Source organism: Elgaria multicarinata, chromosome 8 (assembly GCF_023053635.1).
Source record: "Elgaria multicarinata webbii isolate HBS135686 ecotype San Diego chromosome 8, rElgMul1.1.pri, whole genome shotgun sequence".
NCBI lineage: Eukaryota > Metazoa > Chordata > Lepidosauria > Squamata > Anguidae > Elgaria > Elgaria multicarinata.
Genome location: NC_086178.1, coordinates 84769649 through 84913827, shown reverse-complemented (window position 1 = coordinate 84913827; position 144179 = coordinate 84769649). Strand labels below are relative to the sequence as shown.

The following is a 144179-nucleotide window of genomic DNA, read 5'->3' as shown; positions in this document are numbered from 1 at the left end:
AGGATATGATGATATTAATAATAATGTTATGTTCTTTGTCCTCTGTGTCACACATCAGACCCCCACCACTTACCCTGTCCTTTCCTCTGTGCTAGCACTATTTTGTGGGAAATGGCAGCTAAGCTTTTTACATAAATCGCCATTTTGCACAAATAGGGCCATTTATACAAAATTGTGGATGGCAGTTTTACAGCTGCCATTTGCGTAAAATTGGGATTTGCATAAAAAGCTCACCCATGGTTTTCCGCAAATTGGTGGATCATGGGTAAGTGGGGATCCCCACACTTGCCTGATTCGGAGCATGCCAAGTTGGGCAAATTTGGGGGTCCAAGGACCAGCATCTGGGGGCAGAGGATACCCAACTGGATATCCTCCAAAATCCCCATTGCCATCCCCATGCTCGGACCTAAAGCCCTTCCCCCTTGGAGTCACCTAGAACTCAGGCTGAGATGTGAATTGGTGAGCAGGCAGGCTGGCCAATGAGGGGATCTACCCCCATACCACATCAAACTCTATGCTGTAACTAATAAAGTTGTGGGCAATTTATAACCAACCACTGTCTCCATGTGGATATTGATTCTCCTTCTCAGGCAAGAACCCACTAAGTGCTCCAGGCTCAATTACATGGATGTTCCCCAGCTTAACTCTGTGCAGATTGACTCACAAATCATTCCTGTTGGGTTTAATCAAACTTACTTTCTCAAAAGTGTGTTTAGGGCTTCAGCCTTGAGTCTCCATGGATGTACGTAGATGCAGCTGTTTCAGCATGTGATACAATGTTGGAGGGCAGACAGAAGCACAATGCGAGGGAGTTCAGAAGGGGAGTTAGAAGTTGTAGGAGACACTGGTCAAAGTTTTTGGCAGACAAAATGTGGAAGGCTAATACATTCACATTGGACAGCAATGGGCATTTTTAGAAGTCCTGATTCAAGAACTAGCCGCTCCCTATTAAAGGCAATGATTTTTCAGTGAAAAAATATTGGGGTGGACCAGGAATATCTGTTTAGCAGAGAGTGTGGCCCTCAGTCCTGCTCTGACGCTTAAAACAGATAACACTAGAATCTCAGAGAACGTGACCAAAAGAAAAAATGTTGGGAAAGTCCTACCGGCAAACTCAGCTAATGAACAAAGAGCACCAGGAAATTTGCAAGACAGTTCCTCGGAGTGGACTAAAAACAGCCTGATCAGGAAGATCAAATGAAGATCAAAGAAAGAAACTGTCTGAAAAACAAAACAAAAAACAGCCCCTTGATTTATTAGAGAGGTTCCTGCTCTTAAAGGGCACAAAGAGAGTAGATTCTTGCAGTCATTAATGAAACCCCAATGGCAACTGGTACCATCAACATGTCATCTCTCTGCATACAATAACTTTGCACATACATGGGAATAAGGCCAGATGAAACCCAAGGAGACATCAAGCAATTGTATAGAAAAGAGACTTCAGATAATTCACCTACTTTGCATATATTTCCTCACATTTTAGCAACATACGGTACCACATCCCTAAGAGGTCCAGACACAGTGCTTCAAAGTTTCACTTCCATTGAAGGCGGGGAAGAGTACTAATGACTTCTAGCATTTTGTAATATATGCCAAGGGAATGTGTCAAATGTATTTGCAGCATTGAGCATAGAGGAGTAGGCACACATTCAGAAAGACCCTTTCATCCTGGAAAGAGGATTCTCACCCTGATAAGTGGTGGCCATGACCTTCTGTTCAATTTAAGTCTAATGTAGTGAAGTGCACATGAGCTTACTGTGCATTTTGATGTGTTTATATCTCTCTGTGCTGGAAATGGGGAATCTTTTTTCAACCTTTTTAGTGCAATGAATCTGCTCTGGGTTTCAGTCAGAACCAGTCAGAACTCTAAAGGCACTATCCAAGGTGTGAAGCTCCAGAGTGGATTCAGCACCCCACTGACATAGGAGCTACTAGCCTCCACTGGCATGGCCAAAGGCAAAGTGGCCTAGGATGAAAATGTGATTATTACTGATTTTAAGTAGACTGTAGTTTGGCCAACCACATGTCCAGTTTGGCCTGGACAAGTCCGGAAAAGGTGGGCCAAACCAGGTCTGGGGAAAAATTCCAATATGTATAATTATGTCCAGAAAAAATGTGCCCTCCAAGCCTCTCCCGCATGGCCATTTGGGCCTTTTCTTGGCTGCCACCTTAGTGACAGCTATGAAGAAGCCCGGATAGAAGTGTGGGAGGGGCTTGCAGGGCATGTTTTCACATTTCTGGAAACACACTTTCTAAGCCCCTCCCAGCCCCCAACTAGGCCTCTTCTTGGTGAACACTTTGATGTCGACCAAGAAGACACCTGGACGGGGGCTGGGAGGGGCTTTGAAGGCACATTTCTGCATTTCCGGAAACGCACCTTCTAAGCCTCTCTATTGTTGAAGGTAATTTTTTCTTCCATCCTCATACCCTCCTCTTCCTCATTGTAATTGTTAGTGCTTTTCTGCCAGTTTAGCTGAGTTCTAAACCATGTCTTGGCAGTGGAGCATTGGTGCTGTGAGCCTTCAAACCCTCATGTTTATGCTCCTTCGCATTGTCCCCATGTGAAGAAGAGAATGCGGGTTATGTCAGGCTTTGCTGGCTGACCAATGCTGACTTAGAGGAATGGCCACAAATCTCCTGCAGATAACCCGCAATAAAACCATCAAGGCCAAGGAAGAAGGGAGGGTGAGATGAGACAAAGCAGTGCTTGGAAGAGTCCTTTTCCAGCCCAGGATCCAAAATCCAGGGAAGTCCAGGTGGGTCTTGGAACAGGCAGAGGAGAGCCGGCGTGTTAATCTGGAGTTGCACTTCAGTGCCGACCTGTGGAATTCCAGCAGCTTTACCTCCAGCGTCCTGGAGCAGCTGCTGGTAATTAGTCCCCAGTCTCCTGGCAGGATTTTTTCCTTAAACGGGCCATCACTCATCTCCGTTGCTCTCCTACATTAAGCCTCCTTCACTCTGCAGGAGCCAATGGAACTTGGTCCTTTGAATCAGACAGAGGGGCTGTGGCAGGGCATTGGCCATTATCTGGCAGTGAGGGCTCTGGGGCTATTTCTGTGCTAGGACCCTCACCCAGATCTGCAACCTGACCTTCCTCTTCACTGGAAGAATCTGAGGGAGGCATGACAGGTTATGACAGGACAGGAGGGAGGAGCCACTCTGCCGTGTCACTGGGAGGGTGCTGCTGCGGCTTGGCACATCCCTCCCCGGTCCCCCACCCCTTTACCTTGCTCTCCCGGGAAGACAGGGCTGATCTTGGCTCTCCCCCAAGGAGGTGAGGAGACAGCCTGGCAGCCAAAGGAGAGAGCAAGGGGATTGTGACAGGAGGGGAGGGAGGAGCTGCCTCCCCCTGTCCCAGTGACCCAGTGCCCCATCCGTTGTTTTTTGTTGTGGTTGATTTTTTAATGTTTTTGTTCAGGGATGAAAAACCTGCAGAAGGATACCAGTAACTCTGGAGTCCACTTTTGGTGGTCTGAGAGTGCACCCATTGAGTTCACCATAGTGCCTTGGGGCCTTGAAGCTACAATTGTGTTTACCAGTCCACATAATTGGCAGGGACTGCTTGGAGAAGCTCACAGCCTTTGCCACCTGTAATTATGGGCTGGACATGGGAAGGTTGCCAGCTGCCTGGTGATCAAGAGAGTTTAATGTGAAATTTGTGGGGGGTGAGGGCTCAATCTCCTTAGTCCCTTTTTCATTGTTACTTTGCATCATAAATTGATGCAGTGCATTTACTAAGGCTACAGGTGTTTTAAAAAAAAGAATAAAGTCTCCACGGACATGAATGGAGGTCTTTTAAAAAGAAATTAATCTCCTCTGGAGTGGGATTTCAGGGCAGGGGGGAAAGTAAGGAGGAAATGAATGGATTTAAAGCCAGCAAGGTGTGCAGGGTGAGTGACACAATGCTGGAGGAAATCATTCTGCCTCTCTAGAATGGTCTTCCCCAAACTCATGCCCATGGCCTGCTGTCTGGGGATGATGGGAGTTGCAGTCCAACACCTCCAGATTGAATCCGGCTTGGGGAAGACTGCTCTAGAGATGACATTTCCTAAGCAGAGTTCCTGAGGCCAGGTTATTTGCAAAGAGGCTTTCTACGTGACAAGCAGGTTGGCTTGTTATGGTGCCAGGCTGGCACTTTCAAATGAGGGTAGCCATCAGCCCGGTCTTGTTGCTCCAGAGGAAGAGGGATTCTTACCAACCTTCGGTGTTTCTTCACACCTGGTTGTGGCCCTTATATCTTATTCATTGTTGTGATGTCTATTTTGAGATATTAAAACCTCAGCAGCCAAAGTGAGCTATTTCTGGACAAACTACCTCTAATTATTTCCGACTGTAATAACCCAGCTATTGCAGCCATGCTGCAAGTTTGTGGTTTCCATGCAGAGTGGAACTTTCTAAGAGGCAAATATTCAGCTTTGCTCAAAGGACTAAAATGTTTCTGCTAGAATCTAAGGTTAGATGAGGCCACCATTTTTTTACTGCTCTAAAACAGCCTTCCTCAACCTGGGCCCCTCACAATGGGTTGGACTACAACTCCCATCACACATTCTGGCTGAGAGTGATGGGACTTGTAGTCCAGCCCATCAGGAGGGGCCCAGGTTGAGGAAGTCTGCTCTAAAGCACTCTTGCACGTGGGCACAAACACACATGCAAATAAACTGCCTTTAAAAATAAACCATGAAAACCGTTTCAGGGACTCTTTACGAAGCACTTAATCCCGCAAGCTTACACTCAAGCAAATTAATCTTGTTGCCTCCCCTGAGACTAAACTGCTTTATTGAATAGTCTAAACTATTTTATTGCCTTATGTTGTTTGTGGGATGTAGTAATAAATGAATAGTCTTTCAGTATCAAGCAGTAATGGTAGCTTTTTAGGGGGGAGTCTATATGGCCAATCTTCCCCATCGTGGCTGCGCAATGGTGCTGCATTGTTTATATGATGCAACTGCCAACTCGTAGCCACATCGGGCTTCTACCCGATGTGCTTTTTCATGGTGTTGTTTAATTGCATTTTTTTTTAGTTGCTTCGAGGTCACTCCGTTGTTTCTCCATCTGTCAGTGGTGGCCTCATTGCTGGGTGTGAATGCAAGTCCGGGGTAAGCATGGGGACACAGGGTAGGGGGTAGGTGTGTCCAGCTGAATGGCCACCAGCCCTGCAGTTTTTCTGGCCAGATATCCTGAGCTCCCTCCTGCCATCTAAATATATCGTTCCTGCCTCGCAGCAGTGATGCTGCAGAATTCTGAGGGAATCAAAATTTATGTGGCATGTAGACACCCCCTAGGTCATTTCAGTATCAAGCACTAATCCTAGCTTTTTAGATAGTTTTTTTTTATTTTATTCAGACATATGAGCCCTCATCCATAATCTGAAGTGGTACCGTCCAGACACACCAGCTGCTGTTTCGAGGGCCATTCCTAAGCTGCTCTTTGAGATTTCTGGCTAGATGATTCTTGAACCAAACTTGCAAACCCTCAGTAGTAAATCCCACCTTTCTCTAAATCCAATGAGTGGCCATCTATCCTGGCATGAACTCATAGTAACCAGATATGTCTTCAAGCAATAAGTGCCCACAAATAAACATTTCATTGTGCTTTGCGGGGAGGGCGGGGGGAGAATCTGAGGTTTTTAAAAATCTCCAAATGTGCTCAATGAACTGGATTTTAAATTGGATATCATCAGTGAACTTGGGGATTTTAAAGGTGTGTTTCATTGTTTAAGACGTCAATGTCTGTCTCCAGCTCCATTCAAGAATAACAAAAGTGGCAACCACAAGCATAAAACTGATTTCCACAAATGACATGGGTTGTATGAACAAATAGATGCTGACTGCCTATCAACGTTTTGCCTAGGCTTGGTTAAAAATGTTGATGCCGTTACTTCGTAGAAAACAAGCAAATAGGAATTACACAATTTGCTTCCAACAATGTGAGACAGACGAAAACAATGTCATGAGTGTTATAATGCACATAAGTAATTTCCTGTGGTTTTCAGCCTGGACATTTTGTTTATATGAACCTAGAGGCACGGGAATACAGCGATTCAGCCCAGAACTGAGGAATTAAACTTTCACAACATGACATCAACCATCCCACTCTGCACACTGTTGCACATGTAGAAGGGAGATCTCCAGAGGATTTAATGTAGCCTTCCCAGACTTGGCATCCTCCAACACCCATAATCCCCAGCCAGCATGGAAGGTTGGCTTAATGGAACCCTATTTTGCCTTTCTTCCTTCCCTGCCAGCCCTCAGCAAATGTACACATGTCCTAGCCCAGTGGTCTTCAGCTGGTCCAGATCTGAGAGCCACCTCAGACTCCCAACCTGCAACATGGGACCCACTTTCACAATTTTCTCCATGCCCAACATGGTGGCAACAGCTTTGCCGCCAGCCATCTGGACTGATCTCGTGACCCATTTTTGGGTCACAACCCACCAGTTGAAGACCAATAAGAGAGGCTGGAGGAGGAGGCCTTAAGCTCCAAATATGAGATGTACAAGTAGTAATGCTATTCTGAACAAGGGTAACCTAAGGAAGTGGCCAGAAGGCACATATAAGAGAAGAGGGGTGAAAGATGGCTGCTTGCCTATATAAACTAGCCTTTTAATGCCTGCTGATTGCAATAAGAGAGCCAGGCACATACTGAACTCTCTCCCAATCTATGGGAAATAAAAGTGCTTAAGTTTGGCAGGATCATTCCCCTAAGAGATGCTACCAATGACTGCATGTTACTGCATTAAAATAGATAAGTTTATAATCGTATCTTCTTCTTTTTTCCCTTTTGGTGGTTTCAAGTTAATGACTCAGCTGCATTTCTTGCCCCATCTTCCTCAAGATGAACTGAATCTAAACAACCCACTACATCCTTGATACTGGGGAATCTCCACCTAATTACTGTACTTAATAATTCTGCAACACCTTGGATGATTTGATAGAAAAGTAAATGCTTTGGGGGGGGGTGAAAAAATCAATGGCAAAGACATTTTTGGAGAAATTCTCTTGGGTTGAGTTTGGGTTTCTGGGACTTACCTTACGTATGAGGTGGCCAAGGATTGAGGCAAGGGGCCTTTTTTTTCACTGTATAATCACCTCTCGAGCAGCTTGTAGCCTGCTCAGCTTCCTACCATTCAGTTAAAGCCCAGGGGAAAGTGTCATGATGTAAGTCCTCCCATAGGGTCTTTTCAAATCAGGAAATGCAGGTAGTGTAGGAAGCTAGTAGTGATTAAGTAAGCTCAAAAATACCATATATAATTTAAAAAACAACAACCTGTGAATGAGGCAGAACAAAGGAATTATTTGTCATGGGAGAAGACAACTTTCAAGAAATTGGAGCATAGATTTGGGCGCAGCACGGATTCTACCTCTTTCCTGCAGCTAGACATATCACTCACCCCCCCCCCCCCCGCATTGTAGTGGATACAAAATGGGGGCCAGTCTGTCAACACAGTTGAGGCTGTTGCAATCCTGAAAATACCAGAAATCCCTTATGAAAAAGAAAAGAAAGAAAGTGTGCTACAAGCCCTGCTAATGAGGAACCATACCTGTGAGAAACTGTTGCAAAATTCTCCTCCCCTTGGAAAAATTCTGTGAAATTGTCTCCCAAATTTCACTGGCAGAGAATTTCAAGAGACCATTTGCACACAGTGGTAATTTATAGCGTGTTGTCTGGGAGTGTCCTAATCTGTGTTTGGACCCCTGTTCAATTCCATGACTTATGAAGGCACCATAAAATGGCCATACAGGTATGTAGTACAATGCAGTAATTATTTCTTGCATCTTCAAAAGCAGAATGTCTTAACCATTTCTTTTTTTCTTTTTTCTTTTTTTAAAGGCATCAGAAACTTACATACAGGGGAAATGGTGAAATTTGTCACAGTGCACAGATCACATTAATTTCTATTAGGTTTTGTGCAGGATAACACAGTGGATTGCAACCAAAGCAAATGACAATATAAGATGCTGTTAGATATGGTAAACACCTCCTTACCACTTGGCAGGATGCACAACTACTTTGGGTAGCTTGATTATACTGCGAAGATGACTTAACTACCCTTAGGGATGAGAGAACTCCAAGGTATGTAAATCATTTGTATGAGCTCAGTTATCCTCTATGCAAGAAAAATAAGTCATACAATTCTATCATGTAGACATGATATAGGTGTATATGGTGTGGAGAATGTGGATACGGAGACATTTTTCTCCCTCTCTCATAATACTAGAACCCGGGGTCAGCCCATGAAGCTAATTGGTGGAAAATTCAGGACAGATAAAAGGAAGTATTTCTTCACACAGTGCATAGTTAAAACATAGCAATAAAAATTTGCTACCACATGAAATCAATGGGACTTAAGTTTGCCATGGTTGATTTCAACTATCTCTACAGTCTCTCCCATGGTGATGTCATTTTCCTCTCAAGCTGCTCCTTGAGAAATCAACAGGATACAATATTTCAAAGAAAATATTAGTTTTGTCCCTGGAAGAAGAGAAGGTAAGATTGATATTGTCAACAGCTTAGGCTTCTGGTGACCAAATGAAGAGAGGACAACACTCTTGTACATTTAAAAAGTGGGACAGAAGAGACAATTTTTTCATGTGCATCTTATTCATCTATGAAGAAAGCAAAGATCAAGGTATGGACCCATCTTGTTTTCCTCCAGGGACTGCCATTTTTCTTTTCTTTTCTTCCAGTGACATACTCTGACTGTATACATCAGTTCCCTCCTGATCTTGGTTTATACATTTATTTCCTCTTCCCTCTCCCTTTTGCTAACTTTTTAACTTATCCCTCTTTTGTGGTTAATATTTCCTGCCTCCAAAGAGTATTATTTATGCTACAACTACAGAGCAGAATGATTTAAAGACGTCAAAGCAATCATTAAGTGGTTGAAAACACAAAATTAAACAGATGCATAAAAAGTTGATGGATGGCTAATGATAAGCATGAGTCATTCCAGGACCCAAATGGCCTAGTACAGTCAACCACAATGAGTTATCATAATCCTATCAAATATGATGTACATTTTAAGATGCTAGGTGGGATTGGAAGGCTTTTATCTGGCTGTTATGAACAATTCATGTGTGGGGGCGAGGCTGGAAACTTGATGAAAAGTTCCTAGGTGAGGCTGTTAGAGCTTCTTTCTTCCTCTTCCAGTATGTCAGTTGTGTGTGCAGGTGCATACCAACAAGAATCTAGAAATGGAGATGAATCATTGTCCCATTTCAGGTAAATGGAGCAGGTGGGGGAGTGATTGTTCTGATATCTTGATTGCTTTGCATACTTCCAGATTATAGCCAAATTAAAGTTCTGAATGAATAATTTCGCCTTCTGTCATCATTTCAGATGATAAATCTGTGTGTTTGATAATAACGTGTAAATTGCTTTGCTTTGCTTTTCCCCCCATCATTTCATTTGACTTTGCACATAAATCATGCTCTTGACTGATCTGGCCCTTTGCATGAGTGGGTAAACAAAACAGGCGAGGATAGCTTAGCATGATGTCCAATCCATAATTATGATTTATTTCACCCAAACAAGCCGGTATTGTAAACCAGTTTAAAACCAGAATTTGTTGTAGTTTACAAATACAGGCTTGATTGGATGTAACAAACCATAAACCCAGATTCAGACGATACACTTTTTATTTATTTATTTTATTAAAACATTTGTATCCCGCCCTATATCACAAGGATCTCAGGGTGGCATACAGATAAAATCATACAAGCAATATAAAACAATAAACATACACAGCTAAAAACAAATTAAACTCTGCCTAGTTTGGGCACCTTAGCTTAATTTTGCTAATAAACCTCTAATAAACCCCAGGCCAAAAAACAAAAACAAAACAAAAAAGCTTATATTTGGGAAGTGTTAGTGGATAAGGAGGACCTACCATTGAGATGTGGACCAGGGCCTTTTCCTGTCAAGGACCTGAGATGAATACAAGCCCCAGGATCCCCAGTGGGAAAAGACACAGTGCATTCCAGTTACTGATGGGGATGGAACCCAGATGGACCTTCTTCTGATGCAAATTGTCAGTTCCCACCAGAGATCCTGGAGCCCTGGGTAACTGGGAGGAGCAGGAGGATGTGGTAAAAGCAGTGCCAGAGGTGCCTCAAGTGTTCCTGTCCAATACTCAAAAAGTTTCTCAAGGTTCATTCAAAACTCAGGAACACACCTAAACTCCAATGCTCTTTTGGGACAAGCAGGAGGACAATCACCCATCCCAAATCAACCAACATCAGAGGATTCAGAATATGGGAGAGGGTTGAGGGTTGTGCAGGCTAGCCCTCCCTCGCCACTGCTGACTGGCCCAGAATCTCCCTCAGATGGAGAAACTGTTTTGCATGTAAGGCTCCTTCTCATGCTCACTGGACACATGGCCTGGGATGGGAAGGGGGCATGAGTAACAGGCACAGTAACAGCAGAAGCAAAAGCAGTTGCCATTACTCCACTCCCTTCTTAACAGGTGAAGCAGGTTCATTTGAACCCTTAGCTCCAACTTGTCTGGATTGAGCTTCAGTGCGGTATTCACCCTTGTCCTAACCATCACTGCACCCAGGCACCTATTTAAGTCATCCACTGTCACACTTAGCGAGGCTGAAAATGAGGAAAAATATAGAACCGAGTGTTATCTGCACACTGATGAAACACACCAGACCGGAATTTCCGGACAATGTCTCTCAGGGATTTCATATTGCACACTATTGGGCACAGTAGCCATTATGCAAAACAAGACACTAAACAGAGGTTGCATGAATTAGTTTCCTGTTTCAATTTCAAGAGAGCTCCTTGCTGCTCGGTGTTTGTGTAAAGCCCACCTGAATATCTCCTACAAGCAGTTTGAGACCTTTTACATGGATTGGCTTCCAGTGGTCAACGTTAAGCTGTCATAGGGATGGTATTTTAATATGAGGTTTTACCATTTTATTTTAACGGTCAGTGTTTGTTTGTATAGGTTTTAATGTTACCTACATCCTGAATATTGGGATGGAGTTACGATGTTTTGTGTTTGGGCTTTAGTCATCGTCAGCAGAGAAAATTAAGCAGAAGTAGGGAGGTGGGATAGCTGACACATGCCCCCCCCCTCAAAAAAAAACACGTTTTGCTGGTTAGCTGGAGACCTATGGCCAGTTGCTGAGAACATTTTCACCATAAGTTGCCTTTCCAAATTTACACTTCCCAGGAGACATCAGATGAAATCATTTGTTGTGAGTGAATTCACAACATTCCTCTTTGCCCAGCCATGAGGAAACAATTAAGCTTCGTGTTTGAGCTTGAACAGATGCACAATGATGGGCATAGCAAAGGACAGTTGCTTTCCCCAGCTTTTTCCTCCAATCAACTAAGTATCTAACTAAAGGAAATTCAGCTGTTTCTGTAACTCCGTGCCCAGCAGGGATTAGACAATTTTAGTGAACATTTTCTAATGGGGGGATGGATGGAATTGGGAGGGCCTCAGGTTGGGGAAGGCTGTTTTAGAGCAGTAATAATTACCCAAAAAATTACATAGATGGAATATCGCTCTTCCCTCACCCCTGTGAAGTGGGTAGGCAGGAGGGGCAGCTTACTGCCCACTGAAGGAAGACGCATAGCCAAAGATGTGACTTGGGTTCGATCTACACTAGAGCTTTTGATTGGTATTGAAATGCACTGATAAATGATGGGCTCATTACACATTCCACATTCTGCTTTTCTAGCACTATTTCCTGCTTTTTATTCCATATTGTCCAAAATGCTGCCAGAACTATTGTGCATGTTATGAGGTATAAAGTGCACCATGTCCTGCTTTGTTGGGTCCTGATCGACAGCTAGCTGACCACTGTGTGAACAGCGTGCTGGACTAGATGGACCCTCGGTCTGATCCTCTTCTTATGTTCTTAAGGATATAACATCACCATGGTGTGTTCATATTGGTGTAGCTGTGGCCCTGGGCAATGGGGAGGCAAGACTAGCCAGAGATAAATGAGCAGGCCTGCCTCCCTGCCTCAGGCCATGGCTAGACCAGGCCTATATCCCGGGATCATCCCTGTGCATCCAAAAGACACACAGGGGATCCCGGGAGCAGGCAAGGACGACCTCGCCATTTGCCTGGGATAACCCTTAGGTCTAGCTAAAGCCTCAGTTTAATTCAGCCTGCCACCCCACCTCCATCCCTCACTGTAGGATTAGCCAATTGTTTCAGGGCTGAACAGAACTTTTTACTTTCATCTCACATTAGCCTGGGAATTCATTCCCATCCCACCTCTACCTACTCTACTTGAATAGCTTGTTTTTTCTGAGTAGGGCAAGTGAGGTAAACAAGGAAATCCCCTGAAATGGAAGAAGTGATCTAAGAAATGCAAAGAGCTGATGAGCCCCCTGAGGCATTGGGTTGCAGGTCTCTCTCAACACGTTACAGGAAGAGAAGAGAAAAGAGCAGTTGAGGCAATTGCTCCTGCACTAGGAGCCGCAACACAGCCTGACCGGAAGTATGAGGTGACTGCAGAATTAGCCTACATAGCACTCAGCCCACTGTGGGAAATTTCAAGTTAATATGCTTATTTCACTGCAAATCCTTTAATGTAGTTCATAATGTTGTGGCCCCTGTTTAAACATGTTTAAGTGAAGTTTTTTCTTGGCTCTTGGCTCCCGAGGCTGGTGCAAGTGTATCTTGTTTGCTGGATTGTAAGTTGTTGATATCTAATTTTCAACTTCAGGGACATGTCATTCAGTCCTTAGATATGGAGGCACAGATAAAAACAATTAAAAATACTGGCTACTTTACAAAATATGTTTATATTTATTTAAAAACTGGGTGGGGGCTATGTAAATGGCAAGAAACGAATACATGACAGTCATTTATGGATTAGTCTCTGAGGGAATCCCTCACATTCCAGCTTCTTCATACTCTGTACAGCACCATGTACATTGATGGTGCTATATAAATAATAATAATAATAATAATAATAATAATAATAATAATACCCACTGCCAAAAACATAACAGAATGCACAAAATTGTCACTTACGTATCCTCTGCTTAACCTTATTGTGTTTTCTTCCAGCACTGCATATCATTTTGTTTTGTTTCCAAGAACATATACTTCATATGATTTCTTAACTGTAGAACAACTATCCACAACAGTTTCAATTTTCAAGCAAGTTACATTGGGATAATTAGAGCCAGAAAACAACAGCAACAATAAAAGCCACATATGGAAGCACCCTTAGTTATGCTTAGAGTAGATCTATTTAAATCAATGGGTCAATATAATGATGACTGACTTAAGCCCCATTTCCCCCATACTGGGACTTCTCTAACTTCTCTAAAGGCTTCTCTAAATCAGTGATTTATAACATGCTTATGACTTGCCATTCATGGAAGTTTGCAGGTCGACTACATGACATCGACATCAGCCAGGACTTCTCTTGCCCTCGCCTGCCCCCATCCCATTTTCAAAAAGATCAGAGATAAGCTGGAATAAACCCTTAATAGCATGAAATTGGCAATGTGTAAAGCTGGTGTTGTGGTATGATTGGAGAAAGAAGAGGGTAACATGCCTCCCTGCAATACAGGGAGACCAATTTGATCCCCCACCCCATCAAGTGCACCCTCTAAATTCAATGGGGCTTACTCCCGAATAAGTGTGCTGAAGGTTACAGACATATGGCATGATCTTATGTCTATTCAGAAGTAAGTCCTGGCTTTCCTGGGGACTGTGAGGAAACAGTACAACACAAATTAAGTGATGAAAACAAGACTCCCCCCCCCTCGCCTTTGCACACATGTCAGGGAGGGAGGCGCTCCCTTGATTCAAACCATGTGTCTGCTGTATAAAGGAGCCTACCCTCATACCACAAAGAACCTGGAAGCAGAAAGCCACAGTAAATATGTGGGGTGAGATGGGGTGGGTGTGTTGCTTGATGTAGAGACACACTAAGCATAACTAAGGGCGCAATCCTATTCATTTGACAGGAATAAAGACCTAAATTCCCAGCATTCTCCAGTCAGCATAGCTGGCTGAGGAATGCTGGGAGTTGTAGGACTTTCTTTTGTCTAACCCATGGGTTCTCAACAAGGGGGGAATCCCCCCCCAGGGGGAATTTTAGGGTTCCAGGGGGGGAATTGGAACCACTATTCAGCAAAGTATGATGTCCTGTAGATTATGTCTTCCTACACATGTTATTAAAAACATCCCAGAAAAGTGTCATGTCATCTGCAAAAGCCAGGCCTTTGCTCTCTTTTCCCTCTCTCCCTCGCAATCCTAGAAGTTTCAATCTTCCCATTTAAAGGGGCAACGCAAAGCATGGGAGCTGAGAATATAAAAGGGGCCATGCTTTGCATGTCCCCTTTAAATGGGACTAATATAGAAAAAAATAAAAGATTATATGCATGTTATTTGGAATGCACCTTTTGAGTTAGACTATCTTGGGAAGGGAGGAATTATATTCTGAACAATGGTGAAAGGGGGGAATGGAGCAAGAAAGGTTGAGAACCACTGATAAAACTTTTATTTGTTTTATCTATTTCATTTTAAAACAACCCAATAACCGAATTCTTTGGGCCATGTATAATTCATTAAAAATAAATTACAACAAACAATAGAACCATGAATAAAAACAGCACGTAATCAAACTAATATAAAGCCATTTTTTTTTTTTAGATCCTAGATCTTTCCAGACAATCAGTTTATTGAGCAATAAACGGAAGTTGTTACTAAGATGTGATCGTCAATGTTGTGTAGAATGAAACACAACTTACTGGATATTGCCTTTGAACGCCCTAGTGGTAATCAACACAACTGCCAATACTATTTTGTAACCCTACTTTTACAAAAAGAATAATTGTGTGCTTACTCCTCTAAAGGATGGGTAGATCTCATGTACAATAGCTCCTTTTTCAACTAATAATTTAATTGAAGAAATAGATTTAAAAACCATACCAAATAATTTTACCCAAGACATGACAAACTCTGATGGCGATTCATGAGCGTCTTTGGACGAGTGTTTTTTCATTGATCATCACGGTTTGGTCACTGGTTTTCCTGTGAGCTTTACACGATACCATCACCATGCAATTGTTGTCTAACATCCACACACCCCTTTTGCATGTTATTTTGCTATGGGAAAAATATGGTATTTTTACCAGTTATGCGATGAAAGCGCAATCATTTCCCCATGTAATCCTTCCATCATGCCATGTTCTGCTTTGTGTGGGCGGGTTTGGGTGGTTAGGCTAACCATATGGAGAGGGGGACAGGGCTCCTGTGTCTTTAACAGTTGCATAGAAAAGGGAATTTCAGCAGGGGCCATTTGTATATATGGAGAACCTGGTGAAATTCCCTCTTCATCACAACAGTTAAAGCTGCAAAAGCTATACTAGAGTGACTAGATTTAAAAGAGGGCAGGGCACCTGCAGCTTTAACTGTTGTGATGAATAGGGAATTTCACCAGGTGCTGCATGCCTACAAATGACACCTGCTGAAATTCCCTTTCTGTACAACTGTTAAAGATACAGGAGCCCTGTCCTCCTTTTCATATGGTCAGCCTAAATAATGTTTCCAATAACGTAATCTCTTCCCTTGTAGCAAGGCATAAACTGAGCAATGCAAAAGATGCAGCATCTGCGATCACTATGCAGAAGCCGGGGTGGGGGTGGGTGGGATTTAAATCAGTGTAACTTTTGTTTGACCTGGATGACAAGTTGCACCCAGCAGAATTTCCTATACTACTTAACTATTAAAGGTATTGGTTGCTCACTTAATTTTCTCCAGAGCTGAAGGCCTCCTCCTCCTCCTCCTCCTCCTCCCCCTTCTTCTTCTTCTTCTTCTTCTTCTTCTTCTTCTTCTTCTGTGTCATAAATATGAAAATTGCTCCCCTTAAGATGGGGCTATTATTCCCTACCCATTACATGGGAACAGAAAATCTCATTAATGATTTTAAATGTGCTAGTGTTAATCTAGCACTTCAACTGGGATTTTTGAATGGTCTGGTTGGCTGCCATGCCACTAGTTTGCTCCAGAGGAGGAGGAGGAGGATGGAAAACTCCAAAGGGAAGCCATGCTGCACTGGGGTGAATGTAGGGAATAGACGAATCTGTCCATTTCATTTTCTCTCACGTTCTCATTATTTCAATCTTAAATTCAGTTTCTCTAAACCTAGAATTCCCCCCCAATCTTAAATTCAGTTCATCCTAAACTCTGAGGATTTTTAAAAAGAAAATATTTGCATGAAAAATCTCTAGCCATTTTTGTGCGCATTTTTCTTAACGCATACAGTTTTGCCTGCAATTTTTCCTAATATACACATACTCGCAAGCAGTTTATCTAATATAATGCATATTAATGTTATTTTCATGAATACTGCATTTTTGTGTGCATGTTTCGATTGGAGAATGCAACTGTAAAATTTGGAAAAGTGCAAATTTTGAAGAATAACCAAGTTTTGGTTTGTGTGTTGATTTGAAAGTGCAAAATCAGGGAAGTTCACATCTCCTCCATCCCCAGCAAAATGGAGCTTGTTCTGCTTTCTTGAGCCAGCAAACCATAAGTAGCAGCAGCCTGCTGCCCATCTTGCTTGGACTTGCCATACATGCCAGACCTCTCCAACCCCAGCAGCACCAGTCACAACATCCCTCATTATTTTGTTTCTTACATTTATATCCTAGAGGGAATCTACATGGCGTACTGAAGGCGCTTGCGTGCGCCTGCAGTGCGGCCCGAAAATGATGGTGTAGATCCTGCCCAGAAGAGGTGGAGGAAGAGGCGGAGGAGGAGGAGGCTGGGGAATCCGGCCGCGTCCTTGCTGCCGCCGCTGCCCACCTGCCCGCCGGCCTCCTGCTGCTGCCGAAAGAGCCACCCGGGTCGGAGAGCTCGGCGGAAGAAGGCGGGGTGCCTTCTTCCGCCGAGCTCTCCGACTCGGGTGGCTCTTTCACCGGCAGCAGGAGGCCGGCGGTGAGGCGGGCGGCGGCAGCAAGGATGCGGCTGAATTCCCCAGCCGCCGCCTCCTCCGCCTCTTCTGGGCAGGATCTACACCATCATTTTCAGGCGCACACAAGCGCCTTCAGTACACCGTGTAGATTCCCTCCTAGTCTTCCTTCATGGCAGTAATGTATAATGGAAAGGAAGCCTTGGGATGGGGACGGGGAGGCAGTGATATAAGCTTGTCTCGATGTCTCTGTGAAATGTTGGAGGGTATGTTAATTTGAAGTTTGGCCCTAAAATGTCCACAATTAGAGCCAAACTAAACATAGTACAATTTACCTTCCAGTAAACACATGTAGCTATGATTCAGATTGGGAACATGATGCTCTAAAAGGGGGGTTAAACCTTTCCTTCCCCTCCCCATTTTTATCCCAAATCCCCCTCCCCTGGGAGGGAGGTAAAATTGGCACCAAAACAGGTGTGTAGGATGGTTTAACCTTTCCTCCCAGATCTGACTTTGCACTCTTATACAAAAGTAAATTAAACTATCACGGACAGAATGTTTCGTTTGGCCTTAGAGAGCCCGTCTGAAATGCCCCTTTGGGGCCACAGGATCTTAATTGTGTATTTATATCAACCCCTGTTAACAGTGAAAAGGGAAAACTTTGCATTGTCAGCCGAACAATGATCTTGCACGAATGATGTGACATGGCCCAAGGGTGCTAGGAATGGAAAAGAATTTTTTCCAAGGAGGATGCCAACAGCTGGCTTCCTGGCAAAGAGCATCACTTTCATATTAAACTGCATGCTGACATTGCATCCTTTCTAAAGAGGAAAAGATCTTGGAAATGACAGTAAAGTTTCCCAACTGCTGCCAACACCTACGCTGGATCATCAGAGGTCAATGGTTCTAAGGGTCCTTGTAACCCAAACAGATGCTGTTGCCAACCAGATACATCAGTACCGCATGTTCCAGCACTTCTTGTTATTATTTAGCGATATTGTGTGTGATCCTTTACAGAGCTAGATCCAGATTTATTTGCAAGATGTATGAACTGCCATAAGCTCCCAAAGCAGTGTACAAATAATGAAAATATCAAGGCCAAAACCTTTAAAAGCACAATAAAACTGGGGGGGGGGAGTCAAATAATCAAAGCAAATCATAACTAACACAACAGGATTAACAGCCTAAACCACAACATAACAGAATTGTTTTTACTGGCTCCAGAACATCATCCAAGAAGGAGATTAATGATAAAACAATGGAGCCATGGAACCAAAAAGACCCTGCTTCTTGTGGAAGCAAGTTGGAAGATGAAGCACAGCCTCATTCGCTGACCTTAATTGTCAGAGAGGTACATATGAGCAGAGCTACTCTCTGTGGTATCCTCAGCCCATGCCACTGACAATATATAGGTCAAAGCCAAAACAATGAATTCAGCTCAGGAACATGCTACTTACCAAGCAGCGCTCTGAAGGTCTTGCATATCTATGTTGAGCAGCCTCTGTTTCACAATTGATTTGGCGCTTGCTAGGTCCCTAGATAGTAACAGGGGATGAGAGCCCTGCCGAGTAGATTTTGCTTGTCACGGCCTTTGACCAGGGAGATTCAAAATGGTCTGACAAGATCTTGGATACCAGGGAATTTGTTGGAAGTGCCAATTTGCAGCGAAGCCAAAAATAGATAACATGGATGCAAGCCAGACAGTTTACAGAATTCAGTCCAGCCTCTAACTTTAGTACGGCTTTAAATTTATTTATTTATTTATTTATTTATTTATTACATTTTTATACCACCCAATAGCCGAAGCTCTCTGGGCAGTTCACAAAAATTAAACCATAATAAAACAACCAACAGGTTAAAAACACAAATACAAAATACAGTATCAAAAGCACAACCAGGATAAAACCACGCAGCAAAGTTGATATAAGATTAAAATACAGAGTTAGAACAGTAAAATTTAAATTTAAGTTAAAATTAAGAGTTAAAATACTGAGAGAATAAAAAGGTCTTCAGCTGGCGACAAAAAGAGTACAGTGTAGGCACCAGGCGGACCTCTCTGGGGAGCTCATTCCACAACCAGGGTGCCACAGCGGAGAAAGCCCTCCTCCTAGTAGCCACCTGACTCACTTCCTTTGGCAGGGGCTCACAGAGAAGGGCCCCTGTAGATGATCTTAAAGTCCGGGCAGGTACATATGGGAGAAGGCATTCCTTCAAATAACCTGGCCCCAAACTGTTTAGGGCTTTAAAAGTCAATACCAGCACTTTGAATCAGGCCCGGACCTCAACTGGCAGCCAATGAAGTTGTAAAAGGACTGGCGTAATGTGATCTCGCTGGCCAGTCTCTGTTAGTAAACGGGCTGCCCTGTTTTGTACCAGCTGAAGCTTCCGGACCATTTTCAAAGGCAGCCCCATGTATAACGCATTGCAGTAATCCAAACGAGAGGTTATCAGAGCATGGATAACTGTGTCAAAGAAACACTTGGGAATGCACACCCTAAGGAAAAATAACTGAATGCCATCAAAGGAGCATTTGGAATATGGGGACCAGATCCATGCCCTGTAGAGAATCTGCAGAATGATGCTAATTCACACCCATTATAAATCAGGCAGTAGCATTCTACACCTGTCAGTTTTTGAATCATAGAATTGTAGAATAGTAGAGTTGGAAGGGGGCCATCGAGTCCAGCCCCCCGATCAATGCATGAAGCCACCTCAAAGCATCCCTGGCAGATGATTGTCCAGCTGCCCCTTGAATGCCTCTAGTGTGGGAGAGCCCACGACCTCCCTAGGGAAGTGGTTCCATAGTCATACTGCTCTAAAAGTCAGGAAGTTTTTCCTGATGTCCAGCCAGAATCTGGCTTCCTGTAACTTGAGCCCATCATTCTGTGTCCTGCACTCTGGGATGAACTAGAAAAGATCCTGGCCCTCCTCTGTGTGACAATCTTTCAAATACTTCAAGAGTGCTCTCATGTCTCCCCTCAGTCTTCTCTTCTCCAGGCTAAACATGCCCAGTTCTTTCGGTCTTTCCTCAAAGGAATTTATTTTCAGACCCCTGATTATCCTCATTGCCCTCCTTTGAACACCCTGCAGCTTGTCTGCATCCTTCTTGAAGTGTGGGGCCAGAACTGGACACAGTAGTCAAGATTAGGCCTAACCAGTGCTGAACAGAGTCATCTTCATAGACATCTCCTTGTAGAGCCAATTAGAATTTGTGGTGTCCATTGGTGTTTTAATGAATGAAAAAATACACCTAATGGGGCCTTCAATTTTCATCCATTACAAAATGAATGTTATAAGTAACAAGTGTGCTTGCTTTCATTATCCCGTTCCTACCCATTCGCAGCTTATTCGGGTGTTGGGAGCGTACCTTTCTCTGGTGAAAGCAGCTTCTCTCAGACATCACTTCCGGAAAGCTGGTAGTGATATTAGAACTCCATGGGGTTCTAACTTGTAATATTAGAACTCCATGGGGGCTAGTGGTGGGCTTGGGACAACTGAGGAGGAGCTTCAGAGTAAAAGTGAGGATGGGAAATGGGTTCAGCAGCCACCTCCCTCCTGTCTATCCATGCTGCACTTTCAATTGCCTCCTAATCCCAATGTTTCAGATAATTAACAATCAGATTCCAACCGTCATGTCTAGTCTGCCCCTAGAAGTGGTCCCAGCTCTAGGATTTACTGTATGCAGCCAAAGTTGCACTACAAAGTACCCACTAGAGGGCACTGTCCCATTCAAGGCTATGAGCACCAAGAGGAAGGGATGTTTTCAATTATAAACCATATGGTTGTCCTCTCCGGTCGTATAATGCAGCCCTATTACGATTGTGCAAGAGAAGCAGGAAGCAAAGCCCCGGTAAAGCAATGCAATCTCCCCTTAATCTAAAGAAGCCCACTAGCTCAGAAGAAGCAGGATATGCAAACCGAGAATTCTCTCAGCAGACTTCGGCCACCTCTAGCTTCTGACAGAACAGTGGTCTGATTCAATATAAAGCAGCTCCAGCTGTTGAGCTTCAGAGATGCTCTGTGCAAAACTGAAGATCAGGGGAGCCCTTTGATAGTCCTGGAAGTGGGAAAATGCCCAGCCTTGCTGCTCCCTGAAGATGTCTCCTGCCAATGCAGAAACTAAACCACAACTTCATCAGTTTTCTCTCTTTGCAAAGCAATGCTTGGAAGTAGCAACTGAAGCTCTCTCTCCTTTCTTATTATCCCCTAGGAGAGTTTGCCACCCCAGCATGAACCTAGATTTTGCATGCTCTGCATTAAACTTAGACTAAACTGCAAAGTCTGCAGGAGGTTGCAGTTAACTTCCACCCTTCCTATGATGTTTAATCAACAACAGCTGTATGTGTTTGTTCCATGGCTTTAACTTTCTATGGTCATGATATATTTTGAGTTGTGGAAAGCAGGTTGTAAAGCTCAGAATGGAATAGAGGGCTTTTTGACCGACCTGATGACAGGTAATGAATTGCGTGTGTACTCTAGAACTACAAAACCAAATTTGATGAAGCCAGGAGAAACTACAAGCATGGTATAATAGGACTAATCAGTACATAGTGCAAGGCAGCTTATTTCCCCCCCCCCCCATTGTTACTCCATGATTCATTACATTTTGCAATATCTGGTACAAACACAAGCACTTAAAAGGATATCTGGAGAGCAGCTGAAGACTGGTAGTGTGCAAGAAGCTACCATGTCTTCTTGTGAATTAATTCTCTCTCTGTCCTAGATTCTCTGCAATATTTCTAATCTTAATCTGTAAACTTTTAAAGTGTAGCCATTCACTCATTTCCACATATCTATGTAGACTGAAACTGGGGCCTGTATGTACGCCTTCTATAATGGACAGATGAGACCTGTTGTTACAGAGGGTGACCATACGGAAAGGAGGACAGGGCTCCCGTATCTTTAACTAGATGGCTGAAATTGCCTGTCTAGGTAAAATGCAGAGAAGGGTGTGTGTGAGAGGTGCCTCCATATCTGCATAGGAGACTCCTAAGCCTCTGAGGTCAGGCTTGCACCCTTTATTAATCCATGCTGAAATGCAGACATTCCATTTTCATGAGTGTCAATAATGACCTTCTTGTGACTCCATTGAGGTTGTGACCAGGACAGTTGCTTATGTCACCCCACCCTTACTCCACTGAGCCTTTCTATTCCCAATCCATAGAAAAAGACATTTTCCCCACCCATGCAGTTGGCAAACGCCTTGGTCATCATATTTCAAAACAAATTCTTTCCCAACCTGCTTTCAGAATGAGACTATGAAGGGGGGGAAATGCTCAGAAGTGACTTGAGGGTGTATGCTCATATGAGGAAGGTAGAATATTATTTCATTATGTTTTCCCTCCCTATCCCAAAGGATCAGGGTGGGTTAGAATAAGTTACCATTGCACCATGTCCTCATGCTAACCCTTTGAGTTTCACTGAACTCATTAGGCCCTTTCTACACCTAAGGATTATCCCAGGAAAATGGAGAGATCATCCCTGCCTGCTCCCGGGATCCCCTGTGTGTCATTTTCATGCATAGGGATGATCCCAGGGAAAAAGGCAGATGTAGAAATGGCTTAAGTAAGCCCAGATCTAGATCCAACCTTCTAGACACTTCTCCAAACTGGCTCCCCAAAAAAGGAATTATGTTGTCATTTATGTCTATGTATCCAAGTTGTTTTGGTCTGATGAATGCTTTGCATCCTCTTTTACAGAGGACTGACCTCTATTTGAAGGGCAGCTCTGTCCAATTCCACTTCAAAGGTAACCATAAGACCTGTTGCTCTTCAGCAGTTAACACCTGGATTGCCCTGGCAGTCTCACAGGTCTCCTCATCACTGTCTGGACTATGGTGAGATTTGCTATATTTCTATTTGAATTACCATAATTATTTCTCAAGTTTCATCTATACATATAAATTAGGACATGCACATTTGTCTCCTCTTTTTGGGGTAATGCATTTCCTTTTTTTCAGCCATTCGTAAGTGCCCGCTCTCCTGTTTGAGCAGTCTTTTTATTCTATTATCCCCACCACTAGAAGGTTATAGACGCTAAAGCTGCAATCCTATAATTACTGAGAGGGTGTCCCAGGAACTATGGGACTTGTCAGTTCAACCCACGCCAACACCAAGGACAAAGAGAGAAGTCAGCCCTCTGAGGGGAAGATTTGGCTTCAGCAGCCAGTCCTTCCCAGCTGCCATGGAAACCTCCACATTGGAAGTCCAGCATTGGGAAGCGAGAACAGAAGGCATGATGGGAGGGGCTGTAGTTCCGCAGGTTGCCAGACACATACACCCACACCCACTGCAAAATGGCTGTTGAGCTATGCCAACCCTGGAGCTGGCACCAATAAATTCCCTCCATTGAAATTGAAATAGGAGGAAATTTGTGTGGTGTGTTGTTGTTTTTAGTGTCCCAGTCAGCGGGGGGGACGAGGAATGGAAATGCCGCTCCTCCCTCTCTTTGTCAGAGTCTCTGATGTCAGAGATTGCTCTGTAATTCTGGTTAAGGGATGTGTATACTTCATGGTGGGTATCACATAATGGTGATTCATAAGGGAAAACTCAAATGATGAGGACAGGAAATAAAAAGTTGTACCAATTTTGAGGCCGGAAACTGTGGGGTGGTACCACACACACACAAACTGCTGGAAATGATTGGTTTGATTGAGTTTAGCAATTTAGGAATGAAAAGCTTCTCTTCTTATCATTTGTGAAGAATAAAAAAAAATTAGCATAACCCTACGGCAATTATTTAAAAACTGTCATCAGCTAAAATATGTTTCTAGCTATGCTTTGCTAATGGGCTCTGCCAAGAAAATTCCTTGAGAAACAGGTTTTTGCTGGAGATTTATGGTTTACGCAATAGTTTAAGCCTAAAATATATTTATTTGTTTGTTTTATTGAGTTTTAAACTGCCTAATAACTCAAGTTCTCTGGACAGTGTACAATATATCTAAAAGGTAAAATACAAACAAGACAAGATTTAAGAGCCACACATATTAAATCAAGATCAACCCAGTAGCAAAGTGTAAAAATTCTCCAAAGTAGTACCAGCAGTAACAAAAGTGCAGTGATCCAAAAACACTAAAAACTTCCTTTAAATGAACGGGAGAATAGAAAGGGATTCACCTTGCACCAAAAAGACTGTAACATAGCAGGTGAGCCTCCCTGGAGAGAGCAGTCCACCATTGGGGTGCCACCAATGAAAAGACCTTCACTCTGGGTGACCTTCACCCACCCCCTGCCACATTTGGCAAGGACATCTAGAACAAGGCTTGGAGGATGATCTTAGGGTCTAGTTAAGTGATTATAAGCCCACATCCCAACACAGGCCAGATTTTCACCTTTTGTGAAATCAAATTACACTATGAAAGCAGTATATGAAATGTGGATTGTGCCTGAACAATTATCAGGGCACTTCAATATGGTTATAAAGCAGTAGTGTAGATCAAGCTCCAGACAGCCTGTTCAGAAGGATATTACAGTCAATGACACAGAAAGCTGCTGAGAGCCCCAAGACAACCAACAAGATCACATACCCCTGTCCCTCTCTCAGTTCAGGTCATCCCATGCAATGACCAAGGCAGCATTCCAGATATAGACCCAAAACCAATTTAAAATGGATCTAGAATATCCATTTCATCTAAGAGAGTTGAACAGCAGCTGTACCCATGAACACATTGCTCAGGAAAGCAATGTTAGAAACTGCCCTATGCTTGTTTCATCTTCAAGGTCCAGGGTAGTTTTCTGCAAGAGCAACCTGATTACGAGGGCTGTGCACGGACAGACCCCCTGATTCACTTCAGATCCCAATTCGGAAGGTCTGAATTGGGCCCAATTTGCTTTGGACCGATTCAGACCTGTTTCAATTCACTTTGGATCCAAATCGCAATTGAGATTCAGATTTCCGAATTGTTCGGAGTTCTCATTTTCCCATAGACTTGCATTGGAAAAAAGAAATGCCTATAACTTTTCCATTTTTCATGGTACAAACATGAAATTTGGAGACCTTATAGGTGATATAGAGTTGCTCATGTCTGCAAAATTTCAGACAGATTGGTATAGTGAAATTCATGCAATCAACTGGTAAAATTTGCTTTTTTCAGGGAAAATGGAGGAAGGGGAAGGAAGGGGGAAGTATTGGAATAAACACACTGCTGGGCAACATGGTGAAGATGCAATGGAGGTGGGAAAGAAATCTGTGTATGCCATGCTCACCACCACAAAATAGGCTTGATAAAGGCCTCTAAGCTCTGTTCAGTCCGATTTGGCATGAGTTTTCCTCCACCTGCATTATAGCCATCATCACATTTGCTCAGTTGCAAGGCGCTGACCAGGCCACTCTGCAAAGAAGAGGAGAACACCCAGGCAAAATCATGTCAACTGCCTGGGAAATTCCTGTATCCCATTGGTCTGCCAAGAGGCAAAGGTTCTTTCCTCCCCAAAGAATTCAAAGACTTCGTTCGAGAGAAATGCAAACTTAACAGAGAAAACAGAAGACAATCACAAGGTTTCTTCCCCTTTCAGTTGTTGGGGACTCCAGGAGCCACAATGGAGAAACTTCAGCCAACACAGCATGCAGCACCTTCTGCAATCCAGGTCTGTACCAAAGTCCACTCTGGGCAGTTTTCGGGGTGTGTGTGGGGGGGGAGGTTATATACTTGCTGGCTTCCATACCAGTGAACTTTATCTGGTGTGCTGTTCAACTCCCATGTTCTTATTTATTCCTCCAAAGTCATCAGATAAGCCTGAGCTGGTGGCCGTCAGCCAACACAAATAATAACTCTGATGGCCATCCTTCACTCCCGGCTTAGTATCAACTGGAGAAGACAACTGACCAAAAATGCAGAGAAATGATATGAAACAATTTTAAAGGACCCAGGCATAGTAGGGCAATGGCTGTACAACAATTGTACTCCTCGATATTCAAAGGTCTTCTGGTTTGATTTGCCCATGCACCCACAGAGTGACCTGAGCATCAATAGGAGCACTACTCATGCCACCAGGAAAATCTCCCAGAGCTCTCTGGAATCTATTAGCCTCGGGTGTGTGTGATCATTTTAATAGAACCCCCACCCCTGTAGAGTGGAAAGCTACTAAAATCTAAACCATATATATATATATATATATATATATATATATATATATATGACAAGGGAATAGATTAAATTATCTGACCATAACAAAGGAATAAACCAACTTCCTGCCCAGCTGAAAAAACCACATCCAGAGCCTGCCCTATGTTGGGCTGATGACATATTGGGACAGCCCCATGGTTGTCATGTCAGCCATGAAGTCCTGAGCTGCCCCAACCAAATATGCCTGTCTATCTGGGCATTCTCTTTAGTGAGTCCCTCTCATGGAAAGGGCACAGGGAGGCAGCAAAATTGAAAGCACAAAAGACCATAGGGGCTCTAATGAAGTTTTATTATAATAAAGGGGGACAGTTGATCAAACCTGCCCTAAAAATCTTTAACACCAAAGTAATAACACAGCTACTTTATGGGTCTGAAATCTGGGGGTCTGACAACACCACGACCAAAGCCTTGGAGATTGTGCAGAACAACTTCCTTCGAAAACTTTTCTCTCTTCCATCTGGTACACCTGCAGCTTTCTTGTGCACAGAAGCTGGCAGTCCTTCAGTTAGGGCAAGAATTGAGAGTGCTCAGCTAAAATATTTTAAATGAATCGCCATCTTGCAAAATGAGCGTCTTCCTACTAAGTGTTTTCTAGAAATGGATAACAATTGTCATTGGACAGCAATATTTCAAAAGCTCCTGCATAGTTATCATCTCCCTGAATTGAAGTTTGCTCTAGGCATGGAAAAGAAGCAACTAAGGGATTGGTGGTTTTGGATAGATTCCAGGAGGGACCTGCAACTTATTAAAAATTCTAAATTCTCTCGGTGGTTCTAAAAACAGAAAACTATAGAGCATATTATCTGTCCAAATTGAGGCCACTGCCCCTAAGAAATGCTTTCATTGAATTGAGGTTTCAAGTGATGCCAACTGCAGTGCTGGATGGACGCTACCACAAGGTACCATTTGAATCGAGATTATGTATCTGTAGTCAACAACAAGTGGAAGACATAGCACACTATATGTTAACTTGCCCTCTGAATAGAGACCCAAGAGAGAGACTCCTGAAACCGCTGCTGACATATGGACGCATGAATGCCCAAGCAGAAACAGTTCTCTTCCTCCTTAGCGATACCAACAGTTATGTCACTCATAAAGTGGCCCTGTTTGCACTGGCAGTGAAAAAGAATAGGAAGAGAGAACTAGATTAAATTGCTATAAACTGCCACGGAGACTCAGAGTGCTGAGCGAAATGAGAGCTTTAGTCACAGTACATTTAAGGTTGTCTGTATGGTTCTCTTGGTTATTTAACTATTGTGTACTTTTATAGTTGTATGCTTTTCTATGGATGTATTTGTCATGGCCTTCGGCTATCACAATAAACTGATGATGATGATGATTAATATGCCTGTCAGATTAAAAGTATACTGAAGAAACCACAAAATGGTGAAAACAGCTATCTGAGAATAAGGCTAGCCAAAACTGCACAAGCAACCCAAGCGGCTGATTTGGGCAGAACATTTTAGGGGTACCACCAATACACTGAGAGAAATGTCCCAGGATCTCCCAAAACATCACAGAGGATGCTGGAACACAGATCACCCAGTGCAGCAGCTGGATGTGGCAAAGTATCTTGGGCCAGCTCAGGCTGAGAAACAAACAACACGCATTTCTGCTTCTCTGGGTCCTCAATTGCAAGCAATTTTGATTTGCCATTTAACAATGTACATTATGTTTTAATTGAGTATTATGTATTTTATCATTCATTGTTGTTCCCCGCCTCGATCAAAATGGAGAGGCAGTCAAGAAATTATTATTATTATTATTATTATTATTATTATTATTATTATTATTATTCAGTTCTGCATGAGCTAGACATTGGCTGAGTTCCTTCCATGCTTCCTACTCTGCTACACATCTCTACAGCCATTTGCAAACTACTTCCCTGCGTTCTGGGAATACGAACAGTAAGAGTGGGGTAGCTTAGCTCAAATGTTCTAAGGGAACCGTTTCCTGCTGCAACTGGGGCTTTATTCTGCCAGAGGACAAGCTACTGTGTGTTCAGAAGAGCTCAGTCAGAAACCGGAGCACAGGATGGGTAACCTTGATGAAAACACCGCAAATTGAGTTATAGTGAAACGATAAACAAAATTGCCATTTAATAGTTAACTGAGAGGACTGTCCCAGAGATGGGAGAGAGAAAGGAGCAGTGGGGGATGTGAGAAATTCTGCTGCCAAGAGTCTGTGAGGTAATTGCTGCTTTTGAGGAGGGGGCGTTGGAAAGCTTGTAGGAGAGAGAGAGAGAATATTCCTTCCTTATGCTCTGTCCAAAATACAATTGGGGTTGGATGGTTGTCTAGATCCCTAGGGTCAAGAAAGAGATACTTTCCTTGGCCATGACAAGGCTGTGTCAGGCAGACGCCACTGCAAAGTGGAAGCGCAGAAATAGAGTATGCAAAGCCAAGATTCCAGACTACGGCTACATTTATCACAGCAAGGACCTTTCGTGGAATCACTTGCACTTCAGGGGCTCAGAGCAGCAAGAATGGGCACTGTGCCAAGTGCTCTGAAAACTTACTCACTTAGGTAGAATGTCTGCCAAGAAAACTAATGAAGGACACACTAGGGGGTCGGTGTGTGTGTGTTGTGGATGACTCACTCCATTCAGGTGTTCTAAAAAGCGGATCTGGAGTTGGATAACAAAAGGGTCACAGAAGACTCCGGTGGTCCTGGACTGGCCATTTCCAGATGCACAGGAGAAAGACAGTTGTCTTTTCCTGCTTAACAAAGGAGCAGGCCAAGGCTATGGTGGAGTTTAAAGTATTTCTTGTAAAGAAGGCTCAAAATCTCAGGGCTCTTCATAGCCAAGAGAAAGGTGATGCAAGCTGCAATCCTATACACCAGTATTGCCCAACCTGGTGCTCTCCAGATGTTTTGGACTACAACTCCCAGGATTCCTGACCATTGGCTATGGTGGCTGAGGCTGATGGGAGTTGAAGTCCCAAACACATGGAGGGTTCCAAGTTGGAGAAGGCTGCTTAACACACTTCTCTGGGAGTAAGTCCCATTGAACATTATAGGGCTATCTTCACTTCAGAGCAGACGTGCATAGCTTTGTACAGAATGTGTTGCTTTGATTAAATTAGGAAACAGAGGAAGGCTGGGCATAACATTATCAGAAGGCCCCATGCCAGGGTATAGAGCAGGGGTGATGAACCTCTTTCAGAGCTCCATCAGAAGAGGGTTTTATTGCATGCTCGTTGCTGGGCCCGTGCGCCTCACGCCCCTTCTGGCCTTCCTCACGCCACAAAAAAACTATCCAGAAAGTCCAATATATTTTCTCCATGTGAAATAAAAGCGCCCTTCCATCCAGTGTATTGCTGTCCTCCTGCTATGTTGCTTTTGTTGGGGGCGGTGCTGCTGATGAAAGAGGACAGCAGGGTGGTTCTTCTCCAGCTTGCTGAGTCTGTCGGTTGAACAAACAGACTTGTGCTGAGTTGGTGGAACATACTTTTGCTGTTCCAACCCCACCCTCGTTGCCTGCAGAAATGGTGCCCAGCTGATTAAATGCTGAATTGGTAAAACCCTAGACAACTAAATCAAAGTGAGGGGGGAAGGCAACCATGTCCATTACCTAACAAGAACCAATGAACTGGAAGGGGAAAGAGAAGGGGCGGGGTGGGGTGGGCACAATAGCAGGAGAGCAAACAACAGTGGCAATCATGTAAGGGACCAGCACTTGCCACACTAATGAAACGGAGGTCAAATTGCGGGTCATACCAGGAAAAAAAAGTAGTTCTGATGGAGCCCTCTGCCCAAGGGCCGAATTCAATTTCAGAGAAGCTCTCAGGGGGTGCACTCCCCTGGTGGGCAGAGATTAAGACAAAAGGGGACAACGTCAAAGGCAAAGGGGGAGGAGCCAAAATACCAAAAGTACCTACATATTTTAGTTTTAAGCTCTTATTGCCAGTAACTATGACCTAATCTACACCAAGCAGGATATTGCACTATGAAAGCATGAAAGTATGAAAACGGCATATAGTATGTATCAACGGACCCCAGCAGTTGCAAGTGCACTTCAATATTGCTATAAAACAGTAGTGTGGCTCCTGCCTTTTATATACCGCTTTCATAGTGCAATATCCTGCTTGGTGTAGAATCAGGGGGAAACGAGCAAAGGCCGGGAAGCCACCAAACAATTTGTGGGCAGGAGAGGGGGCTCGGGGGCAAGAGAAGGGGATATGGCCACCTGAGGAACCCCAGAGGATCAGATTGGGACCCCAGGTGAGCCAAATGTGGCCCATGGGCCTGAGGCTTTCGACCCCTAGTATAGAGGGTGGAGACATTCCCTTGTCCATTTCAATACAGGATTTTAGTGGGAACTCTCACATGCATTTTGTTGGATCCCTGCTAAGCAACCTTCCCAGACAAAATAGACTCCCTTGTGCCAAGGTGCTTGTGAAGGCACACAAAAAGTGGTGGTAGAGCAGTGCTGTCCCGCAACAGCTACATTGCTCCATGATTTCCCATCATGAGAACATACCGTGGTGAACCTCAGGCTCACATATGATCCCCTCTGCTTCCTTCCTCCTACGTGCATGAAAAGAGGAAGTTTAGAACATGCCAGAGTCAAAGCAATCCTGGGTTTGGTAGCTGAAACAACCACAGTTACCCATATTTGGATGCAACAAGAAACTGCAGTTTGTTTGAAGCCGCAAAAGGAAGTTTTGCACTTCCTCTTCTGAAGTGGGAGGGGTGGAGGGGAAAGGAGAGGGGAGGGACCATGTGACACAGCATGTTCTCATAATGGAAGCTGTAAAGACCTTGGAATGGAGATGGTTTGTCTGGGAAATTAAATACAAATAATTAAGGTGTTTTTTTAAAAAAAAAAACAGAAAGAAAGAAAAGTAAAGGAAGAAGCACACTGACCACAGTAAAAATGTTGCTGCAAAATTTGCAAGGGACAGAGAATAGGCTGGATACTTCTCAGTATGCAGCCTATTATGGCTCCAGTCATATGCCTGAAATTAATTTGGGCAAAACGGTAATAGGCATCATCATAGCAACAACTCATTAAAAGCTGTCCTATTGTAATCATTGTGCCTAACAGTCAGAACTTTGCAATGCTGTGGTAAGAGAGGCAGCAGCGATCATTAACCACACGGATGATAAAGGAACTCATATTTGGGTTACAGATTTATTGCTATATCTGGGTGTATGCATCTTGAGTAAAGAGGAAAGTGGTGCCTGACCATAATTGTCTTCTGTGCTTGTTTGCTTTAGCTGTAGCTAAGTGAGTTTTTAATTTTGTTTTTTTAATTACAGATTGTTTTAATTGTCCAATTTCTAGGAACACTTTGTTGTAAAATTACACGCTGCCTTTAGTCTGGTAACATTGCTTTAAGGCTGGATGATATATGCTTTTATTTTTGCATCTGTTTTTATATTCCATTAGCTGCTTTGAACGACTCCTTTCAGGAGGGGGAAAGGGGGAAGTTTTTTTGTATAAATAAGATATATATTTTAGGAACAACAGTTGCCACCCACTCTTAATTTTGCGCTATTACAGTGTGCAACGAGGCAGGTCCCATGCTTTTGGGACCAGAGATGAGGGACAACCATGGACAACTTTATAACAATGCATTCTAGCAACCAAAAGATTGCTGGAATTGTTTTTAAGGGTGTGCACTCCTATATTTAAAGAGCTTGGTAGTGCAATTTTGATGGTAGCATACTAAGAAATAATCACTGTTGATCTTCCTTTACAGTTGTAATTGAATCTAGATAGGGTATGAACTCAACTTTTTCTTCCATATGCAATTAGGTGTGGAACCCAATTTTTACAATGAATTAGATCTACAACAAACTTATCTTATAGTTGATAAAATATAGAATCTCTGAAAACACAACTTTTGAATACAGCACAGCTGCCAGGTCTACACCATTAATTATTATTATTATTATTATTATTATTATTATTATTATTATTATTATTATTTAAACTTCTTTATTATTTTCCACCTCCACCACCCTACATGCGATAGTCCAGGCTTCAGTAATTATAATAAATCAAGGCAGAAAAATACAAAGTACATTATTTACATGAAACAGAGAGACCAATATGCTACAGGCAGAGTGTTATGAAATTGAGTGTTACCAACATACATAATAAATTGATACCAATCCATAGCAAATGTATCATGTTTCCTACTTCATTTTGCCAGTTGTAACTTGTTTGTTAATTTTTCTGATAAGGTAATCTTCCAAATCCAAGTCCACCAGGCATCCAATGAAACTCCTCTTAGGTCTTTCCAAAATTGAGCAATGACTAGTCTGGCTACCACCAACAAAAATCCAGCCCATGGCTTAAAGGAGCAGTGTCTCTTGTTTCGCAGAAATAGTCCTAAAAGTGCCAACTCTGGTGTTCTCTCCCTCTGCTGTCCAAGTATCTTATCAATTTCACCAAAGACTTCAGTCCACTTTTACACAGGAACACCACTACAACATTATGGTGGTTGTAACAGTGTGCTTCATCACCAAGTTTCTTTGCTCTTTAAATGCTGTTTCCTATTCCCTTCATATGGCTGCTTATGGGTTCCATCCGCTTTCACATGTTTTAAAAGAGCACTTCCAGTGAGTTTCATGAAAGCGAAAGAAAATGCATTTTCCATTTGTGTGTTTGCATTCTTTTGCTATACCACAGTGCCACTTAGTTGTAACGTAGTGGAAAAACTGGAAAGGAAATACTCTTCATGTAGTGCTGGGACCTCAGTTGTTTGACAAAACCAAAAGAAGATAAAGCGGATTAACAGCCTTGTGTAGAAAAGCTCAGTGTGACTGAAGACTTCATTATAGCATCAAGAGGCGGAATTCCTTCCTATCACAAAATAATAGAGTCTTGAGGCACCTTAAAGACTAACAAATTTATTGCAGGATACACTAGTCTTCCTTAACTTGTTGCCCCCCAGATGTTTGAGACAACAACTCCCATCATCCTTGGCCATGCTGATTGGGGCTAATGGGAGTTGTAGTCCAAACCATCTGAATAGTTCCAGTTAGAGGAAGGCTGGCATGTGCTTTCATGGACCAGAGCCCACATCATCAGATGCATAGTATGTCATTTTGAATTTGGCATATTATACACACACACACACACACACACACACACACACAGAGAGAGAGAGAGAGAGAGAGAGAGAGAGAGAGAGAGAGAGAGAGAGCAGGGCAACTTGTGGCCCTCCAGGTGTTTTGGCTATCATCCCTTAACATTGTATGCTGGCTAAGATTGATAGGAGTTACCCACCCCCTGAGCCACCAAGCTCGGGCCGCCACCTGGGCTCCAATCAATGCAAGGAGGGGCCTGGACACATTCCTGGAAGTCCAGGAACTTGTCCTTCTAGCCCCCTCCCCCTGCGCCGATCCAGGGCCTTTGCTTGGCCGGCGCAATTGCACAGGCCAAATAGAAGGCCAGATTGGCACAGGCAGGGGGTTAGGACGTGCCGGGCACCTGTCTCCCCAGAATTTGGGGACCAAGCCCCAGAGACCCTTCATTTTACCAGTGGTCTCTGAGGTTTTCCAGGTCATCTGGTCACTTTAGCATGGATAGTATAAGACTGAACATATGAAACATGAATCAAAAGAAAGTAAAAAGCAAATCAGCTGCATCCAATCTGCCTTTTGCAGGGAACAGAATCCCCAAAGATCAGGTGGAAGGTCCATCTGAAAAAGGAAGGGTTCTGTTTGTGAAAGGTCCCTCCACCTGATTTTTGGGGATCACTTTCTCCTCGAATCACCCCATTCAGCAGGGTCTCCCGACTCTCTGTGTAGCACTTTCCAGGGGGCGAAGGAGCTGCCGTGGGAAAGAAGAGGTGGGGAAGTCACACCAATGCAGTTAATACAGCATAAATCACAAATGCTGGGGAAGGCATTGCAGTGAAAATATGATTCACATTTAAGTAGTATCATTCTCAGCCACAAATATTTGCAATTACTATTTAAGCCAGCTCTTAAGATGCCTAAGCTTTTAATCCTTTGCAAAAAGAAAAAAAAATCAAATGAATTATATGAAAAGTAAAGGCATTGCTCAAAGAAAGCAGGGCTAGCAAACTACATGGCTTGCATTTTTTTTATTCGGTTGTATTATTGTGTGGGAATTTTCTTTGTTTTATAGAGCACCCAAACACATGTGCTTAATATATTCCCTGTGTCTGGGAAACATCTCTTGGATACTGTTCCTTGGTTGGCTACGAACATAATTCTGGTCTTGGAAATGGTTTGATATTTATTCCCGTCAGCAGTGGACTGGTATTTAAGGCAGATGATCAAGAGCTTCAGGGGTTGCAGCACTAGGCACTCAGTCAAAAGCTTTCCATGGGAAGATGATGGATCATCGACTTATATTTAAAAAGCGCCCCAGTTTCTGTCTGTGGGCAGAGCATAATACAGGCCATGAGGAATACAAAGGCAGGTGGGTTTCGGCAGGGCAGAGGTGCAGCCTGGCAAAGTTTGGTGAGTCAGAGAGCCAGTAGTATAGCTAGGCCTGGACCATGGGCCTAATCATAGGAACATAGGAAGCTGCCTTATAGTGGCCCTGAGCCCACCCCCTCGTTCTACACGCAGCGCACAACATGCCTGGAGGATGGAGCACATCGCGCCCACCTTTTTGAATGGGTTTTTGACCAAATTGGAGCTCAGGAGCACTCCAGTGCAAATGTGAATACTTAAAAAAAAAAAACTCACCCTCCCCCCAGCCAAGCCACCCCCCAATGGGCAATTAAAAAAAACATCTCGCCCTCCGATGGACACGGAGCCTGCAGTATAGAGCAGCTGCTGCAATTTCGGCCACTCTATACTTCAGGATCTATGATTTCTGCCCGTTAACCACAGACACGTGTCAGACGATAATTTTAGCCATGGTTAGTGCTGCTAACCACATTGCAGAGAGTGGTTAGTGAGCCTAACCACAAAGTGGTTAATGGAAGAAACTGTTAGCGAGAATGCATGTCGGACAACACCGTAAACCATGGCTAAGGATTCCCTTAACCACTTTGTGATTAAGCAGCATGGTTTAGTGTGTCATCTGAACTGGGCCACTGAGTCAAACCTTTGGTCTATCTAGCCCAGAATTGTCAGCACTGACTGGCGGTGGTTCTTCAGGGTTTCAGGCTGGCGTTTTGAACTTGGGACCTTCTCCATAAAAAACATGAGCTCTGCCACTGTGCCACAGACCACTGGCTTGTACCACAGACTAGTGGCCCTACAGACCAGGACCTTATAGCCCAGGACAGACTCAAATGACAACCCAGAGAATGACAGGGGATGGCAAACAAACCCAACATCATTAGCTGGGCTGGCACGGGCATGTTGGGGCCCACCAGGGCTGACACGGCTCGCTGTAGCATTTATTCTTTATTCTTGATTTATAAGTTAGGGGCCAGGCATGTACATGGTTACAGATGCTCATTTTGTTATTTTTACATTAAAATAAATTATTCTTTTTGGCAACAAAATGGTGCCCATTGCCAGGCAAATGTGTTTGGCATCAGGACCGCAGACGCAAACTCCATTTCATTCTTGCAGTCATGGTGGGGCTAGGATTGAATTGAGTCTGAAATGCAAAATGGCATGAGCTCAGAGTATAACTTTTAAAGAAGAACTCAGGGTTGGCAAACAGTTTTTGTTTACGTTGTAGTTTTGTTTTGCTCTTGCTCTTGGGAACATAGAAGCACTTGCAAAGCATGGATTAGTGTGCAGGGAGGAATAGGAAAGAAATGTTAGTTGTGCACAACTAAACTAACAGACTAATAGACATGACCAAGGATGGGAGCAAGGGAGTCTATACTTACTTAGCAGCATCTCTGAACAGATCAAACCCTGTGGTGAAGCCTAATGGGTCACAAAAAAGAAAGAAAAGCCCAGTTAAAAATAAAAATACCTGGCTAGATCTACACTACTGCTTTATAGCGGTATTGAGTTGCACTGATAACTGTTGGGGCACAATCCATATTCTGTATACTGCTTTCATAGAGCATCATCAGACAGGGGGGAAATCATGTTTCCTTATCATCACTTTATCCCCGCTTCTGTCCCACAATGCTTCCTCTTTCTTCACACAGGGAAAGAAAGAGGAAGTAAACAGTGACCATGTGGCCCAGTCAGCGGCTGTCTTTATTGAGCTGCTTTTCCTGGGCTGGATCTACACTACTGCTTTAAAGTGCTTTACAGTAGGGCTGTGCACGGACTCCCCGATCTGCTCCTCCTCCAGATTTGCAACTTCCGGATCGGGTCCGCTCTGCTCCGCAGCGATCCAACAATGGTCTGCTTCACTTCGCTGCAGAGCTCCGGATCCAAATCGGAGCTCCGTTTTTCCCCCCATAGACCTGCATAGAAATCCAAATGCCTATAACTTTTTTTCTGTTAACATTAGAAACCTCAAAATTGGCACCAGAGACCTTATCCATGTATACACATGCATGCCAAGCCTCAAGCAAATCCAAGCATCCCCTGATTTTGGGGGGATTTTTGAAAATCAGACACCCCATTTTCAGAAATGGGATTTACTCTGACATTTTTACAGATACAAACTTGAAAGTGAGCACCCTCACAGATGCCATCTAGACCAACATTCATGGCAAGCTTCAAGCAAATCCCATCATCCCCTTAATTTTGGCAATTTTTTAATCTTTAAAGCATCACCCCCTAACCCCAATTCACACCCCTTTCAATATCTCTGTCACTGTAAATGTTAGAAACCTCAAAGTTGGCACTATGACAGCTTATCCATGTATCCACATGTATGCCAAGCCTCAAGCAAATCCAAGCATTTCCTCATTTTGGGGGGATTTTTGAAAATCTGACACCCCATTTTCAGAAATGGGATTTACTCTGACATTTTTACAGATACAAACTTGAAAGTGGGCACACTCACAGATGCCATCTAGATCCACATTCATGGCAAGCTTCAAGCAAATCCCATCATCCCCTGAATTTTGGTGATTTCCCCCCTCTTAACTCACCCCAATTCAAATCCCATGCTAATACTCTGTCAGTTTTCATGTTAGAAACCTCAAATTAGGCACCATGACACATATGCATGTATACACATGCATGCCAAGCCTCAAGCAAATCCAAGCATCCCCTGATTTTGGGAGGATTTTTGAAAATCCGATACCCCATTTTCAGAAATGTGATTTACTCTGACATTTTTACAGATACAAACTTGGAAGTGCACACCCTCACAGATATCTAGATCCACATTCATGGCAAGCTTCCATCATCCCCTGAATTTTGGCGATTCCCCCCCCCCTTTAACTCACCCCAATTCAAATCCCATGCTAGTACTCTGTCAGTTTTCATGTTAGAAACCTCAAATTAGGCACTATGACAGCTTATCCATGTATACACATGCATGCCAAGCCTCAAGCAAATCCAAGCATCCCCTGATTTTGGGGGATTTTTTGAAAATCTGACACCCCATTTTCAGAAATGGGATTTACTCTGACATGTTTACAGATACAAACTTGAAAGTGGGCACCCTCACAGATGCCATCTAGATCCCATTCATGGCAAGCTTCAAGCAAATCCCATCATCTCCTGATTTTTGACGATTTTTCCCCTTTTAACTCACCTCAGTTCAAATCCCATGCTAGAACTCCATCAGTTTTCATGTCAGAAATCTCAAATTAGGCACCATGACAGCTTATCCATGTATCCACCTTCATGCCCAGTTGGAAGGAAATCCGAGCCTCCACTGGTTTTATATGAATATATGAAAAATCCCCCACAAAGAACAGTATGCCCATAAGGAAATCATACCTGCCCATAGGGATCCATTGCAAAGTGCTTGCCCATAGCAATCAATAGCACAGATGATTTGGGGGAATCAAGATTTTTTTTTCTTCATCTCAGGTGAAACACTTCCAAAAATGCACACACACACACACACACACCAAGAGCGTGCAATGCAGCTGCCTTTTATCACATGGAAGGATACCCTCCCTGAGTCAAAGCAAGACACGCACAAACCATCCCTGCAAGGTGGGCACAGAGGAGGACAGGCAGCACTGGGAGCAAGCATGCCAGAAGCTTGTGGGGTTGAACCACAAAGCCCATCATGTAGTACATATCCCAGGCACCAGGCGGGCAGAGAGGCAGGTAGAGATGTACAACTATGCCATAGATCTATGGGGAAGTAAGTCCCAGCAGATACCCCACCACAACAGCACCCAGGCGGAGGCGGGAAGGCAGGCAGGCAGTAGACATTTCTGGGGGCACAAGGAAGTGAGCCAAGGATTGTTTCAAAGCCAGTAATGCAAACTGTCCCTGTGAGGCGGGAGCAACACAGAGAGATGCCTTTTCTTTTGCATTCCATAACTAGGGAACTAGGAGGATAAGAGTCAAGCTTTGTGATCCTTGCTTCAGAGTTGATTGACTGCACTGTGATCACAGCCATTAATAACGTTAATAATAGCAGTAATAATTAATACTAACATAATAATAATAATAACAACAACAACAACAACAATAAGGAGTTGAACCACAATGAAAGCCTGCCTGACTTCACTGAAGAGGGAAAGCCAGAAGAGCTTGGGCTGTATAATAAATGTAATAAATAAATAAATAAACAAACAAAGGAGGAGTGGAATTAAAAGCAGCAGTGTTGCTGAATCACAACAACAAGATGATTTTTTTTTTTAAAAAAAAAAGGCTATGTCTGTCTTTTACCAATAAGAGGAAAGTGGACGTGCCCAGGGGGAGGGGGAACTCTGCCCATTTGACTGGCCCTGTCTAGGGACCAGTCTTTAAAAAGCTAACTTGCACTTCAACTCATGACAGGCATAGCTTCTCCACTGGTTAATCTTTGGAGGGTTCTGATGACCCTCAAAGGGCAGGAGTGCACTGGGCACATCCACATGCCCTAGGGGACCTCATCCCCTTGCACCACATCTATTCAGTTGTTCACCAAGGTTAGGGTGGGTAGCAGTGCTGTGTTTCCTATCTGTTATTTATTTGCTTAGTATATGATTTCAGGTTGTGTTTGTGCGTTTGGTGGGGCTACTTTCAAAAAAACACTGGGAAAAGTCTGTTCAGAGACTAAGAAAGAAGTTTCCCAGTATCCAAAGTTACTAAGTATCCCATTTTGCTTATCACCCCCTCCAACTTTGGGATTGGAGGATGCTTCATCAGGTGATCATGACTGGGAGTTGAATCTGCCTCTCAGCACTTCAAAAAAAGGTACCCCTCCCACTTTTTTTAACCCTATTTTTTAAAAAATATATAGCAAGCAAACCGTAGCATGCGAAGTGCTGAAAATAGGCACAAAATGACCCCCACCCATGACTCTCTAAGCACAGTGAGTTTCAAGGAGGTAGCTTGAAAAACAAAAAAAGTTACCCGCTAATGTTTTCCGCAATGCAATCCTATGGGGGAAAATATCCAAAATGGCGGGCGGAGCGCTCCGCGAAAAGAGGAGCGCTCCGTTTATGGGTGCTTCTGTTCGTCATGCTCCACTAGCCCCCCAAGTCGCTTCTCCTCCACCTGTAGTGGAGGCGGATCACCCCGGTTCGCTGTTGCTTCTCTGACCCAAAGAGAAGCGGATCACAGCCCTACTTAAAAGCGCTTTATAACAGTTTTGATAACTGTATAGGGAGTGTGTCCTGGGCCCCAACAGTTGTCAAAACTGTTATAAAGCACTTTAAAGCAGTAGTGTAGATCCTGCCCTGCACACAGCAGGAAATGGCAGCACATTTTGCTTCCAAAAACCCCACACAACCAAATTTACAGGGGGGTTATTTGTTGCAGAAGGAAGACCAGAAGGAGTGGGAGATGCATGGAAGGTGGACAGCGTCGTCTAAAGGACCTGCAAAAAAACATGTGTGGGCAATATGTGTGATAAAATTCTTGTCTGATGACACTCATAGCGTTATTTCCTGCTTGTTATTCCACATTCATAATGATTTGACGCAAGGTGTAGATCGTAACTGATACTAAGGGAAGAACTAAACATGGACCAGGAAGCATGTGGGCCACCTAAGTTCCTGACAGGTATTAAAATATATAATGTAATTGTAGCAGAGGCTCGGCTCTGAATTTAATCTGACTGGAGCCAGCAGACAAGAACTTAAGCCTCTTCCAGGAAGCTGTTTTCCCTGATCAAGTTTGCTTGTCCTCTAGCTGTTTTTCTCCTCAGAGGGGAAACAGAGCCATTGGATCAGTATTTTTCCTTCCTTGGGCAGGAAAGCAACTAGGGTGCAAGCAGGGCAACTTTGATCACAACAATGGCTCACAGAGAAAGGCTTAAGCACCTCTTCCCACCACTGCTCTAATCAAATGTGAACACCACCACTCCTGGGCACTGCATGCAAATAACAGCATCAGCAATCCAGCAAGAACTATTTAGTGTTGCTGCTGCACGCATTTCACTCATCAGATCCAAGTGAAATGAGCAAGAACACTATCCAGTGAATGGCAACCTTAGCAGGTGACCATCAGCAGCTCCCAGACATCGAACCATTCTTGATGTGACACTTCCTCGGTGCTGTACTGCTAAGTAGAATTCACCACAAGAATCCTGGCCTGTACACTGTCCAACTTTGAGTCCCACCAGCAGCTGGAAATCATGTGGAGTAAAGACAGCACAATGCACTGCATGATTCATTACGTAGGCGGGATTCTTGTGGTTTATTCCACAAAATGACATGAAGAAAATCAGGGAAGCAGACGGCTGCTGATACTGGGCAAAACTGAAGAGAGATGGCCCAGTTCATAGGACTCAGTACTCACCCAGGCAGGCTGAGGAGTGTGTACTCAGCACTGTTCTGTTTAACACCAGAAAAAGCGTGACACTAGGAGTGGCAATATGCCTCCAGAGCTTTCTTGAACCTTGAAGAAAAACTGGGCACACAGAGGTCTGTGTGGACTCTTAAGCCCCCACCCCACCCCTCAGAGATTTTTACTGAGCCAGAATGTTCACAGAGCAAGGAGATTGCAAAAAAATTGGGACAGGAAAAACCTATCTCCGCATGAATTGGTTACTTCACCCTCAAATACATTATACTTTGAATGTTTTTAATTTTTGTGAACCACCCAGAGAGTTCCGGCTATTGGGCGGTATAGAAATGTAATAAATAAATAAATAAATAAATAAATAAATACATGAGCAGTGCATTGATTTCATCATTGTACAACACAAACAGTCCATTTGACAGAGAGGACTGAGGTTTGGGATTTAAGCCACAAGGATGATAAATAACAAAATCAGCTTAAGGCAAACTGCCGAAGTGCAGAAAAAGCAAACACAAGCCTCTACATTCAGTCACACTGTTCCAGATGCTATGAATGGGTGATAAATATCCATTCTTAAGAACAGAAGCAAAGAATGATGGGGAAAGAAGAAGAAGAAGAAGAAGAAGAAGAAGAAGAAGAAGAAGAAGAAGAAGAAGAAGAAGAAGAAGAAGAAGAAGTTGTTTAAGCCACATCTTGCAAGATTAGCTCACACTGAAGAACAAATCATACATATATGAATTCCCCTGCCTCTATTATTATTACTAGCTGTACCCTGCCACGCGTTGCTGTGGCTCAGTCTGGTTAAATTGAAAAGAAAGAAAAGACAAAGCGGATGTTTCTAATATGTTTAATTTCACAATGCTTGTGGATATATAATATTTTTAGTTGTTCCATTGTCTGTGTAGATATAGAGATTGTCTGGTTTGCCGACTCTAGAACACGCAACATATAATTGTCCACAGCAATCTGTGTCTAGTAGGGATGTGCATGGACCCCCCGGTCCGCTTCACTTCCAGATCCATGATTTTCGGATCAGGCCGCTTCGCCCCACCCCCGCTCCACCCATTTCCGCTCCGCTCCACTCGGAGCTCCGGATCCGGATCGGAGCTCCGTTTTTTCCCCCCATAGGGTTGCATTGAAAGCTAAAAAAGTAAACAACTTTTTTTCTGTTCAAGTTAGAAACCTCATGTTTGGCACCATGACACCTCATGGACGTATACACACGCACGCCAAGTTTCAAGGCAATCCCATCATCCCCTGATTTTTTGGGAATTTATGAAAATCAGGCACCCCATTCAGACCCCTTTCCATAGCTCCGTCAATTTGCACGTTAGAAACCTCAAACTCGCCACCATGACAGCTTATCCATGTGTCCACATGGACGCTCAGACTCAAGGCAGTCCCATCATCCCCTGATTTTTGGCGGGGCTCTAACCTCTAACGCACCACCCATAACCCTAAGTCACACCCCTTTCGATAGCTCCGTCAATTTGCACGTTAGAAACCTCAAACTCAGCACCATGATAGCTTATCCACGTGTCCACATGGATGCCAAGTTTTAAGGAAATCCCATCATCCCCTGATTTTGGGAGAAATTTTGAAAATCGGGCACCCCATTCACACCCCTTTCCATAGCTCCGTCAATTTGCACATTAGAAACCTCAAACTCGCCACCATGAAAGCTTATCCAGGGATACATACACACGCCGAGACTCAAGGCAGTCCCATCATCCCCTGATTTTTTGGGAATTTATGAAAATCCAACACCCATTCACACCCCTTTCCAATAGCTCCGTCAATTTGCACGTTAAAAAAAACCCTCAAACTCAACACCATGACAGCTTATCCAGGGATACATACACCGTACGCCAAGACTCAAGGCAGTCCCATCATCCCCTGTTTTTTGGCGGGGCTTAAACCTGCAGACATCTCAATGGGGCCATTTCAAAGGAAATCCCAACATGCCATGAATTGGGGAGTATGAATCTTCTTCCACACTTGAAAAATGGATTTGGAACTTCCAAAACTCCAAGTGAGCGCAGGAAGGACTTCTCCCCTTAGTCAAAGCCAGACACACACAACATCCCTGCAAGGCGGGCAGGGGAGGAGAGAGGGAAGGACGGCAGGCAGGCAGCAGACATTTCTGGGGGCATAAGGAAGTGAGCCAAGGATAAGCCAGTAATGCATATAAAATGGAATAAATAAATAAATAAATAAATAAACGAAGGAGGGGTGGAATTAAAAGCAGCAGTGTTGCTGAATAAACAACAAGAAGAACTTTTTTTAAAAGGCTATATCTGTCTTTTACCAGCAATAGGGGGACATGCCCAGGGGAGAGGGAAGCAGCAGCTGCCAATTTGACTGGTCAACCAGTCTTTTAAGAAGCAAGGCTGTCAGTTCAACTCATGAAAGACATTGCTCCACCACTAAGAAGTAGAACTGTCACTTCAACTCATGATAGGCATTGCTCCACCGGGTTACTCTCTTTGGAAGGCTCTGATGGCCTTCCAAGTACAGGAGAGAGTGAGGGAACGTCCACATGGGATGCCCTAGGGGAGCTCATCCCCTTGCACCACATCTTTTCAGTTGTTCCCCAAAGTTAGGGTGGGTAGCAGTGCTGTGTTTCTATCTCTTATTATTGGCTTAGTATATGATTTCACAGGTTGTGTTTGTGCATTTGGTGGGGCTACTGTTTTAAAAAACACTGGGAAAAGTCCGTTCAGACTAAGAAAGAGAAGTTCCCAGAATCCCAAGTTACCCGTTTTGCCTATCCCCTCCTCCAACTTTGGGATCATGTGATCATGACCGGGAGTTGACTCTGCCCCTCAGCAATCGAAAAGGTAATCTTTTTCCCGCCTTTACCCTACTTTTAAAAAAATTCTAGCACGCGACCCGCACCACACAGAGAGCTGAGAGTAGTCTCAAAATGACCCCCATCCACGACTCTCTGAGCACAAGAATTTTCAGAACGATAGCTTAAAAAAAACCCAGTTATCCCCGATTCTTTTCTGCAATGCAATCCTATGGGCGGAAACCGCCGTTTGACCCGCGCTGTCCCTGTTTGTAATGTTCGTTTACCCGATTTTTTAAAAAAAATAGCACGCGACCCGCACCACGCAGAGAAGTGAGAGTAGTCTCAAAATGACCCCCATCCATGACTATCTAAGCACAAGAATTTTCAGAACGATAGCTTCAAAAACAACCCAGTTATCTGTGGGCGAAATGTTTCAAGATGGCGATCGGAGCGGTCCGCCTGAAAGAGGAGCTCCGAAAAATGGGCGCTTCTCTTCGCCTTGCTTCTAGGGGTCCGCGGTCCGCTTCTACTCCACCTCTGGGCAAGGCGGAGCAGGCCAATTCGCTCCTGCTTCTGCGCTTCTAATCGGAGCGGAGCACATGCCTAGTGTCTAGATCTAAACCGCACAATACTAAAGATTGGCCCTGAGCTTTGTTGATGGTGATTGCAAACACCAATCGAATTGGGAATTGCAATCTCTTAAATTGAAACGGCATATCTGTTGGAATCATAGGAATGCGAGGAATGAGGACATCTTCACCTTTGAAAGGTCCTGTCAAGATTGTTGCTTCTATGACCTATAAGAGCAAATAGGAGAGAACATGCAAATAGGAGAGGAGGCAGTGGATTGGCCTACTGTTTGGTTTTTAAAAAAGGATGTTTTTACGGTGAGGTTAGTGGAAACTCCTGGCAGTTACCTTTCTTAAGAATGTGTAACTGTCACAGGTGTGACATCTATATTCACTCAGCCAATTGTGAGAGAACATGCAAATAGGAGAAGAGGCAGAGGCAGTGGATTGGCCTACTGGTTGGCAATGTCACAATGATCAGCAGGACTGGTTTTGAGGAGGCCTATTTCTTCGATTTTAAGACAAACTTTTGACCCCATATAGAACATAGTTACATAACAACGCTCGCGTATTCGAATGCAATGTTGTGTAAAAATTTCAAAGCAATCGGTGAAGAACTTTCGGAGATGTAACGTCTGTTTCAAATGAACATTTACATTTTTATTTATATAGATTACATTTACTTATTGTTACACTTATATCCTACCTTTTTTCTTCTTGTGAGGAACCCAGGCAGTTTAATGAGACTTCTCCTCTCTATTTTATTCTCACAACAACAACCCTGTGAGGTAGGTTAGGCTGAGAGTCAGTGACTGGCCCACAATCACCCAGTGAGCTTCATGGCAAAGTGGGAACTAGAACCCGGATCTCGCGAATCCCAGCCAAACACTCTAACCACTATTACCACACTAGCTATGAGGTAACAGCCTTTCTGCATAAGCACAAAATAATATGACTCCTGCTAAAAGCAAGACACCTCCTTCTTGAACCCTTTTCATTTTGCCTGGACTGCCTGAGACTCTGTCAACCACTTTTACCAATGATGTTTGCAATCTATCTTGCTTCATGTGCTTATAGAATTGCCCTGAGTGAACCATGTCATGCTAACCTGACTGCTCTCCTGCCCTAGTTCAGCATAGCTTCAGGAGGGCCGTGGGGCTGACTTTCCCTGTGACTCACCATCCCTTATTTGGAAGATGTAATCAATTACCTCACAGCTATTCATATTTACTAGCGTGTCCAAATGTCACAAATGGAAGCAACACCCAGCTCTGAATAATAATAGAATGTAAGCCTATGTGGCAGGGTTTTGCTATTTTACTGTTTTACTCTGTACAGCACCATGTACATTGATGGTGCTATATAAATAAATAATAATAAAATAAATAAATAAATAATAATAATAATAATAATAATAATAATAATAATAATAATAATAATAATAATAATAATTTTTACCTGCCTCTCCCTCCAGATTGAGGTGGGGAACAACATAGAAAACAAAAATATTATAAAATACATAAAACTGATTAAAACATATAAAAACCAATACATTGTTAAAATAACAGCCAGGCTTCTTAAAATTAGACAGGGTACACCTGCCTGAAGAGATCAGTCTTTATAGCTTTTTTATATTCAGAAAGACTGTTGAGTTGGTGAATCTCTCCTGGCAGGCCATTCCACAGCCTGGGAGGGCAGAAGAAGCTGTGCATCTTCAAGTTCATAAATTACAGATCTGTTGGTTCCCTTACTCAAAAGTAAATCCCATTGATTTCAACTGCTAAAGTCACATGCAGGCTTCCCTTTGAGTAAACCCCATTGAACAGAGAGAGACTTACTTCTGAGTAAACACATATAGAACTGATTTTTAATAGTGTAGTTACTCAGAAGCTTTTTTTTTGAAGTCTTAAAACAGCAAACTGGAAAGAGGTGCTCTGCAACCCCATGCTTACTTCTGAGGTCTTACTTCTGTTTACTCAGAAGTAAGTCTCTCTCTGTTCAATGGTGTTTACTCAAAGGGAAGCCTGCATCTGACTTTAGTATGTTCACACTCCAAAGCCTCCAGGCAGGTTGAGGAGAATGGGCATAGCCTAGGCAACAGGGAATAACCACGTAGGGTGGGCGAGATGTCCAACTACCACCAACCAATGAACTGTAGGGGGAGGTACAGAGGAGATCTCAGGGGATGTGCTTCTCAATGGAAGAACAGCGATAAGCTGGTCAAATGAGAGGAGAGGTGTAAAGATGAATGAAACATAAAAGCGCAAAGGTGTAAGTTGATCAGGCTTTCACACACTATGGAAACAAGGGTGGATAATTCGAAGGTAAACCACGATAAACATGTAGGTGTGATGGAGCTCTTGGACTAACATTGGATACAACTCAGAGACCACAGACTGCAATTATAAACATACTGACAAGGGAGTAAATCCTATCAAATTCAGGTGAACTTAACTTCTGAGTAAAAATGCCTACAATTGTTCTGCATAAATTGGTTTAAACAAATGATCTGGTACAGGGAAAGGAGGCAATATAAAAGCTAAGTCAGGTGCTTTATCATTTGCTCACCTTTCATGATTCCCTGGAAAGTCAACACGTTTTATCTTGTGCTGGAGAAACTCTGAAGTTTCAGGCCAGAGCAAACTTTCTCTGCTCTAATTGCACTTTTAATTTCCAGATAAGGTTAAAATATTTCCGGCAGCCCTTATATGGTATGTGGAAATGTACTTAAACACCCAGCCCAATCAAAAGTCTTTAAATTACAAAATATTTGAGCAGAGATTTCATAACTGAAGGTTTCAAAACAAACGTATTTTGCGTGGGAAGCATAAGCAACAAAGAGAGGGGGTGTTTTTGTGCTTATCTATCTAACCTTCCCATAAAGCTTTAGAGATAGCCACAACAGAGATGTGTTTAGACAGGTACATTTGGAAGCCCTGAACTAATACCCACCTGTACACTCAACGTTGCTTCTGTGATGGACCTGAGCTTACAAAACCGGCCATTTGGAGCTGGCATGCATGGGACAGATAACATTTCATCTTCTGTGTAATCCAATTTCCTCCTCCATGGTTGCCTGCACTATTCAGAGGCCAAATGTGCAGGCAGAGAAAGATAACAGCCCAAATCTCTCCCCTGCCCCCCGCCCCCAGCTGAGTCCTCTCAAGGATAATGTAATCACCACTGTGTGATATGTGGAAGTTATTGCCTGGTAGTCTAGGGGCAAGTGGCAGGCTGAGCAGGTAAGCTCACCCGTATGGTCCCTATGCCTGAGGGATACTACACACTGAGACCTGAAGGAAATGTTTTCACCCACCATCTGTGTCTTACGTCAGTACTCAATGTACCCCCCTTCTTTTCCTTTTCCTACAGGATCTGAGCTGCTTTCTCTACCAGGTGTGGCCCAGATGTAGTTGAGACAGACATCCTGCCTACACAAACATACAAAAACATACAAGCTTAGCACACACACACACACACCACCACCACCACCACCACCACCACCACAACAACAACAGAACCAGCTCCTGCATCGGTGCTTGATGTTGTGAGTTGTAGTGGTTAGAGTGTTGGGATGGGAGTCGGGAGATCTGGGTTCTAGTCCCCACTCAGCCATGGAAGCCCACTGGGTGACTTTGGGCCAGTCACAGACGCTCAGCACAACCAACCTCACAGCATTGTTATTGTGAGGATAAAATGGAGAGGAAGAGTAGGATTATGTGCTCTGACTTGGTTTCCTTGGAGGAAAAATGTCTGGATACAAATGTAATAAATAAATTAAATAAATAAATTGTAGAGGTGATGACTAGGCATAATGAAAACAGAAGAGAGAAAGGAACACTGGGGGGAAAGTGTAAGAACAGAAGTAGAGCTTGAAAAGGGTTAGAACAACTGGATTGTCCTCAAGGTTTGCCTTCTCAAAAACTATGTACAAACTGGAAGTTTGCTCTCACCTTTATTTCCATTAATGGTGGGCACTCGTCTGACAGAAGCCCTATTGAAATGAACTGAGGTCACCCAGCAGTTCTTGAAACTAGGACAAGTGGCCCTAGAGCAAATAACCGGACAAAGAGGGACTTTGACACAAACCCTCCATTTGCTGAACTTAAGAATACCTTTTTTAAAATAATTAAGATGTAGCCCATTTCATGTCTTAGATATACAATTGACTTGCATAATTTCTCCCTGTTGTATAAGATGATACAATCTAAAGGAGCACTCTGCTGTTGATGCCCTTCCTATGTATCAAGGGGATACATAGAACAACATACATTGAACAAGGGGACAGGAGCAGGCAGAAGAAACATCATGGCCTGCTCCTGTTGGAGTCTTCCCCCACCCCCACAGGGCAAACTGTCATCTTGGCCCTGTGGGGAAGAAGAAAGAACAAGGGGACAGGAGCAGGCAGAAGAAACATCATGGCCTGCTCCTGTTGGAGTCTTCCCCCACCCCCACAGGGCAAACTGTCATCTTGGCCCTGTGGGGAAGAAGAAAGAACAAGGGGACAGGAGCAGGCAGAAGAAACATCATGGCCTGCTCCTGTTGGACTCTTCCCCCACCACCACAGGGCAAACTGTCATCTTGGCCCTGTGGGGAAGAAGAAAGAACAAGGGGACAGGAGCAGGCAGAAGAAACATCATGGCCTGCTCCTGTTGGACTCTTCCCCCACCACCACAGGGCAAACTGTCATCTTGGCCCTGTGGGGAAGAAGAAAGAACAAGGGGACAGGAGCAGGCAGAAGAAACATCATGGCCTGCTCCTGTTGGACTCTCTCTCTCTCCTCCCCCCTCCCTCCCTCCTGAACTCCTGTTCCTTGTGTGTCATGTCTTTATTAGACTGTAAGCCCGAGGGCAGGGGCTGGTTTTTTTGCTAAGTGTAAGCCGCTCTGAGAGCCTTTTTTGGCTGAGGAGCGGGGTATAAATATGATAAATAAATAAATATCCCCACTATCAGAAATGAGGTGGCTGATGACTCGAGAGAGAGGCAGGACTAGCCCTACCATGAGGAAAAATGAGACATCCACCTCAGCACCAAAAGCCGAGGGGAGAGGTGGAATTGCAGGTCACTGCTGCACTTGCCTTGCGGCCCGCCCGCCCTGCACTCCCTAGCCTCGCCTCCTGCCCTCAGGTGCGGTGCAGGACATTGTCCAATCATCAGTGCCGAAGGAAGATTCAGCTGCCAGTTGAGTCAGTTTGTGTAGAGGGAATGGGGTGAGGGAGCCATTTTGTCCTTTGCCTAAGGCACCAAAATAGCTTGGGTTGGCCCCGTAAAGAGTGGGGGTGGGGATTTGGGGCTATGGTGACCCATTTGTGTACCTCCCTCTCAAAGGAGGCTCAACTCAGGGGTGTAAACTATGGGGAGGGGGCTCAGCCCCCGCCGGTATTTCCCAAAGGGGGCAATGCCCAACCAGGTAACATCACTAAGCTCACAGCCTGGATGGCAGGTTCCTCAGAGCTTCATCACACCAGCGTTATACTGGGCAATCACTGCGAGTAGACTCCGAAGTTTTCCAGCTTATCATCTGCTTTGGCTGTGAAGTACTCCCATGCATCCTGCTTTAATTGTGCTTCTTAGCAAAAAGAACCAACGTATTTTACTACTTCTTTAGGAGTGAATCTTTTGTTGTTCTCCGAGCAGCCACTGGGGGCGCAGGAGGATGATTTGATATGTTTAAAGTACAAATTAAAGAAATGCTTACATCTGTGTAAGTTTTAAAGATAAGGACATCAAAATTGGCACATTAATAGATATTAAGGAGGGCTTTCAGCATACTAAATTTGAATCAGATTGGGTCATCCGTTGATTTTTTTAATGATTTTTTACATTTCTCCCTCTTAAACCCTTTTCGGGGGAAACAGATACCTGGGATGAAGCCTTCAATCTCCAGTTGTCCGTATTGTTATGTGTTTGGGGTCAGTCTAAATTACCCTGCTTTCTCCTCAGTTGCCCAGCAGACCTCTTTGCAAGACAAAAGCCACTCTCCTTTTGTGTCAGGTTCAACCTTCCCCAGATTCATTTCCTCCTCAGGCCTTGTAGGACAAAAGGTTGCCCATTTAGGAATTACAGTGTGTAGAGGTGGGTGGGGCAGTTGACATTTAAATATGTCTGAACAAAAAATATGTATATACAATATATATAATTTATTGTTGAATAATAATAATAATAATAATAATAATAATAATAATAATAATAATAATAATAATAATATACACGTAATGGCACAATCCAGCTACTATTAAACACTTTAACTACCTAAACTTATGCATGTTTACTAAGAAGTAATTTCCACAGAGTTCACTGGGACTTACTTAATTATAAAGAATCTCCTTAAATTAATTCAGTACGTCTTGACTAAGGAGTCAAAAGCATATTACATGTAGACATTTTCAGACTAAGCACAGGAAGAGGGTCTTGAGGCTTTGTGATATTGTTTTACTGGGTCATGGGGGAGGGGGGAAGCTTAAGAACACTGATATATTGTATAGGACTATGGATGGTGGGGTAGTGTGTAAATATTATAATTGATATTCACAATAAAAAAAAATATTATAATTAAGGTGTAATGTTTTTGTTGAGTACTTGTTATTTTAATATGTGGCTTTAAACACTCTGGGATCCACTGTTGATGAAGGATGGTTTCCAGAAATAGAAATATATATATAAATGTAAACAAAAAACCCTCCCCCCCCCATTTTCCAAGTCTAGCCCCATACCTCCTCCCTGAAAAATGGAGAAGTCTATGCCCTGCTCAACTCGTTCCTTCTTAGTTATGGTTTTGGCACCAGGCTAAGACTTTTCGTTTTCCCAGCTGTTGTTTTTTAAATGATGCTTAGTTTTCATTGAGCTCCACATTTTGTTGCTTTATTGTAGTTTTTAATAAATGTTAATTCTTTAAATTGTACTTTTATGTGACTGAAACCCGCCTTGCGATCAACGGATATAGAGCGGTATATTAGTTGATGTTTTTAAATAGACACATTTGTACACAGGCATCTCGTTCACTGATACTGTTGTTTTTATACTGTTTTTTATGTTTTTGATGGTTTTAAAATTTTGTATACTTTTAATGTTTACCATTTTTAATTGTTGTAAACCGCCCAGAAAGCTTCGGCTGTGGGGCGGTATATAAATGTAATAAAATAAATAAATAAATTTTCCACATTGCTTCCACTCTAGAACTCAAGGCAACGGTAACTGGCTGTTTCCTGTCCAGGCTCTTACCAGAGCCAGACCTCCTTAGCTTCAACAAGATGGCTACGTCGTGTGTCCTAAAACTATCAGCTGATCTTATTACAATCATTTACAAGCAAATTCTTTGAATGCACACTGTACATTTTCCTGTGAATGGAACAAAACCATGACTAACATGAAGGTCACGATGGTGAATGGTGGTGGTGAACTTCTTGCATTTTTTTGTTTCAGTCATTGAATGGATAGTTGAGTAGTTATCCCATAATAGAGGCGTCCCCCAAGTTCAGTGCTCCACGCAGTCATCTGGGTCTCTGGCACCTATCTGGACAACAGCGCATTGGTGCCACGAGCCCCCCGAACCCTGTGGTTTCACTCCTGCAGGGTTGCACCACATTATCCCCATACCAAGGAGTGAGTGTGGGGTTTATATGGATCATTGGGGGAGCGGGAGCCGCCACCCCGGTCACCACTGCTGCCTGTCCCTGGCTTCCCCCCCTCCCTTATCTCATGGGGACTGAAGCCAAGGGAATGGGGAACTTTCCCCCCCAGCGCAAGGGAGTCTGTTCTCCCCATGCCAGAGGCAACATGAGGGCCTTCTGGTAGCCATTTGACTCACCAGCCCAGCCCTTCCCCCCTCCCTGGATGGATGGCAACAAATCAGGGGTCACTATCCACCACCCCTCCACCTTGCTCTGGAGCAGAGATAGACGGCGGATGCACCATCCTTGCCTTGCTCCAGAGAAAAAAGTCAGGGTTAAGTCCCTGACTTTTTTACTTCAGAACTTCGGAGCAAAGCCCTCAGATGCTCCACAGTGGCTGCTGCGTCATACTAGCAACACCGCAGAGCCACCCTGGGACTTTCCCCATGTATAGACAGCCCAGCGGTTCTAAATCCAGTGCTGCTTGAGGCCACCGGAAACCAGAAATATTCACTCAAAATATTCCGCTCGCCATTCCTTCGCAATATGCTCCAGGCTACGAAACTGTCAAACAGAAGGAAAGAGAACAAGCGTGAACAGGTTGCCTTTACAACAATACAGCAGGTATAAACTATCTAGGAGTGGCCGTATTTCCCCTAAATTTTTAATCCTGATCTGTGGGAAAGTGGGGAATCATTACAGGCAACAATGGCATTAGCTCTCAAAATTAAAACATCCGCATACCCAGATCACAGATTTTGCCCACATACTCTGGGGAAAGTGATGACAATTCATGATTGAAGAGGTAGTTTATCTAGAGAGATAATTTAAAAAAAGCTTTCTGATTTTTTGACAAATGTTTTGTTTAAGACTTTCAGTCACCCATGCACTTGTGGTTTGCCCTATTTCATCGGACATGGCAATTCATCTCCCCACCCCACCCACCTCCAAGTCTTCAGTTTCTGAAAGTATGAGAACGGGGAACCCCCAACAATTCAGATTCGTTTCCTACTTTCTCGTCTTGCTCTGTGTTGGAACAGTGGACGTCTTACCCACATGGCAGCCATTGTCCCACATTGCAGCGATATGTACATGAATCACAGATACATGATGCAATGGAACCAGATACCTAGTACACACCACATCAGTGGACCTCAGCCAACAACCTGCTTTTACATAATTTCCAGAGGGCAGCTGTGTTGGTCTATTGTAACAAAACCAACAAAGAGTCTTGTGGCACATTAAAGACTAAGAAATTTATTTTGGTATAACCTTTCATGGACTACAGCCCACTTTATCAGATGCAGGGGGTGTTACTTAGTACCAAGACGTTTGTGTTATCAGCAGCAACTATATTGAGAATAGCCACTGTTAATAATGTAATTGTCATTGTCAGTAGTTTCTGACCCCACTATTTATAATTCTTACCACCGTCACCATGTCCATAGGCATTGTAGATAAATTTGAAACTTTGTAACAATTCATGTATTTGATTAAGTAGGCTACAGAAAGTCGTATGCCAAAATAAATCAGTTAGTCTTTGAGGTACTGCAAGACTTTTGGCTTCCAGGATAGCCAGAAGGAAGTACGTCTTCACGTACAATGCATAATTAAATTTGCATAATTAAATTTTGCATAACGCATAATTAAATTTTGGAATTCGCTACCACAAGATCTGGTGACGGCCACCAATGTGGATGGTTTTAAAAGACAAATTCATGGAAGATAAGGCTATCAATGACAGCTTGCCCTGATGGTTATGTGCTACCAGTATCTGAGGCAGTAAGCCTGTGTGCACCAGTTGCTGGGGAACATGGGTGGGAGGCTGCTGTTGCACCGTGTCCTGCTTTGTTGGTTCCTGGTCAACAGCTGGTTGGCCACTGTGTGAACAGAGTGCTGGAAAAGATGGACCCTTGGTCTGATCCAGAAGGGCTCTTCTTATGTTCTTATATACACACACTATAATGCACACATACACACACAGTTCACAAATACCACACACAAACATATATGTACACTGATGACAGCACACACGTATATATGTATATGTGCACATGCATGTACATATGTGCTTGCAGATGTGCATACATATACACATATATGCACACTGACACACAATTCATTCATAGATACGTGCATATATATATATATATATACACACACACACACACACACTCACATACATATATAGTGTATATGTTTCAGTGTGTGTGTGTGTATACGTGTGCACATATATGTTTATGTATATTTTGTGTGTATACATGTAGATGCACACACATTTATATGTACACACTCACACACATATATATGTACATAGGCATGCACATATACACACACATTACAGATGCTCACACACACATATACACTCTGGACTGGTAGACAGTGTCTCCCCAGCATCTGACCATGGGTGGGGGCATCACATTCTTTCATATTCTCCCCAAAGGAGGGGATCCCCAACATGGCACCTATGAATGGGTTCCCAATGTGGTGCCATCAGGCACCCAAAATATGTTTTTATTTTTATTTTTTTAATTTTTAATTTTGACACACATCCTCTTATATTATTATAGATAAAATAACAGAAATGATCACACTATTGATTCAAATAATGACAGTGAGCACAATCAGACTTAAATTAAGCATTTCATTGTCTGACTGATTTTAACAGGAAAGAGCTCATACTAATGTGACTTTAAAATGCTTAACTTTGAGTCATGACTATGATTCATATAGTATAATATTGTTAGAGTGAACAGTTATGAGTAAATATAAAGCTGCCCATATACTGCATTTTTGCTACAGAAGTATCAATTCAATTAGTTGAAAGACCTGATCTGAATGTTTTCCATTTCCCCCTATATATATATATATATATATATATATATATTCATGAATGTGTAGGAAATGCATATAACTTCCTAGCAATTATACAACGGCTTAAACAAAAGTGGACAACATTCAAATAAGTAACTATTTGAAGGTGGCACCTATATACCACCCTTTCAAATATTGAAAGTGTTGTAAAGCACTTCAATCCATTGCATTATAGGAAGTGAGTGTTTATCCTTCCAGTGTTGTAATATAGAGAAATTCATTTACACTATTTGTTAATGTCCATGAAGCTGGAAAATAATTTAACCGGGCATGTACATCAGTGAATATTAAAGACTGTTCCAGTTCAAAAAAATACATTTAATAACCTCCCTGCAAAAGGAAACATTAGCTGTATTGCACTGTCAGCAATCCGCTGTATCAGACAATTCCTTATTAAAGAGACACTGTGGTGCCCCATAGACATGAAGCAAAAGTTTTCGTGGAATTAGATGCAGGCTAAGGTCCATAGACATGATAGGTAGATGCCAAAGTGGAGACCCACTTCTTGGGCATTTTGTGGTGGTGCCCACAGCAGTATCTCAAAATCCCAAATGTGCCTGCAGGTTGTTGGATTTAATGGCCATATTGGGATGGTGGGGGTACTTCATGTATTATTCCTTTGGTTGTGAGGCATACAACCAACATTTATCTTCGTTCCCAGCCCCCACTGCTTTACAACTGCCCCTACATTCCTGAGGGGTGTGTGTGTGTGTGTGTGTGTGTGTGTGTGTGTGTGTGTGTGTGTGAGAGAGAGAGAGAGAGAGAGAGAGAGAGAGAGAGAGAGAGAGAGGGAGAGAATGAGAATGAGAATGAGAATGAGAATGAGAATGAGAATGAGAATGACCTGGATTAAGCACAAATAATCTGTTCCAGGATTTGTACAAAACTGGCAAGGAAAAGGCCGGTCTGCCTGGGGCTGTCTGCAAGGAAGGAACACTAAAATAAACTACTCATCTCCTAAGTTTTGTGTGGAACCAGATTCTTACTTGCAAGGGTCCCAGGCCCCTAGACATGCCAACCCTGATTTTGTTATTATTTTAAAGAAATGTTCTGAGCACATGCAGTTTCGCATTTGAAGCACTTTGATCATAACACCATCAGGACAACAGGAACAAAATGAAGTTCGCTTTTGCCCTGATGCTAAATGCATTTACTTGGCAATTTTATGTAGAAAAGAATATATGTATATGTTAAGAGTCAAAATAATAAAATGAGCATCTGTAACCATGTACATGCCTGGTCGGTTACCCTGGACTGAAAAGTATTTTTTAAAAATAAGCAAATGTGTATAGGGCTGGCCACACAGAAGAATTAATTGCAGAGTTTTCAAAAATTGTGTGGAAAGTCAGCATGGAATAATAAATATTTTGTTTATTTATCCAACCCAAAACAATAGAACATAAAGAATTCAAATTTCACTGAACAAAAGTCATGTTTCTCTTACGTTTATTGCTGTCTGAACAGAAATGTTTATAGGACACTTTCTTCTTTGTTCTTTTTTCACAGTGCAAGACGATTTCCACAGGAATCATTAATAGCCATTTTTCTACTCTCGCCACCCATCCTCTCATTTCAGCAAGCAAAAACTCTCTTCCATACACCCTGACTACACACAACAGCTTTATAAAAGCTATGGTTGCTGTAAGAAAAGTGTGTTCTACTTTCCTCTCCCACAGATGGTTTGTACCATCACAGCTGTTTTAATACCAAATAAGAATAGGTAATAAATACTTAATTTAAAAAAATTCATAAATACATTCATATAAACGTGTGCATTGCATTTCTTTTCAGTCCGTTTCCACTTTTTTCAGTTTGTTTTCAGTCTCTTTTCACTCGAGAATGTCCATAGAATACCTCCAGGAGGAGAGCTAGAAGTCAGTCTCTGCTGGTCTTTGCAGGTGCGCTGTTATCCACGGCAGCGTGGCTAAGAGTCCCAAACAATCGGTCCCAGTGCGTAAAGTAAGGCGCGTAGTTGAATTTGAACTTCAAGTGGTGGAGGTCATGGTGCGGAGCTCCTCCATACAGACCCAAAGGCACCAGTCTATGGGTTGACCACGGCAGGTCATAGCCGGAATGATCCTCCACTGACAGCCAGATATTGGCGATGAAGAAAGTCATTTCAGTCAACGGATGACAATTCAGCAGCATCGGAACCATCCCGGCAAAGAAACCCAGCCAGAGCAACTCCCACATGCTTGAGTACTGGGTGGTGAGAGCGAATGTAGAGACGTGCTTGTGGTGGACCTTGTGGAAGGTCTTGTAGAGCCAAGGTACCTTGTGATGGAGCAAATGCCACAGGAAGTAGAGGAAGTCAAAGAGCAGCAGGCAAACAATGACATGCAGGAAAAGTCTTGGCAGCTCCGGGGCTGCCTGTGGCAAGCTCACGGGTCTCCAGTACCAATGAGCAACGGTCACTGGGAAGATACAGACGATGTGGTGATAGAGGCTTTGAGCCACACAAAGTGCCATCATTCCCAGAGTAGGGGAGTTCTGGGGCTGGATTTTGTATCTTCTCAAGGCTGATATTCGAGAACTGAAGAAGTCCAGAGCAATGAAAGGCAGGCAGAAAGCCGTGTATATCGTAAAGTTGAACAGCACCGGGAAGAACGGCGACCTGACCAAAGGCTCCTGGGTTTTGACAAAGTCCCACAGAGGCTGCAGCGCCAGCATACTTTGCCTGTCATTCAGCCCGTTACTGTTGAGCAGCGCACTTCTGTTCTGCAGGCTGCAATCCATGCTTGTTGCTGCTGCTGCTGCTGCCTTCGTCTGCCTCTCTGTTGCTTAGTTGAGCTCCTTTTATCACACAGCCTTCAATGACATCACAGACAAAATTTCGTAAGTACTCATCAGTGTAGTTTCCCTTCCTGTCAAAGGAGGAATTTCCCCGCTCCTTGTTCCAGCTGTTTTTCCACTATTGTACTGCCTTCAGCCACACCCCCTGCATCAGATTTCAGAGTGGGACGCGTACAACTTAAAAGCAAAGCCACCGGAAAACATAAAAAGCAGCATGTTCATAGCATCCTGCCAAATGAAAGCTTTCTGGTGCCTATTTCAGAAATTGGGGTGGGGGGACAGAAGTGGGGAACAAACTAGACCTGCGGAAAGTATGACTTTTCCTCTTAAACTCAGCAGTGCGGCTAGTTAGTGCTGGACTCTTATTCCTGAAGTCATGATGGTGCTGTGATTTAAGTTAATTTACAATGCAAATTCCACAAGCTCGGGAAACCACCCAGGGAGCTTTGGCTATTGGGCGGTATAAAAATGCAATAAATAATTTTATTTTTAACCCAGGGTTGGCAAACAGTGTTGTTTTAATTCTAACGTTTGTTCTAACATGAGGAATTTTAGCTATTAAACGTGGAATGGCAATGGAGGTGGTGAGAGAGAAATGTTAGTTGTATGTTTCACAGCTGAGGTAAACACAACTAAGAGCTCCATTACACCGGAGGAGAGGGGTTTAACATGCTCCCTACCTCACTTCTCCGCTCCTGTTTTCCTTCAAGTTATTTCCTCTTTCAAGAAGAGGAAGTACACAACGAGCATGAGGCCCATTGAGTCCGGTTCTACTGGCGCTGCTTCTCTTGCACACAGCAGGAAAGAACAGCAATTCCGAGTTTAAAAAACATTGGACTTAATGAGAGGGTTTTTTTGTCACGCAAGGAAGGCCAGAAGGGGCAAAAGGCGTGTGGGACGCAGACGGCATCATGTGAGGGATCTGAGCAAACTCCGTGAGTGCCCAGTAACGAGTGTGCAATAAAACGCACATCGGATGGAGCTTTAACATTTCTCTCACTGCCCCCAACTGTCATCTCATGCCTTACAGCTAACATTACCTAGCTGTACCACTTCTTCAGGTCACAAGATTACAAGAGGGATACCTGAAAAGGTTATCTTCTGGTTTCTGAACTTCAGGCTCTCGGCAATGCTGAAGGGCACAGAGGGGCAGACACTAAATAAAACGCTTTTGAATCTGGAAGCAGAGCAAAATTAAATCTATAGTCAGATTTTCTCCTAACCATGATGTCAGTTTAGTGGATACACAGCTGGATACCAGGTGCAAGTTGCAGTTTTCATTTTTTAATGAAACACTTCAGATGTTCTGAAAGTCTGATACAGGAAATATCAGGTAGAAGTTTCTAGAAGTTGGAGGCAGGACACAATTTTCCTGATTCTAACCTCGATTTTTCCATTTTGTTAAAACAAGTGAGAGCACTCCAGCTAGGAGCTCTAGTAAGGTGTTGTAGGATGTCGTTTTGACCTTGTGGTTCAGGTATGTGTTGGATCAGCATTTTTGTACAGAAACATAAGAGTCATTCTGGATCAGACCAAGGGCCCATCTAGTCCAGCATTCTGCTCATGCAATGGCCAACCAGCTGCCCATGGTAAATCACAAGCAGGACATGAGTGCAACAGCACCCTCCCACCCATGTTCCCCAGCAACTGGTGTTCATAGCCATACTGCCTGTGATACTGGAGGTAGCATATAGCCATCAGGACTAGTAGCCAGGAATTTGCCTAACTCCCTTTTTAAATTGGTGGCTAAATAAATTCCATAGTTTAACTGTGCTTTTTAAAGAAAAAGGGAATTTCACCAGGTGCTGCCTCCATACAAGGTTGTCACACAGAGGAGGGCCAGGATCTCTTCTTGATCTTCCCAGAGTGCAGGACACGGAATAATGGGCTCAAGCTAAAGGAAGCCAGATTTCAGCTGGACATCAGGAAAAACTTCCTGACTGTTAGAGCAGTACGACAATGGAATCAGTTGCCTGGTGAGGTTGTGGGCTCTCCCACACTAGAGGCCTTCAAGAGACAGCTGGACAACCATCTGTCAGGGATGCTTTAGGGTAGATTCCTGCATTGAGCAGGGGGTTGGACTCGATGGCCTTGTAGGCCCCTTCCAACTCTGCTATTCTATGATTCTATGACAGCAGCTGAAATTCCCTTTTCTATAAAACTGTTAAAGATACAGGAGCCCTCTCCTCCTTTCCATATGGCCACCCTAATTTAGCAATTTCCCCACCCCATTGACAAGATGAATCATGCCTGTCTGCAGTTTGGTTTGTGTGGATGTTCTGGGATGCCTTGGGTCCCATTATTAACCATGTTCATTATCCACTTGGAAAACTGCAATCCGCACCCCACCTCACAGGCTCTCGTGCAAATATAGTTGCGAACTGGCCTCTGCTTCTCTGTTTTCCATGGAGATTTGGCCTGCAAAAATGAGAGGATGAAGCTTTCCGTGGCATGGAACATTATTACCATGGGATTGTTGCAGATGAAACAGTTTTTCAGAAACTGCCACAGCAGCCAGTTCTAAAGCGAGTAACCTTACACCAAAATTGCAGTACGGTTACATAGTGCCCATTTCTTTTCACAGATGTCCCGGGGCATGTCTGCATGAAGGGTTTGCCCCGGGGTGGCTTTGCAGTAGCGGCACGTCATCTACATGATGCAGCCGCCACTGCGAAGCCATCCGGGAGCAAACCCTGGAAACTCCGCTTCAAAAAAGCCGGGCATTTACCCTGCCCTTTTTGGCAGCGGAGCCTATGGCACCCCCTGATTGGTCGCCATGGGCAGCTCTGCGCCTCTGTAAAAGTTTTTTAAAAAATGGAGGGGAGGAGAGGAACGGGCAGTTACAGATAAAAATAATTTTAAAAATGGGGGGGGGAGGAACGGGCAGCCAAAGGGAGGAGACATAGTTCGCCCAGTCCCTCTCCTCACATCCTCCTCTGGCTGCCTCGTTCCTTCCCCCCTTTTTATTATTTGTATCTGTGCAGCTGTGCAGATACAGACAATAAAATAAAAAAGGGGGAGGAATGTCCCTGTTCCTCTCCTCCCCCTCCCCCCCGTGTTTTTATTTTCTTAACTTTTCCAGAGCTGGAAAGTTGCACTTGTGCTCCTTCCCATGCAGATGCTGGGAAGGAACGCAAGTGTGGGAGCCAGGCACCTCGCAGCACCAAACCACCACCTTAAAGACGGGGGGGTCAGTCACAAGGCATGCTGTTACTCATCCCAACACAATAGGCACAACAGGGAAGGGCCTGTCGCTCAGTGTGAAAGAGCACATGATTTTCACGCAGAAGGTCCCAGGTGGGATTGGGAAAGGCTCCTGCCTGAAACCCTGGCGGGCCACTGCCAGTTGGTGCCAACAACATTGGTCTTGATGGGACCAGTGGTCTGACTCAGTACAAAGCAGCTTCATTTGCGATCAGTGATGGCATCAATAGACAAATCCGATTGGCTTTGTGTCATTGCATCATCGTCACTGCCCACTACTATCCCCTAATCCTTTTTAAGAGGAACCAAAGCAGCAGTAGCAAGGGGAAATACAAGCTGTGGACTCCTGCAACTTAAGGTAGCACTATATTATCCAGTAGTACCCTTCCCTGGGACCAGGATCTGCCTGTAACATTTACTCATAAGTAATTCCTCTGTTGCACCCAACAGGAAGCAATAAAATGGGCAGGGCCTGTAAACAGGAAACCTTTAATTAACATTGGGAAGGACGTTTTGGGTGAACGGGTCTTAATTATGCTAAAAAGAGATATAAGGGGTTTGGGGAGAACATTTTGGCTCCTTGCCACAAAGCACACCCAGAACATGTCAGGAGAAACATTCAGCCCAGTCCATCACCATTCACTCACCCTGCTTCTCTTTCATCCTTTGCAGACATTCAAACCAAAGGCCATTTGGCAGTTTCAAAAGCCCTCTGGGAAAAGATCTTAGCAGCTCAGCTCAAGATGGTCCCACACAGCCAAATCTGTCAGTTTCTCCCAATGTAAGGCGGATTCCCCCACTATCACATGCACACTCACCTTGTGGTGGAGAGTCCCCTGTGCCTTGAGTGTGTAACTATAAACCAATTGGTGCTCAGGAGCTTTCAAAAACCAGGGTGTCTCAATCCTGAATGTGATTTGAACGTGTACTATGAACAGCTTGGGATGTGCGTGATTATCTGTAATGAGGTGGTTGAAAAAGATCAACTTCTTGTGGAAAAATTAGGAAGTATGAACCTACCCAGTATCCTCAGTCCACAACTTACCATCAGCACCTCATCAACCTCAAGAACATAAATTAGGGGAAGTGTGAAGAACCCAATCACTCTCCATCTTCCATGACCACATGTGAGTGTTAGAAGTTAGGTAGGTAAGTGATTGGGATAATACGTCGGAGACCATATTATGTCATTGATCAGGGGGCAGTTAGAAGGAACTAAGGGGCTGTCTAGATGGTCTGAAAGCCCCGCGGTGGGTGCACGGTGGTGCTGTGTCGGTTATATGATGCAACAGCCACCTCACAGCCATCACGGGCTTTCGCACGAAGCTGTGATTTTAAAAAGTTGGGGACTTACCCCCGACTTTTTCTCCAGAGAGAGGTGAATGTGATCCACCCTCTATCTTCACTCTGGTGTCACGGCGGTCCTCGGTCACATGGCGACCCCTGATTGGTTGCCATCCCCCCAGGCAGAGGGCGGGCCTGGCGAGTTGAATGGCCACCGGAATGAATGGCCCCTCTGCATGGGGATTAGCCAGCGCCACCCGGCAGCAGAGAAAGTGGGTGTGTGTAAGCTTCATCACATCTAGTGAAATGTGTGGCTCCTGTAGCTACTTCTGTCGCCACTCCCACGTTGCTTCCTGAAAACAGGAAGTAATTAGCCCCATTCAGTCCGGTAGGAGAGAGCAGCAACCAGACTTAATGAGGGTTTTTTTTGTGGTGCAATAATGGCTAGAAGGGGCAGAAGACGACGTCATGTGAGTAATTCACGAGCGCCCAGTAACAAGCGTACAGTAAAACTCGTCGGATGGAGCTTTGTGTGTTGTTTATCGCCTCGGCATAAGGAGGGACTGTATCCAATACAAACCATTTACAGGGAAAATTAAACATCAGTGCCATCTACCCCCAGTATCATGTACAGTTCTAACCTCGAGGGACAGTAAGTAGCAATGCTTGAAAATGAAATTATTCACAGTGGGAAGGATCTCTGCCTTGCCTGTTGTAAATGCTGCTGTAAGTTTTTCAGGTCTATGAGTAACTCAGGAAGTATAATAGATTTCGCAAACTCCTCCATTTAAAGTCAAGCATGTGTCAACCCAAAAAGTGGGACAGATTCCCCACTACAACGGTTAAGCAGAATCAAATGCTGATATATTGGGTTGCATTCAATGTTATCATTCCACGAACACAAAGCTTGTGACGCTTGCAGAAAGCGTTTTTACCCTTGTGCAAGTATCGAATCCAATGCACTGTTGCACAATGCACTGCACAATGCACGGCATGAGCTGTTCTGCAAAATCCACAATCCTTTTGATTCCAAGATGTGTACATGTAAATGAGCCACCCATGTGTTATGTTGTAAACAGAACTTCAAATTTCTTATTACCTCAAACCTGATGCTTTTCAATGGACTCGATTTACTCATTTGGCTGCTGTTCACCTTGGCACATTTAGTGCCTGTCTAGCACAACACTAGACATTTGGCTAGATGTTTATCATCAAGCTCTGGTATGTGAGAAAAGGCTGGCTAGAGAACGTTGGGAGTTGTCAGACTTTTTTCTGTTTAAACACTCGTAGCATTGCACCCTTAAGATGTTACGGGATGCAACTTGCAAAGCATTACTTGTACATGCTAGGGCGCCATCTTTTGACAGACTCATTCATTTGCTTATAATGGGAGCTTGTTCCTGAAATGCATCCAAACTAAAACAGAAGGTGCCTGGTAGATTAAAAAGCAAAAGGAGCTCCCAGCTAGGATTATTAGTTTCTACTTTACTGAATTTTTCAGTCATCTCAAGTTGATGAATGCATCCACCTTATGGAAGAATAACTCAAGGGGAACCTCAGGGGTCAGTTTCATATGTTTCCTGCCATCACATTGGATTACTACTGGCTTCTGGAACTCCCTGTTAATGGAAGCTAAGTTTATTTTATTTATTTACAGTATTTATATACCACTCCCCATTCAAAATTTTGGAGTGGTGTACAACATAAAATAAAAACAGAATAAAACACCTTAAAATAGAAGGGTCTTCCATCCTCCCTCTGAATCAGGACTACACAAATAAGGTGCCCCCTTATACCAGGCAGGTACATATGGGAGGAGGCATTCCTTCAAATAACCTGGCCCCAAACCGTTTAGGGCTTTAAATGTCAATACCAGCACTTTGGATCGGGCCCGGACCTGGACTGGCAGCCAATGAAGTTGTAAAAGGACTGGCGTAATGTGGTCTCACCGGCCAGTCCGTTAGTAAATGGGCTGCCCTGTTTTGTACCAGCTGAAGCTTCCGGACCGTTTTCAAAGGCAACCCCACGTATAACGCATTGCAGTAATCCAAACGAGAGGTTATCAGAGCATGGATAACTGTAGCTAGGCTATCTCTGTCCAGATAAGGGCGTAGTTGGTATATCAACCTAAGCTGGTAAAAGTTCAGCTAAGATTCACCTAAGCTGACTCTACTGTACTACATGAGGATCTGCTAAGGAACTCTGCAAGGCCAAATCCAGCCTGTTTGGAGGCCAAATCCTTCTCTCCTGAGTTCTCCAGACGGCCACACACCCTTCCCCACATCCTTTTCACCAAACACTTCCCACTATTTGTGAGGCTTTTTACCCCATTCTAAAAGATTGAAATTCCCCTAAGATTAGTTACTGGAATGAAGAGCTCTAAACTAAAATATGCCGGTATTTTACCTTTTTTCCTTTGGCCCCACCCACCACTGGAACGCAATCCTGAGAACGTCTCGGAAATTAAATTTGGCTTTTGGGCTGAAAGGGGTTCACCAGCCCTGATTTAAAATGGGAAATCAGTAGATGAAACCAAGAACACTCCAACAGGAACAGTCACAAGAAAAGGTTAAGCACATATTCAGACACAGGCATGTTTACACACTCCAAAAAGTCTCTCCTTGTAAACTATTTCCAGAGGTTCAATTCTTCTCTTTTGTGGCTTGAATGGGAACGCAGGTATTGCTGTTTTATCACACAGGTATTAATCAGCTCACCAATGCAAGAATACCTGTACTGTTTTGTGAATAGCTACTCTTAAATTATCACTGTATTCTTTCTGCATTTTACTTCCAAGCTGTTCACAATTCTGACACACACTGCTTCTATGTACAGTGTATCGTTGTAAACTGTCCAGAGAGTTTCAGCTATTGGGTTGGATAGAAATGAAATAAATATTAATATATACTTGTAATTCAACATAACACTGTGCATCTGATGCAGATGACTGTAGCCCATGAAAGCTTGTGTTATGTTAGTCTTTAAGGTGCCACATGTCTGTTCTTATAAACAAGGAAGATACATATACACTTAGAAAGGACACCATAGTTCCCTGTCAGAAGCAGCTTGGGTTTTTATAAGCAGACAATTACTCACACGTACGCCAATCACCTCTGCTATAAAAGCTGCACTATTAATTCCGGTCTAACACACTAATAACTCTATTTCAGAGATGGAGCAATATATTGTAAATAAATCCATAAAATTGACTTTTACTTTACAGCCAAATAAGATCCTGCCCATGAGACAGCTCTATAGTTTGCAGTATGACTGGCTTGGTCATAATCATGAACCAACCTATTCTAGTGGGGAAGCAACCCAATTTAACAGACACAACAGAACTAGTTCTTTATGGAGCCTATAATGTATATTGGTTTGTGTATGAAAATAAGCAGAAAGAACAGGTTCTAGAACAGCCTCTAACTTGGTCTCCAGATGTGTTAGACTAGAACTCCCATTACGTTAGCAAAGAATGATGGGAATTGCAATCAAACACATCTGGAAGGGGGCAGATTGGGGGCCCATGTTCGACCGGCACAATGCTACCAGCAATAGTATTCCTGTTTATAACTGCAGTCCTAAAGCATTTTCAGGCATTTCAGCTGCATAAGCACAACCCTAAGGCCATGTCTGTTATTTTTATCTCATCCTATGGAAGAATTTCCCCCACCTGTAATTCCTGCTGCATCAGTAACTTCGCTACCTTCACCCTTACCCCCAAAACATTGTTTGGATAAGATGGGATTTCTTCCCATGCACTAGGAAGATGATCAGAAGCAATTGTCTGTCGTCCAAGGAAAGACCTTTCAAGAAAAATTCTAGCAGCTATGGAACATCCCTTGTTTCAATTATGTTTTTTGTTGAATTGATTTTCTCTAACGGCATGGACAAATATTGTGTATATTGCTTCACTGTGTGCTTTCTTACAATTATCTGCAAACTAAGCTCTCCAATTTTGTTTACGATTTTGTTTTACTTGTGCCTGCGGGTAGCGCAAGATAGCTTGTAATCGAGATTCAAAAAGGGGCATCAGATACAAATAAAGGGTGTCATATTTAGGGCAGGTGGTTAGAATAAGATATGCTATTGTGGATAAAACATAAGACTAAGACTCTAAAACACACCACACAGTAAGTTATTTTAAAAAATTATTTTTTATTCAATCATTTCTTTTGAGCATGGGCGGTTCCCATTTCCAGATGTTAATTTCAGTGCAGACATTAGAAAAGTTAATTTTAGTACAGACATTAGAAAAGTTAAGTCAGAGCACAGGCACCGTATAATTGACAGAACCTCTTTGGTACTCGTCAGCGGATCTACACATTGCAGTCAGTTCATCAGTGCAGAAAAACAGGCATGTACATTTAAGAACACAAACTGCAAAGCCAAGAACTGCTAAAGGGAATGTTTTCTTTTAACCATTTTGTATGGGCCTGTGAAGTTACAGAAGTGGAATTTCCCGTAAGTTCTGAAATGTAGTTAAAAATTAAAAAGCAAAATCATTTACAGCAGCTCCATTCTGAGATTTCCTCAGTTTAAACATATATTTTCGTAACTCTCGTGTGATATAGAAGGAAGCCCTAACATGTTTGTAGGGTCTGAGACATTAAGGTTGTACTCTTTTAAGTATAGGAAGTTTCAATGAACATGTTAAGGGTTGGGCCATAGGACTTCAGCCATGGGACGCTGCCTTCTTCAGAGTTAGACCATTGTTCCATCTAATCTAGTGAAGTTGATACTGACCAGCAGCAGCTGCCCAGGGTTTCAGACAAAGATCTTTAGCAGCCAGACCCAGACCTGCCAGGAATTGAACCTGGCACCTTCTACATATCAGCCATGTGCACTATCACTGACTTACGGCCCCCAGCATTCTCCTAAGTGCTCAGAACTCGCATTCCAGTAACAAAGGACTTAAGTTTAAACAAGTTTTATTTTTAAAAAATTCAATAGACTTAATTTCCAGGTAAAATGTGTGCTACGGTCAAGATGCTATTCTTTTCACTTAGTGCTGCATGCCATGTGCTTCCAAGAGTCACAGCTGCACCATCTTGGAACAGCAACCATATCTTCAAGATGTATGAAAAAGGTAACATTGGAAGAGGAACACATGCATCTCGTTCCAGAGCTATGACAAGATCTTAGATGACGGAGCTATATGCACATTTTCTTTGAAACAGATATATTTCTTCTTCCAGTACCACATCTTAAGGCAGCTTCCCCCAATCTAGCGACCTCCAGATGTTTTTGATTGGTCCCTGACCATTGGTTATGTTGGCTGGGGCTAGTGTGAGTTGTAGTCCAGCATATCTGGATAACACCAGGTTGGGGAAGGCATGCATTTTAATTCCTGATCACACAGAGCTGTCTTCTAAAAAAAAAAAAAAAATGAAATCAGCTTGGTTTTTGCTTCAATCACAAGGGGGTAGCTAGTTTCAGAGGGGCTCCAGAAATACGCTTCAGAATGAGCAGGCTACAAGCTCCAAAGATGAAGAGTCCTACAGGAATCCTAGGCTGTACAAATCTCCAGCAAGAATATTAACCACTGGAGTGTGCCGTCTTCTTGAAATGTGCCCAGTCAGCCCACGTTATACAAACTATGCAGGCTGCCACTGGGGTTATCGACGCTTGACAAATATGGGAAAATAATCAACCATGCTTTTAAAAATAGCTTTCACAACATCAAGGTCACAGATGCAAGCAGGGCTTTCACTTCTTCTCCCTGCTGCCTGCTCCCCACTCGTCCCAACATCGGAATTGAGAATATCAGCTTTACTTTCAGATTTTATTATATATAAAAGCCATGTGAAATTAGAGGTAAGGCATTTTATTTTCTCCAAGCTACTGTGATCGGAGACCTCTTACACTGCATTTCAACCCCGCCATTAAAGCTGTATGGATGTAGATGCTTATGAGCAGTGCAAAAATTCCATTTCCTGAGGTATTGCTATACCATATGTAGAGAGATTAATAATACTGCATGAATTTAAGGACAGGAATCTTTTCCAAGGTGATTTTTTTTAAAGCCGCATGCCCTAAAGCAACTGTACTGGATTCCTGAAGAAATACTTTGGGACCACAGCTCCGAAGTACCCCAAAGCCTTACTGATATTTCCGCATGAATGCAATGATTTCTTTGTACATGCGCTGTGGGGCATCGATGCCCCAGACGAAATCTAGATGTTCCCATTCAGGGATAACTTTGTGGTAAACTAAGTTCAAGACCTGAGTCACCAACAGGGCAACATCCTTGGGATCTGCAAGCCAGTCGTGACCGCCGGTCCAGAGTGCCGTCGGGACAGTCATCTTTTTTACCTGATAGAAAGGCGGCGTTGGCTAAAAGGGAGAGAAGACAACTGTGTAAAAGCTATTTAAACACTGCAAAGACTTCCTGATAGACCAGTCTCCGGAGTAAGACAACACAGTGCCAGGGGTGGAGGAGGGTCAAGTCAGAATCCCAAGGGTCCCGTGTTAGTCAGAAAGAAACAGTATCGGAGGATACAGTAACGCTCAGAGGATGGCAACAAAGGAGAGGGCTTTTTGGTGGTGGCCCCCTGACTGTGGAATGATCTCCCCAATGAGGCTCGCCTGGCGCCAACCCTGTTATCTTTCAGGCACCAGGTCAAGACTTTTCTCTTCTCCCAGGCATTTAACAGTATTTAACAACGCTAACTTTGTTTTTTAACGGACACCAGAACTGTTGTTTTTAAATGGATACTGTTGTTTTTATGTTTTTGATGGTTTAAAATTTTGTATACTTTTAATGTTTACTGTTTTTAACTTTTGTAAACCCCCCAGAGAGCTTCAGCTATGGGGCGGTATATAAATGTAATAAATAAATAAAATAAATTTGACACACCCCTCACCCCATGTTTGCTACAACAGAGGGATGAACTGCTTGTTACACACAACAGTGAGTAATGATGCCACAATGGGCTCTTTTTACCCCAATCAGCACAATTATAAGTGAAGAAGCAGGGGACACCGATTACACTGCTTCAAACCAGTGGGCCATGCACAGTCCTAGAAAATATATCCATTTCTAATATTATTGCAGGGCAATGAGTGGCTGCATGAATATCATAGGCATTTGCTGGATAATGCCTGTAATATGATGTACGACAAGAAATACACACTCCTTCCTTCTTTCCACCCCGTACATGATTGGCTATTTTTATTTAATGTTCAACTGGATGAATGCTCCCGCCATGTACTGTTGAGCAAATGGAGCACTCTTTGAGCTACCAATCAAAACACATAGTACAGCTACGCTTCCTCCATCTTTCCCCTCCTTGTCTGTCCTTCTGTGATAAGGAAAAAAAAATGTAAGAAATGGTGGGAAAACATGGGAGGGCTACAAATGGCAGATGACAATATTTGGACCATCCATCAATTTTTTTTCTGTGATTGAGGTAGAGCAACTGCACAATAAAAGCCTCATCTGGAAGCTCCAAAGAGTCTTGTCCGCACCCTAAAGACTAACACATGTATTCAGGCATAAGCATTCATGGACTAGAGTCCACTTTGACAAGATGCATGAACTGTTATCCTAAGCTTCAGGTGTGTGTTGGGGGGAGGGGAACGAGGAGTGAAACAGAGAGGTCAGAGGGAAATGAAATGCAGAAAGTACAGTGACAAATGTGTCATTATCACTAGCCAGCAGAGGGTGCTAAGCTGACAATTTTGAAATTTAAGGAAGCAGGCAGGCAAATGGGAAAACTGAAACAACCCGCAGTCACTGAATCTGAGCCCACACCTCTCTACATTTTTAAAATGGGAGGGAGGGAGGAGGAACAACAGGATTAGCCAGTGCTGCAGCTCCCTGGCAGGTATTTCCACAATCACATAACTTCGTGCTCTATACATACTGTGCCATTTTCAAGTTATGAGAAGAGATGCATTAGATTAAATGCGGCTGCAGAACACACAGTCCTATCAGCCCACAGAAAATGTTCTGATAAAATCAATCTAGGGCAACACCATCTCACACCCACCCCTTAAACATGAGCAACTTTATTTCAGCCAATTAAAATTAGATAAACAGCAGCCTTTGTAAGCAAGGCAAGGCATTATCAGGTTGTACCCTGGGTTAAAAACACACACACCCAAAACACAGATCTGTAGTTTAACCAGATGGAACTGAATTACAATGACAGAACCAAGATGGTCTGGTGACTTAAGCAGGGTGAAAATTCTTACCTGGTTATAGTGAGCTATGTTTTCTTTCTTGCTCCCCCAATCAAAGGCTTTGAGCTCCCCGGACTTCACAGCCTGAAAAACAATTATGCCACACTTACTAGTGTGTATTGATTCACAAAACTGTATCATGGCACCATGATAGGCAGGAACTGCAGACACCTGAATATTCATGCTGTAATTCAGGCTATCCATGACAAATTACTAGCCACCTTTTTTAAAAAAACAGAATAACAATGAGGCATAGGATAGATAGAGTCAACTGAAAGCAACAGATACTTTATTAGTACTTTTTGTGCTTTCCCTATAACTCTCATCAACCTAAGTCTCCCATCTTATTTAATGTCCTGAAAAAGATGGGAGAACTGTGCCACCAAGTACAAGTCCTTAGACTGGAAAACCAGTTTTTAAATATTATAACTGAGGGCACAATTCTAAGCAGGTTTACTTAAATGTCCTACTGAATTCAACTGATGCCAGATGGATCTGGTCCTTTATAACTCCCAGTTCATTGACTTAGTGTAATTGTTTAGGACTGCAACCTAACAGGGCAATCCTAGGTATGAAGGAAGAACCATCAAGTTCAACTGGACTTCTTCCCAGGAAAGTGCTTAAAGGCTTGCAGGGCTGAGCTACCGAAATAGAGTTAGAAAAGAACCATCCAGCCGCTCCACTTTCCCAAAGGCAGTGGCTGTACTCATGAGCGCATCCTGTAAAATCCACCCAGAGAGCATTGCAAGCATCATGTGCACCCGTGCCAGCAGGCCAATTGCTTACACCATGCTACGACGCTACCTATCACAGAGAGCGAAACCCCCAACCCGTATCCTGCAAGGCTTCAGACCTGTGAAAAACTTGTGAATGGGCAGAGTTTCCTTCTGTACATAGTGGCATTAGCTAGACATGTCAAAGTCATGTCATGCCCATCTTTGCAGGGTTGTTGTGATGAAGCGATACAGAAGCCACCAGCAACCACATTCAAGGCAATGTGCTCCAAATCACAATAGTGCTTGCTTGCTTTATGCTACCAAGACACAGAACCACTCCAAACCACTCATGAACACCCAAAAGTATCCAATACTACAGAAATGTAGCAGTCAGCATTCCACATACAAAGGGACTATGTGATCAACAAGAATACTGGATGTTCCTGCAGTACCCCAGCTTCATGGTTTTTACACACACACACACACACACACACACACACACACACACACACACAAATTCAATAGCCTCATGTTTAAATTCTTCATCATAAAAACATCCTATTTGTGTTGAAAAAGATATAGAGGCCAGGTTACTGAATTCCATTCCCTCCCAATCGTAATGCTTAATTTTATTCTTAACACCCTATTCATTGGAATATAACCACACATTCAACATTTTTAAATCAATGCACCAAGCATCGTTAAATCTGATTGAGGATTTAGGGTGTACCTGACTCCAGTGAAGCATATTTTGTACAGATGTTCCAGCTGGACAGTGTGTTGAATATACGTCTACTCGAGTCTGTAATACATAGCAAGATTATTAGCTGAATTTATCAAAAAGCATTTCACTTTCTTTTTTACATTTGGTTTGTTTGAATAGGCAAGTGCACCAGAGCTTAATGTTTGCATATCATGCAGCTAGTTTCCTTATTTTTAGAAAAGCATTAATTACTGACACCCCTTTAGGGAGACCGATTTGATACTCCGAGCTAGCCACGATTCTCAATATTAGTTCACCAGCTGTGAGATTAGTTTAAGAGCAAGACATTGCAATAAAAACTGCCCCATTTTACACTTTACATGTTATTTTGTGAAATCCTACATGTTTACTCAGATGTTAAGTCCTACTATTTCAATGGGGCTTACTCCAGGTTGCTGAACATAGGATTGCATCCTTAAATTCTACTTTTCATGATACAGTACAACTAATTTCAGATGCGACAATTAACTATTTACAAAGTTTTATTTATTTATTTAATTCCTATATTGCGCAATAGCCAAGCTCCCTGGGTGGTTCACAAAAATTAAAACCATAAGGAACAGCATAAAATATGAAACATGGAAGCTTAAAGCTACAATATAAAAGCATAAACAGAATAAAACAGAGCAGCAATGCAGAGATATAAAACACAGATTTAGAACAGCAGAGCTAATAGACTAGGATGCTAAAATACTGTGAAAAGGAAAAGGTCTTATGCCCATCCTGGTTTGGCATCATGCCCAGTTGTTAGCCGTGGTTAAGAGCACTCCTAAATTCTAAATAGGAACTGTGAAGTGGATTTCAGGAACACTCTTAAGCATGGTAGTACTTGAACCTGGGTGGCAGGAAAGGAGTGCATAATACAGTGGTCTGCTCCTGATCCATAAGGCATAGTGAAATTGTTTGCTTTTTGCACCAGCCCTTATCAGTCCTCTTAGTGTGACATACTAGCTACAAGCATTCAAAGTCTGAACTATCACATACAGCTCACTTCTATTAATTTTGAGATGTTGTATACCATGCACTGATGTACCCTTTTTTTAAAAAATGCCATTTAATAACCATGGATAGTGGGGAGGGGAGATAGACAAGGCAAAAATCAATAACTTTTGTTATACACAGTAATCACTATATATCATATTTATTATATATAGTGTGTGCTATAAGTAGTAGGAGCTTTCATTCGTTTCATAGGTAGCTATTTAGTACCATGACAATCACAGAACTGTAACAAGGGAAAGAAATGTATGGGGCTACAGATGACATATAGGCAATCAGGTCTTTTCCCAGACTCCAAAAGTAATGGGATTAGAGTTCAAGCTCATTGGATCCAGGATAAGGTAAGATAGTGGTCCAGAGGTGTGGTCTACGGGTTGCATATGGTCCAGCACGCCATCTCTGCCATCTTCCCAGACCACCCTACATCTGCCTCGGTGGTGGCATTGCCTAGGAAAGGAAAGGAACCTCTCGTGCAAGCACTGAGTCATTACTGACTCTTGGAGGGACGCCAGCTTTCACTGATGTTTTCTTGGCAGGCCTTACAGCGGGGTGGTTTGACGTTGTCTTCCCCGGCTGTTATTACCTTTCCCCCAGCTAACTGGGTACTCATTTTACTGACCTTGGGAGGATGGAAGGCTGAGTCAACCCAAGCCGGCTGCCTGAGAACCAGCTTCCGCTGGGATCGAACTCAGGCCGTGGGGAGAGTTTCAGCTGCAGAAACTGCTGCTTTACCACTCTGCTCCACACGAGGCATTGCCTACTCCTTGCTTATCTCCAATCTCTGCTGACATAAGCAAGGGATTCCCCAGATGTGCAAGGAAGTCCAAGGCCCACTGGCACCACACACTGCAGGCCCCGGGGCCAAAGACATTGCACACTTTCATCTCCATGCAAGTGCACTATTTTCAAAATGTACCCCTGGCACATGGCCTTGCCTCCATCCCTCAATAGGCAACCTGGTGCCTTGCAAATATTTTGGACTACAGCTCCCAGAAGCCCTAACCAGCATGGCCAACTGTCAGTGATTATGAGAGGCGTGGTCCAAAACTTCTGGAAGGCATCAGGCTGCCAGCCCCTGCTTAATCTATACAATTTAAGAGCTGCAGCTGAATGCCTATGTAACATTCATTATAAAGGCACACACACACACACACACACACACAGAGTTTTTTTAGATCCAGCTCCTCTCTGCCCATTTGTTAGACGGTCGGAAAACTTACCATATTTAGGTTGTTCTCATTAAACCCACATATCAGAAAGAAAACGTTGCCACAGAGTTCATCTAGTAGCATATGGTCACACAAATGGGTAGCAAGCCATCTTAAAATTTTGTTCTGGGGGAAAAATTGCTTCGTTCCGAAGAGCTCCTGCCAAAACAAAAACATTAATATATGGGTCATTTTTCTAGAAAGTTTGTTTTCCTAGGGATGCTTCCAACAATATCAAGTAGCAAAACATCACCAAAAATAACATGAGAAACTTCTCCTCCGCCATGTAGCACAGAAGTAGCAGCAGACCAATTCCTAATCTTAAACTACTTTTAATAGGGGGAGAAAGAAAGAAAAAGAACATCTCAGTCGCTTTTAAATTATTTTAAATATCCCAAGAGTGCCACCCATAGCAAGTGTTAAAGTGATGGAGCACCCGGGCCTTTTCCCTCCACCCAGTAAAACAAACGAACAACACAATCATTTCCTGCTCTTTAACTCAAAAGAAACACGTAGAAGGCTTTGTAGCAACAGCAACACTTTCTAACTGTATGCAATAAATCCAAAACGCAGGAAGGGGCAAAACAGGGTTATTACAGAGTGACATGGCACAACATATGCAGTCCAATCTTACGTTATGACTAAACCGTCATATGGTATACAAGCTTCCTTTGGCTTCTGAGTCTTTGCATTATTGTGTAATTTGCCACAGGGAGGATTTCTGCTGTGTCATACTGTCGAAGCTGGACTCCAGTAAAGCCAAGCTGCGGTAATATTCAGCACCTCTTAAAAAAAAAGAATCAGCAATACTCGCTCATATCTTACATGCACAGTCATGCAGAAGGGCCCTGCACCTGCTCTGGCCCTGGGATACAGACACTACAGCTACAGCCATCCACAATACAGGCGAGTTACACCCTGGCATGACAACCAACTTGAAACTGAGGTCCTTCCAGAGCGGTTCAGGAAGAAGCCCTGTTGCAGGGGCATAATGCCAGAGGGAACCCAAACACACAAGACACAAAAGACTCGCTTTTGTGGCAAATGCAGCTTTTAGGGCAAGGGAAGGCCTGTGGGCACATTTGGCAATTTGAGAAACTGTCCTGGGCACCACCACAAAATGGCTGCCATGAAAGGTATGGCAAAGGATGAGTAAGTGCCCTGAAGACTGACCATTCCTTTGAACCACAGTTTTCAACAACAAAAGACTCCTATTTCATAGCAATCACAACTGTGGGTAAGAAAAAGTGTTTTTAAAAAGTGGGAGAGCAGGACATCTTTGTGGGTGCCACGAAAAGTGGCTGGAGGCACACGAGTTCATAGGTACCACATGCCCACCCCTGCCTTAAGCCCCTTGGCCAGGCTACCAAATATCCAGCAGCCATATGGGCACGTCTGCACCTTTTACAAAGCAGCCATAATTCAGCAGTCCCGCGGTAACTTCAGCAGGTACTGTACTTCTGTATTGTTTGCACGGCTACTCCATTGAGGATTAAGCTGCTGTTGTGTCTCTTGACTCCATCCCCATGCAGAGAATACCAGTTCCTATTTCTGTTTGAAATAGGAACTCTTGCCTGTTTCTACAAAGGAGAAAAGGTGTAGCGCAGCAGAGTACCAAGAGTGATCTGTGAACCACAAAACCCCAGGCCAAATATCCCTTTGCCACAAATTCATAAGGAGGCTTTAAGCAATCTACTGTCGTGGAATTTTAGCTGGTTCTTTTACTATGCCCCTAGGTATAGGAAAATGGCCTATCATCCTTAGCTATAGTTCATGGCTTCCTGTTCTTTTAAAACTTATTTTTAATGCTGCAATTGCTTTTAGAATTAAGTTGATGCTGAAACTATGTGACAAAACAGGCGTTGTCCACCCCGGCCGTCAAAGGGTGGAAGACGTCTGCAAGAAAAGATAACCAAGAAAATAACAGATAGAGATGTTTTGCTGTTTTTCTGTAACTGTGGTATCTTCTAGTCAGAGAAGCACTCATACTCTGTACATGCCTAAATGCTTGGCTTCTTATTGGTTGTTGCATTTTCAGAACTGTATTATGATTGGTGGGGAAGTTCTGCCATGGTATCTAAGGGGAACTAACCCTATAAATATGTTGACATTTCCTGAAATTATTGGGCAGTTTCCTCAGACTGCCACCTTGCAGCGCTGCTCGTAATAAACCTTCTAAAGAGAGAGAAATTGTGTCTTGAGAGTCTTTGACCACCACTCAGCGAACCACAGGAACCCGTGGTTTCGGGTTCCACCACACTACAATCTTTCATCCTCACCCTTCGTAACTAAGATGGCAAACTGCCATCTTGGCCCTGTGGGGAAGAAGAAGGACCGAGGGGACAGGAGCAAGCAGAAGTAACATCGGGGCCTGCTCCTGTTGGACTCTTCCCCCACCCCCACAGGGCAAACTGCCATCTTGGCCCTGTGGGGAAGAAGAAGGACCGAGGGGACAGGAGCAGGCAGAAGTAACATCCGGGCCTGCTCCTGTTGGGCTCTTCCCCACAGGGCAAACTGCCATCTTGGCCCTGTGGGGAAGAAGAAGGACCGAGGGGACAGGAGCAGGCAGAAGTAACATCCGGGCCTGCTCCTGTTGGACTCTTCCCCCAGCCCCACAGGGCAAACTGCCATCTTGGCCCTGTGGGGAAGAAGAAGGACCGAGGGGACAGGAGCAGGCAGAAGTAACATCGGGGCCTGCTCCTGTTGGACTCTTCCCCCACCCCCACAGGGCAAACTGCCATCTTGGCCCTGTGGGGAAGAAGAAGGACCGAGGGGACAGGAGCAGGCAGAAGTAACATCGAGGCCTGCTCCTGTTGGACTCTTCCCCCACCCCCACAGGGCAAACTGCCATCTTGGCCCTGTGGGGAAGAAGAAGGACCGAGGGGACAGGAGCAGGCAGAAGTAACATCCGGGCCTGCTCCTGTTGGACTCTTCCCCCACCCCCACAGGGCAAACTGCCATCTTGGCCCTGTGGGGAAGAAGAAGGACCGAGGGGACAGGAGCAGGCCGAAGTAACATCGGGGCCTGCTCCTGTTGGACTCTCTCTCTCTCTCTCTCTTTCTCTCTCCTCCCTCCCTCCTGGACTCCTTTTCCTTGTGTGTCATGTCTTTATTAGACTGTAAGCCTGAGGGCAGGGACTGTCTTTTTTGCTAAGTGTAAGCCGCTCCGAGAGCCTTTTTTGGCTAAGGAGCGGGGTATAAGTATGATAAATAAAATAAAAAATAAATTAAAAACTAGCAATCTGCAATACGGGGGTAATGCTGACCACCTTACTAGGCTGTTGCAATGATTACAGAGCAAATATATGTGGAACACTCTGGACTGTCAAAAAGCACTATATAAATTATTGAAAAATATATATGATTCTTACAGAACCATCAACACAGCCTATTTCAAGCATCAACAAACTGCAGGTCAATCTTCCAGCAGTACTTTAATGCTAAACTGTTGGCTCCTTAGGGTAAACCTGGAGGGGGCATGTTCCACACTCATGCCTGCCCTGCACTCAATTTTAAGTGAAACTGCACCCTACTATTATAGCAACAGTTTTAGTATTAGGAAGCTGAAGATGGCACTTGTCAAAACAATAAAGAGCAGCGTAGAGTATGCAATTCAAAAGGTACATGGGCATGAAAGGCAAGTGGAAACAGGACCTCTCGAAGAAGCTCTCAGCCCTGTGAATAAACATTCAATTTTCTATTTCTATACATACATGCCTTAACAGGCAGGATCTCATTAGTTTAATGCTCTGCTTGTAAGCTCCTCAGAGGCTTTCAGCTGGGAAGTGTTTACTCCAGTCAGCCACAACTAGGCTGGCAACTGTAACCCAGAGGACCTTTTCTTCTGCCGCCCCCAGACTGTGGAATGGCCTGCCGGAGATTAGTCAGCTTAAAGCTCTCTCAGAGTTTAAGACAGCCGTAAAGACTCGTCTCTTCCGGCAGGCCTACCCAGATGAATTTTAAACCTAAGCATTTTAAGATGCTGTGATTGTTATTTTAATATTGTATTGATTTTATATGCTCTTTTAACTAATTCTATGTATTATGTTGTGTTTGGTGTTGTTCCCCACCTCGATCCAGAGGGAGAAGCGGGTAATTTATTATTATTATTATTATTATTATTATTATTATTATTATTAATTATTATTATTATTATTTACCATTGGAACAGAAAGCTGGTCTTGATTTATCTTTTGGTCTGACAACTGAGCAGCTGTTTCCATAAAGACAGAGAGGGAAAGATGGCAGCAACTGTCTTAATTAATATAAAGGCAGGAGAAGGAGCTGGTTTTAAGAATCATTTTAAAATTAAAAGACCACTACAGTCCATCCAAGAGAAAACCTGATCTCCAATAATTGGCTTGACATTATGCAAGAAATTCTGTTAGCCTACAATAGTCTTGCCCAGCCTGAGGCCCTCCTGTTATTTTGGACTCCAACTCCCTTTAGCCCCAGCCAGCACAACAGTGGGTCAGGGATTATGAGAGCTGTACTCCAAAACATCTAGAGGGCACCATTTGGGGAAGACTAACCTATGAACACAGGAGTCTGAAAGACAACAGGCCAAAAGAAAATAAGTGTTCTCTATATGAAACATCTTTTCCAAACCCTTTGGGCAGGACCCAAAGACCAGACCGTTTGAATGCCATACATATTACGTGTCCAGTTCCTTTGGGCAGGTATTGGTTTAGCAAAATAGTCAATCATACAAAGGAAGTAGAAGAGAAGGAGCAAGGTTATGAAAGCCACTGAGAACTGATAGGTACTTTTTATAGCGCAATGAGGCATTTAACATCTTTTATCAAAGATTGGAAATGTACTGGCGAGAAGGCATATTTAACACATTCATTTCTCATTACATTTATATCCCGCCTTTTTTCCCTCTTGCAAGGAACTCCACTGTATCCTCATAACAACCCTGTGGGGTAAGTTAGGCTGAGAGTCAGTGACTGGCCCAAAGTCATCCAGGGAGCTTTATGGCGGAGTGGGGACTTGAACCTGGATCTCCCGTGTCCCAGCCCAACACTACACTGGCTCTCACAGAAAGAACTATGGAAAAAGCTTTTGCTGTCATGTGATTCTTTCATTTAAAAATTCACACAAACCACTTTCACTATTAATGGATTGCTGTGCCAGGCATAATCACAGGGGGAGAGCAGGGATGGGTGTGTTCTGTCTCCAGGGCTCCTGCACTTCTGTCGATCATGTGCCATTCCACTGTACTCAAGCCTGCACAGATGTAGCCGTTCTTATGATCATCGCCTCAATTCAAAAGGGGAGAGAGGAGCTGGCAAATACAGAAGACTGCAGCTGGGCAGCCTCCACCACAGTGTCTTTAAGCCCCATGAACAGCTGCATGATGTGCCTGTACTTGTAATGTGCCTCTGGCAGCGTGACCAGCCCACAGCAGATTAGCATGGCCCTCTTCTGATTAACACTGTCAAGCCAGATAGTTGTTCACTGTTACTGCTTTGCCAACAGAGTTACCCGTAGCTGTTTTTGGCCACTGCACTGTCAAAAAGCCTCATGGTGCTTTGACATGCCCAGATTCTCCATATGGAAGAACTGTAATCCCATACCAGGGTTTAGCAACATGTGACCCTGGGCCTAATTTTATAAGTCAGCCTAGGATCAATTTAGACCTCCGGCAAGAAAGATCTGTCCCTTCCCTAGCTGCCTGCTGAGCAGAAAGGAAGAGGCACAAAGAGAAAGGAGTGGCAGAAAGAGAAAGGAGTGTTCCACCCACCTTTGGCTCTGGCCCCATTTATCACGGATGCAGCCACTGACAGATAAGGAATGCAGTCCTCGACAGGAAACAAAAAAACCACACACTGCTACCCTTCCCCATACCAAGTTCTCGTGAAAGTAGCTATTCCACTTCCTTTATGATGTGCACTGGACGCAAACAAGGATACGAAAATGGTTAATGAACTTCAGACACGCACGCACACACGCACACACCTGCAACTCCGGCCAATGCAACCCACTGAAGTACATGAACACAAGTTTTGAGAGCAGCTCAAGCAAACCAACACACCGGTAACAAGTTGCCACATCAGCCAGCTTGAGCAGCACAGCCGTCTCCAAGAGCACTGCAAATAGTCTCGGGTCACACAAAGTGTTGACTTTTCAAATGAGCCATCCGTTCAGTGTTCCTTCAAGTATATACAGAGTCAGAGAGAAGCACATTCCCAAGTACTTGGCTACATCCAGCAATATTTGCATTCCCCTGTTCAAACAATTATTTTATCCAAAATACATACTTTGTACAGCAGCTCAGGAAACTTTCCAATCGTGGCTATAGGGCCGGAGGAAAACTTTACGGTGACGGCTGGCGCCAATGCAAAGAACATTTTTATCTTCTTGGCGAACTGTGGCAGCGTTGAAAATGCAATGAAAGCTGCAGTGGGCAAGGGAAGAGAAGAGGTATGAATATAGTTAACAACGCGATCTTGAACAAACCCCAAAGATTAAATTTGCAATCTCTTTTTTCCTCATAAGACAAAAACAGGCAAGAATACTGTGTTTTATTGCCTTAATGTGAGAAATGGTTTTATAGCGGGCTGCTACCTTCAAATCAAAAGGAACTTTTATTTATTTAGACATGGCTGCCCTGGTTTTCTTTCTTTATAAAATAAATTCAAAGCAGTTGCCAAAACTACTAAAATCCATCAACCAAACAATGGATATGACAATAAAAACAACGTGAAAAATACAGTAAACAGTATCAGATAAGAACAGGTTAAAACAATGTTTAAAAGCAGCGCGGTAACGTTAAACTAAAACTCAGCAAAATAAAAAGGTCACAGCAGTATGCCTGACTCCAGAAAGAGAGGGAGCTAAACACACCTCCCTAGAGAGAGAGTTCTATTGTCTAGACCAATGGTCCAACTGGTCCAGACCTGAGACCCACCTCGGACTCCCAACCTGCAGCATGGGACCCACTTCCACAAATTCACAATTGCCTAACATAGTTTCAACAGTTTTGCCACAACCCATCTGGACTGATCTCACAACCCACTTTTAGGTTGCGACCCATCGGGTTGAAAACCACTGGTCTAGGCTTCTGCAAGAGAAAAGACCGTGTCTCACATCCTAACCAACCATCCATTTAGAGTGTAATCCTATGCATGTTTAGACAGATAGGAGCCCTACAATTCCCAGTATCCCCCAGCCAGCCCTTTTTAAGCCTTCGCTTCATTGCTTAATAAGCACACAAGGGAGGAGGACAACTCCATGCCCCTCCAGTGCCATTCTTGCCACCGTCATGTGGAGGGTGAACCTGTGTCCAGAGGGGAGCCTTTTCGATCCATACTGGCTCCCTGCACGATTTAGGGCACAATCCTATGCATGTTGAAACAGAGTCCTACAACTCCCAGCTGGGTTCATTAATATGGTCCCAGCATCCCCCAGCCAGTCATTCTGTCTAAACATGCCTTAGAAACTTGGGAAAGCACACAGGCGCTATGCTATGCTCATTGATCGAACCAAGGTTGTTCTGTCAACCCTGGTTGTTACGTAGTAGAGGAAGGAACCAGGCTGGTACCATCCTCTACTACCCTGCCCCTATTCTTAAAATGGACAGGCAACAAACACAAGGAGGGACTAACAAGTCATGCAGGACTTTTCTAGACCATACACAGCTCTCGGCAAGTTCTTATGATTTGCTTTGACTAAGATTGGAACATTCATATGGTACAGAATATCTTAATTTAGCCTAAGGCCATTTCAAAACGTTAAAACGTTACTTGCACGGAGAACACTTCCAAGTAGGAAAAATGCACAAAAGCCACAAAGAAACAGCTACTCAAGATGATCTTTCACGTGTGCCCAAGTGCCCCATTTGTAATTACTGCATGAGTAAGCTCTCTCTCCTGAAGTTAACATGCAACAGTCCCTGTACAGTTAAACATGTAGCTATTGGAATTGCCAATACGCATTAAGAAGTTTGTTAACCTACCTATAGTGGTGCCCTGAGAATGGCCAACATAAAATATTTGCTCCTGGCCAGTTTTGTTCAAGATGAAGTTTATTGAAGCTGGAAGGTCGCATTTCGCCATTTCATCATAACTACAAAGGAAAATGCAATATATTATATGCTATGTTTAATATATGGAATATAATCCAGATTATGCCAACTCTCAGTTTTCTAAAATGCCTTGTTTTTCCACCCCATGTAATAGATTTGGATCTGGCAGACCAGGGTCTCGCCTCTACCATGGACCCAACCAGGCACGAATTCTCAGACTCAATTCCCTCAAATATGAAATTAATGTAATGACACCCTACCCTGAAGGATTGTTTTCAACGACAAATTCAGTAAGGCCATAAGGATGCAATAGTATGGATGTTTAGACAGAAAGCAGTCTTGCACGTTCATCATTTCCCAGCCAGCCTTGCTCTGAACTCAGAGGCTGACAGGAATCCTGTGCAGAGCTGGAGGAGCACAGAGACGATCATCACCACTGCGCTTTGCAAACTCTGCATTTTTGCTGGATGGGCAATTTTTGCCCGCCTAGCTATGGCTAGGCGGAAAGGGAGGGAAGGAGGCTGCGGAGGGCTGGGGGCAGCTTGCACTGCTGCTTCCACAGTCCCTTCCATGCCTATGGAACCGTCCCCTGCCCCTCCTCTCCGAGGTCACTTTTGAAAGCTCAGGGAAGCAGCAAGCAGGGTTTTCTCCGCACCAGCTGCAAGGGGGAGGGGAGCTCGGACTCCTGGGTTCCAGGCCAGAGCGCTGACTCTGACTTTGGATCCAGGAATCCAAACTATTCTACCCAATCATGCAATTCCCCGCATGCACAAAACTTTATCTTTTTTAACTACCAACAGGAAAAGCATGGCTGGTTACACACTCCAAAGGGGGAGAGGGGGAGAAATCCAAGCAACAGCAAATTACATTTAGCCAGTTCACTCTACCTGAACCTCCAGAATTCTTCTTGTTCTGTTGTATAATTGATGTGTTTATTGGACCAAGTGTTACCTCTGCTGTTTCCTAACCAAACATCATAACCAGCGTCAGCCAGCACAAAGCCCAAGCTATTGTAGTCCAGATTTGTCACCCAGATACTGCCATCAGCAAGTAAGCCATGCTGCAGAAACACAGCTGGCTTAGGATCTGAAGGGGAAACATTTTGAACGAAGTTACAGAGTTTCAGAGACCCAAAGCACAGATTACTCTAAAAGTAAAAGATACTAGAGTAAGTGCAGGTGATTTGACCTGGATCAGAAACCTTGGGGGTGGGGTAGGGGAGGAAGATCTTTAATCTGCCCCACACACACTGTGGTCCCAATCCAAACTGTCCTTCTGCATCTGCAATTCATAGTACCAAATCATAATCCTTTTGTTTTAATGGAATACTATTTGGCAACAAAATTGTAGTCGTGGGCCCCCAATCTGGATTGGGACCACAGTGGGATAGAACACCCCCTCCACTACACCCCACATTAGGGCTCCAATATCAATTAGGACCCCTGTGTTTACTCAAAAGTAAAAAGAGACGTAGCTGCTAGAGACATCCTTAAAGTAATGTATGCTTTGGCCTAGAGCAGGGGTGAGCAAAGTAGGCCAAAGTTTTAGTGGCTGTTAAATACCCTTTAAACAGCTATTAAGCTAAAAAGCCTTTCCTCAGCTTTATCGCCCCATCCCTTCCCACTTCAAATCTTATAATATGACTGGGTAGGAAAGAGACAAATTCCTGGAGAAGAAAGCTCCAGTGGACTAGATGGACCCTTAGTCTGATCTGCCATGGCTCTTCTTATGTTCTTATGAGAATCAGTAGCACAGTTTAGCACAAAAAGCACCGGGCCCGGTCCTCCATCCCTTTACGTAGAGTTTTTCCAGGAAAGATTGAATATCAAAATTTGCATTGGAAAATTTTCTGATACCCTAGGGAGTGGTTTAATTTAGCACGTTTATTTTACTTATATTTAGTGAACTGAGCTAAAAAAAAAAAAGGTACCCCATATTATTATTATTTTGTCCTAATACACCACACATATTTGACCTGAAATATTTGAGGAATATATTAAAGCTCCACATCAGTGCTTTTAAGGAACAATCCTTTAAGACCTTGTCTTTGAGATTATCCCTTACTCTGGTTTCACAAGCTGACAGCCTCCGGCTCTCCTATCCTTTGTTTTTTGAGGGAAATCCTAATTCAAGAAAAAGCTGCCAACAAATGATAGGGAAACAGACTTGCCAGTGCCCTCATTTCCACACAGCCCTGCTTTTGAGTTTTTACTGGGCAGCACATCCCAACACTTAGTGTGGGCAGCTATCTCTGAATGACAGCAGAGAACACTGAATATAATGGTGATGAATGCAAAAACCTCTTTTCCAACTTAAGAGATTCTCCCAGAAGAACACATAGGCTCAGTTCAGACAACACATTTCTCAACGGTGGTTTTAGAACTCCATGGTGGAGTTTTTACACCACCGTTGAGAAATGTGTTGTCTGGTGGGAAAGCTCCATGCAATGGGAGAGTTTTTTGGAAAAACACTCCACATGGAATATCCACACTGTGCAGAGGAGATCTGCTGCACAACGGTTGTGTTCCATGTTTAGTGGAGGACTCCGGGGAGATTTCTGTTGTGTTGAGCTGACTTTTCCCACTGGCTACAGAGTTCCCTGGCAAGAGTAGCAAAAGGACTGAGTGCCGCTCTAGGAGAGCCGCCGGGAGTTTTCACACTGCGTTGACTAACGTGTTGTCCGAACAGAGCCATACACGTGACTGAGCCTTGTATCAAACAGGCAGGCAGCTATGGTAGGACTGCAAATGGCTGACGTCAACACAGGTTTTGATTGAGCTATTTTTTCCACAGGAAATCATGGGACCCAAAGTTTGCTAACCAAACAAATCCTTTAGCTTCCTCTTCCCCAATCCAACCAATCATACTTCCCCTTACTTCTTTTAATAGCTTCACAGAAGACTAAAATACGCTATTTATAGAGATTAAAAGTGTGTGTGTGTGCGCGCACGCAATACACACACACAAGCTTATAGCGGTACAAAGGTTAAGCATGAACACATGCTCCAGACAAAACAAACATGAGAGGATACGTGGCGGCCAGTTCTTGCTCTTATAAGGAGAAAAAGAGGCTACACAGGCCCACAATGTTCTTTATATTCCACACGGTCGCAGAATTTCTATCCTGCCATTTCCCTGGGGCTCAGTGTAAGCTACAATGTTTGGGGAGTAAAGAGAAGCCTGAAAATATATGATATAACATAGGAGCTAAGTCAAAACACCCACACCCACACCCACCCTAACCAAATTGAGAAGAAAATCTATTTTGTGAAAATAAACTCAATACTTACTAGCAGATTATATATATTCAATTTTACTTTTTAATAATTTGTCTTACTCAGAATCAACATTAACTTATTTTTAATCTATAAGTAAAAGTTACAATAATCATACATTACCAAGCATAAGACAAACAGTTCCAAAAGCAAGAAGTGATCACTTTTCTTTTTAGAACTATGACAGTATTTAAACATTTGCATATATGTGCATGTGCACAAACCCTTCTCTAAACACACACTCACCCTTGTTCAATGGATTCCTTTTCCCATGAGGGATTCTGTTAAGACTGAGGATATACCCATCCTCTGTCACCACTTCATATTCCTCACTGGGATATCCTCTAAAGGAAATAATTTCACTCTAGGGGGAAAGAAAGAGAAGCAAAGTCAAAGTTTGGTTGGGAAGACTAATTAGTGAGTGTAAGATTTCTAGCTGCTTCCCCGCCACAAGACAGACTATACAGAAGATATAGCTGAAGTGTACAGGGACAAAGGGATGAAAAAGCAGTGAAGGCAATAATATTATCCACACACAACCACTTATTTTTCTCCTGTAAACAAGTCCATGAACTAACTCACTGTAGTGTCTGAATCAACTGCTTATGCAAATTTTCAGATGACCGACTTCAAACCAAAACAGGGCGGTAAACCTAAGGCAATCCAGCTTTCTGGCACTATTGCTATCTGATTAGCTACTTGAGTAACTTTTAAAGCACTGCAGCTTCCACAGTATTCCTAGAGCAATTCCTAAGGGAAAACTTGATGGCTAATGAATGGTTGAGCAGGTCGAAAGTGCTGCCTCATTCCAAGTAGGAACAGGCCATGTTAGATGCAACAAGAATAGGCCAAGTTAGATTGTGAACAAAGCAGAACTTGGAGGTCTACTCTTTGCACAAAAAGGAAGCCAAAACCCACTGAATTTACTGCTTCCTGCTGCTTTAAGCAGCTTCTCCCTGCCCTGGTTTTGATTCCAGGATAAAGGAAGTAAAGATCATTGTGGGTCACAAGAGCATTGAGTGAGATTCGTCAGACATGAACAATTGATGATGAGTGACAATAAATTATGAAGGTCAAATTCCTTTATAGAATCTCCTTATAGAATGGGTTTATCTCCCTTGCCTCTTCCTAAATTGCTGCTTTATGTCACGCATTGGATTGTTCTGTTTTTAATTTATTTATTATTTTATTTTATTTATTGCATTTTATACCGCCCAACAGCTGAAACTCCCTGGGCGGTTCACAAAAACTAATTGATGGAAGCTGCCCCAAGTAATGAAAATGCATGGGAAAGGCAAGATATATGTGTTTTAAATAAAATAAATTCATTTGTGGATATTTTTATGCCTTTGCAACCCCAACATACATAATTCCAACATAAGTAGCACTAATTAAAAAGGGCTGTAATTCAAGTGGATTAAGCAGAAGATAAATTACTTACAATATTCATAGTTACTTCTGGATTCACATTTCTCCTCACAAGCGTTTTTGAAGTTACAAGGCCTTGGACCAAACTTGCTGTGATTATGAAGCGCCACATCTTTGTTCTGTAGCAAAACAAATAGATCTTTCAGCAAGGTTATCCTTCACAAAAATGCAATTAATCTTTGACCATGAAGTCCCCAAACACAACCGTTAAGAATGTACAGTTAAATCTCTTATTACATTGCTCAGAAAGAAACAGCAGATAAGGCATCTTAAGCAGGGCAAAGGTTGGTGTCAATAGCAGTCTGTGAAGAAACTATGCCTTTCCTAGAAAGGAAAAATGCTTCCATGTTAGATATGTTGCTTTCCACGTTGCTTCGACTTATTTATTTATATGGCACCATCAATGTACATGGTAAAAGAATAAATCAGCAACACGCTCCCAAGTAGGTTAACATTCTAATAAAATAATAATAAAACAATAAGAGAGGGAAGAGAACGCACCAAATAGGCACACAGGACAATAAAACTAAGTGTGAAAGTTAGACTTGCAATACAATCCTATACACTTCAACTCAGATGCATGTCCCACTGATTTTAATGGGCTTACTTCCAGGTAAGTGGGTGTAGCATTGCAGCCTTATTTTAATAAAACAAGACCCAAGATATGAAAGTTGGTATGGAGTGCAAGTTAGGAGCCAGTTAATCCCTGGTTCAAATGTCATCCGACTAGGTGGCTCCAGACAAGTTGGCTTCATAAGCAAAATGGAGATAATATCGGCCTACATCAGGATGTCAAAAAGGATGCTTTGAATACATGAGCTGTAAGCAAATTTTAAATCCTCTTCAGCAGACATATACAGCGTACCTTCTGCATTGCAACAGCTACTGAAAAAACGTAAGTGACAACCGCAACCATATGGAGAGGCGTCATCCAGTCGCTCAGAGAGGTAAACCTCCTGAGAAAAATGTTCAAGTAATTGCGGAGACACAGCAAGATTCACGTCCCCCTATGCCTGGATGCAGACCATCTACCAGTTCTCTACAGGATTGCAATTAAGACAGGAAAACTGTAATACAAATTACCACCTGAATCCTATCTGAGAGGGGAGTTCTAAGTAGTTACTATTTGTGATTAATATGTCAGAAGAAATAGTAATGTCTTCACTCCTGATCAGTTTGCTTATGCACACACAACTGGAAGAGGACCCAGTTCACCTCTCCTTCAGAGAACAGACCCTTCAACTTTTCATAAGTAATACTGGAGTCTCTCTCACACCCTCATTTTCACATCAAAGAATCCCTAGTCTCACTACCTCTGTTGGTTCCCTGCCCTCTTTCACATTGTGAAAGGCTCTGCTTTGCATGCCATATGCTGCATTCTTTTGCTCAGAAACACCCTACTCACACTAGCTTTTGACGGAGGGCTGGAGAGTAAACTGACCATTTTCTTAAAACTACTTCATTTGAACATTTTTCAATTACAAAACAATCCATTAAAGTAACATTTCATACATTCCTCTCAAATACAGGTACCAGTTTTCACTTTCATATTCTCTTTTACTGAAGAGAAACAAAGTTCACTGAAACTATAAACAGACAATATATTACAAATGTCTATTATGTTCCCCAACATCTTTAAAACTTGGTGGGTGGGTGTGATGTTTGTCAGTATCACAATAGAACTAACCCAGCAGCCTTAAATAATAAAAATGGGCAACTCTGAAATTATTTACTTTTTTTTAGATGAGAAGAACAAAGGACATAGCAACATAATCCACAGAGCATGGTCTTTCTAATAAGAGGATGGAATTGACACACCATCTCATTACAGTTGAGTGTGGCCATCGCTCTCCTTGTTTTGCAATACTTTAGAAACACATGACTGGAAAGAAATTACAAATTGCTTCATCCATACCATCCTACAACAGCACTATATTCAGCTAAAATACAGCCGATTTTAGTAGTCCAAAGGAGAAAGGTAGCTGATAAAAGCCAAGGCACAAAATGAGTCACTGGTATATTAACATTAATTACTGGCCTGCAGCTTTTGTTCCTGGCCCTGACTTTAACAGCAGCACCAGTTAAAAAGCTGCTAGTAAGAGGCACACGAACAGGGCTAGCTAACAAACAAACAAACAAAACCACCTGACAACCTCCTTAATGACAGATTTTAAAAAGTGTGGGATTTTATTCCAATTTTAAGGCGAGTTGTCTGCTGTGAAAGGCTTTCAACCTCTGTGGCATTGACGAAGCAAGCTATGGGTTGTATCCTGGTTGTGTTTTTATGTTGTATTTTATATCATGGTTTTATACTGTTTGTTTTATACTTTGAATGGTTTGAGCTTCGGCTACTGGGCGGTATAAAAATGCAATAAATAAATAATAAACTATTTGAGGGTGTCTTCTGAGAGTAGACCCCTCCCAACTGCATCTCTCTGCTGATGAAGCACTCTTTGACCTAGTAGAGCCTTCCTTGGGCAAGGAAAGCGACAGAAAGGCAACCTGTTGGTTCCCCCCATCCCCATCCCAGAACTGCTCCAGAGGGATAAGGATCCTGTAGAATAACATGGGAGGTGGTGCAACAGGCTCCAGGAGAAAGAGAAAATGTGCTCATCACCTTCTCCTCCGCTTTCCATTCATGGAAGCCTCTACTGGCCCCTTCCCCAACCTGGTGTCCTTCAAATGTCCCATTAGCCCCAGCCAGCAAAGCCAATGGTCAGGAATACTGGGAGTTGCAGCCCAAAATGTCTGGAGGGCACCAGATTAGGGCAACCTGCTCTACTGGATTGAAGAGCATTCCATAAACAAAGGACACAATTGGATATAACCCTAAAGGCTCAATATGTTTTCTAGAACAGTAAGATGTGTTACAGAAAAGAACTAGATTTATAGCCACGTCTATTACCTCAGAAAACTAACTCAGGGCAGTTGTTTTTTTTTTACAAAAATTGATTGTAAAAATGATCAGTTTAAACATGGTTTCTCATGTTGAAATTACAAGTCAGTTTAAGCAGGAGTGTCTTTTCAAAAATAACTAGGCTAAAAAACCAAATCTGAACTTTAAAAAAATTGATTAAAGCCTACATTTATAATCTCTCAAGACTGTCATAATTCAATCTATGAAACACAAGTCTTATTATTATATTTCTATACCATCCCAAAGCTGAAGTTCGCTGGGCGATTTACAATTCCTAAAAGGTACAGTAACAATATTACAAAAATATGACATTATGATAAAAAAAAAGTCTAATTTTTTTTTACAAAATTTAAAACAGTTGAAGCAACTAAAAAACAACATTGGTAAACTTATTAGACCTGTTCAAAACAGCAGACATAGATATTCCGCGACAGTGTTTTTACATAAAGGGAGAAGTAAAACTAGGCATTTCCAAGATTAAGCATTAGAAGTGACAATTTAAGTCACTGTGGACTTCGTACTGCAGGCTGGGGAAAGCGATTTCAGGCACTAGGATCCAGGAGATGCCATCCCAGTATCTCACTAGGATCATACCAGTGCCTACATGGGTAATCACATACTCTCTTTTTTTTTTTAGCCCCTCCAAGTTCCATGATTATGGTGCTAACAACCCTTTTGCAGCAATTGATTGATTAGCGTGTCGTCGGAACTCAGCCATAAAGTTTCCACCACCCCCAGGGTATAAAGTTCCCACCACTTATTCACTGCCACCTCCATGCCAATAAAACCTTTGTCTAATTCCTTTCAGCCTGTCATGATGCAGCCGTTAAAACAGTAAGCACACCTCATTATCCCTACACAGTTAGCACACGGATCCGCCACTCCACGTGCAGTGCCACTCAGCCCTACTCCACATTGCTCCCTCCCCCCACCGGCGAGCATGCAGAGGAGGCGCCCCTGTGGCCAGCCTTCCAAAGGCAGGTCCAGGCTACCGGAGGGCTGCAGAAAGAGACGCAGGGCCGCCATCCAGGGCAAGGTCCCCCACCCGAAGCGCGGTTTACCAGGCCCGATCCTACCCGGCTTTCGTTTACTTCGAAGCCCCCGTTATTGCCACGCTTTGCTCCAGGGGAGTGTGAAGAGCTGGATTACAGCCGGAGCACTAGGGAGTTCAACTGGGCTTACCGCCAGGGAAGGTAGCCCGGCGGCTAGTAACCTTAAAGGAAGGAGAGGCGCCCCCAGCTCCACTTTCAGCCAAGCGCCCCCACTCACCGACCGACCCCACCCCTTCCCGACCCCGTGCAAAGCCACTCACCAGGGAGCCGAGGCAGTAACCGGGCCACAGCAGATGAAGGCACAGCTCGCACCAAGCCCTAGGCGTTCTGACCACGCCTTCCGCTGCTCCGAGTAAGACGGCAGCGCAGCCAACCACGAGCCTCCTGAAGCGCTCTCGGGCTATGCATATTATCCAATCACAGCTCACGGAAGAGAAAGATTTCCCCCTCCCCGCCTCTACCCAGTAACTGGGCGGGGTTCATAAAGGCGGCTGAGAAGGCCGAGAGAAAAGGATGAGTGTTGGCGTGAACTGAAGGGCGACCCGCTTCGTTTGTGTTTCCTCTTCCCTTGCGGCCTACTCCAGGTTGCTGCCGTTGCTATGGTGACTCATCGCGCTAAGACGCGCTCATGAGAAAGGGGGCTTCCTTCAGAAGAGTCTGTCTACTATTAGCATTATATAGTAGCTTATATGTCCGGCGTTGCTCGGGACCGTGAATAATGTTTATAACAGTTATTTGATTTATAATAAATTCCTATGCAACTTATTCATCTGTAGGTTGGTTGTTGTTTTCTAGTTTGGTTGAGTTAGTATATTGTTTTGTTAGAATAAATGGGATCTTGTGTTAATAATAACTGCATTTCAAATTAGAGCTTTGTGATAAACCACATTTTTTGTTTTACCTGAAAAGCCTACACCTCCCACCATGCCTTGGCCAGAGCAGCCGTCTAAATTTCAAAAACAATCAGGACACACAACACCCTTTCTACTGATATAAATAATAGCTAACTTACAGTTAGCTGTTCTCTATCAGAAGACAACCATAAGGCAAACATGCAGCCTAAGTGAAGAGTCAAGCTGAGGTCAAGAGGTAAGCGTGTTATCTGGAAAGACCCAGCTCAGTCAACAGACAAAACACAATGGGATTCTGCTAAGAGTAGTATTTGCAATGCTATGAATTTCTTGTAGAAATATACCCAAGCATGACACTGTATGACCTAATATGTAACTTGTTTGCAATACAGTATAAAGGTCCTGGATGAGAAACATTCAGGACTGCTGCTGCTATTCCTAAATTTGAAGCAGGCAGTCTTTTCGCTGCGGAAATAAAGCCAAGGCTTTGATCTTACCCCGTGTCTATTTGTTATTTGGTTCCAGCGGCTAGACACGATCCTAGAGAGAGAGCTCAGTTTGAGGGCTCTTACCACACTACCAGCTAAAAAATATGCAAACCTAAAAATATGTTTTCAAAATATACCTGGCATTGCCCAGATATCTGAATAATAAATAGTAGGAAAGCGGATCCACCATCTTAAAGTAGCAGGCTGATGCTAGGCCTGTGAGTTAACCTTTAAACAAATTAAATTCATTTCCCCCCCTCAACTTACCCTCACGACAACCCCACAAGGTAGGCCTGTCCTAGGCCTGTGAGATAACTTTAAAACAAATTAAATTAGTTTCTTTTGTCCCTCCCTCCCTCCACGTTACTGTTGTTATTATTATTAATTTATTATATTTGTATTCTGCCTTTTCCCAATGCTCGTCCTCAAAGTGGCCTTACAAAATGAAAACATATACAGCTAAAGCCTGAAAATAGAAATATACAAAAGTTAACTGGTGCCCGTCAGATGTGTTGGGTTGCAAATCTCAACGTGAGGAGATGCTCTAAAAAAAGAGAAGTAGGTAGCCTGAAGTTGTTCATGATCTGTTTTCCACAACCTCACAGTCACCTCTGCATATCATAACCTGCTTCCCTCCAGATGTTTGAGATTACAAGTCCCAGCCATGAGACATACTGACTTGCAATTATGGGAGTTGTAGTTCAACACCTTTGGGGGGCACCAAGTTGGGGAAGGGCTGTTCTAAACAAAAAAAGAAGTAGGTGGCCCTAAGTTATCAGTGTTCCACAATCCCACAGTCGCCTCTGCATATCCTGTGTCCATCCTGTCCTCATGGTTTATCTACTTCGAGAGAATGAGAATTTCATTTGCACTTTCTGCCTCCTTAGGGATAATGTGGTGTTTAGGCTTGTGAGCCTTCACTCCCAATTTCCCTGCTTTTTGGTGCTTGGTTGAAAGCTGTAGAGCAGTGGTTCCCAAACTTTTTCAGGTCACCGCCCCCTTGGTTCCACAAACTCATGCCCAGCGCCCCCCTACTGTACACTATAAAAATCATTATTCAGAATAGTGGTTTTCAACGACCCACCGAGGAAGATAATAACAATAAAATTCAAAACAGTAACAATTGAATACTTTATTCAAAATCCAATTGGTGTGCCCCGCCACGCTGGCTGCAAACAGAGGCGTTTGCTCTCTTTTCCCTCCCTCCCTCGGCAAGCCTGGGGCAGGTGCTTCCCATTTAGAGGGGATTCTAGGAGTTGAAGGACTTTTTTCTGTCTAAACATGCATAAAATTGTGCCTTTAACTTATCGTGTCACACTAGCATGAATACAGGAATCAAATAGGATTTCCTTCTTCAGTGGAACACACTTACTTAGGAGTAAGCACCATTTTGTTATAGGAAAGGATAATGTATTTTAATTAAAATTTTAAAATAATTATCTGCCACCTGGTACAGAGTTTTCCTATGGAAAACCTGGCTGGGACTGAAGTAGAGGGGCATTAATTTTACTGTACTTATTGTCTTTAAATATGGTTAAATATCCCACAGTTACCTTGCTATTCTATTTCTACAATTCATTTTCTCCTGTCTTTTCTTCACCCTCTCTTTGTTTTCAGGCTGAATCCTATGCACATTTACCTCAGAGTAAGTTTATTGATCTCAGTGGGGCTTACTTCTGAGTAGACATACTTAGGATTGTGTTGCAGGTCTGTTTTTATGGTGACACAAGATACACACTTACCATGTTTACCAACAGAACGCTTGAAAAAAGGGGGTTGGACACCCTGAAATAAGCAAGGGCAGATAGGAATGGTTTCAGCAAGCATTCTGGAAAAAGGTGCTGCTGAATCTTCTTTAGCCAGGAGGGACCTGGGAAATTGCATTTCTCTCTCCCTCCCCCTTTTCTTTTCTCTCCCAATCCCGTTGTAGTCCAGTTTTTTGGGGGGTGGGAGCACACACACAGACACACAGCATCTCTCTCTCTCTCTCTCTCCAACCCCCCCTCCCCCCAAGCCTCACAATAGCTGCCGGGCTGATTACAACAGGAGGGAAGCAGCTCAGAGGGGAGATGGCCCCAATCTGCAACTCCTGACAGGGGAAGGGAGCCTGGTGATACCTTGCAGCTGCACAAGCAGTCCTGCTCCCCACCCAGCCTGCCGTCTGACTGCTGTTCTTGGCAGCTGCTCTGCTGCCCGCCGTCCTCCACATGCTCCTTCCTCTCCGCCACATGGCTGCTGCTCCCGCCTTGTGCAGCAACTATTGCGAGAGGTCTGCCGGGGCAGCTTGTAGGAGGGAGCAGCTCTGGCCAAGCGAGCGAGCAGGCGGCGGTGGCTCCAGCAGGAAAGAAGCCCTGGGCCCTCCTAGGCAGGAGAAGAGTGGGCAGAGCAGCTGAATTCGCCGCTCTTTCCTGCTCTGCTGCCTCCTGTGGGCTCTTCCCCCACCCCCTACTTCTGGTGGGGCCGCTGTGGGCTTGAGATAGGAGGAGAGAGCGGCTGCGTGAGTGAGAAAGTCCTTCCTGAGCAGGAGCGGTGTGGGGAGAGCAGCTGAATTTGCCGCTTTCCTGCTCGGTCCCTGGGTTTTAGGACCTTCTGGAGAGACCACCTCGAGCGCCCCCCTGCCATCCCTTTGCCTCTTAACGCCCCCCTATGCAATCCCACCACCCCCAAGGGGGCAATACCGCCCACTTTGGGAACCACTGCTGTAGAGCCTTAATGTTGTTTTGTAAACCGTAGGGTTTTTTTGTTTAATGAATAATATATGTTAATATGTAAAACTTAGCACATTGTCCCCCATTCCACTGGAGTTTTCCCCACATATATTTTCCAGCATGACTTATGTCTCAGCAGAAATGTGTGCATTTTCCTGCAAATAAATTTGTGTAAATTTAGGGGAAGTTTTTTAAAAAACTGAAGTCAACAGACTTGGCACAGCCCAAGGAGATCACACCAGAACGGATTCCACAGGTCGTATTCTTAGAAATCTGAACTCATTTTAGTCTGTATCAAATTTCTCCAGCATCGCTACTTACAACTTAGCCTCCATGCACCCATAATTCTCCTTGGCCTTTCAGGCCCAAATCCAGATGGGGAGGGTGGAGTACCTGGGACCAGCAAAGATGCCTCATGTTGTCCTGGTATTGCCTTACAAAGCACTTGAGTCTTATTGTATTGCTAGAGGAAACCTGTGAGTTGACCTGTTTGTTCCTTACATCAGTAGTTAACAGAATGGGTTAAACAATAGGAGGGAGCCCTCCTCTAGCACCAAGGCTAGATGCTTCATAAAGCAATACAGGAACAAGACCACATGGGGGTATCTTTCCTAACCAATGAAAAGTCTAAGCACAATATCAATATTGATCACAGGGCAACTCGGTTAAAGCATCTGCTTTCAATTGCCTGGCTTTATCAGGCTTGAGCCAACATGAGATAGCCTTAACTCTGCTTTTAAACCAGCAGGGGTTTGATCACTGAATTTCACTGGTTTTTGAAAATGAAATTTGTCATTACGCTGTTGGCAATCCTACCCTCTCCCCAATGTATTTCATTCTGCTTTCTTGCAAGTTTATGTGTATAATAAATGGGATTATGAATGCTTAACTAATGGTAATGATTTTCTTTCAAGAATCAGATTTTCTTTCTAAAATCTCAGGGAGAACTTCCATAACTAGAGGGGGCTGTCTTCTGCAGAGACTTGCCCTCCACATGTAAAAAGTAATGAAAATGCCAAGGGAGGCAGTGGAGTGAGTGAACTCATCCCTGCGTCCCTTCCTTGTATTTAAGAGTGTACACACAATGAGAATGACTTACTAGGGCTAGATTCTCACAGCCATCGTAATGAGTGTACCTTGGGTGTGCGTGCACATTCAGTGTGAATATATCCTTAGTGTGGGACATGATCCTTGCATGTTATTTTCCCACTACACAGAAAGTAAGACCAAGTACGGAAACCCTTGTGCTGCATTTCTGCTTTCAGAAAGGTGGACTGAGGCTTTGATCCTTCTGCTCCCTGCACCTGTGGATTCCATTCTCACGTCACCCAAATTCTCCAAAGGTCAAACTGCACAAGACTTTAAAGATATGGTATGGGGATTATACTCAAAAGTAAGCTCATGGGACCTCATGTGGAATAGGAACATAGAGTCTTTAATCCTTTGCCATATGCCTGCAATTTGCATTACAACTGGATGTCTTTTGGGCAATGAAAATTGGAGGCAAGGGGAACCTGATCAGGACTGGGACCATAGAGGGGAGGGAGAAAAGGGGTTTAAAGTCTCCCTCCCCTATGTTTCCCCGTGTTTCTTAAAAAACCTCCTGCCATCTTGGGAGACAATGACGAGGCTTGCTAAGTAATCTATAAAGCTTTATTTAAGCAATAAACATCTCTTCTCACTTGAAGAGAGTCTAATCTCTTGGAACTTTCCCCTAGGCAAAAACTATGCAAACTAAGCAAGACAATTGTCCTTTCAAGGAGAACAGAAAGCCTTTTCCCAAGACGCATACTTCAGAGAGATTAGTTCTGAGGCGGCTTCTGATGCAATGTGAGCTGGGCTAACTTTCTCTCGCTTTCTTTTCACTCCACCCGTTTTTAGTCTGCGGCTCACTCTAGGATTGGCTAACCTGTCGGTGCTCTCTCCTTCGGAAGAATGTTGGCTTCCCACTGACTGTGTATTATTTGCCCTTGATGAGATAAGCTTTGGAGAGAGTTCACCACCAGCTGGTGAAGAGCTCGTGAGAGCTTTCTCCCCCACTGGTACAGGCTGATCTGTTAGCATAAGTGACTCCATTTTAAAAAGGAAACTATGAAGCAGCCATTATGTACCCGAGGATGTCTCCTTGTGTCTGTCTTATCTAACAAAAACAAGAGCCTCAGCTCCAGTGCAAAAGTTAGCTTACAGTAGAGCAAAGGGATTGTTTAACAAAGATTAGTTATGCTCCAGTTTTACATTCTGATTGGTTCTTGCTGCTACTGGGCACTGCCCTTTGCAGGCTTCAAATGCTGTACTGAATTCCTTGCTTCTCTGTCTGACTGCTCACCTTCAAGACACCAGACCTTGATTACTAATCAATAAAGCGCTTTTTGAACCCTCTGTCGCTGAAGTGTGGAGTTGTGCTCAGGGGCTGATTGGATCCCGTCCCTGGGGCGAAGAACTTGTGCAACAGGTCTGTGTCTAGCGCCAACTCCTCTACTTCAGAGTATGATTCTGACTGATTACTTGATTGAACAATTTCTTCCAAACTAGGGGGAACAGGGCTAGACGTGACACCTATGATAGAGTCTCACTCCATGGAGTAACTTGTAGTCATACCTTCTGAGGTCACATTCATACCTAAAGGAACAGGCATTGCATACAGAAGCCTTTTGTACTGAATTCTTCTAAACCCCTTGGAGTGCTGGCAGCATTCTAGTTTCAGAGTAAAACTGAGCATGCCCAACATAACTTTACCAGTACTTGCTGCGAAAGACTTTAAGAAAAACATTAATGACCTGTGAACCACTGCATGACAAAATTCTCTCTTCTCCACAACTATCTGGCTACCCTACAGGGCAGTTCCATCCCCCATTACACCTACCACTAGTCACTACTATCACAGGGCATGTAAAGAGATGCCCCGAGCAAACAATTGAACAGCACTTAGCTAATCTCCTTGCTGACTTCCAAATTGGCGACTCTTTGAAATTGCATAAGTGTAACATCAGCCCTACGATTAGGCGAAGTGGGGCAGTCACCTTGAGGAACTGATTTTAACTGTCATAAACGGCGACAAATATTTAAGCTATACCATTTTTACTTCCAGGAAGAAATACTTGAGTGACTTTGTGCCTCAGGTGCCAAAATAACTTGGCCAACCTTGAGTGCTGCATCAATGTATGTGGAACTAGTTAGGAGGGTTGGAGTAGCAGACAGGAAGAATAACTCAGTGACACAGAGAGAAGACTTGAGGGGATAGATACTAGGAAATGACTCCTTTTCGTAACAAATTACTGCTGGGTCCTTTTTGCAGCTCCTTTTCATAATGCACTCCAGCGAATTTGTGCAAATCTCCGATAGGGTTTGCGCAAATTTAAAGGCTGGGAAGTAAGCAGAAGGGAGATTGCGCAAATCTCATACCATTTACACCTGTAATTTTGCATAAATGGCTCCATTTGTGGCTGCCAATTGCGCAGAATGGGGATTTACAGACAACAAGACGCCTCCATTCTGCAAGGGATCAGGCAGCTGCATACTGCTCATTGGGTGCTCGCAGACCACCCGGACCACCAGAAGCTTGCAGCATGCAATGAACAAGGTCAGGTGGCCAGCAGGAATCCAGCAAGCAGCACATGTGGTGGGCAAAAGGTGAGTTCACCATCCTTATTTATTTATTTTTTTAAAAAAATGAACCCATGTGCTCTGAAAGTACTCTGAAAAGAGGTAGCAATCAGAGCAGAGAGGCAGGCCAAGAATGTTTCCTGCCATAGGGACAAGGATATGAGATGGGTCACCACACAAAGGACACAGGGATACATGCCAGGCCCAGCCTGGAAGAATGAATGGGGCGAACCACGCTGCCACATTCCTGATCATCTGTCAGGAGTAACGTGGATTGTTTGGTGAAGAACCAGCTCAGCCCAGCTTATTTGGAAGGTGGCTTAGTGTAACATGTGAACCCACCATATGTATCCAAAGTGGCTTGCTCCCTAGTGAGTTTAGAATTACATATGCAGCCTTCCTTTCTTCAGGTTGTTTGGCAATCCTCTTTGTGCCAGATGCAGGGGGGGGGGGGAAGATGACTGTCCCCATTCCAGGGAAATCTTCTGTTGGAAACAGAATGCTAAACGGCATGGATTTTTTATCCCATCCCCCCAGTCAATTGTAATACTGCTTAGTTTAGAGTGATTTGGCAGATTGATTAATAAATAATGAGAATCAGGACAGTTTCTGCTTCTGATAGAAAATTTAAAGTGCTACAAGTGTAATGGATGGGAAAAAATAATGATTAATGTGTTCCTCTGAAAACAAAACTGAAGGAGCAGAAGAAAAGGAAACAGATTCCATTGCAATACAGCAACTTTTAGTTTCGTTTCTCAAGAACTGGATGAAGTTTTTGTTTCCACTTGCTAGTAGAAAGCAAATAAATACCCCGGTTGGGAGAACAGGAGATAACAAAGAAGCAACAGTAACAGCAAAGGTTCGTTCATTAAAACAAGGATATCCAGTTGTTACAGGGAAAGTCTTTATAACGAATATTCTGAAATCATGAGGTAAGTAACATATTTAATAACTGTGTGTGGTGCATGTTTCTTGTATCAATGGCATTTTATAGAATTTCTCAGTTTGCTAAACTAATAGCATTGTAATCTTAATCATAATTACTCAGGAGTAGGATCTGCTAAATTAAAATTTTGTATATTGTTTTTAATCTTATGTAAACTGCTCAGAGTTTCAGCTATGGGCTGGTATAGAAATGTAAATAGTAACAACAACAACTACAACATCAATAAGGCTTACTATACAGTCCAGACACTTTATGCAAAGTAAGCCCCATTTTCTTCTGAGTGTGTTGTAAATCTAACTGTTAATTGAAATGGACAGTTGGATTGAAACAATTATATAATTAATTGATGGCTAGCTTCTGTTAGTTTCCTTTTTGTCTAGACAAATAAGAACAAATTCTTCTTTCTAATTCAATTGAGCCAACTCGGATCCATATGAATAAGTAATTGACTCATGCCCAAATTAGATGGGTGATTAATCCCATCAAAGCAATTATAATGTGTATCTTTCTTTCTGTTTTGTTATGTAGATAGCTGTGGGGAAATGTGAGTGAGTAGCACATTACACTGTGCAAAACCAATTATTTCATTAGTTCCTATGGGAGAGGGAGTTGCTATGCAAGACAAATCTAAGGGGGTAAAGACCACCCCATGGGTCCTCCATCAGGGGCTGGTCTTCATTCCCACCCTTGGATTTAGCTCCTATGCTTCTTCAAATCAACCCCATGCAATGAAACAACAGCAGCTAGACTTTTGGGAGCTGACCCTTTTCAACATGTAGTCCTTCTCCTGAAGGAACTGTATTGACTGACTATTTGGTACTGGGCCAGGTTTAAGGTTTTGTCATTGATGTATAAAGCCCTAAATCATTTGGGAGCAGGAATTCTGAGGGAGAGCCTTCTCCCATACCTGCCTGTTCAGCCACTGAGGGCATCGATGAGGCACTCTTGCGCTTTCCATTTGGACTTGCAGTCTGTTTGAAGTCCGTCTGGAGCGCACCCTCCAGCATACTGGCTCCCTCTTTATAGAACTCCTGTCTATTGCTATCAGGAAGGCACATCCATATTGTTTAGTTTTCAGTACCTGCTGGAGACATTTTTATTTTAACAAGCCTTTTCTGACTAACCTCAGCTACACATTTATTTATTTATTTATTGCATTTTTATACCGCCCAATAGCCGGGCAGTTCACAAAAATTAAAAACATTCAAAGTAAAAAACAGCAGTATAAAACCATAATATAAAATACAATATAAAAGCTCAACCAGATAAAAACAGCAGCAATGCAAAATTACAAATTTAAAACACCAAGTTAAAATTTATTTATAGACTGTTAAAATGCTGGGAGAATAAAAAGGTCTTCACCTGGCGTCTAAAAGTATATAATGTAGGTGCCAAGCGAACCTCCTTAGGGAGCTCATTCTACAGCCGGGGTGCCACAGCAGAGAAGGCCCTCCTCCTGGTAGCCACCTGCTTCACTTCCTTTGGCAGGGGCTCACAGAGAAGGACCCCTGAGGATGACCTTAGGGTCCGGGCTGGTACATATGGGAGAAGGCGTTCCTTCAGATAACCTGGCCCCAAACTATTTAGGGCTTTAAATGTTAATACCAGCACTTTGAATCGGGCCCAGACCTGGACTGGCAGCCAATGAAGCTGGAAAAGGACTGGCGTAATGTGGTCTCGTCGGCCAGTCCCTGTTAGTAAGCGTGCTGCCCTGTTTTGCACCAGTTGAAGCTTCTGGACCATTTTCAAAGGCAGCCCCACGTATAACGCATTGCAGTAATCCAAACGAGAGGTTATCAGAGCATGGATAACTGTAGCTAAGCTATCTCTGTCCAGATAAGGGCGCAGCTGGTATATCAGCCTGAGTTGATAAAAGGTGCTCTTTGCCACTGAGTTCACCTGTGCCTCAAGTGACAGTTCTGGATCCAAGAGCACCCCCAAACTACGGACCCGATCCTTTAGGGGGAGTGCAAACATCAGGACAGGGCAAACATCACCTCGCCGGATTTATTCTGTAATTGTTATGTTTTCATTGTATTTTAATATGTTTTACCGTTTGAATCCATTTTACATTGTTTTTGTAAGCCAGATTGATTTGATTTATGGCTCCCTTTAAATCAATCAATAACAAGCCACAGTTTTATTCCCACAATCTGATTTTAATGGTTTTTCATCTTATTGTATCCTTTTTGTTGCTCACCATTTGGCTATTTTATTAGCTGTAGAGCAGTATATAAATCTTGTAGATAGTCAATAATAAATAAAAGTGATGTTGGCTTTGGCTGCCAAAACTACCATGATCGCTGGCAGACAAAGACTTAGCCCAGGCTGTACAAACCCTTTGTGAGCCAGGGAAGCCAGCAATTTGTCTCCTACGTGCATTTTAACCCAAGTGAGGGAATAATTTGGCAACTTTGTAAAGCTTACCTCCGCTGTGAGGCTGGTCCTTCTCAAGTTCCAGAAGGTTGGCTCAGTAGAACTCTGCCAGCACTGCTAATTGGAATGCCAGTCTACAGGCCTGTCTTGATGAGGGGTTTGACCAGACATGGATCCAGAGTGGCAGCAGGTCATTTATATAATGCAGCCACCATCCCGAAGCCATCCAGGGGCAAACACCCGAAACTCCGCTTAAAAAGTCGGGCACTTACCCTGACTTTTTTTTGCTGTGGAGGCATGCCACAGCCGATGGCAACCCCTGATTAGTTGCCATCAAGGGGCAGACCTCCGGGAGATCTGAGGCAGGAGTGCCGGGTCCTCGCGCAGTATGTCCCTCTCATTTTCCCCCTCTGTCTGCCCCATTCCTCTCCCCCACCCCCATTTTTTATTGTTTTATTTTTAATCTGTAAATGCAAAGCTCTGCATTTACAGATTTAAAAAATAAGAGAAAATAAAAATGGGGGGAGGAACAGGGCAAGGGAGGAGACCTAGTTTGGGCATCACACATCCCTCTCCTGCACCATTCCTCCCTCTCCCCGGTGGTCAGAGCAGTGGCGGCAGCAGCAGCAACTCCGCACTGGTGCTCCTTCCTGCACAGGTGCCCTGAATGAATGAAAATGCAAGGTCTCGTGGTACCGACACAGCGCTGTCAAGAAAGGGCCTACATCACAGGAACTTCTTTCAGCCCAAGGGTTGGATTCCGATCCATTTGGTGGCCGCATTCCACCATGGCAAAGGAGGCAGGGACTAAAGAAATGGGGGTGGTCCATAAATACCAGCATATTTTAGCTTAAACCTCTTATGGACAGTGATTTTAGGAGAAGTACTGCAACCTTTTAGAATGGGGAAAAAACTGCACAAAAGCTGGGAAATGATGGTTTTGCATAAAGGGGGTGGCACCAGGCTTTTCTGCGCACTGGGGAAGGTAGGATTTGGCATTTGAGCCTAAAGTTCTGCACCTTGTCTATAGGAGATTTGCCCAGATTTAGGAGGGCTCTTCTTATGACGTGAACAGAAAATAAACCTCTTTTGCTGAAACACAGTCCAGCATCCCGTGAACCTTTCTGAGAAGCTGGTGCTAGGTTTAAGGAAAACATGAACCATCCAACTCAGGAGACCACACCAGTCTTTCCGATGTACAATAATGTAAATACATAGCAAAGGAATATAATCTAGATCCAGAGTTCTAACATAATGACTACTTAACAACTGTAGAGGAAATTTCTCAGAGGCACAAAAAGTGGCTAATAAGACTGCTGTAATAAGAGTCAATAAGAAAATCAGACTTTCTTTCCAAATATAAATGTGCCTGTCTCTCTTCCCCACCCCCACCCCATTCTGTAGTGACCTTTCCAAGGCATCTTTAAAGAAGACGCTCCTGCAACTTGAATGCCATTTTACTTGGTTGTTACTGAAGGAGGATGTTGCTCCTGACGAACTTGAAGAAAGAATTCTTGAGCAGATTGAGTTTCTACAGTCCAAATCCAAAGTCCGAAATTATAACCTGCTGGCCTATGTGAAATACTTGAATGGCAAGAAGGAAGAAGCCCTGGAGAATTTACAAAAAGCCGAAGAGGCTGTTAAAATAGAGTACCCAGGAGAAATTGAAAAGCAAAGTCTTGTGACCTGGGGCAACCGCGCTTGGGTGTGCTACCACATGGACAAACTTACAGAATCAGAGACCTACACAAAGATGGTGGAAAGTGTCTGCAAGCAACACGGAAGCGCCTCTCCTTATAAGATGAAACTGCCACAGATCTACTGTGAGAAGGGTTGGGCCCTCCTCAAATTTGGGGGACATTATTATGAGAAAGCCAAGGAGAGCTTTGAAAAGGCCCTGGAAGAAGAACCCGAAAACCCAGAATTTAATACTGGCTATGCAATCACGGTGTACCGCATGGAGGATTATTATGAAAGAAAATCAGCAGCAGAAGGGTCATCGCTAGAACCCTTGAAGCGTGCAGTAAGACTGAATCCGGATGACGCATTTGTTGTGCCTCTCCTTGCGTTAAAGCTGCAGAAAACTAACAAAGCTCAAGAAGGGGAAAAATACATCAAAGAAGCTCTTTCAAAAAATCCAGACCTTCCTTATGTGCTGAGGTATGCTGCAATATTTTACAGGGTGAAAAATGATACACAAACATCCCTCTTGTATTTGAAGAAGGCATTAGAGTTGACGCCAAACTCCGGCTTCCTGCACCATCAGGTAGGGCTTTGCTATAGAGCACAGTACTTTGAAATGAAAAAGGAAAGAGGAAAATACCAGACCAGAGAAAAGATGGCAGAACTGATAGAGCTTTGTATTTTTCATTTCAAGACGGTGGTGGAGCACAAAACCAAATTCTTCTATGCTTATCTGGACCTTGCAAACATGTACGCTGAAGGGAGACAGCTTTATAAAGCTGAGGAAATGTTTCAGAAGGTATTTGCAAAGAAGAAACTAACCTGTGCTGAAAAGCAACAGCTCCATTTCAATTATGGGCGCTTTCAGGAATTTCACAAAAGATCAGAATCTGAAGCACTTGAGCACTACCTGAAAGGGCTGAAAATTGAAAATGAATCATTTGACAGAGTTAAGTGCAAATCTAACTTGAAGAAGTTAATAGAAAAGAAAATCTCCCAAGGTCGAGGAGATGCCAAATGTTTTGGCATCAATGGATTTATTCACCAACTTGATGGGGAGAAAAAAGAAGCAATTAGATGCTATGAAAGAGCCCTGAAAATGGATCCTAGAAATGAAGAATACCTCAGTGCTATTTTGAAGTTGAAACTTTCCTTATGAAACTAAACTTTCCTACATGTGTTCACAGTTTCTTCCTTTTAGATACTCAGTGTTGTTTTCAAACATATAGAATTATTCAAATAGAATTATTAGTCTCTTTATTTCATAGCAGCCCATGAATTTTCTTTGAAGTAACTGGTTAAAAGGCTATCATCCTGTAATAGTTAAGCATTTTGCAGCGTTTGATCTTATTTCACTGGTCATTTTGTAATCTCACATAAATGTTTCACTTAGGTGATAGTTGCATCATATTTTTTCCATTGGGAGATTTACAGACCCATTTATAGAGTAGAGGAGCATGAAATTCCATTTTCAAAAGGACTCTAGGAATAATTTTACATATATAGTTAGATGACAGAGAGATAAAGAGATAGATTGCTGCCTTCTGAACTATGTCCTTTTGATCTAAGATTTGAAAAAAAATCCTCTAAGCTCTTCCCAGGAGTGATAGAGCTCATTTGCACTGTTAATCATGAGAATGAACTGAGTAGCACCATTCAGAGGTACACTTCAACTTTTAGAGTAGTATAATAATCTATAACACTATCACTCGATAGGCAAACCTACTTTTAAGACCTTCACGTTATTCCAACGAAAGATCCTTTTTGACAATATTTAATGAATCATCTAATACCTAAACACATAGCCTACTTGAATGACCTTCCTTGGTTTCCTTTTGGCATTCCCATCAATGAAATGCATGGTTGGCTACTGGACTAGATAGACTGTTCATCTGATCCAGCATGGCTCTTACGTTCCTATGTAAATTTTCAAAAGGTATATGGCACATTCTTGGGGTAATGTATATTTGCAGAAATAGGCTTTTCAGACGTTTGGCGTACATTTGCTTTTAGGCAATCAATGTGCAGTTTTTCCCAGCTGTCACAGATCTTGAGTCTTGTAAAGAAAATTCAAAAAGGGATCAGCTACAGGGTTGTAAAGTTTAGGTTAAGAGACTGTGATCGGCCCATGGTTGCTTTATGGCAAGACAGGAGTTGAAGAACCTAGATTTCTCAAGCCTGGGTCAGGCACTTTAAACACCTGACTCTCCAGAGTATATTGTAAAATATATACTAGTAAGTACACTACAAAATCAACATTAAATACCATATAACAAAGACAATCATTAAATTACCATTGCATGACTTATAAGGGTAGCATCTGTAAGTTAGTAAAATATAAAAGGAATTGTAAAAGTTGCAAATTACCAATTTTTCTGTTGTACTTTATTCATTCACGTGTTCCTGTTTTGGGGTTTCTGTTTGTAAGAATTTTTTCCTCCCCTACTTCCTTTTCCACATGTAATAAAACAAATCCCATGCACAGATATTCATGGCTTTGCTACTGTCCTTAATATGAGAGTGACAGAGTAATCTCCCAGTAAGCACAATGTATTGTGTGGTAATTCTCAAGAGGTGGGGCTGTTGTCTAGGCTATACCAGTAAGCAGCACATATACTTGTGTCAGCTGTTTTTGACCATATGTCCCCAGGACATAATGGAAATTACTGGTGCGCTAGAGTGGCCATGTGCCCTCTTTTACAGCGGATTGTCCTCCAAACAAAGAAACATTATTTCTAGACTGCCTTTAAGGGTGGAACCCTCTCCAGACATCTATTTAAAGAAGTCCTCTATTTGAAGTGTTGTCCTGTCCAATTCAAAAATAATGAACCATAAGACCCGGTGACCGTCAACAATTAGCACCTAGATGGCAGGCAGGAACACAGGTCATGTGGTCTCAATCTTCCACACTGAGTTGTGATGAACTATATTTCTAGATGAAATTGTAATTGTTTCTGAATTGCCTGTGCACATTTGTGTTCTCTTTTTGGGTAATGCTTTCCCTCTGGGTGTGTGTGTGTGATTTATAAGTGGACACCCTAAGTTGCACACATACTGTCTCCTTTTTTGAAGACTCCTGGGACTGAAGCGATGAAGCAAAGCAGGTGGACACAGTCAAGCTTGTACTTTGACATTGTTCTCTACTCAGAAATCTATTCTGAGTTCAATGAGACTCTCACTTAAGTGCGTTTAGGATTCCATCCTTAAACTTATTTCGGACCAGGAAGAAATGTTTCCACCTACCAGGAATTGGCAAATGTGGTACGAAGTTTCATTTCCTCACCCCATCTCAGTAAGAACTTGGAACTCCTCATGCTGTTATTACAACTTAGGAATTGTACATTTTAGTTTGAGTATAGGTTTATTATACACATGCTGTTGCAGGACAGCCTGGTGGCGCATGCATAGGGTTGGAGAAATAGAAGCGTTTGGAGTAATTTGAAGCAGAGAAAGCATTTGCAAGATTTTTTTGACGATATATGTGGGGGAAAACAGGTGGCCCTGAGGAAGTGCTTTTTCTGGCCCTTGAGAAAATGTTCTCTTCTGATTTCATGTACAGGATTGCTAATGCTTGCAATGATGATGATTAGGGTGACCATATGAAAAGGAGGACAGTGCTCCTGTATCTTGTATTGAAAAAGAAATTTCAGCAGGTGTCAGATGGAGAACCTGGTGAAATTTCCTCTTCATCACACCAGTTAAAGCTGGTCACTCTAGTATAGCTCCTGCAGCTTTAACTGTTGTGATGATGAGGGAATTTCAGGTTCTCCATATATACAAATGACACCTGCTGAAATTTCCTTTTCTATGCAACTGTTGAAGGAGCAGTTGTCCTCCTTTTCATTTGGTCACCCTAATGATGATGAAAAAGGCTGCTATCTTGGCAAGGTCTGGGAGGAGGCGAGGAAGTCTGCTAGGTCAGGAGGTTAGAGCCCGCAGAAAATGCTCTACTCACTTAGGTAGCCAGCAATTGCATGCACCTACAAGTCCTCTTCTGTCAAGCAATACCGTAACTACATGATATCAGTTTAACACAATCCAGGCTATAACTGCCACAGAGAGGCAGAGAGATAACTCCAGCAAATGAACCAAGCCAGAAAGGAGAGGTCACATTTCACATATGCATTATATGGTCATGGAAGTAAGCATATAACAATAACATTTCTATACTACCCCATAGCCAAAACTCTGTGGGCAGTTTACTTAAGATTAAAACAATTAAAAACAATTTACAAAATTTAAAACCACAAAAACATACAACATACACTGAAAAATATATCTAAAAGCAACTATAAACAACTTTATAAACAACTATAACAACAGATCCAGGATCGATGAAGCTCATCACTAAATGCTTGGGAAAGGAAAGGAACCTCTCGTGCAAGCAAGTCATTACTGACTCTTGGAGGGACGTTGGCAGGCCTTATAGCAGGTGGTTTGCTGTTGCCTTCCCCGGCCGTTATTCCCTTTCCCCCAGCTAGCTGGGTACTCATTTTACCAACCTCGGGAGGATGGAAGGCTGAGTCAACCCGAGCCGGCTGCCTGAAACCAGCTTCCGCTGGGATCAAACTCAGGCCGTGGGGAGAGTTTCGGCTGCAGAAACTGCTGCTTTACTGCTCTGCGCCACACGAGGCTCAACCTATGCTTGGGAAAAGAGAAGTCTTAATTTGGCACCAAAAAGATAGCAATGTTGGCACCAGGTAGGCCTCCTTAGGGAGATCATTCCATAATTGGGGGGGCGCCACAAAGAAGGCCTTCTCCCTTCTTGCTGTCTTCCAGGCCTCCCTCGTAGTAGGCACCTGGAGAAGGACCTTAGATGTTGAACGTAGCGTATGGGTAGGTTCATGTTGGGAATGGTGTCAGCAACAACAAAAAGAACATAGGGTAAAATGGATTCATTCATGATAACCATTTGCAACACTTCCCCCTCCCCAATATATACGTTAACATAGGCAGTATTTATATCAGCATCCAGACAAAATTGACGACTGTAGGATGTATGGCAAAACTGGGGAACATTTACCTGAGCCATATACACCAAAACAAACAAAAAGCCACCCTATATCTTCCACACACACACAAAAAAGACCCACCATTATAAATAACTACAGCTGGAAAGGATAACCATAGGGTTGGAAACCTATGTTGAATCAGAATGGTGGGTCTTTGCTTTCAGAGCAAAATCCCACATAAATCCTTATTAGAGTAGACCCATTGAAATGTGATTTAAGTTAGTCATATAGGCGTGCACAGCACATTTCATTAGGTGGTTCGGCCAGGGATTTTTTTAAAAAGGTAAACATTGATTGAATATACAGTAATAAAGGACTTTTTTTCATTCATCAAACAAATGAAATAAATGAAAACTGAAGTAAACTGTTTTTTTAATTAACAAGTAATCTGTACTTTAAAAATAGACATTTTAAAATGGAGACTCTGAATACTATTTTTTGCTGTTGTGATAACCAGGCATATATTTCACCATCTTTAAATTTAATCAGATAATGACCTAATCCAAACTTACTAAAACAGATTCACATTTAAAACAGATTCTATCACAGTAACAATAATGAGTGTCATCTTAAGTTGCAGCACCATACATAGAATACACCATACATCAAATGCCCTAATAATGATTTTCAAAGATTGCCCTGTGTGCTGCTGAGCAAAGAATTTGGAATGAGGTCCAGGAGAGAGACTTCTGGGGTGAATACAAGGGGTGGCTGCGGGCCTAGCGTAAGAGAGGGCTGGCTGGCAAGATTTGGAGAACTTGGGGGAATTCATAAGATCTGGAACTGTCTCTGGAAGGCGACAAAGGGGATATTGGCAGAAGGCAGGAGATGAAGGAGAAAAGAGAGGGTGGGAAACCGTCACAAGGGCACATCAGTCTTCTTTGCTGATCAATTGTAAGCTGCTCCGGGAGCCTTTTAGGCTGACGTGCGGGATAAAAATACTCTAAATAAAATAAGGGCAGAAGAAGAGGATTGGCGTGGGGGGAGCCCCGGGGGAAAGAAGAGAGAGAAATGCCCCTATGAGTGAGGTAGAAGAGGGAGAGAGGGTGCAGACAGGAGAGGTATGACTGTCCCGGAGGTGAGAGGAAACAGAGGTGATGAGGAGACATGATAACACTCCTCAAATACTTGAAAGATTGACACACACAGGAGGGCCAGGATCTCTTTTCGATCATCCCAGAGTGCAGGACACGGAATAATGGGCTCAAGTTACAGGAAGTCAGATTCCGGCTAGACATCAGGAAAAGCTTCCTGACTGTTAGAGCAGTATGACAATAGAACCAGTTACCTAGGAAGGTTGTGGGCTCTCCCACACTAGAGGCATTCAAGAGGCAGCTGGACAACCACCTGTCAGAGATGCTTTAAGGTGGAGTCCTGCACTGAGCAGGGGGTTGGACTTGATGGCCTTATAGACCCCTTCCAACTCTATTATTCTATGATTCTATGAAAACAGTAGTGTAGATCCTGCCTGAGACACCTGGGCCCTGTACACCTAGGAAACCCAATGCATGTTGTTCAGTATCAAAATTATAGCCAGCTCTTGCCAGGGCTGGCCCAAGACATTTTGCTGCCCAAAGCGGAATAGCAAATGACATGAACCCCCACCCCACCCCCAAACTCACAGTGCAAGGCCAGTAAAGTCATTTTGGCACTTGAGACCAGTTGACAACAGCTTTTTATGCCATAATAAAGTTGTGAGTCTTCCAGATCTCACAGGATACTTTACGGCTTTTGAACACAAAAGAAGAAGAGGACTATACCACAACCTGGCCTTGTGGGTCATGTAACCAGCAAGTACAGTCCAGAAAGGAAATCCAGACACAATTCAAGCCAAACCACACTACATACCCACATACTGTATTATTTTGTCCCAGTCCAAACATTGGTGCTCATATCCCTTTTTGCTGCAGTGTCATCTCTGCCCCCTTGACCCAGATAAGGGGCCTGGGCAGCTTGGAAGAAGCAACAGGTAAAGAAGGCCTATGGCACTCCATTGAACATGTCAACAGCCAGTCCACCCACTCCTCCCCTTGCCAGGAGCCACGCTGCCTATAATGGCAAAGTATAGTAATTGCCTGGGCATCTCTCTCTGCATAATCAGGTAGTAGCTTACAATGGTGTTAAGCAATTTTAGAAACCAGATGAAATAGTCTTATAGGCCCCTTTATGTCTTAAAATGCATTGCTTCAGTTCAAATGGCAGATATATCTTCTACACTGACAGCTGCTACATTCCTGATACTAGAGCAATAGTATATATATGATTCAACACATGTGAGGAGTTTCATATTTTAAACTCATTTAAGGTGCAAGCCTGTGCATATTTAGAAAGAAAAAAAGTCCTACAATTCTCAGCATACCCCAACCAGCCATGCTGGCTAGGGGATTCTAGGAGTTGAAGGACTTTTTTCTGTCTAAACATGCATAAAATTGTACCTTTAACTTATCATGTCACACTAACATGAATGCAGGAATCAAATAGGATTTCCTTCTTCAGTGGGACACACTTACTTAGGAGTAAGTACCATTTTGCTATAGGAAAGGATAATATATTTTTAATTAAAATTTAAAAATAACTATCACCTGGTACAGAGTTTTCCTATGGAAGACCTGGCTGGTTCACTGTTGTAATTATTTGATTGGGACTGAAGTAGAGGGGCACTAATTTTACTGTACTTATCGTCTTTAAATATGGTTAAATATCCCACAGTGTGAGATTGATGATAAACAAATGGTCAAAGAACACCTAATTTCCTTGAATGAGTTCAAATCTCCAGGGCCCGATGAACTGCATCCTAGAGTAATAAAAGAGCTAGCGGAAGAACTCTCAGAACCTTTGTCTATTATCTTTGCAAAATCATGGAAGACAGGTGAGGTACTGGACGACTGGAGGAGGGCTAACGTTGTCCCTATCTTCAAAAATTGCAAAAAGGAAGAACCTGGGAACTTCAGACCAGTCAGTCTGACATCCATCCCTGGGAAAATTCTGGAGCAGATTATAAAGAAGTCAATCTGTAAACACCTTGAAATCAATGCGGTGATCACTAGAAGCCAACATGGATTTGTCAAGAAAAAGTCCTGTCAGACAAATTTGATCTCATTTTTTGATAAGGTAACCTCCCTTGTGGACCGTGGGAACGCTGTGGACGTCATATATCTTGACTTCAGCAAAGCTTTTGACAAAGTACCACATGACATTCTGATTAACAAACTAGCTAAAAGTGGGCTAGATGGAACAACTATTAGGTGGATTCACAGTTGGCTACAGAATCGGACTCATTCTTATCAATGGAACCTTCTCAAACTGGGGAGAGGCAACAAGTGGGGTACCGCAGGGATCAGTCCTGGGCCCAGTGCTCTTCAACATTTTTATTAATGATTTGGACGAGGAGGTGTAGGGAACGCTTATCAAATTTGCAGATGACACAAAATTGGGTGGGATAGCTAATACCCTGGAAGACAGAAACAAACTTCAAAGTGATCTTGATAGGCTGGAGTGCTGGGCTGAAAACAACAGGATGCAATTTAATAGGGATAAATGCCAAGTTCTACATTTAGGAAATAGAAACCAAAGGCACAGTTACAAGATGGGGGATACTTGGCTCAGCAATACTACAAACGAGAAGGCTCTTGGAATTGTTGTAGATTGCAAGCTGAGTATGAGCCAACAGTGCGATATGGCTGCAAGAAAGGCAAATGCTATTTTGGGCTGCATTAATAGAAGTATAGCTTCCAAATCACGTGAGGTATTGGTTCCTCTCTATTCGGCCCTGGTTAGGCCTCATCTAGAGTATTGCGTTCAGTTCTGGGCTCCACAATTCAAGAAGGATGCAGACAAGCTGGAGCGTGTTCAGATGAGGGCTACTAGGATGATCAGGGGTCTGGAAACAAAGCCCTATGAAGAGAAACTGAAAGAACTGGGCATGTTTAGCCTGGAGAAGAGAAGATTGAGGGGAGACATAATAGCACTCTTCAAACACTTAAAAGGTTGCCACACAGAGGAGGGCCAGGATCTCTTCTCGATCCTCCCAGAGTGCAGGACACGGAATAATGGACTCAAGTTAAAGGAAGCCAGATTCCGGCTAGACATCAGGAAAAACTTCCTGACTGTTAAAGCAGTGCAACAATGGAATCAGTTACCTAGGGAGGTTGTGGGCTCTCCCACACTAGAGGTCTTCAAGAGGCAGCTGGACAAGCATCTGTCAGGGATGCTTTAGGGTGGATTCCTGCTTTGAGCAGGGGGTTGGACTCGATGGCCTTGTAGGCCCCTTCCAACTCTGCTATTCTATGATTCTATGTACTTATTGTCTTTAAATATGGTTAAATATCCCACAGTTACCTTGCTAATCTATTTCTACAATTCTTTTTCTCCTGTCTTTTCTTCATCCTCTCTTCATTTTCAGGCTGCATCCGATGCACATTTACCTCAGAGTAAGTTTGATTGATCTCAGTGGGGCTTACTTCTGAGTAGACATACATAGGATTGTGCTGCAGCTCTGTTTTAATGTGACACAAGATACACACATACCATGTTTACCAAAAGAACGGATTGAAAAAAGGGGCATATCCTAAAATAAGCAAGGGCAGATAGGAATTGTTTTAGCAAGCACTCTGAAAAAGGTGCTGCTAAATGAACCCTCCTGATCCAGGAGGTCCTGGGGGGCATTGCAGTTCTCCCCCCTTCCCCCTTTCTTTTCTCTTGCTGGAGTCCAGACTGGGATGGGGGTGGGCAGCGATGAGGAGAGAAGGCACGTAAACATACAGCTTCTCTCTCCCCCTCTTTCTCCCAAATGTTACAGTACCTGTAGGGCTGATGACGAGAGGAGGGCAGTAGCTCCGAAGGGGGGAGGGCCCCAATCCGCAGCTTACTACTTACAGAAACAGTCCCCTCCTCTGCTCCTCCATGTGCTGCTTCCTGGCTCCAGCGCGGCTGCTGCTCCCACCTTGTTCAGCAACTCTTGCGAGAGGTCAGGCAGAGCAGCTGGGAGCGGCTGAGTGAGTGAGTGAAAGAGCGAGCGAGCCTGGCTGCACCCTGAAAAAAGCCTTCCGGAGAAGGAGAGGGCTCCAGCTGAATTTGTGCCACCTCCACGCCATATTTTGCCTAGAGCTAGCACCGGCCCTGCTACTGAGAGAAAAGAGCCCGAAAGTTATTTGCTACAGTTCAAATTTCTTGGAGGAGGAGCATTGGCATGCGATTAGGGGGTTCAACTGAACCCTTTGAACCTGTTGTCTGCACGCCAAGTCTCATTCATTTCAACGGGTCTACTCTCAGTAAGACTTACGTAGGACTTTGTCCAATGTGGCTTACTCCCTAGGGTGCACTTTAGAGAGGCAGCCTTCCTTTATTCCGACTGTTGGGCGACCCTATTTATGTAGGGAGATGAAAAAAACAACAAAAAACAATGGACGCTTGACCCCCTTCCCAGGAAAATCCCCCACTTCGACCCAATTCCTGGGTTCCAGTCTAACGCTGCTTCATTCAGCGCACTTAGTCAGATCGTAAATGATCGATCAGGCCAGTTCGTACTTCTGGCCCAAATCAACAACGACAACAAGAACAACAGCGCAGCGGGATCCGAAGAAAAGGAAACCAATTCCACTCCGAGCCTAGTTTCGTTTCCCAAGAACTCCGGCGCCCTCCCATGACTTTCGCTTTCCACTTGGTCGTGTAGAGCGAAGAAAACGTCCTCCCTCGTAGCAGCCGGAACACCGGAGGCGGTGGGGGATTGATTGCCCTACTACTCGTTCAGAACAGGACAGATAGCAGCTCTTTAGAAGGAAACTATCCAAGCTTCTTTTACAAATTCTCAGCGGAAATCATGGGGTAAGTAAGACATAGTAACGGTGCAGGCTTCTTATTTACATCACTTATTTAATACTAGGCATGCCGTGAAGAAATCGAGTCACGGGACCAAAATGAGGGCCAAACCATGCACAGCAGGGCAAGGTGTGAGTGACTTACTTCTGTGCCAGCCCTTGCGCTCCGCGCCCCCTCGGATCGGGGCCGTGGAAAGTTCGGGAGGGTGGATTTCAAGTTTTCTCTTCCTGTTTTCGAGTTGAGAACGGTGTTGGTGTCGTTTTAACCCAGCGCGCGGGGGGCGGAGCGGTAATTCAGCACGGAATTGGGAGAGGGGGCTTTCAGTTCCCCTTTTGAATCGCCACGGTCCTGATAGCTCTGCTGTGCATGATTTAAAGAATGTCTAGTTAGACCCTAAGCTTGCTAAGCCACTAATGTTTGCTCAGAAGTAAGGCCCTTTGTTGAACGGCCTACCTCCCAAGAAGGGCCACGTCGGATCGACACCTAATGCAGCCATCTCAGTTCCAGTTTCTAAAGACTACGCCCCATAGACTGGAGACGTACTTCTGAGTAAACATGCAGAGGATTGTGCTGTAAACGTAACAGTGAATTAAAAACCAGGGGTGGATTTAAACAGACATCATTCCTCTGATGTTCAGGCTGCGTGAATGACTTTGTTCAAGTAGCCCAGCTCTCCAACCTAGTGCCTTCCAGATGTTTGGACCAAAAATCCCAGCATTCCCAACTTTTGGTCATGGGAACTGAAGTCCAAAACATCCAGAAAACACCATATTGGGAAAGGCTAATGCAGCCCAAAGCATTGTGCAGGTATTCCATCTTTTCCTTAATGTTTTTTTCTGGAAAGAAAAATGATGAAAGAAGTGGTAGGTTTATGAGTGGAAAACAATATTGTCTAGATGACTCACACACAAACACATGCACACAATTTCTGCAAGTGAGGCAGGCTGATGTCATGATAAAAAGGTTGTCTGCAAGTACCTTTGTAGGTTTTTCATGGGAGAGGGGGCATTAAAAACAGTCTTCCTGCCTGCAGTCGAAGGTGGTACAGTCACAGAAGGACTCTTCTTATGTTCTTTCTATGCATGTACACATCAGTCCTTGCTGCTCAGGAGAATCTTCTGGAGTTACTTTAGCTACAGAACCCAGCAAGAATGGAGCTGCCAAGACATTTTTGAAATGTCAGGGAAAGTTTTCAGTGATTAAAGTCATCACTTATTTGCTTGTTCTTTTTCAGTCTAGCTCCTCAGGGTTGAGCACTGAAAAATGTTATCTTGTTATACATTGAAATAAATGAACATATGCTTCAGTTGTCGGGTGGGGTGTCCCCACCCAAAAAAGTGGCAGCCCTGCTTTAATAATACAAGCCAATGAAATGTAACTATTTCTCTTGAGTATGAAAAATAGTCCCACACTTAACAGTGTCTAATACCATTGAACTGTGCATATGGAATGATACAGTTATCTTATATATACTGTTATTTTAAGAATTTGTGTCCCAGTACGCAGGTATGCTGCTATTCCTGGGTTGTTTAAGCCAGGAATGGCGGGGAGAAGAGTTGAGCATAGGCTGTGCACTCATCATCTCTGCTTTTAATTAATAATCCAGAAATGCCCCAGTTCCTAGGCTATTTTGTGAAGTACAAACTCAGAAAGTCTGGGTTGCTGATGGGTTAAACAACCCACATGTAGTCTAACAATTGCCGTGGTTTGTTATTGGATTAACTTCGGATTGTTTAACCCAGGGTTCGCACATCATGAAACAATCCAGGAATTGCCTCCGTGACATGCAGCCCTATGTGTTGCTTTTTGACTTGCAACATTCAACCAATTAAACAGTAAACAAAAACACATTCATGCAAAAATAAAGGAGCTTCCGGCCAAATTAGCAATATAGCAGTCAATTAAATAGACAGATCCAATAAAAGGCAGCAACAATAACTTCATTAAAAACCTTCATACATAAACTCTGGTGCCTGAATTATAACAATGTAGTTACTTCTCAAATCATTCTGGGGAGGCTGTTCCAAAGGTCCTCTCTTTGTTCATCACCAGCCTAACCTCTGAAGATGGGCATGCTTGGAGAAGGGTGCCCAAGGCAGATTTATTTATTTATTTATTTATTTATTGCATTTTTATACCGCCCAATAGCCGAAGATCTCAAAGATTAGGCAGCTTCGTCTTGGAGGAAGTAAACAGCGCCCCCCAACCTGGTGCCCTCCAAAAGTGTTGGACTGCAACACCCAACATTCCCAGCCAATGGCCATGCTGTCTAGAAATGAAAGGAGCTGCAGTCCAACACTTCCAGAGGGCAACAGCTCAGGAAAGGTGGGTATAGTATATTAAGATATTTTATTCCTTCACCTTGCATTGCATAAGGCCAATTTTAAGAGGTTGTTGGATACCTCTGACTGCCTAAGCTGCCAAGATCTATGGCTGACAGTGGTGTAATGGTAAATGTTGAAGTGTGGGTGCTTATCATGGCAGACCCCACAGCCACACTCCCAAGGAGGTTTTAATTTTTGTGAACCACCCAGAAAGCTTCAGCTATTGGGCGGTATAGAAATGCAGTAAATACATAAATTGGGAGAAGCTAAAATTGCAGGCATTTGTGTTCATCCATTTTTTAAAAAAACTGTTCCAGTAGTTTTTGTCTTCATCAGGGGCAGGTCTTTTGTGAAGCTAATGCCCATTCAAGACCAAGTCACCCCAAAATACTTTACATTCCAAGGAACAATATATTCTATGGGTTCAGACATTGCTTTAATCCATGATGGGTTAATAAACTACTTCCAGTAGCTTATTTTGAAAATAAACCACTGTTATCCCCTGTATGATTGGACAAATAAGCTCCTGTGTGTAGCTTATCTTCCCCACCCTCGCCCCTCCACCCTCTACAAGTCGTCTACAAGATAGTATCCCAGCTTCCTTTGCGTTGGAGACCACATCCCAGCATCCCATGCTGCCATTTTCCCAAACCATACCCTTATCTTCACCCATGTTCACCAAAAGGAGGGTGGGGCTCTAACCCTTTGACAGTTTGCTGGAATGGGGTGAAATTTTACTCAAAGGGTCTCCTCATTGGGAGTCTCCAAATGCTCTACTGGAGAACTGTGCAACTTCCCTTTTTCACGGAAAAGTGACCCGAAACCAACATCTCGTGGGCTATTGTGTCGTCCGAACCCAGTCATTGTTGTTGGGAATAACAACAGGTATTGTGAAGATTGCAGATGAGCTCGGGGGAACAGGGACTTCTGAGAGGGGGTGGCAGATGATGTCAGTGCCCCACTAAGAAAAAAGGATAGGCACTGTATTCCTGTAAGCATGGGGGTCCACCACAGCACTGGTGAATGACACAGGCTTCATACAAGTTGCACTCCTTTTCCTGTTTGTATGTCTATCCAAACAGGAGAACAATTTGGAGTTTTTAAAAAGCGGTTAAATTAGATTGACTGTAGTAGTTCCCATCTAATAGGGTTCTTTTAATGTTCTAAGCAGACAGTTGACTTCATTTGCCAATACACACACTTCAGCATCCTCTGGTAAGCCTTTTTGACCAGATTATGCTAATTTTAGGATGGACTTAAACCAGCTAAATTGGGAGACCACACTGGTCTTGGATAAACAATATAATGTGCATACATGGCAAAGTAATACAATCCAGATCCACAGAACTAGCATCATGATTACTGTAGATGAAATAAAAAGAGCATAAAACACATTCCTGAAGTCAGTTTTTTAAACAACTTCCATGAGAAATGATTACACACTTGAATCTGCCCTTCTTTCAAGTGTTCCTGTCTCTCTTTTCCTCCTATTCAGTGGTAACATTTCCAAAGATTCCTTAGAGAAGATCCTCCAGCAACTTGAATGCCATTTTACTTGGATGTTGCTCAAGGAAGATGTTGATCCTGACGAATTTGAAGAAAGAATTCTTGAGCAGATTGAGTTTCTACAGTCCAGATCCAAAGTCCGAAATTATAACCTGCTGGCCTACGTTAAATACTTGAATGGCAAGAAGGAAGAAGCCCTGGAGAATTTACAAAAAGCCGAAGAGGCTGTTAAAATAGAGTACCCAGGAGAAATTGAAAAGCAAAGTCTTGTGACCTGGAGCAACCGCGCTTGGGTGTGCTACCACATGGACAAACTTACAGAATCAGAGACCTACACAAAGATGGTGGAAAGTGTCTGTAAGCAACACGGAAGCGCCTCTCCTTATAAGATGAAACTGCCACAGATCTACTGTGAGAAGGGTTGGGCCCTCCTCAAATTTGGGGGAAATTATTATGAGAAAGCCAAGGAGAGCTTTGAAAAGGCCCTGGAAGAAGAACCCGAAAACCCAGAATTTAATGCTGGCTATGCAATCACAGTGTACCGCATGGAGGATTATTATGAAAAAAAATCAGCAGCAGAAGGGTCATCGCTGGAACCCTTGAAGCGTGCGGTAAGACTGAATCCTGACGACGCATTTGTTGTGCCTCTCCTTGCATTAAAGCTGCAGGAAACTAATAAAGTTAAACAAGGCGAAAAATACATCGAAGAAGCCCTTGCAAAACACCCAGACATTCCTTATGTGCTGCGGTATGCTGCAAAATTTTACAGGAAAAAAAATGATACGCAAAGATCCCTCTTGTATTTGAAGAAGGCATTAGAGTTGACGCCAAACTCCGGCTTCCTGCACCACCAGATTGGGCTTTGCTATAGAGCACAGTACCTTGAAAAGAAAAAGGGGAAACGCCATGCCTTTCAAGAGATGGAACTAATCTATACCTGCATTTTCCATTTCAAGAAGGTGGTAGAGCGCAAAACCAAATTTGTCTACGCTTATCTCGACCTTGCAAACATGTATGCAGAAGGGGGGCAGCTGCAGGCAGCAGAAGATATCTTTCGCAAGCTATTTGCAATGAGCAAATTGACCTGTGCCGAAAAGCAGCAGATCCATTTCCATTATGGTTGCTTTCAGGAATTTCACAAAAAATCAGAATCGGAGGCACTTGAGCACTATCTCAAAGGGCTGAAAATTGAAAATGAATCATTTGAGAGAAATAAGTGCAAACGTAGCTTGGGGAAATTAATAGACAAGAGAATCAAGAAAGGTCTGGTAGATGCTAAGACTTCAGCCAGCTTTGGATTCCTTTGCCAAGTCAAAGGAGCAAAGAATCTAGCAATTCAATCCTATGAAATAGCCCTGAAAAAGGATCCTGGAAATGAAGAATACCTCAGCGCTATTTTGAACTTGAAACTAGGGGTGTGATCTGCTTCACTTAGAATTGGAGAAGCAACAGCGAATTGGGGTGATCCTCCTCTGCCTGAGGCGGAGGAGAAGCAAATCGGGGGGGCTGGAGAAGCATGGCGAAGAGAGGCGACCTTTTCGCGGAGCGATCCGCCCGCCATTTTGGATTTTTTCGCCCATAGGATTGCATTGCAGAAAAGATTAGTGGATATCTTTTTTGTTTTTCAAGCTATGTATTTGAAACTTGGTGTGCTTACAGAGTCGTGGGTGGGGGTCATTTTGAGCCTATTTTCAGCACTCTGCGTGGTGCGGTTTGCTTGCTATAATTTTTTAAAAAAATAGGGTAAAAAAAGCGGGAGAGTTACCTTTTTGAAGTGCTGAGAGGCAGATTCAACTCCCAGTCATGATCACCTGATGAAGCATCCTCCAATCCCAAAGTTGGTGGGGGGGATAGGCAAAATGGGATACTTAGTAACTTGGGATACTGGGAAACTTCTCTTTCTTAGTCTCTGAACGGACTTTTCCCAGTGTTTTTTTAAACAGTAGCCCCACCAAATGCACAAACACAACCTGAAATCATATACTAAGCAAATAAATAACAGATAGGAAACACAGCACTGCTACCCACCCTAACCTTGGTGAACAACTGAATAGATGTGGTGCAAGGGGATGAGGTCCCCTAGGGCATGTGGACATGCCCAGTGCACACACTGGCCTGCCCTTGGACGGTCATCAGAGCCCTCCAAAGATTAACCAGTTGTGACTGGAGAAGCTATGCCTGTCATGAGTTGAAGTGTCAGGTACTAGCTTCTTAAACACTGATACTTACTTAGGGCCAGTCAGATTGGCATATCCCCCTCCCCCTGGGCACGTCCACTTTCCTCTTACTGGTAAAAGACAGACATAGCCTTTTTAAAAAAAATTCTTCTTGTTGTTTATTCAGCAACACTGCTGCTTTTAATTCCACCCCTCCTTTGTTTATTCATTTATTACATTTTATATTTATACACCCCATAGCCCAAGCTCTCCTGGCTTTTCCTCTTCAGTGTAGTCAGGCAGGCTTTCATTGTGGTTCAACTCCTTATTGTTCTTGTTGTTGTTATTATTATTGCTATTAATATTAATTAGTACTGCCATTATTAACGTTATTATTTTGTTGTTGTTTAATAATGGCTGTGATCACAATGCAGTCAATTAACTCTGAAGCAAGGATCACAAAGCTTTACTCTTATCCTCCTAGCCTCCTAGTTATGGGATGCAAAAGAAAAGGCATCTCTCTGTGCTGCTCCCGCCTCACAGGGATGGTTTGCATTACTGGCTTTGAAACAATCCTTGGCTCACTTCGTTGTGCCCCCAGAAATGCCTGCCTTCCCGCCTCCACCTGTGTGCTGTTGTTTTGGGGTATCTGCTGGGACTGACTCCCCCATAGATCTATGGCATCTCTGCCTGCCTCTCTGCCCGCCTGGTGCCTGGGAGCTGTACTACATGATGGGCTTTGTGATTTGTGCCCACCAGCCTCCAGCTTGCTTGCTACCAGTCCTCTTCCTCTATGCCCGCCTCGCAGGGTTGGTTTGCAATGCATTACTGCTGGCTTTGAAACAAACAATCCTTGGCTCACTTCCTTGTGCCCCCAGAAATGTCTCCTGCCTGCCTGCCTTCCCTCCTCCCCCTGGGTGCTGCTGTGGTGGGGCATCTGCCGGGACTGATGCCCCCATAAATCTATGGCATATCTCTGCCTGCCTTTCTGCCCGCCTGGTGCCTGGGAGCTGTACTACATGATGGGCTTTGTGGTTCAACCCCACAAGCTTGCTCCCAATGCTGCCAGTTCTCCTCCTCTGTGCCCACCTCACAGGGATGGTTTGCGTGTGTCTTGCTTCAACTCAGGGGATAAGTCCTTCCTGTGCTCACTTAGACTTTTTGAAGTTCCAAATAAACTTTTCAAGTGTGGAAGAAGATTCATATTTAGGTTTATCTACTCCCCAATTCATGGCATGTTGGGATTTACTTTGAAATGTCCCCATTGATCTGTCTGCAGCTTTAAATCCCTGAGATACTGAGATGTCCAATTTTCAAAAAATCCCCAAAAATCAGGGGATGTTTGGATTTGCTTGAGACTTGGCATGCATGTGTATACATGCATCAGGTGTCATGGTGCCTAATTTGACATTTCTAACGTGAAAATTGACGGAGTTCTAGCATGGGACTTGATTTGGGGTGAGTTAAAAGGTTAAAGCCACGCCAAAAATCAGGGGATGATTGGATTTGCTTGAGACTTGCCATGAATGTGAATCTAGATGGCACCTGTGAGGGTCCCTGCTTCAAAGTTTTTTATCTGTCAAAATGTCAGAGTAAATCCCATGTCTGAAAATGGGGTGTCCGATTTTCAAAAATTCCCTGAAAATCAGGGGATGCTTGGATTTGCTTGAGGCTTGGCATGCATATGTATACATGGATAAGCTATCATAGTGCTGAGTTTGAGGTTTCTAACATTAACAGAAAAAAGTTGTAGGCTTTTTTTAATTTCAATGCAAGCCTATGGGGGGGAAAGTGGAGCTCCGATCCGGATCCGGAGCTTTGCAGTGAACCGGAGCGGACTATAGGCGGGGCGGAGCCGATCTGGAACTTGCAAATCTGGAAGACAAGCGGATCGGGGGGGGTCCGTGCACACCCCTACTTGAAACTTTCCTTACAATGCTAAACTTTCCTACAGGTGATGTGTTTGCAGGTTCTAAGCCTACAACAACATTCACAATCTCCTTATTTTACTGTAGCTACATTAATCTTGGAAGTAATTGTGGAGAAGGCTAACATCCTCTAATAATTAAGCATCTTGCAGCTTTTGACCTTATTGCTCTGGCCACTGTACTATCCAACGCAGATGTTTCACTTAAGAAATAGTTTCATCATCTTTTGATTTGGAGATTTACAGGCCCCCACAGTAAAAAGTACATCAGAGTAGAGGAGCTTGAACCTGTTGGGCAAATATCTGATGAGCGAGCTTGTTGAGGTTCTCCAAATACTTCTTCAAAGCTCATTTGGCTTCATTTACATTCCTGAACATGGATGCTCCCCCCCCTCTTTTTTCAACTGGGAAAATTGCATGTTTTGACCAGAAAAAACTCAACATGTTATTTTTCCCCAAAACCCACATCATTTTAAATGCACATTTCCCCCCCATAGGCTATAGTGTGAAAATACAGATTTGGTGTGGAGGGGGCAGGGGAGGATTTGCACAAGGGTGCAAATGTGCATTTCTAGAAGTGCTCACTTGTGCATAGGGTCAAACAGCACATATTTGCATGAATTATGAATAGGAATGAAATTCTCGTACATCCCTCCTTGAACTTGTATTGTTTACATGGCAGTGTTCTGTTCTAGAACAAAGAAGTCCCAGAGCTCCTCCTTGTGGCAATAGAGCTCATTTACACTGTTAACCAGGAAAATATTAGTGGTAAATGAGGAGCGCTATTCAGTGGTGCATTTAAGAGATTAGTGTGCTGTATTGCCCTATAACGGCCTTCCAGAATCTGGTGACCTCTAAACATTTTTGGACTGCAATTCCCATTATGTCTTGCCAATGGTCATGCTTTCTAGGTTTCATGGGAGTTGTAATGCAAACATCTGGAGAGCACCAGGTGTTGGAAGGCTGTCTTATACAACAGCAGATGAAAATATGGGAGTTAGAGCTAGCTTTCTTGGTAAGATACATACATTTGAGATTGAGATGAACAGTAGCAGAAAGAATGGCTCAGTTACAGGTGATGGTGTTCCAGATTTCACCAGGTCTCAGCCAATCAGCAGCTTGATGATGGTCTGCATGACAAGTCCATGAAAAGTATCATAAGTTTTCCACTGAATAAGATATGTGCAAGTAACATTTATTTATTTATTACATTTAAGTCTGCCGAACAACTAATGTTCCCTGTCTTAGATGCATTAAGAATCCCTGTTTCAGTGTATTAAAGAGACTTGTGATGTTTGTCAATAAAATAATAATATTAATTAATAATAATTTTATGTTGCATTCTGTACCATAGTGCACTCCAACCAAAACATATAAATACAACAATATAAACAAAAATCAAGAAACGCACATTAGATAAACTGTTAACCAGAAATCAAACTAATTTACAACCATCAATTAAAACAACCAAACTTAAAACCCAAGAACAAATGGATTGTTCCTTACTCTGTATCATTAACAAGATGGCCTTTTTAATTGTATTTGGAAGTAGCTTGGAATAAAAACCATTTATGATTCCGTGATCTTTAGTTTTATTTTCTTTGTAATAAGTGCTGAATATATACTATCAGTATCTTTGTAATGTTAGTGTCAACTATACAAATTAAAGCTGTATTTTAAACTATCCTATTTCTTCAATTCTAAGACGCACTTTTCCCCCCATATAAATTCTCTAAAAATGGGGTGCGTCTTAGAATCGCAGGTGTGGCTTAGGGTTTTGTTTTTTTTCTGTTGGTGGTACTGAAATAAGTGTACGTCTTACAATCGATGGTGTCTTACAATCGAAGAAATACGGTAGCTACTTTTTGAGAAAAGCCAAGTTCAGTTTACAGTTAGGCTGCAATGCTATGCACACTTACTTCAGCTTAAGCCCCATAGAACTCAATGGGACTACCTCCTGAGTAGGTATGGATTGGATTCTGCTGTTAACATCGAGTACAAAAGGGATGTTTCGATATGTTTCCAATAGATTACAATTCTCAAGATTTTCTGAACTATCTCAGATCTCCTATTAGAACTATATTATGGATGATTTTATCAAAATATTTCCTTCCATAGGCTTCTGCCTGCTACATAATGGAATATGCCCAGAAAACATCCGAATTGTACCTCTTTCCGAGAAAGCTCAACGAACAGAATATTAAATCCTTGACCAGATCCTGCTCATATTGCTCCCCCTCCCTGCACACATACATCCTCCCCACAAAATACAATAGAATGATTTATATACCAAGATTAAAAAAAAGAAGAGAGATGTCCCATCATAGGAATCATTCTGTCAAAATTAGTAGTTAATTACATACCAGTTTCTGAGTTAAGATCAAACTGCATGAAAAGAAATCAAGCCTTTTAGGGCAGTAACAGTCCAGAAAGTGCAAATAGGACATGGTATAATTTAGCTTCCTCAACCATATATCTCCCAGATGTGTTTGGACTACTACTCCCATCCACCCCAGCTAGCCTGGCCAATGCATTGAGGGCACCAGGTTGGAGAAGGCTGGTATAGTTACATGTTCCCTCATGTAAAAAATGCCTGCTTTGGGAAAGGTGGGTCACAGGACAGGATTTTCACTCCACCTGTTCCCCAACATGCTCATTTTCAATGTACCCAGATCATGTGTTCTCTCACTAGCATACTGAATTCCTAGAGTCACAAGGAATTCGTATCACATATTTCTGAGGCCGACCATCAGTTAAATGTAAATGCCATATTTGTGGACTAGAATCTGGAAGTGTTGTACAAAAACTGGACGATGGGGTCAAATAATGGCAATTTACCTCTGCGCCCACAGCTCTTCTGTCCAGGAAGAAACACGGCAAAGAATGTATGTGAGTTTTGACAGCCTAGGTAAGTACTTAGTTGAATGCACCCGCCAGGCATTTTTTACTTTTAGGTTTTGCCCGGTATAGGGTGGCAGGACTTGTTGTCACCTGGTGAAATTCCCTCTTCATCACAACAGTTAAAGCTGTGAGAGCCCTGCCTTTTGTATGTGGTCACTCTAGCTATATACTCCTGCAGGTTTAACCATTGTGTTGAAGAGGGAATTTCACCAGGTGCTGCATGCATACAAGTATCACCTGCTGGAATTCCCTTTCCTATACCAGTGTTAAAGGAGCCCTGTCCTTCTTTCTGTATGATCACTAGGGGTGTGCACGGACCCCCCGATCCGCCCCACGGGCTGATCTGAAAATTTCGGATCGGCCCGCTCCGCCCATAGTCCGCTCCTCTTCGCCGCGGAGCTCTGGTTCCAAATCGGAGCTCCGCAGTGGAGGGGAGTGGCGCCAGGTAAGCCCCCCTCCCTCCTCTCCCTTACCTGCAGAGCCCGGTAAGGGACCAAGGGGGAGGGGGGCCTTACCTGCATCCGGCCGCAGTCCCTCGGCTTCTTCAATTGAGCCCGTGGCTCAACCAGGAAGTCTGGGCCGCAAGTCTTAGAATCGATGGCGTCTTAGAATCGAAGCAATATGGTAGATGCAAAAAGACTCTATCCTATTAAAAAAGGGTCTGAAATATTCATTCTCTCTAGCTTTATTGCTTTTAGAAAGCTGAGCAAGCAGGGCTTTCTAAGATTGCTTTGCTGGCTGATTGGGCTTACAGCGCGCCCCGTGCAGCTCCAGCCCTCGTCAGCCGGGCCGGGAAGACACGCGGCTCCAAGAGTCAGGAGGCTCACCCCCCACCCAAGCACCGGGTTCCCCCCCCCAGCCGCCGCGCTGGGAAGCGCCCGTCCCACCTGGAACTCCTCACGCCCTCGGAAAAACCTGTGCCCAGAGGCTAAAGAAGTGCTGCTCCACCGAAGCTGCTCTCACGCGTCAGCTCCAGCTCCAGTCGTTTCTCTCCTCCTCGTGCAGGCAGGCTTCCAAAAGAGGAAGTTCCTGCAGCAGCCGCGAGCCATGCGAGCAAAGAGGAGCTGGGAGGGTAAGCGCCTGGTTTTTTGCTTACCCCTAAGCCCCTCCCAGCCCAGTGGCACCAAAACCCAATTCTTTCTAAGATATTTCTAAGAAATTTCTAAGAAATTCTACTCATAAAAGATTTTCTAAGAAATTTATTTTTTCTTAGAATCAAAGCTTTTTTTTTCTGTTGGTGGTACTGAAATTAGTGTGCGCCTTAGAATCGATGGTGTCTTACAATCGAAGAAATACGGTATGACATTCACGGCTGTAAATTATAGGGGTCACTAGGGAGCTGTCTATAGGCACCGAAAGCCCCGGGATGGCTGTACGGTGCTGCTGCGTCGATTATACAATGCAGAAGCCACCTCACAGCCATCCTGGGGCTTTCCCACAAAGCTGCAAAACAAAAAAGTCGGGGACTTCTCCCTGACTTTTTTCTCTGAAGCAAAGCGCATCATCATCATCATCATCATCATCATTATTATTATTATTATTATTATTATTATTATTATTATTTCTTACCCACCTCCATTTTGATCGAGGCGGGGAACAACATCAAATATAAAATACATAAAACTGAATTAAAAACATTATATACATTATTAAAACATCCTAAAACATCTTAAAATTCCACTGGATAGGCCTGCCGGAAGAGATCAGTCTTGATAGCTTTCTTGAATGCTAAAAGACAGTCAAGTTGACAAGTCTCCTCCAGCAGGCAATTCCACAGTCTGGGAGCAGCAGAAGAGAAGATCCTCTGGGTAATACCCTTCAGTTTAACTTTGACTGACTGAAGTATCTTCCCAGAGGACCTGAGTGTGGGGGGCAGATTGTATGGGAGAAGGCGATCGTGCAGGTAGCTTGGACCCAAACCATGTAGGGCTTTAAAGGTGATAACCAGCACTTTATACTACACCTGGAAACTAATTGGCAGCCGGTGAAGATCTTTTAAAACTGGTGTAATGTGGTCACTCCTAGGTGTACCAGTGACCAGCCTGGCTGCCATATTTTGAACTTGTTGAAGTTTCCCGACTAGGCACAAAGGTAGCCCTATCTAGAGTGCATTGCAGAAGTTGAGCCTCGAAGTTACCAGCATGTGCACTACTGTCTTTAGGTCTTTTGACTCTAGGAAGGGGCGCAACTGGCATATCAGCTGAAGCTGATAGTAGGCACTCCTGGCCGTCGCATCTATCTGGGCTGTCATTTGGAGCGATGGATCCAGAAGCACCCCCAAGCTGCGAACACAGTCTTTCAGGGCGAGTTTAACTCCATCCAGAACTGGTTGACACACCGCTAAACCTAGGTTGTGGCCTTTGACAGCAAGCACCTCCGACTTGTCTGGATTCAGTTTCAGTTTGTTTTCCCTCATCCAGCCCATTACCGCCTCTAAGCATTCATATATATATATATATATATATATATATATATATATATATACTAGCTGTACCCTGCCATGCGTTGCTGTGGCTCAGTCTGGTTAAATTGAAAAGAAAGAAAAGACAAAGCGGATGTTTCTAATATGTTTAATTTCACAATGCTTGTGGATATACAATATTTTTAGTTGTTCCATTGTCTGTGTAGATATAGAGATTGTCTGGTTTGGCAACTCTAGAACACGCAACATATAATTGTCCATGTAAGAAGCAATCTGTGTCTAGATCTAAACCGCACAATCCTAAAGATGTCATATCTGTTGGAATCATAGGAATGCGAGGAATGAGGACATCTTCACCTTTGAAAGGACCTGTCAAGATTGTTCCTTCTATGACATTGCTCAGTAATTTTTTTACTGCAAGCCATGTGCCGTTGCAAAGTTTTGTGAGAGAACATGCAAATAGGAGAGGAGGCAGAGGCAGTGGATTGGCCTACTGTTTGGTTTTTTAAAAAGGATGTTTTTACGGTGAGGAGGTTTGTGGAAACTCCTGGCAGTTACCTTTCTTTAGAATGTGTAACTGTCACAGGTGTGACATCTATATTCACTCAGCCAATTGTGAGAGAACATGCAAATAGGAGAGGAGGCAGAGGCAGTGGATTGGCCTACTGGTTGGCAATGTCACAATGACCTATAAGAGCAAATAGGAGAGAACATGCAAATAGGAGAGAAGGCAGAGGCAGTGGATTGGCCTACTGGTTGGCGATGTCACAATGATCAGCAGGACTGGTTTTGAGGAGGCCTATTTCTTCAATTTTAAGACAAACTTTTGTCCCCATATAGAACATAGTTACATAACAACGCTCGCGTATTCGAATGCAACGTTGTGTCAAAATTTCAAAGCAATCGGTGAAGAACTTTCAGAGATATAATGTCTGTTTCGAACAAACATTTACATTTTTATTTATTTATATATATATATCATACAGAAATAATAAACAGAAATAAAAATACAAATAGTCATAATTATCCCATCCTCCTCCCCGCATAGGAAATTAATGATACTATTATATCTATCTATCTATCTATCTATCTATGCATATATAAATATACAAACACATATGTATTCTTCTTCGTGGTCTCTGTGCATCACACTTAATGGGGCTCTGCACCTGTGCAGAGCCTCAGTCGGACTTCTAATAGCTGAGAACTTTTTGGGCGGGAACTCCTCCCCCACCGTCATGGTATATATATATATGGTGTTCCCACCCACTCCTTCAGTTCCTCTTTGACCGCCGTCGCCTTCACCTCGTCGGGAATAGAGTGTTCACACTGAACCCAATTATCCTAACAACTAGGGAGATAACCTGCAGGTGCGAGGCCCAATTTGACCTTGGAGTCTCTTGACGTCTTGGCGCCTAGAGTCCCAAACTCCCACCTTCACTTAACATACCAATGTAACTACACAACACATACCAGAACAGATACACAGCAGAAAGAATAATACAATTAAAAGCCCATATTCTTAAAGAGCCAGGAGCCAGTACATTTCCATCAGCCCATGTCATTCACACTCACCATATGGAAAGCAATTATTGCTTTTGAACCAGACATTACGGGCCGCCAAATCCAAATCCTCATGGACAACACATCAATTTTATGGCACCTAAACAAGCAAGGGGGCACTCACTCGCCACCCCTTGTCAATCTTACAATCAAAATCCTTACCTGGGCAACGTCCAGAGACATACACCTCAATGCGGTTCACATCGCAGGCACCTCCAACACCTTAGCAGACTCTAAGCCGCTCATCGAAGACATGCCATGAATGGGAACTAGCAACTGTCATTCGCCAGTCCATATTTCTCAAATGGGGACAACCCATGGTAGACCTATTCGCCTCCCCACAGAACACAGCCTGTCACGATTTTTGCTCCAGAGGAGGACACCACACATCACTCGGGGACGCATTCTCCATCCCTTGGTCAGGGACACTATTCTACTTGTTCCCACCTTTTCCCTTCCTGATGAGGGTGATGGCAAAAATTGCCATGGAAAACACGGATGCTATTGTCATCATACCATGGTGGCCACGCCAAGCATGGTTCCACACACTTCTCCGCTTAGCACAAGGACAGTACATACATCTCCCATTACGACACGTTCTCATATCTCACAGCCACCACATGGTTCACCATCCAGACCTGAAAACCCTAAAACTCATGGCATGGAGAGTACTCCACCAACCTTAATACCCACTCAAGTACAGAGAATACTTGATGCTTCTAAGCGACCATCCAAGAGATGTTCATATGCATCAAAATGGACAGCCTTTCAACGCTTCGCAACCGACCATGGACTCGATACGATCCATGGTCCAATAACAGACATACTACAATTCCTGACAAACCGTTTCGACACAGGGCTTAAACCCTCATCGATTAGAGTCTATTTGGCGGCCATATTGGATTCCCGTCCATCCATTGACGGCTATACACTATTCTGCCACCCACTTGTCAGATCCTTCCTCAGAGGCTTAAACAATCTTGCACCACCTCTCAGGGCACAAGCACCTTCATGGGACCTACCCCTGGTTCTAAAAATACTTACGGCTGAACCCTTCGAACCTATGGCAACTTGCACTCTCCAATTTCTCTCTTGAAAAGTCGCCTTCCTAGTTGCCATTACCTCAGCTAGACAAGTCAGTGAACTTTCAGCTCTAAGGGTTGACCCTCCTTACCTGACGTTTCACAAAGAATCAGCGTCATTGCGCCCGGACATCTTCCTTCCAAAGGTGGCATCCAATTTCCACATCAACGCGACGATATCTCTACCAGCTTTCTTCCCCAATCCGACTTCCGACCTAGAAAGACAATTACACTCATTAGATGTGTGTAGAGCTCTAGCATTCTACAAGGCTAGAACCGAACCCTTTAGGCCCACACAGAGACTATTCGTCTGTAATGGGGAACCTAAGAAAGGCACAGCAGTATCTAAACAACGTATCGCTACCTGGATCCGACAGACAATCCAGCTAGCATACCAAATCACCAAAAGAGACCTTCCAACCCAGGTCAAAGCTCACTCCACATGAGAAGTAGCAACCTCCACAGCATTTGCCAGAGGGATTCCCCTCACCAATCTGTGTAAAGAGGCTACCTGGTCATCGTATTCCACATTCATTAAACACTACAAGATGGATATACACGCAAAATCCACTGCTCGCTTCGGGAAAGCTGTGCTCTCGTCTGTATTACATTGAGACACCTTACCCACCTCCGGTAAGTCAGCTTGCTAATTGCCCCATTTAGTGTGATGCACAGAGACCACGAAGAAGAAATGCAGGTTGCTTACCTGTAACTGTAGTTCTTTGAGTGGTCATCTCTGCATTCACACTACCCCCCCCCCCACCGTCCCCGCTTCGGTGTCAGTAAATCTGTCAGTACTGAGGAATGGGTTCTCCCAAAGCCCGGGATCAACTTAAGTCTCGAGGAACTGAGGGAGTGGGCGGGAACACCATATATATATATATATATATATATATATATATATATATATATATACGGTGGGGGAGGAGTTCCCGCCCAAAAAGTTCTCAGCTATTAGAAGTCCGACTGAGGCTCCGCGCAGGTGCAGAGCCCCATTAAGTGTGAATGCACAGATGACCACTCAAAGAACTACAGTTACAGGTAAGCAACCTGCATTTCTTCATCTCTTAAACATTTTTCTTCTTTTTTGGTAAGTCAGAAAAATCAAAAAGAAGATAAGTTAACCCATCACAAAAGATGTATCTTTCATTATGACAACCAAAAGGATTAGAATTCTTTTGGAATTTTATTCTCCCATTCCAACGAGGTTGTGTATACTATGAATACCAGTCTTTATTAAATGTATCTTTGAATCTTGTTCCCATTACTAATCTCAATTTATTTGTCAGTTTCTCCATTAAGGCTACATGCCAAACCTTACTACGCCAATTTGTTAGTGTAGCTCCAATTACATCTTTCCAATATCTGACTATAACCAATCTGGCAGCAACTAAAAGAAATCCTATTAATTGTTTAGATTCAACTTTTTTATTCTCCTCCTGAAATAATCCTAACAACGCTAATTCTGGTGATTTAATAACTTTTTGCCCTGTTAGCTTTAAAAATTAAGTCCCAAAAACCTTTTATTTAAGCACAATGCCACCACATAAGCATTCATTCAGAGGAGACACACTATCCTTAGCTGATGCTGTTGTCGATGGCATTGAGAACTATATTTGGGTGTCAGCATACTGAAAGCACCCCACCCCATGCCTCTGGATGATCTCTCCCAGTGGTTTCATGTAAATATTAAATAGCATTGGGGAAAGAATGGCACCTTGTGGTACGCCATACAGCAGCTCCTTCTTTGAGGAGGAGCTATCCCCACACATCACCATCTGGGACCTGCCCGAGAGGTAGGACCGGAACCACCAAAGCACAGTGCCCCCGATTCCCAATCCCCTCAGGTGATCCAGAAGGATACCATGGTCGATGGTATCGAAAACCACTATCTTTGCCCCAGAGTCATGGTGGAGATGTGGCCAGGCGGATAGCACTACCAGATTGGTCACCGCCCACCTGGGCAGGGGGAAGGCCCAGCCATTGGAAACCCTGAGGTTTTGCTGCTGCATTGGGTTTAGTGCCACCAGCCTGGTGCAGCAAAAACATGGGGTTTTCCTTATCATGGTGGCAACCTGCTGCAGTATAGGCAGCCCCTAATGCAGATCACTTTAAAATAGGATTTCACGACTTTATGAACGAAATGGTCTATCAATGGCCATTAGTCATGGATGTCTATATGGAACCTTAGGACTATGCCACTGAATAAATACTTTTTCCTGGGGAGCAACAGCAAGGCTGGGGGCTTGCCTTCATGCCCTGGTTGTGAATTTCTCAGCAGGAAATGGTTGGCTAATGTAGGGTGACCATATTTGGGAAACCAATAAAGAGGACACCTAGTGTGTGTGTGGGGAAGCAGCTTTCTGAGTCCTGCAGAAAGTATGTTATTCCCCCGCCACCTTAAAGAACCCGATTGGAGTGGAGGAGGGGAAAGGATTTCATTCTGCACCACCACCATCCACTCCAATTGGGGCCTTTTCTATAATGTCCACGAATGACCCACTTTCCCCTTTAAGACCTCAATTGGAGCTCGGGGTGGGGGAACGATGTGCCTCAAGAAAGCATGTCATTCCCTCCTGCCATGCTAATGGCAGCCTTAAAGGGGAAGGTGTGTCATTCCAGGACATTATTGAAAATTATAGAAAATCCCCCCTGACACCATGGAAAGAACAAAAACCAGGACAAATCCGGGGAAATCCTGACAGTTGGTCACCCTAGTGTAGTAGAACTGCAGCCTTGAGATTTCAGATCTTCTACAGAACCATGGTTTAAACACACCCACCAACCACTTGCTGCTAAGCAGCCTAACCATGGCTTAGGCCGTAGCTAGACCTAAGGTTTATCCCAGGATCATCCCGGGTTCATCCCTGCCTGAGCGCTGGATGCCCTGTGTGGCACTTAGATGAACAGGTTTGACCCCAGGACAATCCTGGGATAAACCTTAGGTCTAGCTACGGTCTCAGTGTGTTGTCTGAACAGGCCCAAAGTAAAATTTTAAACAAAATTGAAAATTCATCCTCAAGAGGGGCATTGAAGGAATGTTGGGGAAAGCCAATCGGGTTTTTTTTTTTTTTTAATGAGACTGTCAATATTTCTCAGGAAAATTCTACATAGCCATTATTTCTCATTTCAGTAGGGTTGTGAACTGACTGGGAACAATAGTCTGACCTCTTCTGTGCCTTTAACAGCTGACTGATCTGCAGAAATCAGCATACAGCTTCTCCACATTTAACAAAAATCCTGCAGCCCTCCTGGGCTTTGTCTTCCAGAGTCTTGACAGGTTTCATGATTATTAGCACAATACACACACATTCCCCATCTTGTTTTTGCCAGGTCCTTCCCATATGTTTCAGTTATACTACCAGCAGATGGTGGTGTTTTATTATGAGCTTTCAGTTTATTACAACATTCTCAGGATTTTATAAAAAGTTGGATTCCTGTTTGAAAATGGTGGGAGAGGCATCAGAGGTTGACAATGTCATGAAGACCTGTAAACGTCCGTGAGTGTGCAATCATGAGCATGCAATTTATCAGCTGCTAATGTCTTCAAAGATAACTGTTAGAAAAGAGAAAAAGCCAGTAAAACATTTCCAACTATACTTCTCAGCAGCCAAGTGCAGTTAGTGTATATGTAAGGTAGGGTGACCATATTTGGGAAACCAAAAAAGAGGACACCTAGTGTGTGTGGGGGGGAAGCAGCTTTCTGAGTCCTGCAGAAAGTATGTTATTCCCCCGCCACCTTAAAGAACCTGATTGGAGTGGAGGAGGGGAAAGGATTTCATTCTGCACCACCACCATCCACTCCAATTGGGGCCTTTTCTATAATGTCCACGAATGACCCACTTTCCCCTTTAAGACCTCAATTGGAGCTCGGGGTGGGGGAATGATGTGCCTCAAGAAAGCATGTCATTCCCTCCTGCCATGCTAATGGCAGCCTTAAAGAGGAAGGTGTGTCATTCCAGGACGTTATTGAAAATTATAGAAAATCCCCCCTGACACCATGGAAAGAACAAAAACCAGGACAAATCCGGGGAAATCCTGACAGTTGGTCACCCTAGCTAATGAAGCAACCTCCTGGAATGGTTGCTTGAATGGTTGCCCTGCGGAATCCTTACCGTTGAGGCTCCCATATCCCTACCTAAATCAAAGTGGCTCACTCATTCTAATGCTACTGCTCTTATTTATTTATTTATTTATTTATTTATTACATTTTTATACCGCCCAATAGCCGAAGCTCTCTGGGCGGTTCACAAAAATTAAAACCACAGTAAAACACCCAACAGGTTAAAACACAATTATGAAATACAATATAAAAAGCGCAACCAGAACAAAACCACACAGCAAAGTTGATATAAGATTAAAATTAAGATTAAAATACAGAGTTAAAACAGTAAAATTTAAATTTAAGTTAAAATTAAGTGTTAAAATACTGAGTGAATAAAAAAAAGCTTTGCTAGCTTTGTGTCCTCCTCCCATGTTATTTTAGATCCCTATGCAGTGTAAAATTGCTTAAGAAAGCACAAACATTGTGACATGACGCTGCCTGCTATCTGATTCCGCCTGATTCCAATTATCCTATGACTCAAGGCAGGGAAGGCAAAAGAGTTGCACATTCCTTAGTAGAGACTTTGGAGTGGAAGAATTACAACAGGCCAAATGGAGCCTGTGTTCTAAGTGGCATGGATTAGACTAAAAGTAGGACTTGCAACTAAATGCTGCAGTGTATCCCTCTCTCCCTTCCTAAAGCTTGGGGTCTAAGAGAGCTCCTATTCATTTCTCCAAACAGGAACTATCTTTGCGCTATTGTACAGGCCTCTCGAGGGCAAGGGGGAGCTTCAGGAGTCAAAAAGAGATAAAAGTATTTTTTTTCTCTCCTTCCCTTTTCGTACCTCCTAGAGAGAGAGACTGTCTTCACAACACCGAGTTGGCGCCTTTCCAATGCCAAACCCCACGGTATTGCTGGTGTGGAGTGGCAGCAAGTTATCCAGACAGAAGGAGGCAGCACGGGCCTTCCAGCAGCCATTAGGCTTGCCAGGGGTGCCCCCTCCTGCAGCTTCTGGCGAGCAATGACAGGTTGTCTTCCTCCCGGGAACACCCCCTGTGGCGATACCCACCTTTCTGTGCCTTAGGTATGTCTGCGTTTGTATGTCTAGTGAGTGTGGAATGTTCGACTGAGTGGGTGTGGCTAGTGATGTGGTGAGAGGGGGAGGGAGGAGTATAAATAGGTTGGCTGAGGAGATTGTGAGTTAGTTTGATTTTAGTTTTGAGGTTTGATTTTTGTCTGGGAGTTTTAGTCTGGCTTGTGCTTCGTGTGAGGAGTGAGAAGAGATAGAATTTTAAGGGACTTGGGATTGCTGTTTTAAATATAAAAATATGCAGGTTTGATCTAAATTGAAATACTAAAGATTTGTTAAATTTCCATAAACTTTACTTTGTGTTCTGTTACCACAAACCATACGTCAGCTCGGATTTATTACCTGCTATATTACACAGTGTAAAAACATCTAACAATACAGCTGCAGTTCAGTACCTCAGTAATAGAACCTATTTTCCAAAACCCTTTACCTGGTTCCCTCACATATAGGGGAGAGGTTGTGTTGTTTTTACCCTTTCCTCAGGCTTTTCAAGAGGTGGCGCTTGGCTTGAGAAGGGTGTGCTAGGCAAGGCCTTCTGTGTGAGGTCAGTGTCGTCACACCCTTCCACCAGAGCAGCGCCCGAGTGAGGACCGATGACGAAGAGCCTCGCTGACCTCGCTCAGTCAGGGTAAATCCCCAATTTTTCTGCTCTGCAACTTTGGCTCTTTGCCCCAGGTTGCTTCTGAATTGGTGGGTGCATCATATAACCAATGCAGTGTGGATTTGGAGCCAGCCCAGAGCAAAGACAAAGTATAGACAGCCCCAGAGAGAGAGAGAAAGAGGTAAAGTGCACAGCAGCAAAGCAAAAAGGTGGATCTGGATCCACTATGAATGCAATCAGTTTTTTTAAAAGTTTTTTTATTAGTTTCACATCTTAAAAAATACAACAACATAATACTAATTAAAACACATAAATCAGAACATAAATTGCTTACAATTCCACATTTATAATGATCATTTTTACATAATCACGTAACATAACATAAGTGCTCCCCTCCACCCTTCGGGATCTATTCCTGCTTCCAAAATCTCATTGTTTCTTCTGGTGGTGGTTTTCCAACCCCCCTTAGAGAATACATATTCTAGGAACTGTTTCCAAATTCCCTCAAATTTACATTTGTTATACCTTTTCTTAACTTTATATTGCATGTCAATTTATCATTAATAGCTATATCCCAAATTTACTTATACCACTCTTCAATATGATAATCTCCTTGAACCTTCCAGTTCCTAGATATGATTAACCTTGCTGCTGTCAACAAATTTGTTATCAATTCTTTAGTCTCTTTATTACACTTTAAATTTCCATATAATGATAGTAATGCCACTGTAGGTGTCTCTTCAATCTCTATTCCAACATTTTTTTTAAATCTCAATAAACACCATTTTCCACAATTTTTGCACAAATTCGCATTCCCACCACATATGCAAATACGTTCCTTTCCTCCCACATCCTCTCCAACAATTTGCTGAATTCATCTTAATTATTCTATTTAATCTCACCAGGGTCAGATACCACCTCCATACAATTTTATAATAATTTTCTTTTATTCTCACAGACATATTTCTCAACACTCTTTGTCTCCATATTCCCTCCCAACTCTGCTGCCCTATCTGCACCCTCAAATCGGTTTCCCAAACCATCTTCCCTATTTTTTCTATCTCCCCCTTTTCAACCAATATTCTATATATTTCACTTGTTAAACCTTTTATCCTTTTATTTTCTCCTTTCTCAATTTCTTTCTTTAAAATCAACTCTTCGAATTTCGTCATTTTACTACACTCTCCATTATCTCTTACCCATTTTTTCATCCATTGCTCCAATTGCTGATAATTTAACCAAGTTAGGTTCTCCCCCTTAAACACCTCTTCTAATTTCCCACCAGTATTCGCCTCTCTTAACCAATCTTTATGAATGCAATCAGTTTTAAGTTAAAATATATAAGACAGACTAATACAAGAGCAATTTTAAAATATATTTTATAGCTAAACATTTCGGCTTATACCCTCATCAGCAGTTATGATGTTAAATGGATAGCAAGAGTGGCAGTTTGGAATGCCAGGAGATGAAAATTCCTAGGTGAAAACTCCCAAGACACCTTCTGGGTTCCCCCCATAACCAGGTTCCCCACAACCTTAGGAAATTTCATCTCCCAGCAGTACGTAAGAAGTGCCATGCTGGATCAGACCAAGGGTCCATCTAGTCCAGCACTCTGTTCACACAGTGGTCAAACAGCTGTTTACCAGGACCAACGAAGCAGGACATGGTACAACAGCACCCTTCCACCCATGTTCCCCAGCAACTGGTGCACACAGGCTTACTGCCTTAAATACTGGAGGTAGCATACAACCATCAGGGCTAGTAGCCATTGATAGTCTTCACCTCCAGGAATTTATCCAACTCGCTTTTAAAGCCATCCAAATTGGTGGCCACTAGGGCTGTGCACCCCCTCGGATCTGAATCCGAAGCAGATCGGGGTGATTCCAACCTCCGAACCACGTATCTGAGGTGGTTTGGGCGAAGGCAAAGGCAGCCCAAAATTGAAGCCAATTGGATCCAAAGCTTCGGGCCACCTCGGCACTTCAGAGCCGACCCTCGGCGGGTCCCTTACCTGCTGCTTCCGCAGGTAAGGGGGGAGGGGAAGCTTACCTGCCACCACCGCCACTGTCCTTGCGTCCGGCGGCTTCCACTGCCGCCAATGCATAAGCCAAGAATTAGGCCGCACATGCATTGGTGGCAGTAGCAGGTAAGTGGGCAGCGGGGGAGGGGGGCTTACCTGCCTCCACCATCTGTTGCCACCGCCACCCTTGCAACCATTTGTTTGTATTGATTGAAGTTGGTTGGAGCTTTCAGAATGCTCAGGTTGAGTTGTGGCATGCAGCCAAAGCAGGGGGGGTGTATTTAAAGGGGCCTCTGGAGCCCCACAGCAGAGCAGCTTGGACCAGATCAATCAATTAAGGCTTAAGGCAAGGAGAGGAATGTAAAGGCGCTGTGTCTCCACCCCTGCAAAGAGGTGGTTGATTTGTGTTCTTCATTTCCTTGGGGTTGTGACAGAATAAATAGCGGTTAGGTAATTGCATTTAAGTCTGTGCTGCCACGTTGGGTAACAATTTATTTGGGCTTGGTGAGGGATTTGCAATCTGAAAAATTCTTGTGGGTGGATGGATGGATAGATTCTATACTTCATATTAGACTCTAATGATATGCATAACTCACAGGCTGTTGACTGATAGGTCCCAGAGTCAGGTGTGCATTCAATAGGCTCCTGCCCTTTGACACTTGCCACACATGTGCTGGTCCCTTTGCCCAAGGCGCCTTGTGCTTTGAGAGGGAGCTGGTTTGAAAAATGATTTCCCAGCTTTTGTGTTTTCATTTCAGCCATAACTCATGAATCACCATAGGTTTTGCTACTGGTGTGTGTGAGAGAGAGACAGACAGACAGACACACAAACACACTATATTGCACCATGGTGGCTAGAGCACTAAAAGGGTCAAATTTAGCTTGTTTATGGACCTGCATTGCAGAGCTATTTGCATTTAGCTGCATTACAGAGCCATTTGCCACCGAATTTGGCCAGTAAACCAGTGTTTTGTATTGTTTTCCCAGCCTGCAGGGTTGGGACTGGGAAGTAAAAACAGCCTCCAGATCCCACAGAGTTAGCAGTGGAGAAGCAGGGGACCAAAATCCTGGAGCCAGGACACAAATTCTTTACCTCAAACTAGCTGCCTTCAGCAGTCTTGGCCCAACATATCTTGCTACCTTAAGCAAGCCAGTAGTGCTGCTGCCACTACCCACCCACCCTACCTGCTAAGATGGCTTATACAGTTAGCCGGTCACCTGCTCCCTCACGTGTTCAGCCAGCCACTCAGGTTGCCTTTTGCTCCTGCCTGCATGGCCACTCCTGCCCTGTGCTCCAGCTCCAGGGTTCCCCCAAGAGTTGCTCTCTTGCTGTGGCAAATGCCAGAACACAGGAACACAGCAATGCACCCTCCTGGCAGGGACCAGGTGGAGGGGGTAATGATGAGTTGCCTTCAATTTCTGTTTACATTTCACTCTGATGAGTTATCTTAGATTCCTACTTAAATTGTCATTATTCTTTCTATCTTTGCACTAATACGTATTGTGAAGGGAAGAAAGGAGTTCCCTAACAACTGCTGAGGCAAGCTGCCACCACCCCTTACCTCCACCTCAGCCTGAGAATTAGGGAATGGGGTGCCACTTCGCCACAACCTGTTCACAAGCCTCCAGCCTGAAATGTTAAACAGTACCAGATTTTGGATTTAGTACTGAGGATTACTTGGAAGGAAGCACACCTCTTGAAGGAGGTTTGTTTATTTACATAGGGTAAGGGGAAGAGGAATAAAAGGGTTTACAAGAACCTTTGGAACAGTAATTCAGGTAAAAAAAATAACAAAAGTTACATAAATCTGCCTTATATGTTACCTCGCATAGGTCTTCGAATAGGATAGGGCCTAATTCTGGATTCAGAGAATCCCAAGCCCAAAAGCAATTTGAAGCATGAAGATAAAAATAAATTGATGGCTTCAAGCCCCCCCCCTTTTATGCTCAAACCTCTAACAATTAAAGGAAGATCATAGAATCATAGAATAGTAGAGTTGGAAGGGGCCTATAAGGCCATCGAGTCCAACCCACTGCTCAATGCAGGAATCCACCTTAAAGAATCCCTGACAGATGGTTGTCCAGCTGCCTCTTGAATGCCTCTACTGCAGAAGAGCCCATGACCTCCCTAGGTAATTGGTTCCATTGTTGTACTGCTCTAACAGTCAGAAAGTTTTTCCTGATGTCCGGGGCCAGATCTACACGTCGTTGCGAAGGCGCCTTTTTTAAAGACGTACCTAAAAGAAGCGCCTCTTTCTTTACTGTGTGTACTGTGAGCTAGGCAGCGCCGCCTGTGGAAGAATCTCTACCCCATTCAAAGACGCTGCTCGGGCCGCTTCCCCCTCACGTGTTCTTCCATTCAAATAATCCCCCCTCCCACCCGGCGGCTCTTCTGGCGTGTCCCGGCAGCGGTGGCGGCTCCTGCAAAACACTTTTCTCTCTCGGTGTGTTTGTATTTGTGAGCACACACCAAAGAGAGTCCCAGGGAGATGACACCGCGGGGGAGAGCGAGAGGCAGGAGCTGAACTCGTCCACCGCGCGCATGCAAACGCAAATACAAGCGAAGAAGGCACATTCTGCCATGCCCGGCAGAGCCTGGGCATGGGGAGGGTTTTGTGGGCGGGGCAAGCCAGAGACGTTGCCACCCTGCATTGGCAGGGCCACTGGGGACTGGGAGGGGTTGGGGCCCTTTATCAAGGGATGCCTGACCCCTCCAAGCCCTCTTGCCCTCGTGCTCCGCGGCTGGAACTGACCGGCTCATCGCTCCGGGACATCCGCTTCTTCGCCCTCTGCTTCAACTGCCCTCACTCAGCGGGTCTCATCTGCTTGGGCTTAGGCCCTGAGGTTTGGAGACGGGGGAGGGGAGGAAGTCCAATCAGCGAGCTGCATATTCCCTTACGGAGCTGCAGCTTACTAACCCCTGTACTAGGGAGAGGGGGCCTCCAACGATTCATCCTTCAGTTATCCCTAGCAGCTGCTGCCCGTCGCACCGCCGCCACTTCCCTCCGAGGCGCAGCCGGCGGCGCTGACGCGCATCCACATCTCGCCCCCCCTTCACCTACCTCGCCCGTGCCTTCGCCCGCTCCCTGCGCCTTCGACCGCCCCCCGCGCCTTGCCGCCTGCCCACACGTGGCACGGGCACCGGAGCGGCCTGGGTCCGCTCTCTTCGCTGACCACCCAGAAGCCCCGGCACCGCTCCTCGCTCTCTTCCGCATTCCGTCACCACCTTAGCCCACTCGGAAGCCCCTGCGCCGCTTCTCGGGAGCCGGCGCGACCTGGGGGCTCGCTGTCCCGGCCTTTTAGTTTTGCTCCACCGCCCTCCATCATCCGGAAGCCCCGACTACCCGTATCCGGTGGCGCTTCCCTCACGGCGGACCCCTCTGTTAGATCAATATTCTTTTCACCCAAGGACGAGATCCAAACAGCCCTTAAGCACGACTCCACCATTCCAACGACAGAGGGTTCAAAAGCGCTTTATTGATTAGTAATCAAGGCCTGGTCTCTTCAAAGGGAGCAATCAGACAAAAGACATAGGGAATATGGTACAGTATTAAAGCTTTCAAGGGGCAGGGCCCAGTAGCAGCATTAACCAATCAGAACATAACACTGAGGCATAGCTAATTATGCTAAACAGTCCTGTAAACAATACCTTTGGCCTGACAGTAAGTTACAGAGAGTTAACTTCGACACAGACAGCTGGAGCCAGGACTCTTGTTTATATTAGTAATCAAGGATGCAAGGACGCACACAAGGAGACATTCTCATAAAGGGCATTATGACATTTTGCTTGGTGTGCAATGGAGATTTTACAGTTTCCTGTTAAAAATGGAGGTGGTTCTGCTAACACCTCTCTCTCCAGCACCGGGTCCATTGGGGCCCAGGGAGCATAGCCGGCACAGCGCACGGCCAGGCTCACCAGTTCGCTCTTTAGCCTGCCTGCACTGGCCGCGTGGCCCGCTCGCGTTTCCCATTCATAAGCGCTGAGCGGCCACGCGCGCTGCCACGTCCACTCCCCTTCTTCTGCGGCCGTTGCCCTACACAAGCATTATCATTGCTCATTATTATTATTCGACTGCCTCCACCACACCTCACCACTCAGCGTGCTCATTCAGTTTGGGCTTAGGCCCTGAAGTTTGGAGACCGGGAGGGGGGAGGAATTACACTCCGCGAGCTGCACATTCCCTTTAAAGGGCTGCAACTCACTAGCGCCGGAGAGTGGGGAGGTATACAACTTCTGAGCCGCCTTATTCAGCGAGAGCTCATCGCACGTGGGGCTCACAGCAGAGACTTTCTTCTCTGACCGCATTGCGTCTGTGAATTCACATCCAGCAGAACTGTTTAGGGTGGTGAGGGGTCTGACAGGCACCTCCTCTCCTGAACCCAGTTTTAGAGCCTTCGGTAGTTTGCTATGATGCATTTAATTACTATTTCACAGATAAAATCTCTCGGATAAGAGTCAATTTAGATGCCGTCATTATAACAGAACCTGAAGCTGAAGTGTCCAGCAACTCTGTGGGTAGGATTACACTGGATCAGTTTCAATTGGTGAGTACTGATGATGTGGACAAGCTGCTTGGACGAGTAAGGAAGAAAACTTGTCCTCTCGATCCCTGTCCTTCTTGGCTAGTTGCCCAGGGAGAAGATGCAGTTAGACTACAACTACAACATATTGTTAATGCATCTCTCAGGGAGGTGAGTTTTCCACCATGTTTAAAAGAAGCAGTGGTACGGCCACTTCTAAAAAAGCCCTCCCTAGACCCCCTGGACCTTAATAATTACAGACCAGTATCCATTTTTGGGCAAGGTGATTGAGAGGGCAGTTACCTTCCAACTCCAAGCAGTCTTGGATGATACAGATTTTCTAGATCCATTTCAAACCGGCTTTAGGGCAGGATACGGAGTTGAGACAGCTATGGTCGCCTTAGTGGACGATCTCTGCATGAGTATTGACAGGGGGAGTATGTCCCTGCTGGTACTTTTGGACCTTTCAGCAGCTTTTGATACCATCGACCATGGTATCCTTCTGGAATGCCTGAGGGATTTAGGAATTGGGGGCGCTGTGCTGTAGTGGTTCCAGTCCTACCACTCAGGTAGATTCCAGATGGATAGTTGCTCCTCAAAAAAGGAGCTGTTGTATGGCATACCACAAGGTGCCATCCTATCCCCAATGCTGTTTAACATCTACATGAAACCGCTGGGAGTGATCATCCGGAGGCATGTGGCGAGGTGCTATCAGTATGCTGATGACACACAAATATATTTCTCTATGCCTTCAATAACAGCATCAGCTAAGGATAGTGTGTCTCCTCTGAATGAATGCTTGGAGGCGGTAATGGGCTGGATGATGAAAAACAAACTGAAGCGGAATCCAGACAAAACGGAGGTGCTTGCTGTCAAGGGCTCTGACCCAGGTTTGGAGGTGTGTCAACCAGTTCTGGATGGGGCTACACTTCCCCTGAAAGACTGTGTTCGCAGTTTGGGGGTGCTCCTGGATCCGTCGATCTAAATGACAGCTCAGATAGATGCAACGGCCAGGAGTGCCTACTATCAGCTTCGGCTGATACGCCAGCTGCGCCCCTTCTTAGAGTCAGAAGACCTAAAGACAGTAGTGCACGCGCTGGTATCCTCAAGGCTTGACTTCTGCAATGCGCTCTACATAGGACTACCATTGTATCTAGTTCGGAAACTTCAACTAGTTCAAAATTTGGCAGCCAGGTTGGTCACCGGTACATCTAGGGGTGAGCATATTACCCCAACATTAAAATCACTCCACTGGCTGCCAATTAGTTTCTGGGCAAAGTACAAAGTGTTGGTCATTACCTTTAAAGCCCTAAATGGTTTGGGTCCAGGTTACCTGCGGGATCGCCTTCTCCCATATAGTCTGCCCCGCACACTCAGGTCCTCTGGGGTGAACTTACTTCAGTCAGCTAAAACTAGGCTAACATCAGTTTCCCAGAGGACCTTTTCTTCTGTCGCCCCCAGATTGTGGAATGGCCTGCCGGAGGAGATTTGTAAAATTAACTCTCTGTGTGATTTTAAGGCAGCTTTAAAGACTAGCCTTTTCCGGCAGGCCTATCCAGATCAGTGTAAAATCAAGAATTTTTAAGATGTATTGATTCCTGTTCTAATGTTGTTCCCCGCCTCGATCCAAAGGGAGAGGTGGGTAAGAAATAAATATATTATTATTATTATTATTATTATTATTATTATTATTATTATTTATTAACTAATTATATTTGCTTTTATTGGTTTTGTTGTATTAAGTTCCATTGCAATAAATCATCCATTAATGCTTTGTACTATTCCCCAGCAAACAAAGGATAGACAGGTAGTTCTGGGACTTCCAACGGGAGCTCCAGGTAAAATAGCATCAGCTTGCTAGCCTCTAGGGTGGCCATTTATGTGTCACCCCAAAAGAAGAAATGCATCACCCAAGCAGAGAACAAAAAAGGACAGACTTAATTTGTATATGAAAATATACATATATATGTGTAAATTTAGAAAAAAATAACTGTAACACTGACTAGGTGACCTGTGCGACTTCTCAGTCTGCTGTCTAGGTGATGACTGTTGTTGGGCAACATCAAAGCCCTTACTGCTCTCCCTCC

At 43.6% G+C, this 144179-nt stretch overlaps 4 protein-coding genes across 6 annotated transcripts; 2 read left to right on the top strand and 2 right to left on the bottom strand.

Moving 5' to 3' along the window:
* Positions 1-56059: 56059 nt before the first annotated feature.
* On the bottom strand, positions 56060-57353 carry CH25H (cholesterol 25-hydroxylase). The gene has a single exon (XM_063131623.1). The coding sequence runs from the start codon at positions 57333-57335 to the stop codon at positions 56475-56477; it is 861 nt and encodes a 286-aa protein (XP_062987693.1). The 5' UTR covers positions 57336-57353; the 3' UTR covers positions 56060-56474.
* An 8662-nt stretch (positions 57354-66015) lies between these two features.
* LIPA (lipase A, lysosomal acid type) lies at positions 66016-114135 on the bottom strand. Of its 3 annotated transcripts, none has more exons than XM_063132913.1 (10): positions 114079-114135; positions 86495-86600; positions 85300-85417; positions 82666-82864; positions 81710-81819; positions 80013-80149; positions 73763-73909; positions 71511-71582; positions 70077-70148; positions 66016-68213 (listed from the first exon to the last, which is right to left on the bottom strand). In XM_063132913.1, exons 2-10 carry the CDS (start codon positions 86591-86593, stop codon positions 67980-67982), a joined length of 1188 nt encoding a protein of 395 aa, XP_062988983.1. In that variant the 5' UTR covers positions 86594-86600; positions 114079-114135; the 3' UTR covers positions 66016-67979. The 3 variants fall into 3 exon arrangements, with proteins under 3 accessions (XP_062988983.1, XP_062988982.1, XP_062988981.1); XM_063132912.1 differs by lacking the exon at positions 114079-114135 and adding an exon at positions 112919-112993; XM_063132911.1 differs by lacking the exon at positions 114079-114135 and adding an exon at positions 90711-90787.
* LOC134402949 (interferon-induced protein with tetratricopeptide repeats 5-like) lies at positions 98915-105593 on the top strand. The gene is made up of 2 exons (XM_063132909.1): positions 98915-99032; positions 102827-105593. The coding sequence occupies exons 1-2, from the start codon at positions 99028-99030 to the stop codon at positions 104262-104264; spliced, it is 1443 nt and encodes a 480-aa protein (XP_062988979.1). The 5' UTR covers positions 98915-99027; the 3' UTR covers positions 104265-105593.
* Positions 113794-120312, top strand: LOC134402950 (interferon-induced protein with tetratricopeptide repeats 5-like). The gene is made up of 2 exons (XM_063132910.1): positions 113794-113940; positions 117754-120312. Exons 1-2 carry the CDS (start codon positions 113936-113938, stop codon positions 119183-119185), a joined length of 1437 nt encoding a protein of 478 aa, XP_062988980.1. The 5' UTR covers positions 113794-113935; the 3' UTR covers positions 119186-120312.
* The last annotated feature ends 23867 nt before the right edge of the window (positions 120313-144179 follow it).

What these genes read in the sequence shown, in the direction of transcription:
- LIPA (XM_063132913.1), bottom strand. Translation starts at nt 86,593, where the DNA reads ATGTGGCGCTTCATAATCACAGCAAGTTTGGTCCAAGGCCTTGTAACT. An exon ending in TTCCTGAGCTGCTGTACAAA is followed by an intron (nt 73,910 to 80,012) that starts GTATGTATTTTG and finishes TTGTTTTGGCAG; the next exon opens with GAGCTCTTCGGAACGAAGCA. An exon ending in ATATGCTTCACTGGAGTCAG is followed by an intron (nt 70,149 to 71,510) that starts GTACACCCTAAA and finishes ATTGTTTTTCAG; the next exon opens with GCTGTGAAGTCCGGGGAGCT.
- CH25H (XM_063131623.1), bottom strand. Translation starts at nt 57,335, where the DNA reads ATGGATTGCAGCCTGCAGAACAGAAGTGCGCTGCTCAACAGTAACGGG.